The sequence below is a fragment of the Cibotium barometz genome, chromosome 19 (assembly GCF_041138505.1).
Source record: "Cibotium barometz isolate CiBa-2024 chromosome 19, ASM4113850v1, whole genome shotgun sequence".
Lineage (NCBI taxonomy): Eukaryota > Viridiplantae > Streptophyta > Polypodiopsida > Cyatheales > Cibotiaceae > Cibotium > Cibotium barometz.
Genome location: NC_141064.1, coordinates 12,237,986 through 12,382,164, shown reverse-complemented (window position 1 = coordinate 12,382,164; position 144,179 = coordinate 12,237,986). Strand labels below are relative to the sequence as shown.

General features: G+C 40.6%; 3 protein-coding genes across 3 annotated transcripts; 2 read left to right on the top strand and 1 right to left on the bottom strand.

Annotated features, from left to right (window-relative positions):
• Positions 1 to 14,601: 14,601 nt before the first annotated feature.
• Positions 14,602 to 46,241, top strand: LOC147628236 (DnaJ/Hsp40 cysteine-rich domain superfamily protein). Its single transcript, XM_086813297.1, has 3 exons — positions 14,602 to 14,911; positions 45,514 to 45,778; positions 45,893 to 46,241. The coding sequence occupies exons 1-3, from the start codon at positions 14,768 to 14,770 to the stop codon at positions 45,949 to 45,951; spliced, it is 468 nt and encodes a 155-aa protein (XP_086669423.1). The 5' UTR covers positions 14,602 to 14,767; the 3' UTR covers positions 45,952 to 46,241.
• Positions 46,242 to 58,148: 11,907 nt separating this feature from the next.
• LOC147628235 (uncharacterized) lies at positions 58,149 to 133,549 on the bottom strand. Its single transcript, XM_086814086.1, has 4 exons — positions 133,364 to 133,549; positions 132,912 to 133,270; positions 132,674 to 132,827; positions 58,149 to 58,547 (listed from the first exon to the last, which is right to left on the bottom strand). The coding sequence occupies exons 1-4, from the start codon at positions 133,547 to 133,549 to the stop codon at positions 58,149 to 58,151; spliced, it is 1,098 nt and encodes a 365-aa protein (XP_086670212.1).
• A 1,717-nt stretch (positions 133,550 to 135,266) lies between these two features.
• LOC147628234 (uncharacterized) lies at positions 135,267 to 135,846 on the top strand. The gene is made up of 3 exons (XM_086814085.1): positions 135,267 to 135,393; positions 135,486 to 135,632; positions 135,715 to 135,846. Exons 1-3 carry the CDS (start codon positions 135,331 to 135,333, stop codon positions 135,844 to 135,846), a joined length of 342 nt encoding a protein of 113 aa, XP_086670211.1. The 5' UTR covers positions 135,267 to 135,330.
• The last annotated feature ends 8,333 nt before the right edge of the window (positions 135,847 to 144,179 follow it).

The window sequence follows — 144,179 nt, the reverse complement described above, 5'->3', positions numbered from 1 at the left end:
GCCCCTGCCCTCTGCTTTTTCTTTGCAAGGTTGTAAAGAATTTACGTGGCTGCATTGCAAAGGTTGCAAAGAATTTACGTGGCTGCATTGCAAAGGCTATAAAGAAATTACACCGTGTAGAGGTTGCAGAGGTTGGCGGGTTTCTCAAATTTCACGTACTTGCAAGGTGAGCAAGCTGGTGGTGGTGAAATATATATTTGTGTTATATATAAATATATATAATTTAACGTTTTATATTTTCTGATCAATCTTAATCATCTTCCTGGTCAAGCTTTCTTGTTCACGATTTTTTGCGCAGAATAGTTAGAAATAGCGACCTATTCTCCATCGCCATAGCCGTAATCCAGAGCTATTCTCCACCCCAGTGAGCACAATTATAGAGCTTCCCTCCATAGCCATGGTCCTGCGTTTCCCCTATTTCGACGCCTGGCTGTGGCGAGCAAACCCTACTTCGCCGAAAGCTCAGAATTCTTCGTTGGTAGGTGGCAAAAGGAAAAAAACTCTCTCTAGCCTGTCTCTCTCTCTCTCTCTCTCTCCCCAACTATAGGCTGCGAAGAACTTCCTTCTTACAGTTGAGCTCCTCTCTTACCCCATCATCCTCATCAACTCGGAAACATTTAGCTTCAGCCGCCTCTCAATTACACCACCACATACTACGACCTGCCTCCAGTGGCCTCCCCTCCCGCCCCTCCGTCCACGTTGCCGTGCAACAGCACGTGGGCGTGCACGTGTTCTGGGCTTTCAACAGCCACTCTTTCATCTTCGCCATCTAATAAATGTAAAAGTGACACTTCAAAAATGTAATCTAGAATATTAAAAATATTTAATAGACTATTCACTTATAAAAGAAAAATTATGCTTAAGAAAATATATAATTTTAATATTTAAATATCCATTTTTAAGTTTTACATTCTTACTCTACAAAGAGGAAAAAGTTCAATAAAGTTCCACAACAACAAAAATGACAAATCTGGCTGGCTTATATATTAGTAACATTCTATCATATAATAAATTTCTTCAAATTGATGACATATCTCCAAATTATTCGATTAAATTTTGATTGAAAACATACGATTCTCCTTAATAAAACGTATAATTCAAATTTTGAATTGGAATAATGCAACCTAGCGTATGATACATTCGCACGTGTTTTCAAGAAATAATGCAACATTCACACATCTATTTATATATTTATCTATTTATAGTATAATAGGGAATCCTCTCCTCTTCCATGTGGCAAAATGTTTCCATGTACTCTCTCCATGCATCGCCTCTCCACGCAGTCATGTCAATCTGGCATGCTGTCTATATGCCACCGCCGTATTCGCAGATGGTGGTGGAGGAGATGAAGATTTTGTCCACGGTCTTCTTGCGAGTTGATAATGAGAAGGTGTTCTATCCAAATTCAGTGCTGGCCGTAAAGCCCAGCAGCAATCTGTATCGCAGTCTTCTTGGAGTTCGTCGTCCACATCTCCTTCGCAGTTTGAAATCTAGCTCTCCTTCACGCTCCACATACCTGGTGACCAAGCAGCTCCTGAGATCTCTCTCTATGTTGCATGCTCTCTTTCCTCTCTCTCTGTGTTGCATGCTCTCTCGTTGCTCTATGTGTGTGTGTGTGTGTGTGTGTGTGTGTGTGTGTGTGTGTGTGTTGCATGCTATGTTGCATGCTACTTCTGGTGCGCTTCATGTTTGGCAACACGGTGAAGCAGGTGTTTGAGGCTATCGTATTCTTGTTTGTGATGCACCCTTACGACGTGGGCGATAGGCGTATCATCGACGGGTCCAGGTAGAGCAAACACGGTGCCAATATGCTAGTGTTTGCTCTCTTTCCTCTCTCTCTATGTTGCATGCTCTCTCGTTGCTCTGTGTGTGTGTGTGTGTGTGTGTGTGTGTGTGTGCTGCATGCTGCTGGTGGGCTTCATGTTTGGCAGCACGGTGAAGCAGGTGTTTGAGGCTATCATATTCTTGTTTGTGATGCACCCTTACGACATGGGCGACAGGCGCATCATCGACGGGTCCAGGTAGAGCAAACACGGTGCCAATATGCCAATGTTTGCTCTCTTTCCTCTCTCTCTCTGTGTTGCATGCTCTCTCGTTGCTCTATGTGTGTGTGTGTGTGTGTGTGTGTGTGTGTGTGTGTGTGTTGCATGCTGTGTTGCATGCTGGTGGGCTTCATGTTTGGCAACACGGTGAAGCAGGTGTTTGAGGCTATCATATTCTTGTTTGTGATGCACCCTTACGACGTGGGCGACAGGTGTATCATCGACGGGTCCAGGTAGAGCAAACACGGCGCCAATATGCCAGTGAGCTTTTCGGATTTGGCAACCGCGTTGCCATGGTAACGATTTGTGGCCATGATTTGCAGATGGTGGTGGAGGAGATGAAGATTCTGTCCACGGTCTTCTTGCGAGCTAAATTCAGTGCTGGCCCGTAAAGCCCATCAGCAATCTGTATCGCAGTCCCGACATGAAAGACATCTTGGAGTTCGCCATCCACATCTCCACGCCCACCGAAAAAATCACAGCCCTCAAGGAGAAGATCGCAGCGTATGTGGAACTACTGTACTCTCCATCCTCACTAACACCACCTATGTTTCTCTGTATCGCAGTCCCGACATGAAAGACGTCGTGGAGTAAAAGCAGACAATGGACACGAAGTAAAAGCAGCAGGCGACTGGAACTGATTGAACCCGGATGCGCTGGAGGAGTGGGTATCAAATGCAAGCGTGAACGTCACGCTTGCACAGGAGGACGGGGTATTTTGAAATAGCCCCACCTCTTTTGCCCACATGGAGGGAGGTGGGGTTCTCCTTAATCTTGTATAGATAGATTAAAGCTTAAAGCTAATTTCATGGATTATATATATATATATATATATATATATATATATATATCTCCAGCTCTTCTATTTATACCTCTGTTCTCCAACCGACCGCAACAAGCGAAAATTATTTAAAAAAATTTATATGTATTCCTCCTTGCACGCTGCGCGTTTTTCTTTTTTCAGATTGGAGGGTAAACATATTAATTAAAGCTTATTATAATATAATATTATATATATATATATATATAGTTTCTCTTTCCTATAGGCAGCAGCGAACGCAGAATTTAGGGGGGGAGATTATTTATTTTTAATTTAGTTTTCCCTTTTATCTCGGTGGCGTTTGGGCGTCTTCTTTTGCGCCTTCAAGCTGGCCATGACTTTTTTTTTCCAGCCCGTTGAGGTATTACTAGTTATTAAAGAATTTTAAAATGAAAGCTTATATATATATATATATATATATATATATAGGAGAGCATTGTAAGCTTTTATTATTAAGCTTAATTAAAAGCTTTATACATTTTTAATAATAAAGCTTAATTTGATTATACCTGCGCTGGAATTAATACCCATTTAAAAAAAACTTGTAATACTTTTACTACCAAGTTTAATAAGCTTTTAAATAATAAAGCTTATGATTCAAATAAATAAAAAACTAGCTGATTAGTTAACAAAGGCTTTGTAAACTTTACTTTTTCAACATTTATTTTCTAGTTTTAATTAAAATTGTCTAAAAAATATAGTTTGCATGCTAGAAAAACCCATAAAAAGAAAAAGAAAGCTTTGTTGAAAACTTCAAAAATCTTTAGCTTTTGGGAGTAAAACCTTATCTCAAGGCTTGGAAGAGATCCTAAATCCTTTGTTCTAGTCTAATTATTTTTGGGATGCAGAGATTACAATATTCTTAGGATAGCCACAACAATGTGTGAAAGTTCAAGGGTTTTCATATTTTTGTGATATTTGAACACCACTTTTATTGTTTATTCTCAACTCATCACACCTTGAGGTAATTTTTCTTATCTGTAATTATTAATTGCATCAGATATATCTATATTTATTTATCTAACATTTTACCATGTAGATGTGTTTCCCCAATATCATGTGAGTACATATTCAACCCATTCATTAATTGCTATGTGTGTTCAAAATTGACACTAATTAATTCGAGAAGTATGAATCCTTGAACTACATTTAAATTGTTTGGTACCACATAACATTTCTTTTTCAGAATGACTCCATCACTCCTAAGTAAGTTCCTCTATTTTCCGAGATTGAAACATCACATATACTTGCAATATTTGTGACCTTTTAATGATGTATTTTGTAGCAAGGTTGTTCGACATTTGCAAGTAAGTTCCTATCCTTTATAGCTTAGTAAATAATTCTTCAAATAATCCTAAATAACTTTTATCTTTCAGATAATGACTCAAACACCTTCCAAAGTTTCTTACACCTATAATCATGGTTAAGGATTTTTTTTTCTTATAATCATAATCGAAAGTTAAATATAAATTATATTTCGCTCACATTTTTTCTCATTTTTATGAACTATATATATATATATATATATATATATATAGGTACAATTCTCTACTCTTGAATTTCATGTCTATTTAATTTATGTCAACTTTAAAAAGTAAATTAACCTTACATCATTCAGACTCATTGCATCTACTTTGAGTTTATAACCTCATGTATCCTTCAGCGTCAATTCTTTTGACAGATAATTTCAATCACACGAGCAATGGAGTGGGCTTTCATGATAGCATCTTCAAGACCGAACAGGAAACTGAGATTCCTACCTTAAACACATGCTTACTGAAATCATCATTGGAATAAGATAGCAGGTGTGAGGGTACCGAATGAGGTGTTGCACCAGTGAAAGATTGTGTGAGGGTACCGAACGAGATGTCACACGAGAGAGATGCATGCGAGGGTATCGAATGAGGTGTCGCACCAGTGAAAGATTGTGTGAGGGTACCGAACGAGAGAGAGATATGTTCGAGGATACCGAATGAGGTGTCACACAGGTGAATATTAGTGTGAAGGTCATTGAACGAGGTATCACACTATACGAGGGTCACCGACGGAGGTGTTGCACCATACAAGGGTACTCAATGAGGTGTCGTATGGGTCCTCACGAGTCATACCATACTAGTGATTGTGTATCGTGGGGTGACTCCACAATAAATACTAATCATCTAGTGTTATGGATGTATGTAGTATTGCCAGGGAATGGTGATTGAACTATGTTTAATTATTTGAGTTAACCTTGTTAGGTTGTTGATCATTTGACGCAATTGAGGACAATTGCTTCCCCAGACGAGAGGACTATTACAGGTATATATTTATTCATATTTTTTATCAATTAATAATCTTACAAAATTATGTTTAATTTAATTTGTGCAAAATTATAATTTAATTTGTGCAAGATTCAATTTAATGGAATATGATAAATGGGCACAAGATTGATGTATAGATGTAATTGTGCACATAATCATTTTATGTAAAAAGGCCCACTATCAGTTTTAATTGGGCAAGGTTTATTTATTTTTGATGAAATGCTTTAAAAGCATTAGACAAAGGTCCAAATTTGTAAATAGCCCTATTTTGGAAAAGCTATGCAATTAATGGCTCCAAGGGCTAAATTTATGAATATGATTAAAATACCATGTGTGGGAGTGGAGCCACACACGTCGCCGGGGGGGGGGGGGGGGGGGGGGGGGCGGGGAAAGGATCTCCGTATAACACGTAGTGCAACGTGGTGGGAGGCACGGTGGAATTGCTTCTAAAGGAGTTGTAGAGCTTGGAGACCTCAAGGGTTATGAGCTCAACCATAGGAAAGATCCTCATGACAGTTGCGGTTCACCAGGAATCTCTGTTTGAATGTGTTTCACAAGCAGGGTTAGGGTGAGCCATAATAGTATTCTAAAAGGATTTTTGAAAAACTATGTATAAGAGAGTTGTAGTATTTTCGGAGTACTGCAACTTTGTCTCCCTGAGTCGTTTACGATTTTGTTGTTTAGACCCTTAAAAAGTATCTCGAATATAGTTCGACGTTAATTTTCGGGTCGAATAATGAGGCTACTGGTCGGAGGCCAAAACGGTTGATTTTGACTCCGGACGGCCAAAACGGTTGATTTTGACTCCGGACGGCTAAGACCAAAGTTAAAGAGATGATGTAGCTTTCCTATGAGCCCTAGAGCGCCTTCATCGAATTCACGGTTTAGGAGATATGAGCCTCCAAATAGGGGTGTTTTCCAAAGTCTTTTATTTATTTTTGGTCGACGGACCCCCTTTCACGTCGTGAACTAGAAAGGTGCAGCTCATGGCTTAAAGCGGACTTCACAAATTTTATCAATTTTGATTTTTTTTCTCACGTCGTGAAATGCTAATGTTTCGCGCCGTGAAACACTTAGTGTTTTACGCTGTGAACCGAACTTCATGGAAAATTAAATTCGATTTTTTTGGGGCGTGAACCTTGTTTCACACCGTGAAAACTTAGGGCGTGAAAAGTGCAGAAATGGTTCATGACGTGAACCATTTTTTCGAGTTTTTTATTTTTTTGGGCATGAACCTTGTTTCACGCTGTGAAAGTGTAGAAATGGTTCACAACGTGAACCATTTTTTTCGAGTTTTGATTTTATTTTATTTTTAGTCTAGTGGGAAATACGAATTTCTTTATTTGGGGGGGATTTTTTTTAATTTAAAATTAAGGAGATATGTCATTTTTCCAAAAAGGTAAGTGGGAATAAAAAAAGTCAACCTTTTTATAACCTCTTACACCCTTATAAATAACCCCCAAAATGGACAATTTGACAACTCGTGAGCATCTACTCATTGAATGCTCATTTAGACTTAATGAGTTATGTAAAAAAAGTGATTAAAAATTAATAAAAGATTAAACCTTTCATTAATCTTTTCCTCTTTTATACTAATCAAAGACTCTAATTAACCACTAATCCCTTATTAATTCACACAGTTGAGCATATCATTGGATAGAGAAAGAGAATGCTAATAATCTATGTGCATCAACAAATGTGTAAATTAATCTAAAATAGAAGATTAATTAGACTCTTAATTTTGGTCTCCTCTTTTAAGGCAAAATTAAGTAAAAAGAGCCAAATTCCTCCAATTTGATGAAGAAATTGATATAATTAGGTATTTTGATGCATCTAGATGCTCCCAAAATATTTAAAAGCACTAATTTCGACTACTCACATGATCAATTTAGACCCCAATTAACACATTTTCTAAATTTTTTGCCTCTTGAACAAGATTAATCACCCTTAATGACCAAAAACTAGTCCATTAAGAGAAATTAGTCAAATTCAAATATTTTTTGATGGTTTTTGAAGGATTAAGCTACTCCTAATGCTTGCTAACACTCTAATGCAAACAATTTCAACAAAAAACACACAATTAAGCCAAAATTAATGATTTTAGTTCTATGTTTAACACTAAAGAGAGCTAACATTCACTAAAAATTGCATTGTTTGGTGCAATGGATGTAAACTAAGCCTAATACAACCTATGTGCAAGCCCTAAGAACATGAAAAACCACAATAACATTAACAAAAACAATAAATTAAGCTAAAAAGTAAGTAAAAAATATTTTTTACAAAAACAAAAAAGAGAGATATCAAATCACATACAAATCACCATCAAATCCACATCTTTTTCATGGAAAACCATTAATCAAGACAATGGGCAATGGGTAATGCATAGATTAGAGGAAAAACGATGGAAAAAGCCAAGGGATGGCTCCCTGTCCAATGGCACCAAAAATGTTATGGCTCACCCTAACTCTCCTTAAAACACATCCAGCAGCAAGAGATTACCTGGTGAACCAACTGTTGTGAGGATCTCCCCAATGGTCGAGCTTGTAACCCTTGAGATCTCCAAGCTTTACAACTCCTTGGAGAAGCAATTCCACCGCACCTCCCGCGAATGTTGTCACACCGCCGCGTTGCACTATGGGTACTCGTCTCTCCTCTCACCTTACTTCACTCACACACACTCATGCATTAGGGAGAGAGATTAGCAAGAGCAAGACTCAATTGCACAATGGGAGAGTATATTGTATTATGAGAGATATTCACTTATATATATGGCCATAAGTGTTCACACTCACTTAAACTGTGGTCGACCGGGCACTTTAGGCTCATAAGAGGCCTAATGCTATTACAATGACTACTCTCATAATATATCCATGAAGTACATCACTTAGGACTTCATCCTAACTTGCTACCACATGCTCTTGAAGCGGGAACTGCCATAAATACTCCGTTACACCATTACGAGCGCTCGTTCAAGTTTTAGATTTGGACACCATTGCTTCATATCTTGAATGTATGACCCTTCGGTGTATCTACCTTGACTCCTTGATATAAGATAATGGTGGTAGCTCTTGTTAACCCTAGGAGTGGGTTAACAGATGTACGTGAAAAAAACTTGGTTTTATTCTCAGTTTAAACCAATAACCTCAATTGTAGGATGTGTCAAATAATTATATCATCTTGCTTTCTCCAACTTACTTCGGCCCTCTTTGTCTTGGGGGAAGGGAGCATCTTTTTGGAATTCGCTTGCCTGATTCCCAAAAATGCTTGCCAAACATCCCCCCCTCCCTTTAATATGAGAATAGTTTCACTATTGTATTCTTTGAGACTATTTTCATCATCGATGTGACCAAACCTTTTAATTTTGTAAAGCGATGGTCATGAGCCTTGTGATAGTCCAATAAGATAGATTGATATACTTTATTTATCTATTTTGGTGATCAACAACATATATGATTCATTAAAATTAAAATCAAGTTCAATGGCAGTGTCATGGAATTTCTTAGATTTGGCGCAACCAAAATTTCTTTGTATAATAATAGAAGGCGCATGTAACCCATCATTGTATCCTATATTGTATCCTAATGTTTTACAATCATTATGCTATGAAGGGGTGTTCTAGAACAAGAAAAAATGTGTGTGTGTATGTGAGTGCGTGCGTGCACATTGTTATTTTTATTTGGGGGATGGGTGTTACCATATTATAGTAGTGATGTGTGTGAACACACTTAGGACCGCCGGGGCACTTTTTCCCTCACTAGGAGGTTTTTTCCCCCGTGCATTGTATATACGCCCATTATCTTCTAGGGCTTGTTAATCTTTCATTTTTGGCACTCATAATACACTACTGTGTTGTGCTCAAGCTTCCTCATCTTCTTGAAGTTGTGTGTGCATTCCTGCAACCCTAATTCCAACAATTGGTATCAGAGCAGGCTTCCTCCTCCCGGGCAGCATCACCGGCACCTGCCGCTTCATCTCCTCCGATTGCGAGACGAGGTTTCACGAGCGTCTGCAGGTTAGTATATGCCGTGGGAGAGCCCGTAGGGCATGTTCGTTTCAGAATTTTGATCTGAAGTCATTTCGCCCTCCGTTTTTGCATTCCAAGTACTGCGCAGGCAAAATCGTCCTACTGTGCAGATTTTCTGTCAAGATTAAAATCTGCAGGACAGGTGCCCATTCGTCTGTTTTGGGCTGTGCTACATAGCACAGGTCGATTTTATACAGGTTTACCTCTTACAGACAGCATTTACATCTAGTAGTACAGTCATTGGCCATGGCTGACAACAATGATGTATTCCGCATGTTGGCTGCTGAGGATAAGTTGGATGGCACCAACTATCCATTGTGGGCATATATGATGCGACATGTATTGGTAGCAAAGGGGTTATGGAACATTGTGCAGGGTATTGATGCACGTCCTATTGTGGCTGGGAATGCTGCAAACACATCAGAAACAGGTACTGTTGATGATGGTGCAGGCACAAGTGCTGTAGCAGCTGTTCGAGAACCACCACTTTCAGCAGAGCAGATTCGTTGGGATGGTAGAGATGCGCAGGCTCATGCCTTGATTGCGCTGTCTGTCAAACGTACCATTATCCCACATATTCGCTCCTGCAGGACTTCTAAGGATGCTTGGGATGTACTTGCCACATTGTATCAGGCAAGAAATGAGGCTCGTGTTGCTTACCTCCGAAAACAGTTGGAGAGTGAGCATATGAACGAAGGTGATTCTATGGATAGCTTTTTGACAAAGATCAAGGATTTCAAAGAGCAGCTCATTTCTGCAGATGAAATCCTGTCAGACAGTTCACTTGTGCAGACTGTTTTGAATGGTCTACCAGATTCTTATCAGGGTTTTGCTTCCACTCTTCGCTTGATGATGAAAGGCAATCCCAATGCCTTATCATTTGAGGAGTTAGTTTCTGTTTTGCTGCAAGAAGACCAGTCAAGGCAAAACAGGAATATTATGCGTGTCGCAGATCAAGCTTTCGTTGCTAGTCAGAGAAGCGGGAAAGGTAAAGCTGGCTTTTCTTCTAGTAAGCAGAAATCTGCAAATGCTGCGCAACCAAAGAAGGAAGACAAAGATGAGAAGAAGGGTGACAAACAGAAGACATTTTGCAAGTACTGTAAGGGAAATGATCATGTCATCAAAGCGTGTCCTAAGCTGGCTGCGAAAGAGGCTAAGAAGAAAGAGGCTGGTATGGCTGTTTTGCAGATGCCTCTCCTTCTAACAATGAATCTGCTAATGTTGTTCAAGATACAGAATGGGCATTCAATGCGCAGTGCAGTTATGACCCATCTTTGCATGACACATGTATGTCTGCAGTAGATTCAGATGTATGGTACTTTGACAGTGGTGCCACTAAGCATATTACCTCGCAGCGCAGTTTATTCACTTTCCTTGAGTCTGCTCCCACAGGGAATACTGTCACTTGTGCCAATAACTCCTCTTATCCCGTTAAAGGAGTTGGACAGATTGTGCTGAATGTTGCAAATTGCAACACCTTTACACTTTTTGATGCATTGTATGTGCCAGGGATCAAAAAGAATCTGCTGTCAGTCTCCGCATTTGCCAAAACAGGTTTGGTTGTAAAATTTGTGGATGACAGATGTACTGTTCATGATCTCTCTTTTGGTGACATCATTGTAGCATCTGGTTCACTATGTCGAGGGCTGTATAAGCTCAATATGGATGGCAAATGTGTAGAGGATTCAGCATGTGCTATTATGGATACGCAGGCTATTTCAAATGCAAAACTGTGGCATGCACGTTTTGGTCATCTGAATTTTGCAAGTTTGCTGCGCCTGCAGAAATCTGAAATGGTGTCTTCTTTGCCTAAGCTTGAGGCACCTGTCAAGCATGTTTGTGAGGGCTGCATATTGGGTAAAATGCAGCGTGCTTCCTTTCCCAAAGATGGATCAGTGAGAGCTGAACGCAGATTGCAGCTTGTTCACAGTGATGTTTGTGGTCCCATGCAAACTCCATCATTTGGAAACTACCTTTACTTCGTGACTTTCATTGATGATTTTACCAGGCATGCATGGGTATATCCTTTGAAGGCAAAGTCCGAAGTGTTTTTGTGCTTCAAACAGTTTTTGGTTATGGCTGAAAATGTGTCAGAAAGTAAGATGGGCACCCTCCGTTCAGATCGAGGGGGGGAGTATATGTCTTCAGAATTTAATGCATTTCTGGCTGAGCGTGGGATAAAACACCAATGTACAGTGCCGTATACACCACAGCAAAATGGTGTGGCTGAGAGAAAAAACAGGTTTCTCATGGAAATGGCAAGATGTATGGTTAAGAGTCAAAGTCTACAACATGGTTTTTGGCTTGAGGCTGTCATGTGTGCCACTTATGTACTAAACAGGTGTCCCACCAAAGCATTACAGGTTGTCACTCCATATGAGGCTTGGCATAGCCGCAAGCCATCTGTTGGCCATTTACGTGTTTTTGGTTGCCTGGCATATGCATTAGTGCCTATGCAACATCGCAGAAAATTGGATGACAAAGCTGTCAAATGTATTTTTGTTGGATATAGTGCTGAGAGCAAAGGCTATCGTTTGTATCATCCACAGACAAAGCGCATTTTGGTTAGCCGTGATGTTGTATTTGTGGAAGATGCAGTTCAGCCCTTGGTTTCATGTACTAAGGAGACAGATATCAGCTCACGTGATGTCTATGATACATTGTTGCCTCTTTTCAGTGGTGCACAGTCAAGTGCAATACCTCATGAGGCAGTTTTTCAGCCTATGCAGGTTTTAAATGATGGCACAGATCAGCCTATATCTGATGTAGATGTGCATGATGCACTTGAGGATGAGAGACAAGAGATTGAGGGCTCTAGGAACATGCCTAGATGGCTGGTGCAGACTTTGCGTGACAGCAAGTTGGATGCCCCTTTGTCTAGTCGCACTCGTTCTGGCTCTCATGGTGCCTCTGATGCGTCAGATTGTTATGCATTGGCTGTTTCTAGTATGTGCGATGAAAGTGAGCCTGTTTCATTTGATGAGGCACAAAGTTCAGAAAATTGGATGGCTGCTATGCAAGCAGAATACGATGCTATTATGAAGAATAGTACATGGTCTTTATGTGACTTGCCCCCTGGCAAGAAGGCCATTGGCACTAAGTGGGTATACAAATTGAAGCGTAAGCCTGATGGCACAGTGGATCGCCATAAGGCTAGGCTTGTTGCAAAAGGTTATGCTCAAGAGAAGGGCATTGATTTTGTTGAGACTTTTGCTCCCACATGTCGTATGACCACTGTTCGTAGCATCTGTGCATTAGCAGCTCATAATGGTTGGAATGTACATCAGCTGGACATAAAGACTGCGTTCTTAAATGGAGATTTGCATGAGGAGGTGTATGTATCGCAGCCTCGTGGTTTTGTTCAAAGAGGGCAGGAAAACAAAGTGTGCAGGTTAAAAAAGGCTTTATATGGTTTAAAGCAAGCTCCACGAGCTTGGTATGAAAAAATACATGCATATTTGACTGCACATGGGTTTCAGAATAGTCCAACAGAAAGCACTTTGTATGTTAAACGTGTGGATGGTGTACATCTAATCATTGCTCTCTATGTCGATGACATGCTGCTCACAGGACCAAATGAGAGTCATATTGCTGATTTTAAGGCTGATTTGAATGCCTCTTTTGAGATGTCAGATTTGGGGCATTTGCATCATTATTTGGGGATACAATTTAAGCAGTGTGATGGAGGTATTGCTTTGTGTCAGACAAAGTATATTGAAACATTGTTGCGGAGATTTGGCCTTGAAGACTGCAAGCCTATTGCTACTCCAATGGAGACAGGTTTGAAGTTGAGTCTTCATGATGCTGGAGATCACTTTGATGTCACACTCTATCAGACAGCTGTTGGTTGCCTCATTTATGTATGCATTACGAGGCCAGACATTCAGTTTGCAGTCTCACAGGTGAGCAGATTTATGCATAGCCCAGGCATTAAGCATTGGCAGGCAGTGAAGCGTATCTTTCGCTATTTGAGTGGTACTCGGCATCTTGGGTTGTTTTATCCCAAGGGGGGATCATTGCCGCCAGATTTACATGTTTTTTCAGATTCTGACTGGGCTGGTTGTTATGACACACGCGTGTCCACGAGTGGTTTTTGCTTCATGCTTGGAAGCTCATGCATATCATGGTTGAGCAAGAAGCAGCCTACTGTGGCCACTTCTAGTTGTGAAGCTGAGTACAGGGCAGCTTTCACAGCTACGGTTGAGTGTGTGTGGCTCAGACGCCTTATGGCTGATTTGGGTGTTGGGCAGCCATCTGCCACCACCATCTTCACTGACAGTCAGAGCGCATTGGCAGTTGCGCGGAACCCAGTGTTCCATGCTCGTACGAAGCACATTGAGGTGCACTACCATTATGTCAGGGAGAGACTCTCTGCAGGAGAGATCAGTTTGGCTTATGTGCCAACACAGGATAACCTTGCAGACCTTTTCACAAAGGCTCTGCCTCGTGAGAAGTTCGAAGCTTTTCGCAAAGCTTTGGGCTTACTCCCTTTTGTGGATTCGTCCACATAGCTAGACACTTCCCTATACATGAGTGCTAGCTCTTGTTCACCGCATCACTCCAGGGGGGATTTGTTACCATATTATAGTAGTGATGTGTGTGAACACACTTAGGACCGCCGGGGCACTTTTTCCCTCACTAGGAGGTTTTTTCCCCCGTGCATTGTATATACGCCCATTATCTTCTAGGGCTTGTTAATCTTTCATTTTTGGCACTCATAATACACTACTGTGTTGTGCTCAAGCTTCCTCATCTTCTTGAAGTTGTGTGTGCATTCCTGCAACCCTAATTCCAACAATGGGGTAGTTTGAGAAGGAGAAGTCGGAGCTAAGCAAGAGGAGGAGGGGTTGGGACGAGGAAAGAGTCTCTGCGTAGTCCGATCATAGGCCTCCGATGCTTGAATTTTTTGACTATATGAGTTTTGAAAAATGAAGTCTTCTTTTGAGGGGGTAAAAGTTTTACCACTCTTTAGTTGAGTGGTAAACATCCTATTTTTGAAAGGTATTACAACCTTGAAACTTAATGCTTTCTTCTTGGGCAAGCTAGTGATACCTGGAGGGTCAAATATGTGGATGGATTAGGTATACAAAGTCTCCCCTCCTTTGCTTGTGTAACTACTTTTTTGCAACATGTGTGACGAAAGGACCAATTATATATGCGACCAAACCCAAAAAAAAAATTGTAAGCGTGTTCTCATCCTCATTATAGAATCCCTTGTTTGAGATCACAATGATCAATCAATATTGTCAAAGAGAGGCACGTGAAGAAGGGGCAAGATCTATCTTGCATCCAATTGTGGGCACATATGAGAGGTGCCCACATGTGAAATGGCATTACAAACTTTGTGGGAGGCACCCACGTGTGAAATGGTACCTTTAGGGTCTAGACTTGATGGCGGTCGGAAGCGGGTAAACCGGTGCATTTGTCTGCTAGTGTGGTGGGCGGTGAGCCTTCAGAGAGCAGACATCGATCAATTGGTTAGAGGGGAGCTTCAGATTATTGCGTTGTGAGGGGAAGCTCTTGCATACCTACGCATAGAGCAATACAATCAACGTTTTCCTGTTGCAGCCAAGCTGCAAACATGGCAGTCCTTGGTGGCTGCGTCGCCCCTCCGATCAACGGCTCGGATCTTTTTGTTGGGCGTCGCAAGCTCTCATCGCAACATCGCTCATCAACGTTTTCAGTCATGTGCTGCACCAATGGCGCCTTTCCAAGAAATTCTCTGGTATTTATTCATTTATTTGTTATCTATTTTGTCTTCTGCTGATTGCATCACTTGCATACATGGAAAATCTCATGTGCTCACATACCTTTGATAGTCTCAGAGATGAAGCGATTTTCTATTTTCGCTTGCTGAGTTTTACATGGTTTTGTCTGTACTGCTTAGCACAGAACCTAGCCTTCATCATGGCTGAGTCTGCCATTGTGAAATAATAGAATAGAAATCCAGCACGAAGGTTTCTATGTCAGAATATAAACACCAAAATGATCCTGCACTTGCTTTTGTGCTCTATGCCTTGCCAAATAAAGTTATTGGTCTTGTGAAAAGATGACACGAGTGGGGTTGCCTAAGTCTAAGCCTATGAATGACATGGCATCTCTATGCATGTTGTAGACATAGATGACGGTCTATGCTAGATCGAGTTAATGGCTGAAGCATTTGATCATGCACCCGTCCTACTCACTAATGCCATGATTAGGGACGCCGTAGTTTGATGCTATGCATGATGAAGTTGTTTGGCCTGAAGCGTTATGTTTTGCCACCCGCACTGGGCACTGGTGTTGTGACTAGGATGGAATAAAAAAAAACAATGTCTAAAGTGGTTCTTTTTGTGGTATGATCTTCCTTGTAAGTGAATATCATAATGTATGGCTTGCAACTCCCTATGTGAATTCATAGCCTTGAACTTTTGCATCAAGCAATACATGAGCTCAAGTTCCATTGCAAAGGGTGGAACTTGGAAATCCTGTTATTTACTTTAAATTTAGAGTCTCTCACACTCACATAGGTGTTTGGTGGCTGCATGATTGCTTGTGTGGATGCTTGGGTTTTTATGCATTCAGAATTTTAGCTTCATAATTGCTGACTGCTTATGGGCATGGGTTGTTCGTGAGAGCCAGAACACTCAGGTTACTTCAGTCTCCAGCCGGCAGCCATGCAAGATGAGATTGCTAACCTATATAGCCACATGGAGAGGACAGTCCTGCATGATGCGGGCAGAGAATAATGAGCTGTTGTAGCAATCTCAAAGGAAGGGGAGCACACTATTTACTAGGTCTCATACTAAGCTGCTTTGGAGCTACCTTTGCAGGAGAGCCTACGGAGAAAGCATGACCAGATGCCATGGAGGTGGCTAAAGCTGTATTACTATCTCATGATAGGTGATACAGGGGAAAGACATGTTGATGCATGAACTAGCCCCGAATCAGCCCTCTTTCAGCCCCCAATTCGGATGCAAACCATGCAAAGCCCTTACTTTTCCCCTTTGTCCTTGGAGTTGTCCACAATTGGGACAGGTTTTTCTGCTGACATAGGTAATGAGCAAAGAACAAGAGGATCATGGCTCTTCAACCCATGGTATTCCTCAAAATGTTTCCTCTAGGATTCACACGCATGTGGGACATGAAGATGAAGAAAGACTAAAAAGATCGGAATGTGATTGTAGCATGTGGAGAATTGCCTGTCCTAAGAACTGAACAAAACAAAAAGGTGAATAGAGAGAAGAGCGATAGATGTTGCTGAAACAGTGTTTCCTGTATATATGTATCAAGATGTACATAGATCCTAGCCAACATGGCCTCCAAAAGGAAACCTAAGCCTAAGACCCATCATGGATCAGATGAATACTGACTGAACTGATCCTTGCTATTTATAGGCTCATGAAACTGCCCCTACCTCTACCCGATTGCTGTCGGCCAGGTCCTTGGACAGCAGCATACCAAAAAATCTAGCCAATGCCTAAAAGACTCCTAATCCTAGCTAAAATAGGGGATTTAATCATGTTCACATCTGTGCATGTGACATCCCCTCCTGCGAAGCTTGATGATTGATCTTGGATGATTGGCATCATCCCTTTACTGCCATAGCAGCAAAGAAACGCGTCTCTCTCGAAAAGAAACGCACAAGACGTTTCTTTCAATAAGAAACGTTTCTTACAATAAGAAACGTTTCTTACATAAAAAACGTGAGGTAAGGGTTTTTTTTTTTTTGGGGGACTTTAGCCGTTTTGGGTCTACCGTTTCACTTTCGTCGCATTCGTGAGTCGTCGTGGAGCTTGCATTTGCCGCCATCGTTCTCCTTGCGAAGTGCAATGCTTCTGCCTCCCCCTTTTTCTCTCGCTTCCCTTTTCCTTCCTGCTCTTCGCCTCCCTCCTTTGTCTCAGCCGCCCGTCTCTATCTTGCCCCCTTGCATTGTGTGCCACCCCTGTCCCCTTCTTCTTCCCTCTTCTTCTTTCTTCTTCTTCTTCTCCCTTCTTCTTTCCTCATCTTCTTCTCCTCCTCTTCTATTCTTCCTCTTCATCCCCATATCATTATCAGCTGAATTAATTTCTCCCAATTTGCAAACCCTAATTTTAATTTTTTTTTCCAATTATGGAATTAGTTCCAAATTTTAGTTGGTTCTTGAAATTGCCCCAATTTTGAGCAACTCCATCCTCTAATTGCATAGATTTTTTCCCAATTTTACAAACCCTAATTTTTTTTTCAAATTTTCTAACCCTATTTTTTTTCCAAATTTTAGGGTTTCTCACCATGTGGCCAAAATTTCAGAATTTTGCTCAAAATCCCCAATTTTGAGTTTAATTTCACAAATTTTAGCCATCTTCTTTAATTTTTTCAAATTTCAAACTCCTCTCTTTCTCTTCAATTTCTCAATTTTAGCAGTGGGATGGAAGAAATTTCTTGGATGGGAGCAAGTGGACATCACTGTCGATAATAAGGGGAGATGGGGCGGCTCCAAGAGATGGATATGCAAGCATTGTCACAGTGAATATACCGGAAGTGCTCCGTGTGGTCTAGTGTTGATCATTCCGGATTTGCAAAAGCCTTTTAGTGTGGAATGTGATGCATGTGGAAATTGCATAGGAGTTGTCCTAAATCAAGAGGGACATGCCGTGGCTTATGAGAGCTGTAGATTGCATGATGCAGAGCTATATCTTGGCATTTATGAGAAAGAGCTCTTGGTTGTAATTCATGCACTTACTATATGGAAACATTACTTACCAAACTAAACTGTCAGAGAAGCATATGAGGATGGCCAATTTCCTCTCTATGTTTCATTTTCAGATCTTGCACACCCTAGGAAAGAAGAATGTAGTGGCAGATACATTGTCATGAAAGCCGTATGTAGTAGCTATCTCGGTTGCCTCTCATGGATCCTTGTCTGCCATGCGTGATTTGTATCATACGGATGTTGATTTTGCCACTAGTTGGGCTGATTTGATGGCTGGTTATGCACATGCCTCTTATCTGATCAAAGAGGGTTTTCTCATGAAAGATAATTGCCTATGTGTGGTGTCTGACATGAGGCAAAAGGTTTTGGATGAGTGCCATGCTTCTCCATATGCTGGTCATAGAGGCATAATGCCTACTACGCACATGATTGAGTGGTATTCCTTTTCGCCAGGTATGTGGAAGGACATAGAGGCACATGCACGCGCATGTATCACATGTCAAAAGATGAAATTTGATAGGGAAAAGGCACCAGGTTTGCTTCAGCCATTGCCTATTCCCATGCAGCCATGGAAAAGTATTACAATAGATTTCATTATGGACTTGCCACAGACCCAACAGGGTAATGATGCAATTTGGACAATTGTAGACAAGTTTAGCAAGCAAACTCACTTCTTGCCGGTTAAAAGAACCATCAAATCTGAGCATATGGTTAAAATATATCTTGCATAAGTGTTCAAACATCATGGAATGCCGAAGTCCATTGTGGGAGATAGAGATCCCAGGACTACAAGTCTCTTTTGGCGGGTCTTATTCGATAACATGGGTACCAGATTGGACTTCTCGTTAGCTTATCACCCTCAAACGGATGGGCAAAGTGAGGCTGTAAATTCAGCCGTGTTGGATCTCTTGAAATGTAATGTGGCGGATCAGAAGTCTTCTTGGGAGAAGTACTTACCGCTTGTGGAATTTGCATACAACAACACGGTGCATGTATCTACGGGAAAGGCCCCGTTTGAGATTGTTTATGGTAAGGTGGTTTTGTCATCCATCTTTCGCACAAAGGATGAGATATTTGCAACTGATGAGTATGTAAGAGACTTGGATATTACTTTTTCTCAAGTGCGGACAGCCATTGCAAGGTCACAAGACAAGTATGTAGGGTCGGAGCCCATTGAAATGGTCATTGAGGATCCACCAGAAGTGGATGAGCTTGAGGAGATCTTGCAGTTAGAGAAGATTGTGTATCACAAGGAATGCAAGCTTGTTGCAGGCAAAGTTGTCAGGCATTACCTTGTAAAGTTTAAGAACTATCTTTCCATTGATGCTAAATGGGTAGATGAAGAGTTCTTCCAGTCGTCTAGCCTTCTGTACCTTCACAACTTACAATAAATGCTATGAACTGCTGTTGGCTGCCAATGACTGTTGTTGGCTGCCATAAATGCCCATGACCTGATGCTATTAAATGCCCTAGATGCTATGAATGCCTTATGTGCTGAAGATGGTACTGAAACAGTCCCATACACATGCTTATGCTGATATATGCCTAAATAATATTTGGATTAATGCTTAAATGTCATGCTTAATGTTTACGGATGCTTGATGATGCCATGCCACTTGTACACCTCATGGGTGTGCACGTGACATTCCCCTCTGCTAAACTGTTACTGGGTGGTATACTCCCGGTCCTTCTCCAGTGAAACCACTGCCCTTTTCTGACTTCTTTTGTCGGGACTGAGGTCGACTGTAGGATTTGAATCCTTTGAGCCAAAGACTTGTCTACTGCGGGAACTGAATGGAAAATGCTGCTAAAATTGCTTGAAAATACCTAAGTCACCCTTGACCTGTCTGTAGAATCCTTTCACACACCATCTCCGTCGTTCCTGAACCTTTGAACCTTCTGAGGCGATGTTGGAGCAAACTTCTGTCTTCTTATGTGAAATAGAACTCCCTGCTGTTGCCAGTTGAAGCTCAAAACACCATTTACTCCTTTGATGATGGATGTCATTCTTCCCTAGAGAACTCATGGGCAAAACATATAAGCCTTGCAAATGTAAGATTGATTGCTAGGATGACTGCTATGCAAACCATGTGCAACCATATATGCTGAGCAAGAATGTAGATGGATGGGTTACTAATGCATGCCTAAGGGGAAATCCCTAAGGATGGCTTGCAAGATTTTGAGAACTGGATTTAACCTTGCGGAAGCGATTAACTTGATGATTGACTGAATGAATGATGGAATGAAAATGATCTAAGACTGGTTACCTTGTAACGCTCTGATACCAATGTGACATGTGAGGGATTAACTGTAGTAATCACAACCTTAGGCTAACTAAACTTCACTTAATGATGCTTAAGAGATAGACAATTAGTGTCAATGCAATGCAGCTATATTAGATGAATGGGTTACAATGAGATCTAAATAGATCTATGATGTTGTCCTAGATGAAGATCCTTCTCGGGATGAGAGGGATAGGTTGAATGGTGATGATGAGGACTGTTCCTTGCTCCAATGCTGAGGTCCACCCTTCAATGCCGGCTTCCCTCTATGTAGGAGGTAGGAACGATGAACTGTGTGCTGAATATGTTGGCTACAGAGGAGGTTACAGGAATAATCTTAGGACCCTCTTTTTGGAAAGATGCCAAGATGATTATCAAGATATGTGTACCCATCTTGAAGATTCTTCGATTAGCAGATCGAGGAGGAGCAACCATGGGGCTGATTTATGAGCTAACAGACCGCATGGTGGAGAAGATACAAAACATGCAGGACATTGATAAAACCAAGCTTCCAGATGTTCAAAATCTCTGTGTTCATTGTTGGCATTATCATCTCCAGATTGGGCAGATATGTGCATATTTCATGCTGTATCTGGCCAGATTTATGAGGCCATGCAGGGGAGTCATTTCTTACCTCTCCTTTTGGTTTCCCACCCTCCCATCCCTTCTTCTCCTTCCTTTCTCTTGGCTGCACTCAGCTTTCGAGGAGGAGTTTGTTGATTTTCTGATCAGCTTTGTTGAAGAGGAGGATTTTGCTGTGTTATCGGAGATATTGCTTCTGGTCATAGTCATTCTTCTCACTCGGGGATTCTCTTTTCTTCTCCCCGATCCCAAGCCCCAAATTCACAGGGATCTTCTTTCGAGCTTCCTGTTTCTCTACCTTATTCCCAGATTCTTGCTTCTTTTCCTTCCATATTCCCCACCACCACCACTTCTCTTGTTTCTCCCCTCCAACAAACCCTCATCCCAACCCCTTCCCATGTGCCATCCTATTCACCCCCTCAAGTGAGTAATTCCATGAAGCTGACTGCTACCAACTACCATACTTGGTCGTTTTATACGCAATTGCTTCTTGAAGGAGCAGGTGTGTGGCCCTTTGTCACCATGTCATGTGCGTCATAGATGCCATGGACATTCTCAGGGCTAGATCCAGAAGAAGCAGCCAGATAAAGAGTATGAGCGAGTAATAGAAAGGAAGAACGAGAATTTAGGAACCTCAGGTGTAGCATCTGTGGATGACTTGGAGTAGGACAAACTAGGATCAGGGAGGGGTGATGCAGTCGGTTGGCTGCTAGAAGTGTGTCGGCTGCAGGATAGGTGATGTCGGCTGCCCATAGACGTGGTCGGCTGAACTAGCAAATAAGGGCAGCAGCAGGTGCAAGGAGGAGGACCAATTTAATAAGCATTTAAGGCATTATGACTGGCCGATCAGCAGTCGGCGAGTTCCCCATGTATTCCAAGGGCTATAAATAGGCCCCTTGCTCATTGTTTTATTCATTCGGGCAAAAGCAAGGGTTCTAAGGAATCCAAAGGTTCCAAAGAAGAGGAGTGTGCCTATTGTGGTAGGCGTGGCCATATGGAGGCTCGGTGTTTTGCAAAGCGTAATGATTCCAAAGCCGCCAAAGCCAAGTACAAAGCCAAGGACACCTCCAAAGATGCTGACAAAGACTCCAAGGACAAATGCAAGGATAAGGTTCCAGAGGAGGGCAATGCCAAAGTGGCATACATGGTAGTTATAGATTCTCCCGTTTCTTCACAGGATTCCTTCCTTGTGGTCACAGAGATCACTTCTGATGCAGAGGTGAGTGCCACACATGAAGAAATTGAGTGGATTGGTGATAGTGGCGCTTTGTCACATATGACCAAACATTCTCACATTATGGAGGATTACAAGCCGCTTTCTTCTTCTGTACGCATTGGAGATGACACCTCCTTACTTGTCCATGGAGTTGGTAACATTTCTTTTGGTTCCTCTGCTACTTTACATGATGTTTTACATGTGCCACGTATTTCGAAGAATTTGTTTTCAGTGAACATGGCTGCTCGGAAGGGACTTGGCATTTATTTCGATGATGAGGTGATTGATCGGAGGACTCTTACGGTTGTGGCTAATGGTGTTCATGATGAAGGCCTCTACAAGATCACCAACTTCTCTTCTCAAATTTCTTCCTTGGAATCTCATCTTCATCAGCTTTTCTCTCCCTCCCATGCCTTAGTTTCTATTGTAGATACTTCTTTGTGGCATTCACGTTTTGGTCATGTGCCTATTGCCGCTCTGCAAAAGCTTCATTCCAAGCAACTTGTTAGTGGACTTCCAGAGTTGAGAGCTCTCCCACACATTTGTTCCTCTTGCATGATGGGGAAACATCACAGGGAGTCCTTTCCATAAGAGGCTACACATAGAGCTACTCGGAGACTTGAGTTGATCCATGCAGACTTGGCTGGCCCTATGGAGGTTGAGTCCCTTGGTTGTGAGGATTATGTTGTTAATCCCTCATATTGTTTACTAATTACTACTTAAGTAATTAACTTAGAGAACAAGAACTTTCAGGAGAACACTTGAGAGAAGATTGAATTGATTAAACTGAGTACAATAGGTCTCTTATATAGGAGATGAAGAGACACATTTGAAGAGGCATGTCCTTTGATGAAAGGATACAACTTTAGGCTAAGGGATGTGTCTATTCGATGTAGAGGCACAACCATTCATCAAGGGATACAACCATTCATCGAAGGGATGTGGCTATTCGATGAAGAGGTACATCCTTTGGCGAAGAGTCGCAACCAGTCGAGGGTAGGGGTTCCCTTTGGCTGGTTACTCTTTGCATCTGCAAAACAGGAATCAGCAATGAAGAGAGTATCTGATACATACATACGTCACAATCGTGACATTCCCTCCCATTTAAAATAAAACCCAGGGGTAGTTGTTGAGACTCTGGAAGAAGGGAAATGATTGAATTGCTTCTGCATCCAAAGCTCTAGCTGCTAGATCCCATGTCATGGCATTATTGTTGACCATAACAATCTTGCATATACCAAACTGAATATGAACTACATCTGCAACTTGTCTCATCTTTACCAAAAGCATGAGAATCATATCTGTAACTTGAGTAGAACTTTTGTTAACATCATTGGTAACTTCGAGCTTTGTCCAAGAAAAGACTGAATCTTCATTTGCCTTCAGAGAAACCATAAGCAAATTGTCTTGAATCTCCAATATCAAGGATTGTGTCACTAAACTTTGCATTTGGTTAGTGACCATCATTTGGAAATCTGAAAGGGATTCCATTGGCTTGTCTGGAACACGCATGTCTTCAAGGGTTGTCGTAGATGAAGAAGAGGTATTGTTTAAAGGCTCTTCCATCTGCAAAGATAGTGCATCGAGACTAGGACAAGTATTGTCCAAAGAGTCATGTGCAGTGGCTGAAGTCATACTGCAAGAGTCTATATGAGAATTATTCTTTGTACCATTCAAGGTAGGAAGTGGAGCCTTCAGACTTAAAGAATCTTCATTCACCATTGCAACTGTATCGGTTATTGTGTAAAAGATAGGGACTTCATTCTGCAGGGGCGGTGACAAGGCTTTTGTTTTTGCCTGGACCACAGCCAAAGAAGTTGTGTGCATTTGGGATGCCACACATGAACCAGAACCTCTTGAATCTTCAGCTTTATTAGCGGGTATTAAGGCTTCCAGAGTAGGAGGAGCATGGCATGGCTCGCAAGGGGGGACTTGTCCAGCGTTGCGGCATTCATGACCGAGTACTCGACTAGGGTCGGAAATATGTGCCACTATGTGAGCCCACTTCGAAGAGATTGATGACTCTTCAAGGGGAGATCTTCTGAAAGCTTCATATTGCTGCTTTGGCTTCTGCTGATAGTGATTCAAAGATGGATCTTTCTTATAACTGTTGTAATGCTGAGAATGTTTGTGACGAGCATGCAGAGGCTCAAACGAAGGTATTTCATGTCTGGTGGTCTCTACAGAACTGTGCTGAGGACAAGAAACCTGCTGTGGGTGTTGTACGCCGAGAAGTTGCTTGCCGGGAGCTTGAGGAGGCTTTGGCTCACCATGGATCAAGTGTGACGAAAAGGTAGCCAGAGAAGGCTTCAAGAGTAGTTGAAATGCCTTCATTTTGATTGCGCTAGTAAGAACCATTCAATGGAACATGTGCTACCACGAGCATACGCGCCAAAGAAACCTTGGAAATAGACAAGGTAGCCGGAGAAGTGTGAAAGGTAGTCAACATACATGCCAAGAAAGCAATTGCCGGAGACAAGAGGGGCGTAGTAGAGGCCTTTCCGATGCTGAAAATTGATTTCTTTTTTTTTTTTTTCCTTCACCGCTGAATTTTCTGGACAGCAATGGAGTATTCTGATTTTTAGGGTTTTTGGATGCCAACGAGCACGAAGAGAAGGCCCAAGAAGGCATACAAAAGGAGCGCCATCACCATGGAGGACGGGGCTGAATTTCGCTCGAGGAGAAGAGGGAGGCTGATATGCTCGTGCGTCAAAGAGGGGGGCTGAAAAAAAATTATATATATATATATATATATATATATATATATATTTGTTGAGATTGATGAAGGAGAGGGTGCCCAATGGTTAGGTTTTTTTTAAAAAAAAAGTCTAGGATCACTTTTTTAAAAAAAAAGAAAAAGGTCATTTCAATGTGAAAGGGCATGTTTTAAAAGATGTGTCCTTTCGAAGAGGTGCATCACTTGGAGAGGCTCTGGGAGGGTAAAAGGGACATGGGGGGGCTGATTTGAGAACTTCCACGCGCCACGCAAGATAGGGCTCTGCCAACACTGCCACGCTTTCAATGTGAAAGGGCATGTTTTAAAAGATGTGTCCTTTCGAAGAGGTGCATCACTTGGAGAGGCTCTGGGAGAGTAAAAGGGACATGGGGGGGCTGATTTGAGAACTTCCATACGCCATGTAGGACAGGGCTCTGCCAACACTGCCACGCCAAACCTCCAAGACATTAAGTGAGTGCTCGTAGGTGTACCGCCACGGGTGGAACTCGCCTGTAGGGTGGCCAGGCACGAAGGCCGAAGGGCAACAAGGACCCGTCTAGGCACAAGGCGCGAGGGCAGTGACTCCAGGTGCGCGAGGGCAGTGACTCCAGGTGCGCGAGGCGCATTCACGGGACCACTGAGGGCGTGGGCAGAGGGGGACGGTTGCAGGAACTCCATCGGGTTGGGACGGGGGAAAAAAATTTCAGCGAGGCTTAATCTTTAGGCATCTGCTGCGGGTGAGAAGATCTTTCCTCCGCCTCCATACAACACCGGGGTGAGGGTGCGTAGAGTTGACGCCGGTAGCGTAGCACGCACTACATAACAGGCTGGTCCGGGAACAAAATTTGCTATGATACCACTGGGAGGATTATGTTGTTAATCCCTCATATTGTGTACTAAGTAAGTAATTAACTTAGAGAACAAGAACCTTCAGGAGAACACTTGAGAGAAGATTGAATTGATTAAACTGAGTACAATAGGTCTCTTATATAGGAGATGAAGAGACACATTTGAAGAGGCATGTCCTTTGACGAAAGGATACAACTTTAGGCTAAGGGATGTGTCTATTCGATGTAGAGGCACAACCATTCATCAAGGGATACAACCATTCGTCGAAGGGATGTGGCTATTCGATGAAGGGGTACATCCTCTGGCGAAGAGTCGCAACCAGTCGAGGGTAGGGGTTCCCTTTGGCTGGTTACTCTTTGCATCTGCAAAATAGGAATCAGCAATGAAGAGCGTATCTGATACATACATACGTCACAATCGTGACATTGGTGGGGCCCGTTATTATATGCTTTTGGTGGATGTCATGTGCACAGTGTGTATCTACCGTGTGCGCGCAAGACTAGCTTCGAGGTTTGGGGAAGCTTGGAGCTAGGCAGGCTGATTCGCGAGCCGAGTTAGGGATAGACTAACGGGCGGGCGCCCAAGTGTGGATGCCCGATGACCGGCCAAGAGCCTATAAAAGGGTGGCCAAGGTTAGTCATTAGTCATATAGAGTCTCGCGTGATTTGTGAGAGCTCTATGGTCTGGAGCTTGGATCTAGTGCAGACATGCACCTGCTTTATGCAGCCGAGGCCGGCAGCAATCTTGAGGCCCGTGAGGGTAGCTTCGTGGCGGTATGGGATGTCGCGAGGTGGAGATTGGTCGGTACGTCAATCTAGTTAGCTCAGCTCGTGGCTCGGTGGGGACAGCCAAGACTGTGGGCTTGCCCATGACTGTCATGGTTGGGAGGTGAGTTAGGCCTGCACCCCCTTGTTGTTTGTTTGTTTGCAGGTTTCGAGTCTCGTACCAGGAGCGTTCCACGAGGAGATCCGGTGGGGATTTGACAGTGGTCTCAGAGCATGCCTCGTGAACGAGCAAGTCGGTAGGTAGAGAAGATGAGGTCGAAGAAAGGTATGTGTTCAAGAAGCTTGTTGTTTTGTTTATGCATGCTGTTGTTTTTTTCATCAAAGAAACCCGTGTTGAGGGTGTAGGTAGATGGTAGGGTTGTTTTGCTTTGCAAGAAGAAGGCTGAAGATTCGTGTTTGTGTAGTCGCATGAACTGTTGAGAGAAAATAGAAAAAAGCACGTTTGCTTTTGGTTGCACACAAGAGGGAGAGCGAGTGAGAGATGCGCAGATGGGATCGTTGGCAGTTGCGTAAGGTTGTGGGCTACCGGCTGTTGAAGTCGGCCAGGCCTATGCATGAAGTCGGCTAGGCCTATGTAGGCAGGCGCCCAAGCCTACGCAGGCAGGCGCTCATGCCATGCTGGCTAGCGCCCAGGCCTACGCAAACTGGCGCCCAGGCCATGTAGGCAAGCGCCCAGGCCTACGAAGGCAAGTGCCCAGGCCACGCCTACACAGGCAGGCTGGCACAGGCGCAGGCAGACATGACAGCGCCGGCAGCCACCACAATCAACTGACACCAGGCGGCGCCGCTGGCAGCACTGTCGGCAACGGCAGCAGCGGGGGTGACGCCAGCAGCAGACAGGCCGACAGCGCTAAATCCAGGAGGGAAGAGAAAAAAAAATAATCCAAGAAAGCCTTCGTGGATTTGATGCGTTTTTGATTTTTTTAGATTAAACTTTTTTTTTAAAAAAGTTTAAAGGTCCCCTCTAAGGTTTAAAGGTGTTTTTTTTAAAGAAAGCAGAATACATATATATATATATATATATATATATATATATATATATATATATATATGTATGTATGTATGTATGTATGTATGTATGTATGTATGTATATGTATATACATATGTATGTATATGTATATACATATGTATGTATATGTATATATATATGTATGTATATACGTATGTATATATATATATACATATGTATACATATGTGCATATGTATATATACATATGTACATATGTATATATACACATATGTACATATGTATATACACATATGTACATATGTATTAAAAAAAAAAACACAAAAGCAAAAGCTCAAGTAGCTTTTGGGGAAAGTTATATAAACCCCTTAAGTGGGCTTCTTGCCACACATCTCTCAAGTTCTCAAGCTCTCAAGCTTTCAAGTTTCCTCGCACTTTTATTGTGCAAAGATCGAATTTTCTCTCCACTTGCCCTCTTCACGATGTCGATCCAAGAATCGGAGTTGGAGCCTCTTCTCGAACGGGAAGGCTTGCGGGCTATGGAAGATACCGATGCCGATCTTTTTAACGATTATGTGTCAAAATCAGATTTCCAAGAGTTCAAAGTTGCTCTCGAAGCTTCTTCTTTGGAACGTCAGGCACAAATTGCCGCCCAGATGCAAGCCTTGCAAAACTCCATCTCTCTCTTGACCACTACTCTCTCTACTCTTTCGGGTATGGATACCTTGGCCTCTGCTTTAGGTCCCAACATTACTCCGGAACCGTTCGGGGGCGAGCAAAAGCAGCGTACCAAGGAGATCCTGGACACTTGGCTACATAAGTGGCAGGTCCATTTTCAGTTTCATTCATATGATGATGGAAAAAAGATCCAGTTAGTAGCAGGTTTCCTCGCAGGCAAAGCTTTGCTTTGGTGGAAGGAACTCAATCCTAAGCCAACAGCTTGGGCACAATTCGAAGACGTCTTCAAGAAGGAATTCCTCAAGAAAGAGGATGATTATGATGTTGTTGCCCGGTTTACAGCTTTGACCATGACCTTGCAGCATCTCACTTATGAGGTCTACCTCGAAGTTTAGGGACTTGCAAATGAAAGCTACAAAGATGGATCCCACTACTCTTTTGGGGTTGTTCGTAGCTGGTTTACCAGACTCATACCGTTTACAAGTTAAAAATAACAAATGCAAAACTTTGGACAAAGCCATTCATTCAGCTCGTATCTATGATGATACAATGGTCTCTTCCAAGTCTAAACCCATTACCGAGCAGGGGAACAAGCATAAAAGAAAGTTCTCCGCATCTATGGCTAACACGACTGAAGGAAAGTCTTTGGACCAACCTTCGAAGAATTCAAGTTCGACACCAGCGAAGAAGAAACGACTCCTTAAGGCTTGAAAGCTCAAGAAGGAGGGACACTGTTTTATCTGCGAAGAAAAAAGGCACATGCGTAACGAGTGCCCGAAGCAAAAGGGTGCAAAGACCAACGCAGGACCCAAGCCAAAGGCAGCTAATCAGTTGTCTTTGACAGGTACGTCAATTAGTGTACTTTCTCGCCCTAGTACATGTTCTGATTGTTTGTTCAACACTAAAGTTTTTGGCTTGCATGATCTTCTCCGAGTTTATGGAGAAGTGAATGGCCATAGAATTCACATTCTTCTAGACCTTGGCAGCTCACACAACTTTGTTAACTACAAACTTGCAGAAATTGAGTCTTGATACGACACCCAGCGATCATACCTATGAGGTACGCCTAACTGCGGGAAGGCAAGTATGGGATCGAAAGGTTGGGATGCTCTATGTTATGCAAGTAGAAAATGTAGACTTGTTATTAGGGATTGCGTGGTTTAAGACTCTTCAAGTCTAGATAGATTCGTCTAGTCATATTTTTTCTTTTCAGCACAGGAACACCTAGTATAGTATTTTAGGTGATTGTATACATCTCTCTCAGGGACCTCTTGTAGTGGGAGACGAAAAGGAGGTTTGACCTCTCTGATCAACATAGCAGCCCAACTCCTCTAGAAAGGCATTGTGCTCATCAACTGGCACAGCTCGAAGCATATATGCATCCCGATCTTGTCGAAGCTCCCTATCGGTGCAAACTATTGGAGACTTGTAGGCTGGATGTACCAATGCTGCAAACCCGTGGATTGGTTTGTGCATCCACCTCCATCTCTTCTGTGCAATCTCCATGATTTGTGCTCGCTCCTCAGATGTAATGTCTGTGCAAGCCTCCAACTCCACAAGGGCAGCTCTAAAGAAGTGGACAAGAAGGCCCATGGTGGACCCCTCGCAATCTGTCATCCGCAAGAGCCTATAGAATGGAGTCATAGCAATGACAATTGCTCGGACTCTAGTCCAAAATCTCTCCTCTAGGCAAAAGCGTTACATGGCTTTGGCCTCTTCAGTGACGTGCTCATCCCAATCGTTCCACATGGTGGAAACAACTGTCTGGCGAAGGGCGGGCCTCACATCGTATAGACGCTCCAAAACCAGCCACATGTAGGCAAAGCGGGTGGCCGATGGCTTCTTCAAGTCAAGCTTGCTATGCTCACGAAACATAGCAAGCACCTTCACCTTTAGCATGAAGAAGTTGACAATAGATGTAGCTTGTTGCACAATCCTCTTCACCCAGTCGAGCTTCGCCACATCCTCCATGAGTAAGTCAATGCAATGACTCGCACATGGAGTCCACACAATGGTGGGGAATTCCTCCTCAAGCAAGCGGCCCATGCGTCGACAATTTGATGCATTGTCGGTGATGACTTGCACCACGTTTTGAGCCCCAACCTACATGGTAGATAAATCATATGAGTTGAGGGCTTTGCACAAATGACAAAATCAGCCACACTTAAGTAAAATAATGCCTACCTCTATGATCGCTTGCCTAATATGGTGGTAGATGAAACTCCCGGTAGTCTTTCTCCCCCTTCTCCCGGTGTCAACCGCACGCAAGAAGTATGTGCCAAGCGGGCAAGACACAAGGATGTTGATAATGCCACGCTTCCTTTGATCACTCCATCCATCTGTGAGAATAGAACATCCATACTTCGTCCATGCGGCTCGAATCGGGTCAAGGGCTCGATCAATTCTCTCCTTCTCTTCATCAATCTTCCTCGTGCGCATAGCCGTGTAAGAGACCCCCGTTCACCCCTCACATGGGCCCACATTTGCAATCGCTGTCACCATCTTCTTCCATTGCTCCTTTTGGAGTACATTGAAGGCAAGATTGCATTCAATAATGGTGCGAGCAATCTCTATCTCCGCAAGGCGTTGCCGCTTCTTAAGGAATGCAACCGAACCTCTCACACTACCCGTGACTCGGTGGAGAGAGGGTTGCACCCCTTCACGCTCCACCACCCTTTGCCTTTTGCCCGGTGCGGAGGCGGACCGTGCATCCGTGGAAGTGGCAGTGGAGGATACACTAATGAAAGAGCTGGTGGCCGCTTCATCATGTGCCGATGGTGGTGCCGGTGGTGGTGCCGGTGCGCGTGTTGATGATGCTCCTCTACTTGAATTTGAGCCGCCGCTCATCTTCCACGCAATGTCATCGGCAATGCTTTGTGGAATCTCCTTGCATGGGGCAACTTGTCCCCCAATCTTCGAAAGGTGTTGGAGAAGCCTTGTTGTTCCACTAGTGTATGACTTGCCGCAATATCGGCATGTCCAATGATGGGAGTTGGACTTCTTAGTGTCCTTCTCCACATTGAGGCAATGCAAATCAAAAGCCTCATGCTTCTCCCGAGGCATGATGGATAAGAGAAGGGCTGAAGCGTGGAGTAGAGGAGAGAGCGTAGAGAAGATGAAGTATGGGAAGAGCTTGGAGGAAGAGAACTTGGAGTAGAGGCTCAAGTGGGATGGAAGGAGCTTGGAGGAGGGTGGAGGAGGGTGGAGGAGAGGCTTGGAGTAGGGCTTGGTGCTTGAGGCTTGCTTGGAGTAGATGGAGGAGAGGCTTGGTCCTTGAGGCTTTTATAGAAGGACTCAAGAGAGATGAAGGCAAACAACCAAAAAAACGAGCAGAAAACGGCTAGAAAACGGGCAGAAAACGGCTACTTCCAACGGGCAGAAACAGGCGAAATTCGTACCTGATCGTACGGATCCGCACGGTACCGTACGGTACGATTCGTACGTACGGACAGATCCGTACGACATACGGAACTAAGCCTGGTCCTACGTGCTCTCTTGAAGATTTCTTCTACCATGTGAGGGTGGAACAATAGAGAGCAGATGGAAGGGAACATGGGCACTTCAAAGGGTAGTGACAAGCACAACATACCCTGTGTAGTGTTCTCTTGTCCTACGTGCTCTCTTGAAGATTGTTTCTACCATGTGTGGGTGGAATAATAGAGAGTAGATGGAAGGGAACATGGGCACTTGAGAGGGTAGTGTGAGTTGGTGGCCGAAATGCCTACAAACTATTGGTGGCCGAAATGCCTATAAACTATGTGTAGCAGAAATGCTTATGGAACACCAGGTTTGATGGGGAGAATTCCAGAATTAGGGTTAGAGTTCATTCATGGGAGACATACACAGAGAAGCAAGGGAGAGAGAGAGAGAGTTGTGGGGATAAGTCAACTCATGAGGCATGAGTGTGTGACTCCCCTATCACACATGTATATTGCACTAGTACACATAGTGCACTTAGTACATTAAAAGTACTAAGTGTACTATGTACTATAACTTATGGGCTTGTACACACTATAAGGGTGGGCATAACGCCTTTACCCCAACAACCTCCCACTTAAAGGCAAAGTGCCCTTAAGTAAAGGAAAAGAAAAAATCAGCATGTACATGATAATATACAAGGCCATATCAAGGCTGAAACTGGCCTCATCCAATGCCCATCAAGTGTCTGCAATGAGCAAACCGCTCCGGAGGCAAACTCTTCGTCAGCAGATCAGCCGGGTTGTCATCCGTATGAATCTTAACAAGCTGAATTTGCTTGTTCTCTATCACCTCTCTGATGAAGTGATACTTCACATCCACATGCTTCGTCTTTGCATGAAAGACAGGGTTCTTTGCCAACTGGATGGCACTCTGACTGTCACAATGCAACAATGGAATATCCCCTGTATAGCCCAAATCAACCACTAACCGAGATAGCCATAATGCCTCCTTGCAAGCCTCTGTGGCTGCAATATACTCGGCCTCTGTAGTAGATAAGGCAGTGCACTTCTGCATCCTGGATATCCATGACACAGCACCTCCTGTGAATGTAAATACATAACCGGTAGTAGACTTCCGGTTATCTGGATGACCGGCATAATCCGTGAATGTATCAAATTTATGATACCATTCTCGTGGTGCCTGTTTGAGCCCATAAAGACTCTTTTTCAGCTTGCATACAAGCTTCTCCTTTCCACTCACTGCATAACCCTCTGGCTGCTGCATATATATCTCCTCATGGAGATCACCGTGAAGAAAAGCAGTCTTCACATCCATCTGAATCAAGTCCAGATCATCATGCGCAACCAAAGCCAACACAGCTCTAAGTGTGGTCATTTTGACCACTGGAGAGAAGATCTCCTCAAAGTCCACACCATATTCCTGCTTGAAGCCCTTAGCCACTAACCTGGCTTTGTATCTTGGCTTTGCATCTGGTGCAACTTTGAGCCTGTATACCCACTTGCATGGCAAAACTTTCTTGCCTGCAGGCAAATGCACCAACTCCCAAGTTCCATTTTTATGCAGAGAATCCATCTCTGACTTCATGGCACGCTCCCAAAGAGCTCTGTCTGCCCTCTGTAAAGCCTCCTTATAACATGAGGGCTCCCCACAGTCAGTGAGCATCAAGTAGTCAACCCCTGGAACAAACCTGTATTTATCTCTCAATTACTCTCTCCCTAACACTCTTTGTAACTCTTTCTCTCTCTATTTCTCTCTCTAACCACTAACTCTCCTTCTCTCTATCTTACTCTCTCTGTCTCTCTGTGTCTCTCTCTCTAACTCAGTCTCTCTCTCTATCTAACTCAATCTATCTATCTATCTCTCTTTCTCTCTCTCTCGCTCTCTAACCTTTTGACTCGTAACCCTCTAACTCCTAAATAAGACACACACACACACACACACACACACACACACATAAATATAGTAGTATATATAAGAGAAGAGAAGAAAGGGAGAACTTACATGCAGAGTAACTAAGAGTTGCCACATGGTAGCTCCCGCATAAGATATTTAAGAAGAGTGAAAACTTTTATTTTCTAAAGCCTTTGTGGTAAGCCCTCACTTTTGGGTAGCGTTTGTGCTTTGAACAAGCCAAACAATAGAAATGCTCTGGAGGGTCTTGTGGACCTCCGTACCCAATGACCATCATTTGCAGGTTGCTGTCCAACCTGCATATCACCCATTGGTGGCTCCTGTTCCATGCCATAAGGCTGAAATATCATGCCCGGTATCTCCTCCAACTGTGGTATATCCATAGGGATATCTTCTGCCATCTCTGGCTGTCCATTTGGACCATTTTCAGCACCATTTAAGGGCTGGTTTTCCTGCTGTAATGGCTGATTTACAGCCCTTTGTTGTTGTCCATGATGTCCATCATCATCAAAGATGACTCTGCCAGGCTCCTGTTGCCTTGCAGGCTCCTTATACATGCATGTTTCATCAAAAATGACATCATTGCTGCGTATGATCTTTCTATTCATGGGATCCCAAAGTCTATACCCCATTTCACCTCTGTCACCATATCCTAGGAATATGCATTTATGAGACTTAGGATCAAGTTTGGTGCGCATTTCCCTGCGTATGTGCACGTACGCAACGCAACCAAACACTCTCAAGTGCTTGTATGACGGAGGCTTCCCTGTCCATACTTCCTCTGGCACTTTCCCACCAAGCCTCGTGTTAGGTGACCTATTTATAAGGTGAACGGCTGTCATAACAGCTTCAGCCCAAAAACCATGAGGTAATGCAGCATGTGACAACATAGAACGGACCTTCTCCTGAATGGTCCTGTTCATCCTCTCTGCTGTCCCGTTTTGTGGAGGATCATAAGGAGTAGAGAGCTCCCTCTTGATGCCTTTAGCATCACAAAAGTCCTGAAACTGTTTGGACATATACTCTCCACCATTGTCGGAACGCAAAGCCTTCAGTGTTTTGCCAGTTTGATTCTCAACAAGAGCAACAAACTTCTCAAACACTGAGAATGTATCACTCTTCAAACGAAGAGGATAAACCCACACCTTGCGTGTGGCATCATCTATAAAAGACACAAAATATTTTGCCCCTCCCAAGGAAAGCTGAGGCATCTCACATACATCTGTATGCACAAGCTCTAACTGAGCATCTTTCTGTCCAAGAGCTTTCTTGTGGGGGCACTGTAGTTGCCTACCATATATACAATGCTCACAAAATTGAAAACTTGAAAACTTGAGAGAAGGCAAGTAACCCAAACGAGACAATTGCTCCATTCCTTTGACACTCGTGTCCCAACCGGCTATGCCACATAGAAATTTCCGGCAGCTCGGTTGCATTTACATTAGCATGGTGACAAACACCTGCATGCATAAAGTAAAGAGTGTCCACCTTAGAGCCTCTGGCAACAACCAGTGAGCCCTTACTAATTTTCCACTTTCCACTACCAAATGTGGTAACATAATCAGCATCATCAAGCTGTCCAGTAGAAAGCAGATTCTTCTTGATCTCAGGCACATGCCTGACATCATGGAGCATAAGCTGTGAGCCATCTGAAAATACAAGCCTCACATCACCTCTGCCAAGAATTTTGCATGCATGGTTATCACCCAAATAAACCACTCCTTCATTGCCAGCAGTGTACCTGACAAACAAGTCTCTGCAACCTGTGACATGAAAGGAGGCACCTGAATCAATGATCCATGAGTGCATACCATGACCACCTGTAAGAAGTGAATGGGCATCAAGTGAAGACGTAAAGAGGACCTCATCCTCACTGCCACCTGCATGTGACACATTGATTTGTTCAATCTTGACTCCACTTTTGCCCTTTGGCTTTACATCTTTGGCTTCGTTTTTCTCTTTGTCTTTGCCTTTTCCCTTTTCTTTTTGATCATTTTTCCATTTGTAGCATTGCTTTTTAATGTGTCCCTTTTTGCCACAATAATGGCATTCCAAATCCTTTTTGGAGCGAGACTTGCTCCTTCCCCTTTCTTGGCTTTTTCCCCTTTGCTGGGATCTCCCACGTGCATTCATTGCATTGGACTTTCCAACAGAGTTGTTTTTCCTGTTCATCTCTTCTTGAAGAAGAGCACCCTCAACATCTGCATATGACAGCATAGCATGCGAATTGCTAGTGGCTGTCCTGAATGTGTCCCAACTTTCTGGCAAAGTGCATAACAAAAAAGTGGCTTTGAACTCATCGTCCATTGCCAACTTTTGATTGATGACCTGGCTGACAATACCATTAAACTCATTTAGATGGGCTGTCATAGATGCCCCTTCCTTCATCTGAAGACCTATGAGTTTCTTCAACCAATACACTTTGCTTGAGGCACTTTGTTGGGCATACAAGTCCTGCAATCTCTGCCACATTCCCCAAGCTGTCTTCTCTTCACGAATGCTGAAAAGTAATGAGTCTGACACAGACAACATGATAGTAGATCTTGCCAGCTCATCCATATCTTCCCACTCTTCAGCAGTAAGAGAAGCGGGCATCACACCCCTTTCTTTGATAGGCTTGTGCTGCTTTTTCTGAAGCAACACATTGTAGCACTGGGTTTGCCAAATATCATAATTATGAGAGCCTTCAAGCTTCTTGATGTGAAGCAATGAAGAGCTCTCACCTGTGGTTGCCATAGCAAAATGCAACCTGTAAATGCCTGACTCCCTGCAAATGTGCAAACACTGCACCCAAGATGTGCAAACACTGCACCCAAAGCACACAAAGTGCTCACAAATGTTCTCCCAAGCTTTATCTCCCACTGCGGAAGCAAGAATGCAACTTTTCTCCCACTTTTTGTGATGAAAACACCAAAATCTGGTTGCTGCAGATTTTGGACAGCACCTTAAATGTGCTCTTTTGCCCTTCCAAAGTACTGTACAGCAGTACCGAGTGCTCACCAATGATGTACCAAACCTGTATCGGCAATTTCAGCAGCTGAATTTGAACCTTTTGATCACTCAAAACAGTGTACAGCCATGCCAAAACATGCACAAAGCTGTGCCAAATCTGTACCAGCAGGTACAATAGCAATAAATGCTCTCCTGGCTGTCCAAATGAGTGAAAATCAGACTTTTACAGTCCCGAACACTGCATACAACAGTCCCGAACAGAAATTGGGCAAAAGCCCCTTGACTGCAAGCTGATTTTTGAGGATTCAAGGCATAAATGTCTTGCCTGCTGCTTTGCCAAGCTCAACAAGCATACAAACTTGAAAAGCCCCTTGATTTGAGATCAATTTCTGATCATGCATGGTACATTGGCGCACATGAAGGCATCCAAAGTGTTCACGATGCTTCCCCCTGGCCACATATACATCAAATACATGAAAGCCCCTTGATTTACAGGCACATTGAGTGCTTGTAAGGCATCAGCACATTATCCACAGCATCAAATGCGATCGCCTGCATGCAAATCAACCAAATCGGCACAAAAGCCCCTTGATTTGCACTGCAATTTGCTGCAACTTTGCCCAAATGTGCGATTTTTCACATCATACAGCATGTATGAGTGCTTAATTGCACAATTACATCAAAAGCCCCAAATTTCGACATCCAATTTCCTGCAAATTGATCCTGATTTGACCAATTTCCTGCAAATTTAGCCTAATTGTGACCAATGTCACCCAATTTTGCCAATTTTGCTCAAAAATTGAGCAATTGGGCACTTGTACCTGCTCAATTGCTTGAGTTGATAAGAAATTCGCAAAATTGAAGCAAAAATACCTCTGAAATTTCTGATTTTTCTGAGTTTCTTGACTTGCAGGCTGAGATGGAGGCGGTGGTGGCGGCGACTTCGGTGCTGGGCAGCTTCTGGAGTAGCTGGGCAGCCACACCTGGCTGGCTATGGAATGGGGAAGAGGAGGCCTCTCCGCTGGGAAGGCACGGGTGGATGTAGCACAACCTTTTCCTTCGATTGGTGGCTTCTTGCTGCCGCCCGCTACCACGTGGTATGTTGCCTGACGTGGAGCTGACTGATGCTTGTGCGCCTCCCGACGTTGCAGCCTTCGCCTGTTGCTTTCGCCTAGCACATCTACGCTCGCTTCAGTGGTTCATTCCACGCTCGACTGCCTTCGCCCGCTTTGTGGACCAGCCGATCAAATGCGCTTGTCGCCTGCGTTGTGATGCAACGCCCGCCTGGTAGCGCTTCGCTCGCCTAGCGCACTTACGCGCTACGAGTTTAATTGGCTGCGCCAGCTAGGCGACTTGCTGCAAGCGATGACGCGTGGCTATGGTTCTGGTCCTCAGCCAGTTGCTGTGCGCCTGAGTATGGACGTGTGCTGCCTCAGCCACGCTACAGGTCGCCTAGGGCTGCTGCCTTCGCCAATGGCTCAACGCCCGCCTGGCTACTGTGACCTTGATACAAGCTGCTCACACTAAAGGGCTTTTCTGCGAGTGTTGATGCCCTGCAGGCCTTGCTGCGAGTGTTGAACCAGTTGATGCCACAGAGTATGACAGCAGCAAAGCAAGCAGCTCGTTCAGCTATCAAGGAGAAGAGATGAATAGCACCGCCTTCTAGGCTCTGATACCAGTTGATGGGGAGAATTCCAGAATTAGGGTTAGAGTTCATTCATGGGAGACATACACAGAGAAGCAAGGGAGAGAGAGAGAGAGTTGTGGGGATAAGTCAACTCATGAGGCATGAGTGTGTGACTCCCCTATCACACATGTATATTGCACTAGTACACATAGTGCACTTAGTACATTAAAAGTACTAAGTGTACTATGTACTATAACTTATGGGCTTGTACACACTATAAGGGTGGGCATAACGCCTTTACCCCAACAAGGTTATCTATGCCTGCGAGTGATTGTTTTATCTTACTTGAGCCCACCTCTCACCCAAGGTGTGTGGTCAGAGTACCAACACGGAGTGCAAGTGGTAAAGTGGACATGACGGGACTTATGTCTATGCCAAGGGTCATGTGGACCGATGTCTTATTGGCAGGAGACTTATTTTGTCTCGCCCATTTACTTGGGACATGGATTATGATATCTGGACTTATGGGACTGTTTTGTCTCGCCCATTTATCTTGGGAAATGGATTATGATATCTGGAATTATGGGATTGATTTGTCTCGCCCATTTACTTGGGACATGATTATGATATCTGGACTTCTGGGACTGTTTTTTGTCTCGCCCATTTATCTTGGGACATGATTTTGATATTGGTATTATGGAGACTTATTTAGTCTCGCCCATTTCTTTGGGACATGGATTCTTCAGTTATATTGGATTTTTGAGACTGTCTCGTCTCGCCCAATCGATGGGACATGATTATATCTTGAATATATGGCTTGAAGCTTAAAGTTGCGGACAACTTTTAAGAAGTTGGGGAGGATGTCACCAGCCTGGACATTTCTCAGTCTGAAAGGGGTCTAGTGGACTCCAGGATGTTTAAATATTTGGAAAGTACAAGCTTTGGGAATGGGGGATTATCCTAGAATACAAAGGACCACACTCCTAAAATTTAGGAGAGTTGCTATTTTTGGCCCGACTCCGATGGAAATTCTGTTTGCGTCATTACATCTGGAATTGAGCAGATACCAAGAGTTGGCAAAGTGCCTTTGACAGAATGTCTACCAGTTGGGATATTTTTAGAGATAAAGTTTATGGAAGGACCCATCTCTTAGATTGGGACATGTGGCAAGGAGGTGGACCAAAGTGAGACAAGTGGCCTGACACTTGTTAGAAAGTGGATCAAAGTGAGACAAGTGGCCTCAGACTTGTCACTTCAACTATTGTGTGGCTCTCCACTTGTCATCGTAACCTTCTTTTGCCATTTTAGCTCATGGGAGGCCCAAATCTATAAATTGGAGCCCTCTCTCTTCATTAATAGAGGCTCTCTTGCTCCACACTAGCCTCTACCACCGTTGAAGGCTGCCCTAATGATGGCTCCTCTCTTTCTCTCTCTCTTGAAGGCTGCCCATGAAGAATACCGGCTGTTGGGGACTGTTTTGGAGGCTTCCATCGCGAAGAAATACTGAAGGCAAGGGTATTTAATCATTTATTATGATTTCTAGTCATTGTACTTGTTTGTACCAGCATTTGTACTTGCTGTACCAGCCCTTGTACTAGCTGTACCAGCTTCTTTACTTGCTATACCACCCATTGTACCGGCCGTACCTTCTTTTGTACTTGTTGTACCTGCTGTACTTGCCACCATACCGACTGTACCAGCCATTGTACTTGCTGTACCAGCCCTTGTACTGGTTGTACCAGCTTCTGTACTTGCTGTACCATCCATTGTATTGGTTGTACCAGCTTTTGTACTTGTTGTACTTGCTGTACCAACCATCGTACCGGCTGTACCAGCCACTGTACCTACTGTACCAACCATTGTACCTGTTGTATCGGCTGAATGGAGAGTTGTACTTGCTGTACCCCCTCTATTGCATGAAGACCCGTGGTTTTTGGGGAAGAATCAGTACCCACACGGAGGTATATGGATTATATTGTTGGCTCGGCATTTCTACAGCCTATGTTCTGGCTTGGTTGCCTCGTGTTGGGCTGTGTTATGGCATTTGTATATGGATAATCCGGCATCTCCCGTGGGGAGAGTAAGGCCCTCAAAGCTTGTACATGATATTATTCTCCTTGGGTAATAAAATACTCCAAGGGGGGGGTCGGCCCATCCGGCCTCTATGCGGTGTCACGTGTGCAAGCTCCATTTTCAGCATTTGTGGATGTTTTGTCCAGCTTTTATGTTTTGTGCAAAGTGATGATGGATATGTGTTAAGGCTGTGGCCACGTTTAAAATGTTTTAATATGCATTGATGGTATCAACAAGTGTGTCAAAGGTCCTAGTCCCCCGGGCACCCGCTGCGAGTTTCAGGTTTCATTTTCAACTCCAAATTGACGCCATTCACACTGTCCACCATGTCCCCGTGCACACCTGCATCCTGTCCAGAGAAAAACACAGGGTCGTGACATACCCCCCTCTTGAAAAATAGCAAGCGTCCTCGATTGCACTCAATGGCACAGTAAGGCATCTTATGAGCAAAGACTCCCCATATGACAAAAGCAATGGTCCTAAAATGCATCTGGGTGATAAAACAATCATCCTGCACAATATGGCCACACTGTCATGTCAAAGTGACAAACAACTCTTGCTTGTTCCTTCAGAACCTACAGCAAAAGTCTAAAACCAAGTGGAAACACGTTAACTGTGTTAGCCAAAAACAAAACCATGCATCATTCTACATACGACACACATATGCATGACACATATATGCATTCGCAAACAATATGCTCCTCAAGATGCTCTACCTACTCTAAAGTAACATGTCTAAGGGCTGCTCGCAAGCCTTACGCCCATGGACATCCCATAGGACCCACGACTCATGGTACAACTTGAGCATATGAAAGCACTCAATGCATCCAAACAATACATCCACTAAGTACTTCCCACATATGTCTCATGGCCATCCCGCAGGAGTCACACCCAGTGGTGCATCCATGAACATAATAAAGCACTTGATGTATCATACCAATATACATGCAGTACACGACACAATCCAGAGTATTACCCAATGTATTCTCAATGGTACCAGGATCCAATGGCACCAGAATACAATAATACCACAAAAAGTGTATGCATACATGCACAAATAGAGTTCAATCCATATATGAACCAAACCAACTCTAGGACTGCTCGCAAGACTTATGCCCTCCATAGAGTTATCCATAGTTGCAGTTATAGTTCAAGGGGCGGCCGACTGTGAACCATACCTAACTGTACCATCTCATGTGACTAGTACACAATATCATAGAAGTCCCATAAGCAGATGTACTGCCAGCCTCAGTACCTTCGGGTGAATACAAAGATGTCACCAAGCAACTCCTAGATGACAACTGAGCCTGTCTGTAACAAGGGAGCGGAGGTGCTACTCCCCTCTTGAGCATCAAGCAATGCTCCAGACCTATGCTTTGCTGAACCTGAATGAGCCGTAACAAGAGTCGACTCCAACTCAAAGGCATCAAGATAAAGCTACAAATCCTGAGGTGAATCTTCTAAGTCACTCTCCTCCATCCACTTCGCATCCATCAGTGATCAGCTCTTGAACTTCACAGGATAGCGATTGGAAACTTTACCCTGCACCTTTCTTTCCTTATGTGCCAGTATCTGCTCGGGAATAAGAACCTCGTCAAGTTCCTCCGCTTCCGTTTGAGCCTCATCTGATACATCCTCAGGCACCGAAAACCTGCTTGCACTCCACCCAAGTGGTAAGCACAAGTCCTCGATGAAGCATAGTAGATCACCACTGCTAAACATAGAAAGAAACTGCAATGGGAAGATAGTTCTTAAACTTATCAAGGTAACCCCTGACAACTTAAGCTTGTGCACCTGTTGCAAAATCTCCTTAAGGTCATCCACTTTCGGTGGATCCTCAATGACCGGTTCATTGGGCTCCAGTCTTATATACTTGCGAAGGAGACTCACATGAAAAGCATTGTGTATGTGCCAATGACTAGGCAATGCCAACCAGAAAGCCACTTCATTGATCTTTTCGATCACTCGAAAATGCCCATAATACTTGAAAAGGCCCGTAGTACTTGGTTGCAAGCTTAGGGTATCCACCCTCTTTACCAAGCCTCCTTGCAAGTCTTGCTTTCTCAAATTTCAGTAATACCCGATCATTCTTTTGACATAAAATTGCCTTCTATGCTTGTCGGCAGCCTTTTTATGCTTGTCTTGTGACCTTGAAATGGCTGTCCGCACTTGAGCAAAAGCAATATCCAAGTCTCTTACATAATCATCAGCTGCAAATATCTCGTTCTTTGTGCAAAGGATGATATACTAAGCTTTGATGGTCTTCCTGACCATCAAGAAGTAAGCTTGCTTGCTAAACTTGTCCACAATTATCCAAATAGCATCATTACCTTGTTGGGTCCGTGGCAAGTCCATAATGAAATCCCTTGTAATACTTTCTTATGGCTGCGTGGGAATAGGCAATGGCTGAAGCAAACCTGGTGCCTTTTGCCTTTCAAATTTTACCTTTTGACAGGTGATACATGCATGTACATGTGCCTCTATGTCCTTCCTTCCGCATACTTGGCCAAAAGGAATACCGCTCAATCATGTGCGTAGTAGGCATTATGTCTCTATGACTAGCATATGGAGGATCATTGCACTCATCCAAATTCTTTTGCCTCATTCTAGACACCACACACAGGCAGTTATCTTTCATGAGAAACCCTCTTTGATCACATAAGAGGCATGTGTATGACTAGCCATCAAATCAGCCCAAATAGTGGCAAAATCAGCATCCGTATGATACAAATTACGCATGGTAGACAAGTCCCCATGAGAGGCAACTGAGATAGCTGCTACATACGGCTTTCGTGACAATGCATCTGCCACTACATTCTTCTTTCTTGGGGTGTGCAAGATCTAAAAATGAAACATAGAGAGAAAATTGGCCATCCACACATGTTTTTTTGACAATTTAGTTTGGGTAAGAAAATATCTCAAACTCCGGTGATCTGTTTTTATAGTAAAATCAACCCCAAGAACGTAATGTTTCCATATGGTAAGTGCATGAATTACATGGCCAAGAGCTTTTTCTCATAAATGCCAAGAGAGATCTCTGCATCATGCAATCTATGGCTCTCATAAGCCACGGCATGTCCCTCTTGATTTAGGACAGCTCCTATGCAATTCTCAGATGCATCACATTCCACACTGAGTGCAACACTGGACCATGAGTAGTTATATCTTTCAATTTGAGGAATGCATCCCTCTACTTCAGCCCATTTGTATGTAGCTTTCTTCTTTGTCAAGTCATGCAAAGGAGAAGAAATCCATGCAAAGTGTGGAATGAACTTGTGGTAGTAAGAGCATAATCCAAGAAAACTATAGATCTCATGCACTGATCTCAATTTGGGCCATTTCTGAATGACACCAATCTTTGCAGGCTCTTTCCCGCACTCCATCTTTTGACACAATATGTCCAAGATAATGTATCTCTGATAAGAAGAACTCGCTCTTCTTTGCATTTATGAAGAGTTTATGCTTACAAAGTTTTTCAAAAACAATAGCCAGATGAGCTCTATGCTCTTCTTCAGTCTTCGAGAAGACTAGGATGTCATCAAAGAAGACACTTGTAAATTTCGTGTAATGGTGGAATATACGATCCATCATTATATTGAATGTAGCCGAGTATTCGTAAGACCAAAAGGTATAACAAGATACTCATAAAGCCCAAATACTATCTTGAAAGTAGTTTTATGCACATCCTCAGGCACTACACGCACTTGATGATAGCCACTTTTGAGATCAATTCGGTTAAAGCATGCCGATCCATTCAACTTGTCAAGGATGTCGTCTATGCGTGGAATGGGAAACCGATTCTTGATGGTGAGCTTATTCAAAGCTCTATAATCCACACACATACGAAAAGATCCATCCTTCTTTTGAACTAAGAGGACGGGTGAACAATAGGTTGAACCAAACTCTTGTCAAGAAGCTCATTTATCTGCTTCATGATCTCCTCTTTTTGGGATGCACTTACATGATAGGCTGGTCTATTAGGTGGTGAGCTACCCTGCACAAGATCAATATGATGATCTTCCAGTCGTACGGGTGGCAACTCATTTTGTAACTCATCAGCAAAACAATCATTGTACTCTTGCAAGAATTTCAGTCTATCATTACTAAGAGTGTTTACATGCACGTTATTTTCTTTAACATCATCCCGTACAAAAATCAAGTACTCAAAAACACTTTTTACGTGCGCGGCAGCCCCCCCACAGTCTCTGCCACCAAGCCCCCCTGCCACCTCTCCTTGTGCCGTATTCGGGTGTGCACGGTAGCCTCTTTCTCTACAGCAGCGGGCTGAAGGCGAAGTTGCAGGAGCAGGTAGGGTTAGGCGGCAACAACGGCGGGAGCAGGGCCAGCGTGGTTGCAATGGCGAAGTTGGCGGCGTCAGGGTATGCAGCGGCGCTGGCGGAGGTGGACCAAGCACAGACGCTGTTTGCGGATGTGGAGAAGCTGGGGTGGTACCTGGAGGACAGAGTTCTGGGGGTTTTGTGACCAGCCCTGTTTTGAAGGAGGAGGATAAGGTGGTGGCGAAGGAGGTGAGCAAGGAGGCTAACTTCCAGGCCATCACGCTCAACCTAGCTCTGATACCAATCAAAGGTTTCAGAGCTGCAGTCCACAGGAGATGTAGAAGCTACGGGGGCTTCTACGGGGGGTGGGAGATGTCCATGTTGGTGAATGGACAAGGGAGAGAGAGAGAGAGAGAGAGAGAGAGAGATCTGACAAAGCTCAAGAGAGAGCAAGATAATGCAGGAGTTAATGATTGATTTGATTGTTCTGAAGCTTTTACACCAAATACCTGCTTTTGTAGGCTGTAAGCCTTATCTTTTAACTCAAGGGAATCACACACATACTAGACAAGTGACACATGCCACACTTATCTTATCCACAACTAAGGGTGGGTTCACACACTAACACACTTGGTCCTTTTAGGGTCTGTTTACACAGACAAGTGGGTACACAAACAGGCATGATGGGTACACACACACACACACACTCCGAAATACCCAACAGGTAGGCTGGGCTGGGCTGTCATATGAGAGAGAGAGAGAGAGAGAGAGAGAGAGAGAGCCCTAACTCTAACCTGCCCTTCCTGCACCCTAACCAGCTCAGATCAAGTTTTGTATTAACATTTGCAAGGGGTCAAATTGGCCCATTAGAGCAAAGGTAATTCACAATAACTACATCGATATGAGATGCGTAGTGCATCTTCAAAATCATATACAAAAAAATTCAAGAAAGAAGAGGAAACCCTAGAATAACAAGTCTTGTGTGAGATGGAGGAATCAATCATCCGTCAGATACTGATGGGGTTACATAGTCTAAGTGAAAATGTCCTTTGGAAACCCAATCAGATTAAAAGTGTCTGTGATAATGGGTGTGTCTGACTCTGATCGGCATGTCTAACAGTGTGTCTATAACTTATATGACTGCAGTGTGTCAACTGTGGCCATGCATGCGTGTGCGGTCGTGTGCTCTTGCACACATGCACGTGCACAGAGAGAGAGAGAGAGAGAGAGAGAGAGAGAGAGAGAGAGAGAGAGAGGACTCTAAATGCATAACAAGACTTGGTTTGCTGTGAAACCAGGTTTATGATAACTGTCCCAGTAAGAATCCAAAGAGCACTATTGACAAACTAGAATCACTGCTCTATCCTGACAATGCTGTAGCGGTAGAGAAGATTGAGACACGTGTAGGTTTACCAATGATGGGGCGTACAATTCTGAACAAACCCAGGTGTATTGAGTGTGAAACCAAAGGACTCGTGGTGTGTGCAACGTGCACCGGTTCAGGGTTGTACATTGACTCGATCCTGGAAAGCCAAGGCATTATTGTGAAAGTGAGATGTCTAGGTAAGTGCTATAAGACCTGTGGAAAGCTGAGATGAGAGCAGATCTTGCTAATTATTTAAATTAAAATGTCTTATCCCCTTGTGCCTCTTCTTTGCTTTGGTGGTTATATTGCAGGATGTGGTGGTTCCGGAAATATTTTATGCTCTACTTGTGGAGGTAGGGGTCATCTCTGAGTTTTGGCTGCTGCTAATAAAGTAGCAAGCAGGAGCTTTGTATCCTGGTTAGATGTGAAGGAGGTATGGGGTAAAACTAGTGAACTCTTGTGATTTATCTGGAGGTTAGAGGGAGCCTCCATTTCATGGTTGGAAAGCTTGATCCTGGTGGTACTGGAGGGGGAAGGTTGCATTTGACCATAAAATGTTATAGTTATGGAGCTTTCTGCAATTATGATATGCTTTGTAAGAGGATTCATGTATGTACAAGTTTATTGTTCAATACTAAAACGCATGCACATTCATTCTGATATCTGCTCTTGTATGGAATGGGTTGGTAATTACTGAAATTCCAGGCTGCAGTAATGTATACTTCTGGCAAGTGCTACAAACTTTTTAATTTTCTTGGGGATGGAAAATGGAAAGCATTATCTACTTTAGGGGGGCTTCAGACGGTGGGCTGTGGGGTCAAAATAGCAATGTGTGGCCATATGGCCCTTTTGTGAGGGCCTTTTCAAAAGGTTTGAACACTTTTACTTACATATCACGGGTTTAAAACTGTGCACATTGAAGGAGGTGCTGGGTTCAAGTCTCTCTGCTCTACTCCATTTGATTTATAATGCGGTGTCAGTGAGCTATTTGGCTTGGACAAGCTGGAGGAGATTGTGGGTAGACAGCTGTCTTGTGGTGGGCCTTGGTGCAGTTGTCAGTGGACTATGTGGAAGTGCTCAGGGGTGGACATTTGAAGCCACCCTTATTAATCCGCTCTATCCCTTCACATTTTGTAGAAGCCAGGTTAATCAGCTGTTAAATATGTAGTAGCTTGATGTCTGCAAGTGGTTTGTAAGGTTAAGAATGTGTATGGTATGGAAATCCCTGAAGAGAATTGTGTGTGTGGTATGCTTCTCGGTGTGTGTGTGTGTGAGAGAGAGAGAGAGAGTGTAAATGAGAGAGAGAGAGAGAGTGTAAATCTGAGGGAAATTAAAGCAACACATAAAATTGGACTGCACATAGTGCCAACTGCAGTTTGCTTCCAGAAGACTGTAAAGCTTTAGCTTGCGTAATTGCCGAACGCGGACTTTTATGGGGTTGTTTCTCATTGGACAAATCCGGACCTGGCTGCCAAGCATGATGAATCTTCTTTTCGTTCAAAATAACAGTAGCAACAACATGGGACACCACCACCACCACCACCACCACCACCTCCACCTTTCTTTGAGAATGCCCTTGAGTTTCTCTTGAATTAGGTGTCTGGCAGTAGCAGCAACAAGGAGCAATAGCACCAGTCCCACCACCACCACCAAAGGAATCGAAATGTTTTCTACTGAACACCAATTGATTCCAAATGCTGTCAACACTAATAAGTAAAATTTATCATTGTACAAAATTTTGAATTCAAATCTAACAATTGTATTGTTGCGATTTTCAGTTAATATTTGTGGATTAACAAGTAAATTTTGAGAGGGAGGGAGAGAGCGAGCGCTGAACTTCAGAGTGATTTATATTGGTGAAGCAAAAAACACACCACTGTCTTGCCTGCATGTGGAATTGCTAGCTTGTGCTTGCTCATCCACATTTAAAACCATCATTGCCTTGGATTGTTTCCCTGCTTTCTCTCAAAAAAGTAAGCCACATACCATAGATTAGCTGGTAGGGCTCATGCTTCCCAACAAGAAGGTTTTGGGTTTGCATCTATCAAACTTACAAAGGAGGAGGTATTTGCATGTACTTTTGGTACCCACTCTCACATTAAAAAGTAAATTGTTCAAGTCCTTGGTATCACATTAAAAAATATATTGTTCAAGTCCTTAGTTATTTGGGACAATGATTAAGATAATTTTTTCCCTTGGATCAAGGACACCTCTTGAATCTTGTCACATTCAAGTCTTAGAAGCTAACAACATCACAACTACACCTATCAATGCGCCTACGCTAAATATTTTGAAGTTGGTAGTAGCCACTTTGGTCAAGATTTATTTGAAGAAAAAGATGTTATTGTCATGAAACTTGTAAGGTTTCCAAACCAAAAAGAGTTTTTTAAACCAAAAAAGGTGATCCAAAAGAAATAAAAATCATACCCATCCTTTTCAACAAATCACTTGAAGCAGAAGATAACCTCAAAAGAATAAAATTCAAAAGTTTAGTTGACATGGAAAACCAGCCAAGTTCATGGTTGTGAGTATATGGAGTTTTTCACGTCCAAAAAAGGTGGTTCAAAGGCACTGTGAATCACATAAAGGTCTTCACAATGATCAAATACTTCAAAAATTCAACTCAAAGATGTGAAATTCAAATATTTTTTAAACGTGAAAACCATTAGATTTTCACGATTAAATCCTCACCCTGCTTAGTAATTTCATCATTTACTAACCAGCCTTCCCCATTCTTTCTGGGAAGCATCAACACTGGATGAAGAAAAGATTCCTATTCATGCTTCATTGAGAATTCAAGGAAAAATAAAAGGAAAACAATCTAGATACCTTTCAACTACTACCTTGAGTACTAGTAATGCAACCTCAAGACTATCTGAGTATTTATAATGAAAAATGTGGCAAGAAGTGCTTTGTTCATTTTACCAATATAATGACCAAACACAGTCTTGCCAATTCTTCCTCTTCGGTTTGCACTAGCTTGATCATAACATCTTCAATCTCAAGCTGATAAAAATAAAAAAAATCATTAGATTAGATTTAATTACCAATTTATGAAATAAAATAAAAAACTAAAGTCAATGTATGGTGTAACAGGAAGGCATCCACAAGAGGCCCCATGCTTTCTCTTCACATGCTAAAGCACCTTCCTTCTCGAGGTTGAGGAGCACCTTCTTCGCTAGGCAGGTATCCAAGGGGCCCAACACTTCCTCTTCGTATAGTAGAGCAACTTCTATGCAAGAGACGTAGTGTCACTCCATGTGAAACAAAGGTGTCCACAAGCCCCTCCAGGCTATCGCTTCGCTTGGTAGAATGAGGTTGCCCAACCATGCAAATTGATAGCAAGGATAAGAATGGAAGATACTTGCTAGTTTTTATCATTTACTAGGGATGAGTCATCCCATAAGTCAATCATATGTTTGCATACACATCTCATCTTCTTTTGCTTTATGTAACTATAGGCTAATTCTTACGTTGGAAAATTACTAATCACTAAAAGATCACTACAATTACAAAAAGACAAACTAATCTCCATGTACTACACCCAACACTTCCATGCAAAAATTAACTCCATGTTTTTTTTGAACTAGAATATATCAATGTTTTCTACAATTACAATATCAAAATCAAAACCTAAGCCCTTACTATAATGTCAACATTTAGAGAATTATAACAATCACAAGATATAATAGATAGCTAATTAAAAGTCTTCAAACTAGGCAATAATTGCCTGAATATTAAATGTGGCTTTGATTTGGATATCTATAACATAAGTGATGATGTGTTAAGGATATAATTTCTAATTGTAGGGCCACTTCACTGAATACTAAGTCATTAGGGAAAATTTAGACTCAAATTGGGCACTTTAAAGATTCCTACACATTCTCTCTCTGTGCACAAATGGGCTCATGGTGAAATTTTTGCAAATCAGCTCAGAAGTGAGTGGAGTTTGGACGTTTGGAATCTACTCTTCGAGACCTTTCCAATGATATATAGCATGATGGGCAATTTTGCAAAATTTGTAAAAATGGTTTTGACCTTGGAACAATTTTGTGTCGATCTGGAGAATTTGCAAAATTGCCCATCATGCTATATATCATTGGAAAGGTCTCAAAGAGTAGATTCCAAACGTCCAAACTCCACTCACTTTTGAGTTGATTTGCAAAAATTTCACCATGAGCCCATTTTTACAAAGAGAGAATGTGTAGGGATCCTTAAAGAGCCCAATTTGAATGTGTTGACCCAATTTTCCTCATTGACCACGTTTTGAATAATAAATGTAGCATTTCAAAAAAAAAACGACACTGGCTCTATGCATGCTAAACTCAGCCTCCAATGCTTTCAACCACATCCTCGTCATCTTCTTTGGTCGTCAAAACTTGATTGTACATATGTTCGTAAGGAAGAGGGTAGAGATCAACTCCAAATCTTTGTGCTTATTTTAGGCTTCATGTGAATCTTTGTGCTTATTTTAGGCTTCATGTGAAGCTTATATGCTTCTTTGCAAACAAGATCCACTTCATTGCTCCAATTTCTTCTCTATAAAAAAAACTCCCAAATTTTCACTTTTTCTTTACTTAAAAGCGCGTCACCCCCCATGTTCTGTAACTACTAGGGTCAGGGGCATTTGATCCTTCTCATGGACTATGGAGAACCTTTGGCATATATCGCAACACTTGATCTTTACAAAGATTCTCGACTTCTCTATGTAGAACACTAATTTCTTTGCATAGAAGGCCAACTTCTTTCGCATCGAATTTGGGTTGAACCTGTAAATAAGTTATCTACTTCATTTAGCAAGGTATTTGGAAATTGGGAGAGATTCTATCAAATTATTATAAAAACCTATAAACTTGCACATTTTCCAAGGGAAGGCCACTATATGCTATGAGAATCTTCTCCAAAACCTAGTGACGTAATTAGCAAATTGCTAGGTGACTCCAAGTTGGGGTTCTTTCTCTTTTCTTTCTTTTACTTCCTTTTCTTCTTTGTTCTTATGAAAATATTTATATCTCTCATCTATAATGCACATGTCCACTCTACCATATCATCATCACCAACATTATCATTGTTTTAATGCACACATAAACGAAACATCAAAAGTTTGTCATTGATCATGCTAATTACTTTGCCTGAAAACAACACACCAAACTCTTACCTACCACCATTTTCATTTTGCACTCTCTTTCAAAATCACTCCCCCTAAATCCCTACACCCATATATGCTATATATCTTGCTCGCAATTTCCCTTTCATCACTTTACACACTTCAGCAACACACACCTTATATGCAATGGCATCCATTGCAAGCCATACACCAATAACATTGGAGGATGAGTTAAACTCTCTGACCAAGAAGAGATGGGTAAATATATACCATCTTTAATACTATGAAGAATTTCCAAAGAGCTATCAACACGACCCCCGTCTTGGGACAACATAGATGATGAACCTTTTGGGAGCCTACCATGTTCACTCACAAATGAGGAATGGGTATGCCATGGAGTTTTGACTTGCATACCATCCCACTACATATTCAATGCTAAAAATTCATGAAGTACTTCCTTGCATGCAACGCATCAAACCTTGGAGACCTAGTAGAGCTAAAACAATGTGATGTAACTTCCCTGACATTTCTACGCTCTTAGATTTAATCCTTTAGCAAACTAGGCATTGGTGAACATGTTCATGCTCATGTTGCTTAATATTATTATGGATTTGTATTCCATCCACTCCTCCTGTATAAAACTAGGTTCGAATACATTTTTAAGCCTCATGAAATTGAGCTTGTCTTCAGGGTTTAGAGTTAAGCACCATTGATCAGATTTTTCATCTAGTGTTAGGAAAAATGAATGAATTTTTGATAGGTCAGTCATCGGCCCATAAGTCCCACAAGTCTCACAAAGACAAATTCAAAGAAATCTAGATGTTGGATTGGATCTCCATCACATAAACTTTCAAAGAAAACTTTTACATCACCATGGACACATATGAGGAATGTTGTTGACTAGTTGGAAGGGGTCATGAAAAAGCTAAATGTAAACAAAGAAGGGATATTGTGGGAGAAGATCATCACCCAAGATTATCACCCATGAAGCAAACCCTTGCACACTCTACCTACTCACACCACTAAAGTGAATAATTAAACTTAAAAAACTGATCAAATACTAATGACTTGAGAAAATAATTTTAGTATAGAAGACGTGTTCTTTTGGATGCCAAATATAGGATTTTTAGAGCAAACACAAGTGGCACAATACCCTTTGAATTAGTAAGAGAAATTAGGATGCCTCATTGAGCCTTTTCTTTTATGCATATATTTATTGTTCTTTTAGATATGGATATTACACACCTTGAATTAGATTTTCATTAGAGCAAGGTTCAAACTACAAAATGTTTTCTTAACCCTTAAAAACAACATTTTAATGTCATGTTACGTACAACATTTTAATGTCATGTTACGTACCACACTAGTATTAACATCTGTGCAAGAAAAGAATGGCCTCATTTTGTGTAAATATTAGTCCTCCCTGATGTTATTTGACATAATCTTGTGGGCTTTAAAAACTGCACATAAGTTAGTGGTGAGGCTGTTCTTTTATTGATGGATTTGGGTACCTAGATGGTGTAATTATCATCACAATACCCTTGAACAAGGAGTAGGCTTGTAAGCACATTTTAGATGAATCTTATGATGAGGGAGTTGGTGTTGTCATTGATGAGGTTTCTTTCTTTGTGCAAGTTGAGGGGGTCTTTGGATCTCTTTGGGATCATCACATCTTCATTACCTTCATAGAATCCCTTTGAGGGGGTCTCTTTGGGATCATCACATCTTCATTACCTTCACAGAATACTTGTACTTGTAATAATTTCTTGCAAACCCATAATTGATGAGTTAAAAGAAGATTTTATTAGACTCTTTTGGATTTTTTTTGGGCCAAAAAGTTTGATAAATACTTTGCTTTCTAGGCTTTTGCATTTTGTGTTATTGTAGTTTGGTGAGGTAACTAAATTGGATTGCCACCCTCATAATATCCTTGAGCCACTAGAACTGCTTTTCCACCCACCTTTTGATACCTTCTTGAAGATATCTTGACATCGAATTATTTGGTGGATATACCTTCTTTTGTGAAATTGAAGGTTTGGTACCCTTCTTAACATTAGCTTGCTAATTTATATTGTTTTGGGCAGCATCCATGATGAGGCTTGGGTTTTTATGAGAGGGGCTACTGATGGCAAGGTCACTTGGATGGATTTACCTTTGTCAACTACATTGTTGAAATTTGGTGTCATCATCAATGAATAAGAATTGTTTTCAAGAGAGGTTGTTGATGACGAGGTTCTTATGATGAAAATAGTTGACTCCTTCGGCAAGGTTGAGGGGCTCTTGGAGTAGAAGCTTCATTATAGTATTTATTATCTGTGGTAGTGTGACACAAAGTTTGGGGTTTAACTTTGGTCACGTCTCAAACCCAAAAGTTGAAGAAGGGGAGACGGTCTCGGTGTCAAAGAAAGCAATAGGAAAAAAATTCTCACTCTCTATCTCCCTAGATCAAAACAAATACGTAGACATCAAAGGTGAGATTGTAGTCCATAAAAGGAAATAGAAAAGGCTCTAGGAAAGCATCAATTTGAGCCAAGCGATGAGCTCGAAAAGTGAGGGCAAGTCTTTGTTGGAAGAAAATCTTTCGGCTCAATACGATGTGAATTGAAGTGAAAGGGGTATATTGATACGGCTCATTTGGATGGATCGGATGGTTGGGCCGCATCATTTTCAAGAAAAGAAAGAAACCAATAAAACTTCCCAAAGTGAATAATCTGTTCTGATTAGACAGCTATAACTTTTTTTTGTGCTACTCAAAATAGAGTCTCAAAAACATCAATAAATAGATCTTAAAAAAAATATATTTTGATATAAGTTTCATAGAAATCGGAGAAGTGAGCACAAAGTTATGACTGTTTTAGTAAGAAGTGTCAAAATTGTCCCAAATACACAATCTGCTCTAATTAGACAGCCATAACGTTTTCCATGCTACTCAAAATAGAGCCTCAAAAACATGACTGGATAGAGCTTGAAAAAATGAATATTTTGATATAAGTTTCATAAAAATTGGAGAAGCGAGCACAAAGTTATGACTATCTTAGTGAGTGATAAGCATCAAAAACTGTTCTAAATACACAGTCTGCTCTGATCAAACCACCATAACTTTTTCTATGCTCCTTAGAATAGAATATTAAAAACATCCATTGATAGAGCTTGAAAATCCAAAGATTTTGATATAAGTTTCATAAAAAACAGAGAAGCGAGCACAAAGTTATGACTGTTTTAGTGAATAGTACCAAAACTGTCTATACCGCACCTACAGCTCTGGGGAAAGGCAATGATTTCCATCACTAGAGAAGTAACTTCCAAGATGCATGGTGGGTTGAAGTCGCCCAAGGGAGTAGAGGATCCTCTTATAATAACAGATCTGGAAGCAAGCTACTCATGTGGACACACTAAGTTGTGAAGTGAAGAGGGAAAAGATAGAGAAAGGAAGCAAAAGCTTGATTCATGAAGCAAAAGAGAATTCCAATTGGAGAGGACTACAAGAGTAGGAGAGCCTAATGCTTAAGGGAGATGAAAAATCATAGGAGGAGATGGATACAAGGCTATGGCATAGCTACAAGGGGAAAAAAATGAGGTGCTTGAGAGGGAGGAGAGAGGCCTCTTCACTTAGGATTTCTAGAAGGATTCCTCTTGATCCCACACTTCTCCACTCTCCTCCACATGCGCTTCATGTGCTTGGCATGTGGTATCCATATTATTTTTAGTATATTATTGAGTCCATTTAGACATTTGGCCCACCCTAAATACGTAACTCATTTTTATGTTCCCAATACAATCCAATAATATTTCACTTCAAACCACTCTATTCCCATACACCAAGGTATTTATAATTCATACACATGGTATTTACAATGATACACTCCACTCATACTCACATCCACAATCATTCTACTAATTATTCTAATTAGTATCAAGCCCATATTTGTTATTACATGAGATAAAGTAGTGGTCATTAAATGATTGACAAGCTGCCAAAAGCCATTTCCATCGCCGCGCCGGCTTCTCCATCACATTGTGGGCCCTCCAAGATTCTCCAATAAGTTTTCACCGTATTATTATTCTGGAAAAAAATATATCAATTTTTGTTCTCACATCTTTCCCCTCCAACAGATCCCCAAGCAGGGGTTTGCTGGCCATGGTATCCAAGGGGTAAAACATCTTTAGCCGGTATTCATTGGCACCTTCAGGAACCTCTTGACCATTTGAATCTTCCAAAAGATAGGTGTTGTTTTTGATTTTTTTCTTTATCCTAAAGGGGCCCTCCTAGCGTCGAAGAAGCTTCTTATCTAGCCGCGATTCGTCTTCTTCTTTGTAAGAGCGTCATGCCTTGCCTTGCGCCATTGTTGTGCTGCCTCCAAATGTTGAAGTGCTTGAAGCCGCTTCTCATCCAAGGTCTCTAGTTGCACTAGGCGTTGGGCATGCGTTTCTTCTTCATTACTTGATCGTGCAAAACATGTGTGAAGGCTTGTGATTTCCAATTCTATTTACAAAATGGCCTCCACTCCATACACTAGCTGAAAAGGTGTGAAACCAAGAGAGAGCTTATGAGTGGTTCTATAAGTCCATAGGACCTCTGTTACATGCACATCCTACTTTCTTTTCATGGCAACCACTAGCTTACACAAGGATCCACAAAGCAAACCATTAGTTTTTTCAACTAAACCATTGCACTGAGGATAATAGGGGGTTGACATGACATGATTTATTTTTAATTTGTGCACCAAAGATTCAATCAAGCCATTCCTAAAAGATATCCCTCTATCTGTGTAAGGATTTCCAATGGGCACCCAAATCGGGGAGATATGTACTCCTTGAGAAATGATGCCAAAGTTATTGCGCCTTATTGTTGATAGTGGCCTTTGATTTTGCCCATCTAGTTGCATAGTAACCAATATATAATACTTCCCATGTGAGGAGCGAGGAAGTGGGGCTACAAAATCCAATCCCCATCTTTTAAATGGACCATATGCTGGAACATATGCTGGAATGGGATTTTAAGGTCCAGGAACCAATTGCTTGCACCCATGTGCCTGATACACCTCACAACTTCGACACCATTCATGGACATCTTTGTTGAGTTAAGGCCAATAATAACCTGTGTTGTGAAGGATCTTTTGAGTAGTGCTAGCTAAAGCAAAGTGACCTGAACATTCATGACATAATTCCATAATCCTTTTAGATTCTTCCAAGCTCTCACCACCCTCCTAAGGACCTTATCCTTACCTTGCTTGTATAGAACGTCACCAAGGATTGTATAAGGACAAGCTTTCCTTGTAAGTCTTTGCTTATGTTGAGGGGTCAATCCATGAGGGAAGTATCCTTTATCCAAGTATTGTTGAACATCTTGGAGCTTTGGCCAACTTGTATTCATCAATGCAAGAGTAGCTTCTTTGAAAGAAGCTAAAGCTTTAGTAGCCAATTCATTTGTCTTTTAATTATCCTTCCTTTGAATATGCACAAATTTGCAAAATTGAAAAACATCTTTTAACTCCATTGCTCTTTTATATAAATCTTACAGATTTAGACTCCTTGCTTTGTATTTTCCTTTCATTTGCCTAATGACTAGTTGATAATCCCCTTTAACCTCTACCTCTTTCACCCCCTCATATATAGGCAATCTTCTAATCTAAAAATCAAGGCATTGTACTCAGCCACATTATTTGATATAGCTTTTGGAAATTCCCTACCCTTGGCCCATACCTCTTTTCCTTCTGGATCAAATAAGACTATCCCCCCTCCCCCCCCCAAGCCCCACATTGCTTTTGGAAGGGCTAAAGGGTCCATCAAAATGCAAAGTGAAAGCAGTTGGTGGAGTCTCCAAATCATCAAATACTTCTTCCTTTATCCTAGTTCCTTCTTCTTCTTCTTCCCTACCTGTAAGCAAATCTGCAAGAGAGGCTCTACTAGTGGTACTTTCTGTAATAAAAGTGAAAGAGAATTCTTGAAGCTCACAAAGCCCCACATTGCTTTTGGAAGGGCTAAAGGGTCCATCAAAATGCAAAGTGAAAGTAGTTGGTGGAGTCTCCAAATCATCAAATACTTCTTCCTTTATCCTAGTTCCTTCTTCTTCTTCTTCCCTACCTGTAAGCAAATCTGCAAGAGAGGCTCTACTAGTGGTACTTTCTGTAATAAAAGTGAAAGAGAATTCTTGAAGCTCACAAAGCCACTTTGCAATCTTTCCTATAGGATTGGGTTTACGAACGAGGAATTGTAAAGAAGGCTGAGATGTAAGGAAGAAAAAAGGGCAAGGTAGCAAGTATGACCTGAACTTCTTCACTGCAAAGACCAAAGACAAACCTCCTTCTTCACTGCAAAGACCAAAGACAAACCTCCTTTCTCTATTTCACCATATCTCTCCTCGGAATCAGTGAGTTGTCGACTTGCATAATATACTAGTTTCATGCATCCTTGATCACCCTTTTGCAAGAGTATAGCACCCACTGAGTGCGATAACACACTTGGATTCACATAAAAGTCATCCCCCCACACCTAGGAGGCTGCATAATCGGACCTTGCCTCATGCATTTCTTAAGAAAACAAAAGGTTTGATTTTGCTCTAGTCCCCATTGGAAGGAAACATTTTTCTTTGTTAGGATACATCTTCTCACAAAACATGTCAACAAAGCGTTGATAATACTTTGTTTTACCCAATCCTCCTTACCTCCCTTACATTGAAAGGTGGTGGAAAGGTCCATAATTGCTTGTACCTTCTCAGGGTCCATCTCTATGCCTTCCTCTGAGATAACATGTCCCAAAAGAACCACCTTCTTTTGTGCTAAGCGGCATTTTCCAGGATTGAGACAACCCTTTTTGCAAGGCCATCCTCAACTTTTCCAAGCGATCCACACAGCTTGAATAAATGCAAAAATCATCCAAAAAGAATCTTTATAAGCTTTCCCAAGTAAGGTGCAAATACCTAACTCATGAACCGTTGAAAAGTTGCTGGTGCATTGGTTATGCCAAATGGCATCACCCTTTAGGCATACACTCCCTAAGGGGTAACAAATGAGGTCTTCCTTTGATCTTCCTCATAAATTTAAATTTTAAAGTATCCAAAGTATCCATCACACACTGAATACAATTCATGGCCTGCAACTTGGTCCAAGATCTTATCTTGAAAGGGTAGAGGAAAATAATCCCTCTTTGTACATGCATTTAAAGGGCAAAAATCCACACAAACACGCAATTTTCCACCCTTCTTGGGAGTGACCACCACTGGAGAAATCCACTCTAGGTTTTCTACTAGAAAAATAAAACCAGCTTGAAGTAAGCTAGTTACCTCCTTCTTGAGCATCTCTTCTTGCACCACTCCCAATCGCCTCAGGCGTTGCACCATTGGCTTGCTTTGGGGTTTGAGATCAATTTTGTGCTCTACTAAGCTAACCTGGCATACCTGTGACTAGCTGTTTGTAAAAAGGTTAGGAAAACCATCCAACATTTTCAAGTAATTCTCCCTCTCAATACCTATTTACGGACTCATCAAGAAGAAGCTCATTTTGTTGGCAAAGATTGGCGAGTTCCTCTTTCTTAGGCATGATTGAAGAAGCTTCTTCCACCAAGGTTCCCTCTCCTTCAGTGTTGATGCCTAGGCAAAGGCCAACCACAACTCCTTCCACCCCTCCTTCTGAGATGGATGCCTCAGAGCTGCCAACCACAACTCCTTCCACCTCTCCTTCTGAGATGGATGCCTCAAAGCTGCCACTTGTCTTCTCATCATTGGATGACTCTGACTCTGAACTCTCGGAAGTTGAAGATTCATCTCTTACCACTTTCTTGTGGTGACCCTTGATGTTGTAGCAGACCTTCTTATTCTCTCCTTGAAGAATGAGATCACCTGTCTCCCACTTCTGAACTGCCTTCACATGGCAAAGCCATGGCCTTCCCAAGATCAATGGTTGGGTAAGCCCTAGCATTTGGCTTTGTAGGAATAACTTGAAAAGTTATAGGCACAAAGATACCACATACATCCACTACCAGATTCTTTACCACTCTTAGCATTTTTACCCTAGTATTATCAACAAGTTTGATGCGATAGGGAGAGTTAACAGAAGACAACTTCAAATTAGTATCTTTCATTGTTTTTTCGCTCATGACATTTATTGATGCACCTCCATCAATGTATGCATTAGAAATTGTTTACCCAGCAATGATGACATCAATCATCATAGGAACATCATCCCCCATATCTATGTCTACCTTTTGAGCCATCGGGATCCCGTTATCCTTTTTCTTCTTTTTCTTGGACTCTCTTATGCTGGCTAACTTACCCCATTCCTTCTTGAGTTTTGGAGAGAGTGCCAAAAGTTTCCCAAATGTGGTTTGTGTAATTTTCTCCCTAAGGTTTGTTAAAAGTCCATAACTAAGAGATCCTTGACCAAGAGGAAAATCCGATTGTCCAATTGTCCTCCTAGACGACTTTTTCTTCTTCTTTTGTTTCTCCTCTTTCTCTTCTTCTTCAACACTCTTAGTTCTACGATTCCTTCTTGCTATCAATGGCATCAAGGTTTCTTCTTCTTTTGAACATATTTCTTCCAGAAGTGCTACACTTTTATCCTCTCTTTTCCTCAATTTTGGACATTCAGGATGATAGTGTCCCTTTTCTTGACATTCATAGCACATAACATTGATTTTATCCCTAGGCTTATCCTCAATACGTGGAGCCTTAGGCGGCCTTGCATTGACTAAGTGCAACTTCAAATCAACAAATTTTGCCATAAGTTGTGCAATATTGTGATCTAGTGAAGGCGCTGGTACCTGAGATGTTGAGGCTACCTCTACCCGCCGAGAGGTGGTGGAGTTGGCACACTTGTAGAAGGTTGGAACAAAACCTTAATTTGAAGGGCAGCCTCCTTTTTGAAAGCAATACAAAGCGCCTCTTTCAAACTACTAGGATTCCTGCTAAGAATTTTTCCACGCAAGCCAAGATCCAAAGCCATGACAAACTTGCTTATCTTAAGGTGCTCCATTACCAAAGATTTTTTAGAGTCCCCTATAGAAGATGATGATGAAGAAGTAATAACATGTAAAGTAGCTTGTTGATACCAAATGAACAAGGCCTCATACCTCACTGAATGAGAAGGTAGAAACTAACTCTCCTTCCTTTTGGTGAAAAATTTGATCCAACTATAATAGTAAAGCATTTGGCGACTCCACTGTCCCAAATCACTCCTTCATTGCCCCAATCAAGTTGACCCAATCACTCTTGGTGTCTTCTGGCAAAGCCTCATGCCAAGTTAAGGGCATGCTCTCCAAGAAGTCTGGAAGAATTTCAGCCTGCTCCTTTATAGACTGACCCGTTAAGCGGCATGATTGGTTGAACTCTTGGAGATAACTCCCCGGGTCTTCTCCTTCCGATCCATGGAACACTGGAATGTTGAATATCTTGCACCAAAAGATGAGTAGAAGCCATAAAATTTTTATTTCAAAGATAATCTTCCCTTCTTCCAATCAAGTGGGATCGTGAGGTTATGATAGAAGGTTTCTAAGCAAAACTGCTCCGCTGTCTCCACCAAAAGATGTGACACAAATTTGGGGGTTTAACTTTGGTCACATCTCAAACCCAAAAGTTGAAGAAAGGGAGGCGGTCTCGGTGTCAAAGAAAGCAACATTAAAAAAACTCTCACCCTCTATCTCCCTGGATCAAAACAAATACGTAGACATCAACAAAGGTGAGACTGCAGTCCAGAAGAGGAAATAGGAAAGGCTCTGGGGAAGCATTAATTTAAGCCAAGCGATCAGCTCCAAAAAAGAGGGTAAGTCTTTGCTGGAAGAAAATATTTCAACTCAATATGATGTGAATTGAAGTGAAAGGGGTATATTGGTATGGCTCATTTGGACCGATTGGATGGTTGGACCACATCATTTTCAAGAAAGGAAAAAACCAATAAGACTTCCCAAAGTGGATAATCTACTCTGATTAGATAGCTATAACTTTTTATGTACTACTCAAAACAGAGTCTCAAAAACATCAATGGATAGAGCTTGGAAAAATAAAGATTTTGATATAAGTTTCATAGAAATCGAAGAAGTGAGCACAAAGTTATGACTGTTTTAGTAAGAAGTGTCAAAACTGTCCCAATACACAGTTTGCTCTGATCAGATAGCCATAACTTTTCCTATGCTGCTCAAAATAGAGTATTTAAAACATCAATGGATAGAGCTTGAAAAAAAAAGATTTCAATATAAATTTCATAAAAAACAGAGAAGCAAGTACAAAGTTATGACTGTTTTAGTGAACAGTACCAAAACTGTCTATAAGAGCCTGCAGCAACTGTGGGGAGAGGCAACGATTTCCCTCATTAGAGAAGTAACTTCCAAGATGCATGGTGGGTTGATGTCTCCCTCTTATAATAGATCTGGAAGTAAGCTACTCATGTGGACACACTAAGCTCTGAAGTGAAGAGAGAAAAGATAAAGAAGGAAGCAAAAGCTTGATTCATGAAGCAAAAGAGTCTTCCAATTGGAGAGGACTACAAGAGTAGGAGAGTCTAACGCTTAAGGGAGATGAAAAAGCATAGGAGGAGCTGGTGGATACAAGGCTATGGCATATCTACAAGGAGAAAAAAAATGAGGTGCTTGAGAGGGAGGAGAGAGGGCTCTTTTATAGAGAAACTCTCACCTTATTACATTTCCAGCCCCCAGTAGATTCCTTCACTCTTGGTGACATAAGGACATGGGCCACCCCCATCAATTTTCCTTTTGGGCATATTTTGACAAGTGTCCCATCTAAAGATGCTCATGAATCTTTTAAAATTGAAAAAGTCAAGAGTCATCTCACATGGAGCCCATAGGGACCCTCTCTTTTCCACTAGTCAACATTATTTCACATGCTTGAATGAGTTTTAAACTCATAAAAATTGAGATATTTCATCTCTCCTCTCTCCTCATTCAAGTCTAGTTCCAAAAAGTCAGCTTAACTGACCTAAAAATGGTCAAAAATTGACCAAACTGATTTGGAAAATTCTAGAATCAGTTTGTTTGGTTAGGAGCTCAATTTTTCCTATAAATAGAAGCCTACCCCTTGTTGAAAAATATATAGTGTTTATGCATCGTTACTCTACTCCACCTAAGCCAAGAACTGTGAATTCATTAATAATTCACTAGTTTTTGGAGCTTCCCTCTTTCTTCAATCCCCATTGGTGGCTCCATCAACATACTTAACCAATTGATTGGTTGGGGGCCTCTACCGTGAACAAAGAATCAAGCAATTTGTAAGGTAATTAGTGAATTTTGATCATTTTCTATAATTTCTCAATGTTTCTCTCTTCTCAACCCCTCTCAAGCTTGAGAAGCTTAATTAGAATGGTTTTTGAATGTTATTGAAGTTAATTGATGAATGGTAGTGAAGAGTTACATAATTTGATGAATGCTATTGAAGTTAATTGATTAATGATAGTTAAGAATTACATAAATTTCTATTTATGCTTAATTCAAATGGTTTTTATGAAATTTCTCTCTCTCACTCAAGAAATGGTCATACTCATGACCCATTCTCAATCCAAATGAAGCTTTTCATAAAGCTTTTCCTTAATCCAAGATTAATCTATACTTGAGGTCAAATTAATGGCTTTTTTCTATGCTTTTAGTTTATGTATTTCATGAATATTGATGATTCAATCCATTATGGATTATTGATCCAATTAGGGATCATTCTAATTAATTCTTAATGATAAGCTTTATCCCTTAGAAAAAATTGAGATTTATTAGTCATAGCAGCGGAGCTATGGTAAATTTTTTATAAAAATTACACATAAAATAATCTCATTCAAAGCATGAAAAGAGGACTTCCTACCATATTCTAGGAATTATCATCCTAGAATAATTGAAGATATTCATAGAGAAATTGATTTTTATATTATGCATAATTGATTTTCATGCATAGAGGTATGCATAATAGATTATTATTTTAACATAAAAGTGTTACTTTTATCATAATTAGATTTCATGCATAGAGGTATGCATAAAAGATTATTATTTTAATGTAAAAGTGTTACTTTTAGCACAATTGAATTTCATGCATAGAAGTATGCATAAGAGTTGATTATTTTATTATAAAAGTGTTACTTTTATCATAATTGGATTTCATGCATAGAGGTATGCATAAAAGTTGATTATTTTATTATAAAAGTGTTACTTTTATCACAATTGAATTTCATGCATAGAAGTGTGCATAAGAGTTGATTATTTTATTATAAAAGTGTTACTTTTATCATATTTGGATTTCATGCATAGATGTATGCATAAAAGATGATTATTTTATTGTAAAAGTGTTACTTTTATCATAATTAGATTTCATGCATAGAGGTATGCATAAAAGTTGATTATTTTATTATAAAAGTGTGACTTTTAACATATTTGGATTTCGTGCATAAAGGTATGCATAAAAGTTGATTATTTTATTATAAAAGTGTGACTTTTATTATATTTGAATTTCATGCATAAAGGTATGCATAAAAGTTGATTATTTTATTTTAAAAGTGTGACTTTTATTATATTTGGATTTCATGCATAAAGGTATGCATAAAAGATATTCTTTTATACTAAAAGTGTGATTTTCATCATAAATGGATTTTATGCATAACTTAGATGCATAAGAGAATTTCTTTTATTCTAAAAGTGTAATTCCTACCAAATTGAATTTATGCATAAGAAGATGCATAAAAGATTGATTTTTACTTCGAAAGTATTAATCTCCTTAAATAGAATTTATGCATAAATAAATGTGTAAAGAAATCTTATATCAAATATAAGAATTCTCTTGTATTCTATAAATAGATATGAGATGTGATAGGATGTGATAAGAGGTGTATAAGATGTGATAAGAGGTGATAAGATGCTTATGAAATAATAGTATGAGGTGATAAGATGAATTAAGATTTGATAAGATGTGTATGCGATGAGGTAAAAAGTGTATGTGATAGGATGTGATAAGAGGTGTATAAGATGTGATAAGAGGTGATAAGATGCTTATGAAATAAGTTATGAGGTGATAAGATGAATTAAGATTTGATAAGATGTGTATGGGATGAGGTAAGAAGTGTATGTGATAGGATAAGATGTATATGGGTTGTGATAGGGCGAGAATGGATGTGATGTAAAAGATTAGATGTGAAGGCATATGGGGTTATATGAATGGGAATGTGGAAATGGATGTATGTATGTGGATGTGTGGATGTGGAGATGGGAGTGTGGATGTGTGGATGTGGAGATGGGAGTGTGGATGTATGAATGTGGAAAGGGATGTATGCATGAAGATGTATATGCATAGATGTGAATGTGGATGTAGATGTGGCTGTATAGATGTGAATGTGGAATGTGGATGTGGATGTATGTATGTATGTGGATGTATAGATGTGAATGGGAAGGTGGATGTGGATGTATGTGAATGTGGATGTAGATGTGGATGTATAGATGTGAATGTGGATGTAGATGTGGCTGTATAGATGTGAATGTGGATGTATGTATGTATGTGGATGTAGATGTGGATGTATAGATGTGAATGGGAATGTGGATGTGGATGTATGTATGTATGTGGATGTGGATGTATGAATGAGGACGTGATAGTGGATATATGCATGTGGATGTGGGTGTATGGATGTGTATATGGGATGTATGAATGAGGACGTGATAGTGGATGTATGCATGTGGATGTGGATGTATGGATGTGGATATGGATGTGTGTATGAATGTGGATATGGGATGTGGATGTATAAATGAGAATGTGAAAATGGAGGTAAGCATGTAGATGTGGATGTGAATGTGGATGTGGATGTGTATGTATGAATGTGGATATGGGATGTGGATGTATAAATGAGGATGTGAAAATGGAGGTAAGCATGTAGATGTGGATGTATGGATGTGACTGTGGATGTGGATGTGGATGTATGGATGTGAATGTGGACGTGGATGTGGATGTATGGATGTGGATATGGATGTATGGATGTGAATGTGGATGTGGATGTGGATGTATGGATGTGAATGTGGATGTGGATGTGGATGTATGGATGTGGATATGGATATGAATATATGATATGTGATGTGGATATGGATGTGGATGTGGATGTGGATATGAATATATGATATGTGATGTGAAGGAATCTGAAGTGAAGAGATGGAAAATGATGTGATTGGATGAGTACACATATAAGTAATGTGGATTAATGAGGGATAATGGAATGTGGAATAAGTAATGTGGATTAATGAGGGATAATGTGGAAAAATGAGAGTTAATATAGAAATTGTATTTGTAAACTGTTTGTAAATGGCTGTTTTATGTCAAGAATGCTGGGGAAGCATTTTGACCGTCTTGTGATTAAGGTCGTGGAGACCTAACTGATAAAGTTGCAACTACTGACGGAGAGTCAATGGAGGACGTCTCGCGTAGCAAGGTCGACCGAGGTCTTGACCAGCCTCGGTTTGATTAAAATGGTGAGCTTCCGGTACGGTGGATGAGGGACCAAGGAAGCGGCCTATGAGTGAAGCGCTAGGTCACCTGCGAAGGATCCTAGAGGGTGCTGACCATACGGTGCTCGCCTAGGATACCCACGCGTGCGTCGAGGAAGATATTGGAACAAGAGTAGGAGTTGTTTTCTGAAATCGGGCATGGATCTGGTTGATTGACCTTGCTGGTCTTCAATGGATGAGTCCATGGCTCCTTATATGGATCTGTTGGTTGATCTTGCTGATCTTCAACGAGAGTCCATCTTGATAAGTGATTATATTGCCGAGTATTATGGGCTAGGAACTAGGAAACGGCCCCTGAGTGGACAGGTGGTGAGCGTCCTAGTTGCCAATGATGCCATAGATACTCTGATGAAGGAATGATGGGAAAATTAAGAATCAACTGGATAAATTAGAAGATGGTGATCAGTGATACTATGGTTTTATTAAAGGATTGTTTTAAACTGGTTGAATCTGTGAAAAGGCAATTTCATATTGGGTGTGTGAGTGGTGTGACTAGTTTTATTTTTGCATGAACATCCGGCTAGGGGGCCTTGGAACTCTTTTCCTTGGTACCCGGGACAAAACCTAACCAAATTCTTAATTGGATCCCATCACTACAGTGGTTGGGCGGTTGGCTAACCCATGGGATCGGATGGGGTTAGGCTGGACTGATGGATCCATAAATCGAGACTCAACTTTTGTTATTACGATAGATAAAGTAAATCCCAGACAGTAATTGTTCTATGGATAGGAATCAACGGCTGTGCCTCTTGAATGGGGAAAAAAGCGTTGATCCCAATGATCCAAGTGCAAGTTTCTTCCTTGATCCGACCAAATATCTTATAGATGCAATTGGATCAATTTGATCAGAAATGATCTTGACTACGTTAGAGTAAAAAGTTATCCTGGTGGAATCGCCCGTGCTTCCGGTAAAGGAAGTTTTTCCGGGTTCGATTTTGGAACAACCGACGGATTAGTCTCTTATCTGAATATCCGTGGTGGGTGAGGCCCCAACGAGTGTGGGACGACCCCTGTCCCGTGCGAGAAGTGCTACTTCCGCTGCTAGTACCCCGAATCCATTGCTCGGTGGGAACAGGGATCTCACACACACCCACATACACACACACACACACACACACAAGTTTCATTACCTGTGTATGCTGTCAGCCAACGAACTCCCAAAGGGCCCCCCGGGCCCATATATATAGGAAATTGTACCCCGCCGGGCTGGATGATGACCTCGCCGGGGTTTCCTTTTTTTTGGCGAGACCGCCGGGTATAGCAAAAGCCCGGCAGGATTTTATCCGGTTACTAGGTTGCTTCCCACCGGCTTTTTTGGGAACATGTTAACATGTTAACATGTTAATAACATGTAAACATGTTAATAACATGTTAATAACATGCTAACACATGTTATTAACAAAAAAAAATTTTATGATCACGTGAATATAAAATCATTGCTTGCTAGGGTTTGAAGCTCTCCCTCTCCCCCACATTCTCTTTATGCAAGAGGACAAGTATTGGGGAGGAGGGAACCTTTGGCAAGAAGGTGCGTGGGCATAAACATGCATGTAGGTAGGAGGGCAAACACCAAGAGGGCAGGCGAGCATGAACCAGCAAGTAGTCCTCACCATGCACAACACGGTGGTCGTGGCATGGCTAAGGGGCAAGGGGAGTGGAGTGCAGGTATACTAAGTGCAGACCAAGGGGGTGGCCCTGGTGAGGGAAGTGCGTGAGTGGACCCGCGAATAGGTGAGAGGCACACACGGGTGTGTGAGTGGATAGGCCTGTCCATGATGACCACATGTGTGCAAGGGGGTGGTGGCCCTAGTGAGGGGGGTGCTTAAGTGGATGGGCATGGAAGTGAGCTAGCAGAGGCATACAAGTGGACATGCACTGACACACACTAACGGCCGGGTAGGCAAGGTGTATAAATGCACCAAAACAAACAAAGATGTCAGATAACTACCAATTGGTATTCTAAAATACAAAAGGAGAAAGAATGTGAATCATGAGTGTATTCCAGAATACAAAGGAACCATAAGGTAACATAGCATAAAGTGAAGAATGTGAATCATGAGTGTATTCCAAAATACAAAGGAACCATAAGGTAACATAGCATAAAGTGAAGAAACGTGACTAAATGGTATGCTATTCAATATGCTAACAAGTCTCTTTATTATAATTTACAATACCAATAAATTTTCTAACCGGACTCTAAAATACCTAGTCTAAAAACCTTTCTTATTTTTTAAGGAATAAGAGTAAAAAGGATAAAACCTTACTAAAAAAAAATCAAATTTTATGCATTGTTTGTGTTGTATGGAGTGCTCATAAGAAAAACAAAATATGTGTGTGTCTTAGACATCAAACAACAAATTTGTCCTAATCTACATAAACATTTTTGTGTAACTCAAAGCCTAAACTTTAATTTTGTAAAGGAACCATGTTCACTCTAAGACTAGATTCTAGACCACCTTAACATCTTACATTTGTGTGTGTGAGTAGCACATGCTTCTACCCAAAAATAATTTGGCATAGACTTCTCATTAAGCATAGCTCTTGCAATCTCACCAATGATCCTATTTTTCCTCTTAGCAACACCATTCTGCTGAGGTGTGTACCTGCATGTAATTTGTCTTCTTATCCCATGCTCTCTCAAGAAGGCATCAAATGCATTTGATGTGTACTCACCACACCACCATCTGTCCTCAAACACTTGATCCATTGACCATAATGTTTTTCCATCAATGCTTTGAAGTCAATGAACTTCCCAATTGCTTCACTCTTCTCTTTCAAGAAGTAAATCCAAGTCATCTTGTTGTAATCATCAATAAATGTGACATAATACCTACAGCCATTGATAGTTGGAGTCTGTGTGCTAGACCCCATATGTCACTGTGAATGATTTCCAATGGTCTTCCTTATTTGACCATCTTTTGGAAATGGCAACCTTGCCTGCTTCCCAAATCTACATGCTTCACATATATGATTACTACCATCATATTTGAACTTGGGCAAACCACCAACTATACCTTTTGCTTGCATAGATTTCAGCTTTTGAATATTCACATGCCCAACTCTCTTATTCCAAATATCAATGTCTAGCACAACCCCTTGACTTTTTGAAAACATGGCAGACTTCAACTCTGGAATACGTGCACTCAATTTGAACAATCTACCTTCTTTCTCCTCCTTTGCAATTAACTTGCAACCATTTTTAAAGTCCTCAACAAAAGAGCCATGTTGATTGAACCTGACTTGCATTCCTTGATTCACCATTTGACCAACCGACCGAGCGATGCAAGACTCTTTGTAATTGTTGGCACATACAACACATCTGACATGGTTTTTACTCTGCCATCATGGATACACAATGGCACACTACCAACATGTGTAATAGGATGTTGAGTATCATCCCCAGTAGTAGCAACATGTGTAATAGGATGTTGAGTATCATCCCCAGTAGTAGCAACATAGCCCTGATGTGTAATAGGATGTTGAGTATCATCCCCAGTAGTAGCAACATAGCCCTGATGTGTAGGCGTCATCCTGTCAAACCACTCACCATTACATGTCATGTGGCTTGATGCTCCAGAATCCATATACCAAATATCATCACTCTTCCTTTGTGATGTCATAGTACCTATTACATGTTTCATGACAAACAAGTGCTTCTCATGTTCTGCATTACCAGATGATGCATAATTTCCCTGCTGCACTCTTCCACCCACGAAAGCCATTCTGCTTTTTATAGTAGACTCTAGCCATATGTCCCATTTTACCACAATAGTGACACTCAGTGCTACTAGCATTGTGTTGCGGTGTTTGCCATCTCTCACTGCCTCTAGATATAGATCTTCCTCTAGCATGAGGGTGAAAATCACGACCACCTCTAGCACTAAATGATGGCTGAAAACTCTATTGAGACTATGGTGATCGATCTTGCTAGCCACGATCACTTGCACGTCCTCTTGGGCTGAATCTCCCCCTGCCTCTAGCACCACGATGAGTGAAAAATGCTTGATCCCTTGAATTTTCATTTGTGCTAGATGAGGCACATATTCCAATTTTCATCCCTTCCACGATAAGCAATGAAATCATCTCAATGATAGAGGTTTCAAATGCCTTGTACTCTTTACCCAAGCCATTCAATGTAATGGCTACCAAGTCATCATCATCCATAGAAGCACCAATAGATGCTAGTGCATCAGCACATTCTTTGATCTCTTGCACATATCATTTACACTGCTATTGCTTCGAGGAGACACACCATGAATCTTCTGCTTCAATTGCACCTTCTTTGGTGCTGTAGTCGTATCATACAACTTTACCAAAGTATCCCATGCATCCTTGGGATTTTGTGTGTCCTGTATCTGCATAACATGGTGTTTGTAACACGTATCGAGAAGTAATGCAACACTTTGAAGGCTCTCTCTGTCCAATTTCGATATGTTGTAAGCTAGGCAAGTGTTGCATTCATTTGGGGAACCCTTGGCTCCACCTCATTGCCTGTCACCAAGTTCCATAGACCTTTGCCTTTGAGAAAATTTGTCATACAATACTTCCAAATGCATAAGTTGAGCCTGTCAAGCTTCTTACCAATAATTTTATCAAGATTGTCACTCATTTTTTTAACCATGATGTTCACTAAGGATTTCTAATAATCAACTCAGACATGCACATACACACATAAACTCCGGCACCAATGCTGTCCAACATAGCCCAAAATTTTTATGGGTGATAACTTCTTGGACTCAAAAACACTGTTTGCAAATGCTGAAAACAAACTGGCACCACTCACAAATTCTAAGAAATGCGTCCAAAGCAATCCTCCACTTTTCAGAAACCTTTAATTTGCTCGTATTAAGCATACAAGATCATCCACATAGCATTTGAGCTCAACTATGTACAAATAGTCCACTTTGCCTCGTTGTATGATGGGTTTTCGAGCCTTCCAATCTTCCAAAACACTGGGAAATGATAAAATCAAGTGTGGACGATATGCATTAACATCCACACATCCTCCATGTAGCATATAAACATCATCCAAGCTCACAAAGTGCCAACAAGTACATGCCAAAAATAGCTCTCTATTTTGGTCGAGAACCTGTAAAAACTGATAATTACCAACACTAATCCACTTCCAATTCACTCAATATACATCCAAATCTTAAACCCAGGCATTCATTGGCTTTGTATCAATGTGCTCTAACTCCGCATGCAAGGAATTAGTCCACATTTGAAAGAGGAGAGAGTAATTGCTAATTTAGTGAAGTTCTATTCACTAATCTCAATTAACAGCTATGCCAATCTATTTAATCTAGCTTGTTTTGCATCATTGCACCCAAATTAGTGCTTGTGGGTTCTATCAAAAGATACATACATATGTAGGGTCCAATTCCTAAGCTCATTATGCATGATGTGCATCCATTTGGGCTTGCTTCAAATTTTCTCCTCCACAGTGGATTTGTGCGCTGATTTCTAGCCCCTTTGTTGATGGTTTAATTACTCCACAATGGCATGGTTGAGTGTAGCAAGCATGTGGGATGATATATGGGACCTTGCACTATACCCTAATCACACCAATGTGCATAGGTTGACCCTCCAATGGCTCCAATTTCTTGCATACATCCTCTGTTCTTGTGTAGCTCAAAAACCAAAATTTGACCTCTTTAATATCACATAGATTTGCTCCAAATCAAGCAAGGGATTGCATATGCATTGCTATTCCATTCATCAATGCTAGATACATGTGCCCTTCAACTAATACATGCATTTGACTCTTCCAATCAAGCTCTCAAGCTTTCCATTAAAGCTTGCAAAAAACCAAAATTTTCACTTGCTTTTTGGGCAACTCAAATCCTGCTTTACTTGTGTCAAATCACCTGCAATCCGCTCAAGGGTGTTTAGCTTTACTTACCCATGGTCCTTAGCTTTCAGATCTATTGAGAGTAGGGGTGTTCTCCCAGCTTCTCTTTGCTCCAAGCTCCAAGCTCAATGGATAGCTCCAAAACAGAATTTTTCCCTTTTCTTTACTCACTCACAAAACTCTAATAGAGAGCACCATGCTCTGATACCATGATAACAGATTGATAAAGAGAGAGAACACACACAAGAGAGCAAACCCTAATCCTAGTGTAACCCTAACCAAAGAGGGAAGCAATATCCACTCACACATAATGCATAAATAGAAGAGAACTACACACCACACACTAAATGTGATGTGTTCACACACCAAATAACCCTATCTAATGTCCACACACTGTGGCCAGCTAGACGCGGCCATTTATTGTCACACACCATGCCAGCACATATCGTGCGGCCTAGCTCTAGATGTCCTCAAGCTTGTAATCTCAACAAGTATGGGAATAGAGTGGTTTGAGAGTGAAATATTATTGGATTGTAATGGGAAGATAGAAATGAGTCGTGTATTTAGGGTGGACCAAATGTCTACATAGACTCAATAAGATACTTAAATAATATGGAGACCATAGACTCAATAAGATACTTAAATAATATGGAGACCATATGCCAATCACATGAAGGGCATGTGGAGGAGTGTGGAGAAGTGTGGGATCAAGAGGAATCCTTCTAGAAATCCTAAGTGGAATATGGAGCTCCCCTTCCTTACATATGTGTCAAAATGGAATCATTATACCCAAATATCTCATATTTTTAATATTGCTCATAGTTTTTTACTAATAAACCTTGTACATTTTCAACTCTTCATCTTATGTTGTGAAATATGCACCTCCTTTAAAGAACTCCTCTTCCTTACATATGTGTCATAGTTTTTTTACTAATAAACCTTGTACATTTTCAACTCTTTATCTTATGTGAAATATGCACCTCCTTTAAAGAACTCCCCTTCCTTACATATGTGTTAAAATGGAATCATTATACCCAAAATATCTCATATTTTTAATATTGCTCATAGTTTTTTACTAATAAACCTTGTACATTTTCAACTCTTCATCTTATGTAAGCATTTACTCATTTTTGGATACCCAAAATATCTCATATTTTTAATATTGCTCATATTTTTTTACTAATAAACCTTGTATATTTTCAACTCTTCATCTTATGTGAGCATTTACTCATTTTTGGGTATCTTCTTTTTTACTAATAAACCTTGTACATTTTCAACTCTTCATCTTATGTGAGCATTTACTCATTTTTGGGTATCTTCTTTTACAAATTGGATTTATCTCCTCTCTACACATGGATTGATGCTATTGGCCCATAGGAACCTTAATTGGACCATAATCCAAAAATTTTTGAAAATCTAGACCCTTAGGCTAAGGTCCTTTATACACATTTCCAATTAATTCCAATTGCACATTGGAAAATTCTTTTTGAATTTCTGTTTCAGGGGAATTCATCTTAATTATAAGAGATATTTTTCTATCCAAAAATATTCAAAATCTAAATATTCTCTCTCTAGAATATTTTCTCTCTCTAGGTTAAAATAGTTAGAAACAAGGTCTTTATATTTCTGAAGAGGGATTGATTACAGGGAAAGATACTCGACATCAAAAAGGGGGTGGGGGAGGAATCTTACATTCTACCCCACTTAAAAAACGCGAGATGTCCTCATCTCGCAAACTAGGGTAATTTCGCAAGATGCACGAATATGAGACTTAGAGAAAAATTTTAATCAAGATTAACCACCAAGAAAAGTCTCAAAGAGAGCAAGATAAGAACAAGATTTAAACTTTATTCATTCTCGGAACTTATACAGTAAAGATAGAAGAACTCTTTACACTTCCATAAGCCCGTCCATCATATGGTCACAAAAGCAGCACTCACAAGCTGCACAAGTATAAGGTAACTCATCTATGGGAATAATTCTGTTGGTTATTTCCGCACCTATCTCAGTGGTAAGAGGTGATCTAACAAAAGGACCTCTGAGAGGCAAGCCAAAAACTGGGTAAAGGCATATCTTCTCATGAGGAAGAAAACACGCCAGTAGGAAGACCTGCTCAGAAAACCCAAGATGCCTTGATCTCATGACGCAGTAGTATCGGGGACCCAAACCCAAAGCTTCAATAACCATGGCTAAGCGGACATTGTTACGAAAGTGCTGCTGACCCGAGGGTGTTACCCTAGTTATGTCTTGATAGGTCCGCCATTTGGTCTGAGCTACAGAAGTTCCCAAGTGAGGGAAAAGTGAGCGCTCATACTGTTCTATAAAATCCTTCTTCACAGACTCACTTGCGTCTTGAAGGTGAGGAATCATTATGGATAAAACTAATTCTTGTTGCCAAGCCATGAAAGAGATTAAGAAAGAAAGGAGATCGATGGGAGTAAGATTACGATGAACGACAAGTAAAAGTTACGACTTATATAAAGGAAGGAGCTAGCGTTGTCGTGCCATGGCACGTCTATGATGTGAAACCGTGCATGTGAGGCTGTCAAATACACATCCAGATGCATGAGGTTATGTGCCATGACGAATCATTATATGATGCCTGAGTATATATGTTCATATTGTAGATAAGGTTCAATAAGATGAGCTGAGGCTGAGCCAGGTTTTGAAGCCTTTGACAGTGTGGTGTGAATTGTGGAGGATTTTTTTTTATGCTTATGGAGAATTTTGGAGCCAGCAGATATCTTGTGCCTTGATAGGACTGGATTTTGCCTGTGACATTAGCACTGAGACAGAGAACTTAATGGTGCATTGGTCGGGATCTTGATCGTATGCTTTAAATGGCAAAATCATATGCACAATAAGGATGCTAAATGGTACTAAGGCATGAGAAAAACCTTTAGAAAGGTTATGGTGTAAAGGTGAAAAGGAGTTTGATTATATATATATATATATATATGGTCAATACTCCATAACAATGGGAAAAAGGGAAAATAATAGGTGCATTGAAGGCTTTAACCTTAATGCTAAGGTTATGCTTTGTAACCTTAGTGCTAAGGTTAACAAAGCTTTTGGTGAATTTTCTAGAAAGCGTGGAAACAAAAATGCGCAGCTTTTTTTAATGGTATGTACAGCTGGCGGAAGGTGGCGGGTAGGAGCGCCGAGATCTCGGCGGGAAAAAGCTGAGAGCACCGGAGGCAAACGGTCGATTGCAGAGGGAGAGAAAAAATTATGCAGCGTTGAAGTTCAGCGTCGAATCAACCAGAGAATTTAACTCTTTGAATATATTATCTGCTTATGCTTTGTAGGTGCTAGAATTAGAGAGTAATTCTAGAGCTACTTAATGATGTAATTATTGGGAAAATCATTTTCAAACCCGTCTGCAGCGATGCTTCTCCACTTGATTTTCCCTCGCATAATCGGCGAGTTGTATATGTTTGGAAAAACAAATTAGAAGATCCACGTGTGCAAATCGTAAGTGGAGTTTTCTTTTTGTTATTTATTCTCTTAAACTTGCTCTATGTGAATGGAGAAAATCGAATGTTTGATAAATCAAAAAGAAAATGGAAATGAATAGTGAGACCATGGGGAAAAGGCTAAAGAATTTGGAGCTCGGTGATTGGTGAAAAATGCATTGAAGCTGAGGGAAATTTGCCTTACTTTCTTCTCATATGGATTTGAAAATTATGAGTATGTCAAAGCTATGCCAAATGCAAAATTTTGCTTGTGAGATGTTAGGATATTAAGGCAGGTTTTCAGGTGATAAAGGATATCTCGAAATAATGGTTTTGAGGGCACTGGATGTAACACATGCATACTGGAAAAATTAGAAAGCTTTATTATGCCCACATGAAAATGATTCAAAGGATTTCATGCAATTCTGTGCAATTATCTGGATGAATTCAAGGACACATGTATTTATCAATGGAAATAATGATGTTCAATACTCCTTGGGAAATCTTGTACGTGAAATACCTTGTTGGATTTGACATTCACTCTCACAGCTAGAAGTTTCGTACTTTCCTGGCTGTACCGCACACTTCACGACAGTTTTTGGTGAACCCGACGTGAAGCTGCTGGGGTGAGAGTGTAGTGAAACATACAGGGAAGCTATGGCTGAGAATTCTGAGGGCCAGGGGGTTCATTTTGACCCCGGAGTTATGCAGATGTTCCAAATGTTTTCCATGTACATGCAACAGCAACAAGCTGCTGAGAGGGGACAGATTTCCATGACCAAAGCCTTACAATCAATTGTGAAAAAGGTAGATCAATTTGATGGGAAGGACATTACAAAGTATCTGCGCAATTATATAAAGGAGATGGAGCTAAATAGGGTGACCGAGGAGGATATGGTTCGAAGTTTCGAGTTGGTATGCGTTCCGGAAATAAGAGAGCGCATAAAAGGATTGCAGACAGCACAGGGTGGCAGAAATTGGGAAGAATTCAAGCTTGCCTTAAAAGATGAATACTTCATGGAGGATTCTGAGCGAGTGACTAAACGAACTTTTTTGGAATGGGTCACAAAACCTAAAATGGGAATTTCTGCCACAGAATTGCTAAGGGAGTTTGAGAAGCGTTATGCCCAGTTGTCAAGAATAGAGCGTGCAACTTTGGACAGAGAAAAGACAGAGCTCTTCTTGCAGGCAGCTGGGAAAGATCTCCAGGAGACATTGGAAATCCTCCTTGAGGATAAAAATACAGAGCAAGGATTAAAGAGTGATTGGAATGATGTTGAGGATGCAGTCACTATGTTAGCAAAGCGGCAGCGGAGGAGGGATAAAATGGTGATGGGCTCTGCAACCCCCATAGCTGCTGTTACCCCTGAGAGTTTATCCAAGCCAGCTGCCACAATTCCTAAGATAGATGGGCCGATGGATGAGCTTATCAAGGGTATGCGTGATTTAAAATTGAAGATGTCCAGGATCGAAGAAAAAGGTCTACCATTGGGGCAGGCTTCTATGCAAAGGCCTCAAACCAAAGAAGGGTTTACATATAGATGCATATGGTGTGACGACCCAGAGCATGCAAAGAAGGATTGTACCAGTTATAAAGAAGCTCTTAAAAATCAACTTGTGTTCTTCAAAGATGGGAAAATCCATCTTACAGAGACTGGACTTCCATTGAGTACAAACTTTGGGAAAGGAGGGATGAAAAAGCTGGTAGAAGATATGGCTGCTAGTCATGCCATTTCTATGGTTGAGGCAGCAACCTATGGACTAAAGGTTGGTCAACAAAAGCAGGGATTTGAGAATGATGAGGATTATGAGAATGAAAATTTTTGGCCGTCAACAATGGAATTAATTGCATCAAAGAAAGTGTCAAAGCAAGCTTTGCATGAGGCAGGTGATTGTATACGCCTTGAGACTGGCTGGGAGGAGCCTGTGGATTCTTTATCCATTCATGCCTATATCGCCAAATGCCAAAATAATGAGGCACAGGTAGAGGAGAAACGTAAAAGGGAAAATGAGGAAGGAGGGCCATCAAAAAGAGTTACACGTGGAAGTGAAAAGAAGGATCCTGGGCCATCACATATGCCTCCACAACAAGGCAGACCTCCACATGATGTTTCAATGGAAGAAGTGCCAGCAAAAATGAAGGAGAAGAGTAAAGGGAAAAGTCCACTCTACAAGCTTCAATCTGATATTGAAGTTGCAACAGATCTCAAAAAGGTGCTTGAAGAGAGAATTCTAAACAGCAGGGTGGAATTCACACTAGGGGAAGTCTTGGGGATTGCAAAGAAAGAATTTCATGATGAGATAATTGATATTATACGAAGAAAAAGGCAGTCCATAATTGAATCTATTCCATCACAAGGGGAAGCAAGCACTTCCAAGACTCATGGTGTACAGGTACAGAAAAAGGAAGAGAGAGAAAATGTGGTGGAATGTAATCACTCTGCTGATGGGGCACGACAAGTGCGTTTTGTGGAAGAGGATGACGAAAAAGAAGTTCTTACAAAAAGTCATTACTCCAGGAGCCATTGGGCAAGAGCCACCACTGAAACCCTTGTCAAGATAGGTGATTTGGAAGAGCCATATGTCGCTCTAATTGATCATGGGTCTGAAATAAATCTTATGGCTAAAAATCTCTACAACAAATGTAAGTGGCCAATGGATGTGGATCATGGGTGGATGATTAAAGCAGCTAATAATTCATCTGGAGAGCTTTATGCAGCATGCCCAAATGTAAGGGTAACTATAGGGGATGTGAAGGATGATCAGAATTTCTTTGTTCAGGAGATGTCATCGTATCCCCTCATTCTTGGGCAACCCTACATTACAGCTGTAAGGATGGAAACAAAGGTTTTGGATGATGGTTCAGCTTATGCAAGAATAAGGAGTAAAGATGGCAAAAAAGCTGTTCAGTTTTTGACAGTCTGCATTAATCATGAAAGGAATCGTGAATCTCTTCGGGCACAGTCACTCCCAAAGATAAATAGAGAGTTTATGAATTATAGGGAGATGAGGGATTTTGGCCAGGTGCCATTGTAAAGCGGGATTCCAATGGTACAAGGGGAAATGAGTTCTCGCAGGACTCAATCAATGTAAATAGTTTTTCAGCAAATTTTCAGGGATTCTCCAGCTATGGGTTACTGGTTTTTGTAAAAAGCAAGGATTTAAAGCGTGGCATGCAAAAACATATACAAAATGAACAAAAAAGTTTTGAGCAGTGTGGTCTTTTGGAGAAGAATGAGTTTATTTCAGGGATGCTTGATGAGGTGTCATTTATAGATACTATGGATGTACTTTTTGATATGAGAAGAGCATGCTTACAGGGTGGAAATGTAAAGATAAGGGTGTCATCTGTGGAGATGTATGATATAATCCAGGAATTTGAGGGGATGGAATGTAAAAACATGAATTGTGAGATGGATGCTCATGTTGATACAAAGTACAAAACGGTTGCAAAAAAGGTGAAGCCAGTTGCCTTGCCCTTGCCACCAGGAAGCAAGGAGAAGATAGATGAAGCTTCTATGCAGCCAAATCTTAGAGATCCGAAGAAAATTGGGCATAAATTTACTCAAGAAACTCTGAAAGAGCTGAAGATTGGTGAGAGGGATTTTCTGTTGCCAGTTGAAAGGGAATGCTTTGAGGAGATGCTTGTAAAACATGGGAAAGCTTTTGCCTTTCAGCCGCATGAGATTGGTTGTGTTGATCCAAGTGTAACAGCACCAATGGTGATCTTTACTGTTCCACATGTGCCCTGGAACCTGCGGCCAATTCCAGTACCAAAGGCTCTCTTGCCAAAGTTGATGGAATTACTAAAGGAAAAGATCAAGATGGGAATTTTGGAGCCTTCATGTGCCCCATATTCCAACAGATGGTTTACTGTACCAAAGAAAAATGGGACATTGCGCTTTATTCAAGACATGCAACCTGTAAACAAAGTCACAATCAGGAATGTGGGAGCAGGTCCAATTGTGGATGAGTTTGCAGAAGCATTTGCAGGGAAAGCTATATACTCTATGGGTGATCTGTATTCGGGATATGATCAGTTCCAGCTGGATATGCAAAGCAGGGACTTGACCACAATGAGAACTCCTTTGGGATTAGTAAGGATGTGTACCTTACCACAGGGAGCCACTAACTCAGTGGCACATATGATGAATGGAATGAATAAAGTCTTACGAGACTTCATACCACAAAAAACTATGCCATTTTTGGACGATGTGCCAATAAAGGGCTGTGAGGAGAAAGACAAAGATGGGAATTTGGATTCAAAAGGGTGCCGCAAGTTTGTGGCAGATCATATAAAGGATTGTGACATGATTCTATCCAGGCTTGAAGAAGTGAATCTTACTTTATCTGGGCAGAAATCAGTGTTTGGGGTTGGTGAAGTGCTAATAGTGGGACATCTTTGTAGTACTAGTGGACGCCGTCCTTGTCCAGCCAAGATAGATGCAATACAAAGAATGAAGGAAATATGCATTAATGTTACAGAGCTGAGGAGATTTCTTGGAGCATGCGTCTTTTATGTTATTTGGATCCCACATTATGCACATGTAGCAGATCCTCTTGATCAGCTTTTGAGGAAAAATCAAAAATTTTTGTGGAGTGCAGTACATATTAAAGCTATGCGGAAGCTGAAATATTTGCTCCAATCATCACCCATTTTGAGAAAGGCAGATTATGAGTGTGGCAGGCCTGTGATTGTTACAGTTGATACTAGTCCTACTGGGATTGGATGGGCAGTAGGGCAAGATGATGAGGATGATCATAGGTATGTAATTAGATTTGGAGCAAAGGTATTAAGCTTTCGACAGCGAAAGTATCCACAGATCAAGAGAGAATTATGGGGGATAGTCACTGCTCTAAAATGTGAAAAAGAATATCTTATTGGGGCATCTGTACTTGTGGAGACTGATTGCTTGCCACTTCTTGGGATGATAGCAAGTTGTACCACTCCAGATATTGCTATGCTTAGGTGGATTGCTTATATCAAGTCACTAAATCCTGAGTTTGAGCATATTGCGGGAAAAGATAATCCAGTTGCAGATATGCTATCAAGAGCCAGGTATGAAGATGAGGAAGAGATGGTTAGTGACATTGATGATGTGGGTACAAAGTTTTATACTACAGCATATGCAAAGGGGGATCATACTTGCTTATCAAATGCACTTGAGTCTTTTATTGAGGAAATATATGAAGGAGATTGGTTGCTCATTGGTCAATATTTGAGCACTCTAACAAGGCAAGGAAATTGGTCTGACTCAGAATTTAAGAGGATCCGCAGAAAAGCATATGGTTACTTTCTAAAGGATGGGTATCTCTGGAAACATCCTAAACAGAGGAATGCTATGCCACAGAGAGTCATATGTGATAAAGAGACTCAAGGGAAGCTTGTGAAAGAATTCCATGAGAGTCTCTGGGCTGGGCATAGAAGTGTGTGGGCCACTTATACCAAAATAAAGGAAAAATATTGGTGGAGAGGAATGTACAAGGATATTTCCCAATATGTGGAAACATGCATGGTATGCCAAATGTACTCAAATGTGAGGCATCGTGATGGCTTACAACCAACTTACCCACCTGCCATGCACTACAAATGGGTAGTGGATTTAGTTACAATGCCTTTGGGAATTTGGCAGATGCGGTATATAGCACTTGCAAGAGAAGATTTGACAAATCAGGTAGAAGGGCGTGCCCTTAGAACAAAGAGTACAGAAACAGTATGCAAATTTCTCTTGGAAGATGTGATCTGCCGATATGGTTGTGTTGGGAAAATAACAGCTGATAGGGGAGAGCTAGATGTTGAAGAAGCAAGGGAATTCTTCTCTAGAATTGGTATCAAACTGTCTCTAACATGTGCTTACAATCCTGAGGGCAATGGGAAAAGTGAGCGAGGACATCCTCCAATCATTAAAGCTTTGGCTAAGGCATGCAGAGAAAGGATGAGAGTGTGGCCAAAGCTGCTACCATATGCCTTGTGGGCTGACCGTACAACTCATAGCTCAGTGACAGGATACATGCCTGCTGAATTAATGTATGGTCAGAAGCCAGTGATGCCAGTTGAAGAAGTAATTCTAACTTGGAATGTATTGCCCTGGGTGGAAGGATTGAGCAGAGATGACCTCCTTGCATTGAGAATAAGACAGTTGGAGAGGAGGCCTGAAGATGTAGAGCTTGCTAAAGCTCGCCTGAAAGATGCAAGGTTGAAAAATAAAGAAAGATTTGATAGTAGACACAGACTCCGGCCAAAACCTATTGAAGAAGGTGATTGGGTTCTAATGTATGATAGTAGCCTTGACAACCAATTCACTGTTCAAAGAAAATTTGCAAAAAGATGGTTTGGCCCTTACATTGTCAGGCATGTGCATGGAAATGCCACATATACTCTGTGTGAGCTTGATGGAACAGAAGTAAAGAATCTTGTGGCTGGCAAAAGAATCAAGATATTTAAAAGAAGGCATGATGGTGATCCTTTTGATTCACAAGAGATTCAGGATGAGAAGCTTGACAGTGGAAGTATGGATATGGTTGAAGAGGAAGAGGATGATCTTCCTGGAACTGCAGAAGATGAAGACGACATCCAGCTATATGTAGATCTTGATAATGATTTGGCACATACCAGAGGATGTGCAGGTTTAGAGGGGGTGGATGTCGTGCCATGGCACGTCTATGATGTGAAACCGTGCATGTGAGGCTGTCAAATACACATCCAGATGCATGAGGTTATGTGCCATGACGAATCATTATATGATGCCTGAGTATATATGTTCATATTGTAGATAAGGTTCAATAAGATGAGCTGAGGCTGAGCCAGGTTTTGAAGCCTTTGACAGTGTGGTGTGAATTGTGGAGGATTTTTTTTTATGCTTATGGAGAATTTTGGAGCCAGCAGATATCTTGTGCCTTGATAGGACTGGATTTTGCCTGTGACATTAGCACTGAGACAGAGAACTTAATGGTGCATTGGTCGGGATCTTGATCGTATGCTTTAAATGGCAAAATCATATGCACAATAAGGATGCTAAATGGTACTAAGGCATGAGAAAAACCTTTAGAAAGGTTATGGTGTAAAGGTGAAAAGGAGTTTGATTATATATATATATATATATATGGTCAATACTCCATAACAATGGGAAAAAGGGAAAATAATAGGTGCATTGAAGGCTTTAACCTTAATGCTAAGGTTATGCTTTGTAACCTTAGTGCTAAGGTTAACAAAGCTTTTGGTGAATTTTCTAGAAAGCGTGGAAACAAAAATGCGCAGCTTTTTTTAATGGTATGTACAGCTGGCGGAAGGTGGCGGGTAGGAGCGCCGAGATCTCGGCGGGAAAAAGCTGAGAGCACCGGAGGCAAACGGTCGATTGCAGAGGGAGAGAAAAAATTATGCAGCGTTGAAGTTCAGCGTCGAATCAACCAGAGAATTTAACTCTTTGAATATATTATCTGCTTATGCTTTGTAGGTGCTAGAATTAGAGAGTAATTCTAGAGCTACTTAATGATGTAATTATTGGGAAAATCATTTTCAAACCCGTCTGCAGCGATGCTTCTCCACTTGATTTTCCCTCGCATAATCGGCGAGCTGTATATGTTTGGAAAAACAAATTAGAAGATCCACGTGTGCAAATCGTAAGTGGAGTTTTCTTTTTGTTATTTATTCTCTTAAACTTGCTCTATGTGAATGGAGAAAATCGAATGTTTGATAAATCAAAAAGAAAATGGAAATGAATAGTGAGACCATGGGGAAAAGGCTAAAGAATTTGGAGCTCGGTGATTGGTGAAAAATGCATTGAAGCTGAGGGAAATTTGCCTTACTTTCTTCTCATATGGATTTGAAAATTATGAGTATGTCAAAGCTATGCCAAATGCAAAATTTTGCTTGTGAGATGTTAGGATATTAAGGCAGGTTTTCAGGTGATAAAGGATATCTCGAAATAATGGTTTTGAGGGCACTGGATGTAACACATGCATACTGGAAAAATTAGAAAGCTTTATTATGCCCACATGAAAATGATTCAAAGGATTTCATGCAATTCTGTGCAATTATCTGGATGAATTCAAGGACACATGTATTTATCAATGGAAATAATGATGTTCAATACTCCTTGGGAAATCTTGTACGTGAAATACCTTGTTGGATTTGACATTCACTCTCACAGCTAGAAGTTTCGTACTTTCCTGGCTGTACCGCACACTTCACGACAGCGTAACTTAGAAGCCAACGGTAACTTGCCACTGAAGTTTTACCGTCTTTCCATGATTTGGGTTTGGCACATTTTTCTATAGAAGGTATTCAGAACTTTGAGATGAGGAGATAAAAGAAGTTCGTAAGCTAAATCACCTACTTTCTTTGGTCCACAATATCTGGGAGATAACTTCTTATACTTCCCAAGAGATAAAGAACTTCTTTTGGGCCGTACTCGAATGAAGACCAAAACCTTGATATCCAAAACATCGATTCTCACTTCTGAACTCATTGTTCTGAATCCTTAAAACAGGTGGGACTCTTGAGAAGTATTCAGGGAAAAGGTTCTTCCTTTTTTAAACAGAATCTTTCTTTTATTTTAGAGAGAGAATAATTATAAGATCAGAAAGGGAGATTCTTACTCCTGTATACCTCGAAGGCTGGGGGAGAATCTTACATTCTACCCCACTTGAAAAGTGCGAGATGTCCTCATCTCGCAAGGTAGAGGACAACTCTTTTTCTTAAGATCCAATTTTTTCTTGGGTTCCTTATATTCTGGTCAACCCAACAGAATACTGGGATAATTATCCCTTAAATGGAACTCATCATTAAATGACAATTCATTCAAATCATATCATTCATATTTTTAACATGATAATGGTCCATTAGACCGAAAAATTTCCTTCTGAAGATTCCTCCACCGAAATTTCAGTTAAGCAAGTTCTCAATTTGTCATCCCTTAACTTGATCTACGGGTCAAGTGTTAACAATAGCAATCTGACAGCACAATCCACTAATCTCATAGTGATTTTCTGAAATCATTATTATCATTCCAGTTATGAATATTATCACTGGGACTCGTCCCATTCATCCTCATTGTGGTTTCGCTCAGCTTATTACATTTTAACTAAATTTCAAAAATCATCATTTTTCAATCAGAATCCAAATCAATTTCATCAGTTCCCAAACAGAATTAAAAATCATATCAACCACATTCGAATTCATCATCTGGATAGCATTAACACTTATAATTTCAAGTCTTAGATTTACTCGTATATACTGTCAGTAAAGAGCTGCAGTATACTCTCGGTATATACGGGTAGTCACGGCCCTTGGAATTATAAGGTAAATAACATCATATCTAGGCCTCAAGCAAGTCAGGGATTCTATATAATTACGGTATTTCCATCTGAAGACCCAATTACGAAATTACGAATTGCAGTTTGAATATCAAATTGTATAAATTATATCAAATTGTATAAATTATATAATTACGGTATTTCCATCTGAAGACCCAATTACGAAATTACGAATTGCAGTTTGAATATCAAATTGTATAAATTATATCAAACAATTATAACCTTTTTGTGCTTCTTGATAAATTTTTGACATATTTGGTTTCTTAGTTGATCTTTATTAGCCAAAGGCTCTGATACCAACTGTGAGATCCCTGTTCCCACCGAGCAACGGATTCAGGGTACTAGCAGCGGAAGTAGCACTTCTCGCACGGGACAGGGGTCCCACACTCGGGGCCTCACCCACGGATATCCGGATAAGAGACTAATCCGTCGGTTGTTCCAAAACCGAACCCGGAAAAACTTCCTTTACCGGAAGCACGGGCGATTCCACCAGGATAACTTTTTACTCTAACGTAGTCAAGATCATTTCTGATCAAATTGATCCAATTGCATCTATAAGATATTTGGTCGGATCAAGGAAGAAACTTGCACTTGGATCATTGGGATCAACGCTTTTTTCCCCATTCAAGAGGCACAGCCGTTGATTCCTATCCATAGAACAATTACTGTCCGGGATTTACTTTATCTATCGTAATAACAAAAGTTGAGTCTCGATTTATGGATCCATCAGTCCAGCCTAACCCCATCCGATCCCATGGGTTAGCCAACCGCCCAACCACTGTAGTGATGGGATCCAATTAAGAATTTGGTTAGGTTTTGTCCCGGGTACCAAGGAAAAGAGTTCCAAGGCCCCCTAGCCGGATGTTCATGCAAAAATAAAACTAGTCACACCACTCACACACCCAATATGAAATTGCCTTTTCACAGATTCAACCAGTTTAAAACAATCCTTTAATAAAATCATAGTATCACTGATCACCATCTTCTAATTTATCCAGTTGATTCTTAATTTTCCCATCATTCCTTTATTAGAGTATCTATGGCATCATTGGCAACTAGGACGCTCACCACCTGTCGTTGAAGATCAGCAAGATCAACCAACAGATCCATATAAGGAGCCATGGACTCATCCATTGAAGACCAGCAAGGTCAATCAACCAGATCCATGCCCGATTTCAGAAAACAACTCCTACTCTTGTTCCAATATCTTCCTCGACGCATGCGTGGGTATCCTAGGCGACCCAGAGCCCGAGCACTGTATGGTCAGCACCCTCTAGGATCCTTCGCAGGTGACCTAGCGCTTCACTCATAGGCCGCTTCCTTGGTCCCTCATCCACCGTACCGGAAGCTCACCATTTTAATCAAACCGAGGCTGGTCAAGACCTCGGTCGACCTTGCTACGCGAGACGTCCTCCATTGACTCTCCGTCAATAGTTGCAACTTTATCAGTTAGGTCTCCACGACCTTAATCACAAGACGATCAAAATGCTTCCCCAGCATTCTTGACATAAAACAGCCATTTACAAACAGTTTACAAATACAATTTCTATATTAACTCTCATTTTTCCACATTATCCCTCATTAATCCACATTACTTATTCCACATTCCATTTATATGTGTACTCATCCAATCGCATCATTTTCCATCTCTTCACTTCAGATTCCTTCACATCACATATCATATATTCATATCCATATCCACATCCATACATCCACATCCACATCCACATTCACATCCATACATCCACATCCACATCCACATTCACATCCATACATCCATATCCACATCCATACATCCACATCCACATCCACATTCACATCCATACATCCACATCCACATCCACATTCACATCCATACATCCACATCTACATGCTTACCTCCATTTTCACATCCTCATTTATACATCCACATCCCATATCCACATTCATACATACACATCCACATCCACATTCACATCCATACATCCACATCTACATGCTTACCTCCATTTTCACATCCTCATTTATACATCCACATCCCATATCCACATTCATACATACACATCCATATCCACATCCATACATCCACATCCACATGCATACATCCACTATCATGTCCTCATTCATACATCCACATCCACATACATACATACATCCACATCCACATTCCACATTCCCATTCACATCTATACATCCACATCTACATCCACACACATACATACATCCACATCCACATTCCACATTCACATCTATACAGCCACATCTACATCCACATTCACATCTATACATCCACATCTACATCCACATTCACATACATCCACATCCACCTTCCCATTCACATCTATACATCCACATACATACATACATACATCCACATCCACATTCCACATTCACATCTATACAGCCACATCTACACCCACATTCACATCTATGCATATATATCTTCATGCATACATCCCTTTCCACATTCATACATCCACACTCCCATCTCCACATCCACACATCCACACTCCCATACATACATCCATTTCCACACTCCCATCTCCACATCCACACATCCACATACATACATCCATTTTCGCCCTATCACAACCCATATACATCTTATCCTATCACATACACTTCTTACCTCATCCCATACACATCTTATCAAATCTTAATTCATCTTATCACCTCATAACTTATTTCATAAGCATCTTATCACCTCTTATCACATCTTATACACCTCTTATCACATCCTATCACATACACTTCTTACCTCATCCCATACACATCTTATCAAATCTTAATTCATCTTATCACCTCATACTATTATTTCATAAGCATCTTATCACCTCTTATCACATCTTATACACCTCTTATCACATCCTATCACATCTCATATCTATTTATAGAATACAAGAGAATTCTTATATTTGATATAAGATTTCTTTACACATTTATTTATGCATAAATTCTATTGAAGGAGATTAATACTTTCGAAGTAAAAATCAATCTTTTATGCATCTTCTTATGCATAAATTCAATTTGGTAGGAATTACACTTTTAGAATAAAAGAAATTCTCTTATGCATCTAAGTTATGCATAAAATCCATTTATGATGAAAATCACACTTTTAGTATAAAAGAATATCTTTTATGCATACCTTTATGCATGAAATCCAAATATAATAAAAGTCACACTTTTAAAATAAAATAATCAACTTTTATGCATACCTTTATGCATGAAATTCAAATATAATAAAAGTCACACTTTTATAATAAAATAATCAACTTTTATGCATACCTTTATGCACGAAATCCAAATATGTTAAAAGTCACACTTTTATAATAAAATAATCAACTTTTATGCATACCTCTATGCGTGAAATCTAATTATGATAAAAGTAACACTTTTACAATAAAATAATCATCTTTTATGCATACATCTATGCATGAAATCCAAATATGATAAAAGTAACACTTTTATAATAAAATAATCAACTCTTATGCACACTTCTATGCATGAAATTCAATTGTGATAAAAGTAACACTTTTATAATAAAATAATCAACTTTTATGCATACTCTATGCATGAAATCCAATTATGATAAAAGTAACACTTTTATAATAAAATAATCAACTCTTATGCATACTTCTATGCATGAAATTCAATTGTGCTAAAAGTAACACTTTTACATTAAAATAATAATCTTTTATGCATACCTCTATGCATGAAATCTAATTATGATAAAAGTAACACTTTTATGTTAAAATAATAATCTATTATGCATCCTCTATGCATGAAAATCAATTATGCATAATATAAAAATCAATTTCTCTATGAATATCTTCAATTAATCTAGGATGATAATTCCTAGAATATGGTAGGAAGTCCTCTTTTCATGCTTTGAATGAAATTATTTTATGCATAATTTTTATAAAAATTTTGCCATAGCTCCGCTGCTATGACTGATAAATCTCAATTTTTTCTAAGGGATAAAGCTTATCATTAAGAATTAATTAGAATGATCCCTAATTGGATCAATAATCCACAATGGATTGAATCATCAATATTCATGAAATACATAAACTAAAAGCATAGAAAAAAGCCATTAATTTGACCTCAAGTATAGATTAATCTTGGATTAAGGAAAAGCTTTATGAAAAGCTTTATTTGGATTGAGAATGGGTCATGAGTATGACCATTTCTTGAGTGAGAGAGAGAAATTTCATAAAAACCATTTGAATTAAGCATAAATAGAAATTTATGTAATTCTTAACTATCATTAATCAATTAACTTCAACATAGCATTTATCAAATTATGTAACTCTTCACTACCATTCATCAATTAACTTCAATAACATTCAAAAACCATTCTAATTAAGCTTCTCAAGCTTGAGAGGGGTTGAGAAGAGAGAAACATTGAGAAATTATAGAAAATGATCAAAATTCACTAATTACCTTACAAATTGCTTGATTCTTTGTTCACGGTAGAGGCCCCCAACCAATCAATTGGTTAAGTATGTTGATGGAGCCACCAATGGGGATTGAAGAAAGAGGGAAGCTCCAAAAACTAGTGAATTATTAATGAATTCACAGTTCTTGGCTTAGGTGGAGTAGAGTAATGATGCATAAACACTATATATTTTTCAACAAGGGGTAGGCTTCTATTTATAGGAAAAATTGAGCTCCTAACCAAACAAACTGATTCTAGAATTTTCCAAATCAGTTTGGTCAATTTTTTACCATTTTTAGGTCAGTTAAGCTAACTTTTTGGAACTAGACTTGAATGAGGAGAGAGGAGAGATGAAATATCTCAATTTTTATGAGTTTAAAACTCATTCAAGCATGTGAAATATGCACCTCCTTTAAAGAACTCCCCTTCCTTACATATGTGTCAAAATGGAATCATTATACCCAAATATCTCATATTTTTAATATTGCTCATAGTTTTTACTAATAAACCTTGTACATTTTCAACTCTTCATCTTATGTGAAATATGCACCTCCTTTAAAGAACTCCTCTTCCTTACATATGTGTCATAGTTTTTTTACTAATAAACCTTGTACATTTTTAACTCTTCATCTTATGTGAAATATGCACCTCCTTTAAAGAACTCCCCTTCCTTACATATGTGTTAAAATGGAATCATTATACCCAAAATATCTCATATTTTTAATATTGCTCATAGTTTTTTACTAATAAACCTTGTACATTTTCAACTCTTCATCTTATGTGAGCATTTACTCATTTTTGGATACCCAAAATATCTCATATTTTTAATATTGCTCATATTTTTTTACTAATAAACCTTGTACATTTTCAACTCTTCATCTTATGTGAGCATTTACTCATTTTTGGGTATCTTCTTTTACAAATTGGATTTATCTCCTCTCTACACATGGATTGATGCTATTGGCCCATAGGAACCTTAATTGGACCATAATCCAAAAATTTTTGAAAATCTAGACCCTTAGGCTAAGGTCCTTTATACACATTTCCAATTAATTCCAATTGCACATTGGAAAATTCTTTTTGAATTTCTGTTTCAGGGGAATTCATCTTAATTATAAGAGATATTTTTCTATCAAAAAATATTCAAAATCTGAATATTCTCTCTCTAGAATATTTTCTCTCTCTAGGTTAAAATAGTTAGAAACAAGGTCTTTATATTTCTGAAGAGGGATTGATTACAGGGAAAGATACTCGACATCAAAAAGGGGGTGGGGGAGGAATCTTACAGTGTGTCTTCGTGCGGGCAGCCACTCGCTGTCGCAATGCGCGGTAGGATGTGGGTGGTCCGCCACACGAGGGATGTGTGTGTGGGTGTGTGTTCGTGCGGGCAGCCGCCCATTGTCGCAATGCGCGGCAGGATGTGGGTGGTCCGCCAGACGACAGGTGTGTGTGTAAGGCCATTCTTTGGAATGGTGCTTACCCTGGGGCACTTAGTCGGTAACGCGGCTAGTCTATGTCCTATGGTAAGTATGGCACGCCGTAGCGGTACTAGTCGGTAACGCGGCAAGCATAGTATCGTTATGGCGATGTCACCTTCCCTTCCCTTCCCTTTGTCAAATGCGGGCATATGGTCGGTAACGCGGCCAGTGTATGTTCGTATCCCATAGAATCGGGTGGCATTTTGTCGTTAACGCGGTAAGTTGGTGTCATCCGCTAGTGCATAAATTGTTTTTTGCATATTGCGGCATTTGATCGTTAACACGGTCAAAAAAATGTCGTAAATTTGCTTGCATATTATGGCATATGATCGTTTACGCGGTCAAAAAAATGTCGTAAATTTGTTTGATTTGACTTGTATTGTTTTTATTGTGTTTGATCCATGCGATACTTGGTTGCTAATGCGGCATGAGTATTTTATGGATCAAAGTTTACATCATATTGTCTAAATGTTTTATTTTATAATATCATGATTCGTAACTCGAAAAAATGAATATCTCTCTCTCTTCCTACCCCCCTCTCTCTCTCTCTCATGATACACTTCACAACTCTTTCTCTCTCTCTCTCTCTCTCTCTCTCATGATACACTTCACAACACGATAGATGTGTAGATAAGGATTTCTTTTTTTCTCTCTTAAAATATACATAATTCCTAATAATTTCTTTTTTCTCCCTCTATTTACTTAAAAATTAAAACAATACATTATTTTCCTCTTTAGGAACTCACAAAAACATTAAAAATATCATCTAATGTTTCTTCTCTCTATCTGTCACAACTCTCTCTTCCTCTCCTCTCTCTCTCTCTCTCATGATACACTTCACAATTCTCTCTCTCTCTCTCTCATGATACACTTCACAACTCTCTCTCTCTCTCTCTCATGATACACTTCACATCTCTCTCTCTATCACGATAGGTGTGTAGATGAGGAGTGCTTTAGGATTACAAAAGATTATTTTCCTCTCTTTAGGAACTCACAAAACTATTCAAAATGTCATCTAATGTTCCCTCTCTCTCTATCTGTCACACCTCTCTCTCTTCCTCCCCCTCTCTCTCTTCCTCCACCTCTCTCTTTCTCTCTCGCTCTCGTTTGATAATGTATACACTTGATAAGTAATAATGCACTTGTTGCGGTTGTCTCACGTTCGATAATGTATTGCATGATGTTGAGTTCAGTATTATTGTTTGATATTTCCTTTTTGTTTGATCATTGATAAGTAATGATACACTTGTTGCTGTTCTCTCACGTTTGATGATGTATTGGATGATGTTGAGTTTATTAAAATTATTTGATATTCCGTTTTTGTTTGAACATTGATAAGTAATGATACACTTGTTGCTGTTCTCTCATGTTGATTTCAGTAATGTTTGATATTCTGTTTTTTTGTGTTTAGTGATATTTGCTAGATTTACGAAGACGACCAACATGCTTTCCCTGAAGAGCGTAAAATCATTCTACGAGCAATTCGCATTGAAGCAATCATCACAGTGTCATAATGTACTGATGATGTCGTCAAAAAGATCAATGAGTCTGAGATACTCATGCGAGATCTAATAGACCAGATATGGGAAAATGCACAGCGTCGGCGGCTTCAAAGCGGAGGCAACGCTGAGTTGCTTGATAGACAGAAGATAGCAGATTTCAACCATAAACATATAACACGAACCATTTTGGGGAGCATGCATGTAGCATGCAGTGATCTTAGAGATGCTGCCCCGCCTGAAGCTAATATGCAACGTCTACAGTTATGGGACGTTGTATGGAGCGAGCAAAGAGCCAAGAGCAAGTGCATGAAGGCGCTGGATGTAGAGTCCCTCCCCAAAAGAGTGCGCATTGCCCAGGAGGTCGCTGCAACGTCCAGCCAGGCAGATGCAAGTGGTACAGTTGTCATTAATCGTACCATCTACAATTCTATGTGCACACATCTCATTGGCATCCCACACGAGGCTCTGTTCGAAGGGCGAACAATAGGCTCTGGTGTTTTTGGCACAGTAAAAGAGTATACAGTTAAAGGTATATCATTTTTGCCGGAGCACATTACTTTTTGCGGAAAGCACTACAAAGGAGAAGGCAGCGCCAAGTTCGAGAGCTTCCAGGCAGAGTAGGGCATGCAGGTTCTACACCCATCGATTGTCAGGCAGCGCCAAGTTCGAGAGCTTCCAGGCAGAGCAGGGCATGCAGGTTCTACACCCATCGATTGTCAGGTGTATTGCCTTCACAAAAGAATCTCCTTGGATCACTATTTTCCCGTACTATAATGGCAGCTCGCTTGGTGATACTCTTCTGAAGGTTCCCTTCAGATTCAGAGAGTTCACCAGAGCAATTTTTCGTTTGGATCGAGGATGGAGACAACCCCCGCCCGATAATATTCCTTTAAGTCATCTAGAACTTTCTAAAATAAAACAAATAGTAATAACCATGCCACATATTATGCATGCCCTTGGTGGAAGGCCTAGCGGCAGCACATCTGGCAGGAATTGTACATACCGACCTACATCCATTCAATGTAGTGTTGGATTTTACAAAAGAGTTGAAGCCACGCATAGGTATTATCGATTGGGGGTTACTGCTGAGAGCGCCCAAAAAAGGGTGTCTCTAAATTTTGTATTTGAGGCAGACAAGAACCCTGAGAAGTTGGCACAGGCGGTCTCCTACGTAGACAGAGAGCGAAATAAAAGGCCGTGGATAGCCCCGGAGCTTTATGATCCGTTTTTGGCAGATGCATACACTCCTGCATCTGATGTTTTTGCCTTGGGATATTTATTACAAACTTTATATGACTTTTGGCAGAAAGTACAAGAGTTGTGGATGGATAATAGTTCCTATGACAAAGTTACCATGGATACTATTATTTATAGAGTCAAAAATTGGATGTTTCTGCCTAATCGCGATGAGCGAAAATCAATTTTGCAAGTAGTTGAATTTTTTAGATCACTAAATACTGACCCAACGAGGGCACAACGTCCTCTTGTAGAGCTATCGGTGTCATTCACCCCAATTTTGTAATGATACAGTATCAGGAGATTAAGTTTCAGGAATGACACTTTGTTTCTCTCTTCAAAATTTGATGTGTCCATTGTTTGAAATATTATCTCATTGAGTCTTTGCAATATCTCTCTCCTCTTGTGGTGTTTAAGTTTATGTTTTCTCTTCAAAATTTGATATGCGCGCATTGTTTGAAGTATTTTTGGAGTCAAGTGGATATTTCTCATTGAGTCTTTGCAATACATATCTCCTCTCGTGGTGTTAAACTTTAAGTTTTTGAGGGTAATGGCCAATTTATCTTACGTTGATCTTTACAGTTCATTAAAATCCTAGTCATTTATGTTCACGCAGATATGGCAGAGGCGCAAGCAAACGAGCATCAAGAGTTAGCCAAGAAGGCATATGAGCGAATGAAGGCCCTTGCACATGGCCTGACAGCCCGCGAAGCTACAAGAACAGCATGCAGGTTGTCGAAATGGACAAATCCTACTTATGCCCAATGGAAAGACATAAACAAACGCGTAACCACCCACAGAGATGATAAAGGAAACATGGCCATGTCCAGATGGCGAGATTAAGAAGGGAAGATGGAAGATTTCACGTTGCACTCACAATGATATCAAAACTAATGCCGAGCGCATTTTCTTGGAGGTGTACGATCGTCCTCTCCATAACGCCGACGCTCCACTCTATTTTGCTAAGATGCTATATGCACAATTTATCCTAGAAACTCCAGTGGACTTCGCCTCCAGAGAGGCCACTGTCAACACCCACAACATACGTGAAGAGAAAAGTAAATCGCTTCAGCAAGGGCGAGTTGTGCATCATCGAGTCGACCTTGACGTAGGCTTTCTTGCAATGAAGTTTGACGCATGGGTATATTTCCTACGTCAAAGTTTCGCTTGCAGGAAGATGCCCTGGGTAGATTACTTTTTGGTTGCACATTGCCGTTCGGGGTACAAGTAGGCGATGTAGCGGGAGTTTGATGATTAGAACAACAGTGTTCTTGCTGCCTTGATACATTAACGGTAGGAGTGTCATGTTTTCTTGAATCTTTCTTTTGAATTTCTTCTCTTATGTGTTTGGCCACTACAGGTGCAGAGGGGTGGGTACATGACTTTTTCTTCGGTCCGCCTAAAAAGTGTTCTCTTAGTCGAGGCGCCCCACCTGATTTTACTGCATGGCATAGCTTACACTCCCAATCTATGAATCGATCACCAACGTTAATTGCATATTGCCACTCTATCCTAGGTGCCTTTTTTTTCCTGCTATTTGAAATTTGGACTCTATTAGAGGTATCACTGGATCCAACATTGTCCTCCATCTGAACAAATAACCTATTCAACCAAGCATATAACAATGAATACACAAATGAAAAAACAACAAAGTCACTCACGTATTACAAAACATACATTAGCAGACAAAGTACTTCGAAACTATCTTGACAAATACAAAAGATCATCACATAACACAAAACTACTTCAAACTATCTTGCAAGGTCTTACTACAAAACTACTTCGAAACTATCATACACGTTGCACCCCCAATGAAGGATGCCTTTTGTACCCAATTAAGGATACTTTACATAATCAAAGATCTATGCTTGCCCAATACTCTAGTATAGGACAATAGACCTTCTCTAACATTCACAAAGAAAATCAAAGATCTATGCTTGCCCAATACTCTAGTATAGGACAATAGACCCTTGTCTACTCTAAACTATATCAAGTATCAAGAACCAATACAAGCCTCTAAGCAGGACTCTTGGCTCCATCCAACCATTCATAAAGCAGAATGAGGTAGATTACCTACGTAGCTCAAATGCAAAGCTGAATGACTCCAAATTTGTCCCTAAATCTCTGCAAGTATTAGCTACGAACCACACCCTGCCCCCAATTCAAAGAACTAAGGACAAGTGGCTCAATAGCATTAGGAGTGCCTACTAGGAAAGACGACAGCCCCTAAGATAAGGACATTCTTCCCAAGAGGACACTTCTAGCAACTCGAGAGCTCTACAAGTACTTTGAGGAGAAATATCACGCCCCCAAAACAAGGACTATCTCCCCAAAAGTTCCACGATGGGTGTAGGGCAGTGTTTATAAACAGAACAGAACCCCGCCGGGGTTCTTTGGTTTTCCCGGCGGGCCCGCCGGGATATCTGGTATCCTGACAGGCCCGCCGGGAAAGCTAAAAGCCCGGAGGTGTTACGAGACTAGTGGGTTCTGGCAGGTCATTGCTCACGCCATGTGAATATACAATGTGATCACAAGTTTTAATATGTTAACAAAAGGTTTTGTTAACGTGATCACGAAATTGTGAAGACGTTAATGAAATCCCTGCTAGCAAGCTAACACACACACACACACACACACACAAGAGAGGAGAAAGACACAAGAGAGAGATGGATAGCTGAATTTTCTTCTATCTTCTTCTGCTCTACTCAACCAACATAACATAAAGATAAGAGTACACACTATATGGGTTAGTACTTAAGTACTACAACATACAAGGGTCGGTCCATAATGTGAACCTGACTAAATGAGCTGGCCCTATAACTATGCAAGTCTCTAGTAATCCAAAATGGCTGTCACACAGCCTGTCATCCCACTGGCCACATATCACCCATAATCTCACCAACCATGCTAGTGGTGTAGATGTAGAAGCTATCACCCAGGCAGGTCATCAATGTTCTCCGTAGCACTAGTGGAGCTTGATATCTTAACATTGCATACGTGTGTGTGTGTGCCCTCAAACTCGTGCACCAAAATGCAAGCCCACCCCCTCCTATGGCTAGTTGGATTCCAAAATACGAACTTTAAGATTCTTAAATTTTAGTGAAGCATCATGTACACTTCTTCTTACAAATCACCATGCAAGAAAGCATTCTTTACATCCATTGGATGTAAAGACCAACCCTTCACTGTAGCCACAGCAATGACAGCTCTCACGGTTGCCATTCTTGAAACCGGGCTGAATGTCTCCTCATAGTCTATTCCATAAGTCTGCGCCCTTGGCAACCAATCTTACCTTGTACCTTCTCACTAAACCATCAACATTGTGCATGACTTTATACACCCTAGAGCATGGTCAAACAAGATCGTGGAGTATCTTATTACCATTGGATTTCAGATATCCAATGCATATTTTTCACTATATGTGAGAAATAAAGATAGAGGGATCGTGCTATTAGTCATCTATGAGGATGACTTGATTATCACTGGTGATAGTGATGCAGACATACATGATGTCAAGATGATTTGAAGCAAAGTTTGAGATGACGGGTAGGCAATATGGCTTGGAATGTTGTCCAAGTATGGTATGACAGGCTGTAAGCCTATTTCAAACCCATTGGAGTAGAACACAAAGCTTTTCGTAGATACAGGTGACTTTTTGGAAGACCCCACTACATACATGCGCATATTGGGTAGTTTGATCTACATGATCTACATGATCATTATAAGGGCCAGACTTGAGCTATGTTGTTGGACTTGTGAGTAAGTTTATACAGGCCCCTAGGAAGTCACACTTGGATGCGGCTAGATGGATCCTCAGGTACATAAAGTCCACAGTTGATTATGGACTTTTCTACGAGGCTGGTACAGAGATATACTTGTATGGATACACAGATGTTGATTGGGCTAGTGGTATTGCAGATAGGAGATCTACCAGTGGTTTTATGTTCTCATTTGGGAGTGTTGCTATGAGTCGGATTAGTAAGAAGAAGCCAACAGGTTCCTTGTCGAGTACAAAGGCAGAGTATAGGGGCATTGCTATGACAGCTTGTGAGGTAGCTTAGTTTTCAAAAGCTACTTGATGACATGGGAGAGCCCGTGGATAGGGCATATGTCATATATTGTGACAACATGAACAACATACAGTTGGCCAATAACCCAATATATCATGATAGAATGAAGCACATTAAGGTGAATTATCACTTTGTGAGGAAGAAGGTTCTAGTAGGAGATGTAGATTTGGTATATGTCAGCACCACAGAGGATCAGGTAGCTGACATCTTCACAAAGGCATTGGGCGCAAAGAAGCTCCACAGGTTTAAGAGCTTATTTGGAGTGCAATGTGTGGAGTTGAGCTTGAGGGGGAGTGTTGAGATATAAAGTCAAGTAGTGCTACGACGGACATTGATGACCCACCTAGGTGATAGCTTCCGCATCTACACCACTGGCATGGTTGGTGAGATTATGGGTGATATGCGGCGAGTGGGATGACAGGCTATGTGACAGTCATTTTTGATTACTAGAGACTGGCATAGTTATAGCACCATGTCATTTAGTCAGGTACACATTATGGACCTACCCTTGTATGTTGTAGTAGTTGAGTACTAACCTATATAGTGTGTACTCTTACCTTTATGTTATGTTGGTTTAGTAGAGAAGAAGAAAATCCAGCTATCCATCTCTCTCTTGTGTCTTTCTCTCTCTTATGTGTGTGTGTTTGCCTGCTAGGGTTTGAAGGTCTCCCCCTCTCCCCCACATTGTCTTTATACGAGCCCCGTCTACAGGGTATTTTTGATAGTTTTCTTGAAGTTCTAGTAGAGAGCTATTTTTGCTCAAAATCTAGTTATTACAGTGCAGCAATGCATTTTGGAAGTGCAAACACGGTTTACACACATATTTTTGATAGTGGGTGTATGTACATGTACTCTGGTCACATTTGGTGACACACACAGAGGCTGTGCTGAAGTATCGCTTCTGCAGCAGTTACAGGAGATAATCTTGTATTACAAGTTGCATACAGAAGTTATCTGTCTGCAAGTTAGTTGATTGTTGCAAGAAAGCATGTCTGACGGAATTAATCAAATTGTTAGATAGTGAGAAGTTGGATAAGAATAACTTCCATGCTTGGAAGTTTAGAATGACCAATTTCCTAATGGGTAAAGGATTTTGGGATTATGCAGAAGGAGAATGAGAGCCTCCAGAGTTATCTGAGGACACATACAGGATGTAAACACTCCAACAATTGCATGGCAGAATTTGGTTTAGATGTTCCAGACTAACACAAAAGCAAGGAAGTTGCAGTTAAAGCAAGAGTTGCATACTGTGGAAAAGAAAAACATGTCCATCAATGAATATGCCTTAAAGATCAAGGGAATTGTTAAATACCTTGGGTCTATCAATGTTTTAGTTAGAGGATGATGATTTAGTGAGTGTCTGTATGAATGGGCTTGGCAAAGAGTACAAGCCTTTCAAGACCTCCATTGCAGTTAGGGAGAATATTCCCAACTTTCGAGACTTGATATCTATGTTGATCTTAGAAGAAAAGCCAAGGTGGTTAGTAAAGAAATCAAAATGCAAATAGCGCATAGATTACTCTTACTGTGGCAAACCAGGACACATGGCAAAGGACTGCTACAAAAAGCAGAATGACAAGTGGGAAGTTGCAGCAAGGCAATTATGCATCATCTAGCAAACATGGAGGTGATGAGCAGACAGAAGTGAGCAGTTGTTTGTGATGCAGCACATGTAAGATTCCTCCCCAACCTTCGAGGTATACAGGAGTAAGAATCTCCCTTTCTGATCTTATAATTATTCCCTCTCTAAAATAAAAGAAAGTTTCTGTTTAAAAAAGAAATACCCTTTTCCTAGAATACTTCTCAGGAGTCACGCCTATTTTAAGGATTCAGAACAATGAGTTCAGAAGTGAAAATCGGTGTTTTGGATTCCAAGGTTTTGGTTTTCATTCGAGTACGGCCCAAAAGAAGTTCTTTATCTATTGGGGAGTTTAAGAAGTTATCCCCCAGATATTGTGAGCCTTATATCTGAATTCAATGAAAGTAGGTGACCTAGCCTACAAGCTTCTTTTATCTCTTCATCTCAAAATTCTTAATGCCTTCTATAGAAAAATGTGTCAAACCCAAATCATGGAAAGACGGTAAAACTTCAGTGGCAAGTTACCGTTGGCTTCTAAGTTACGCTAGCTCCTTCCTTTATATAAGTCGTAACTTTTACTTGTCGTTCACAGTAATCTTACTCCCATCGATCTCCTTTCTTTCTTAATCTCCTTCATGGCTTGGCAACAAGAACTAGTTTTATCCATAATGATTCCTCACCTTCAAGACGCAAGTGAATCTGTGAAGAAGGATTTTATAGAGCAGTATGAGCGCTCACTTTTCCCTCACTTGGGAACTTCTGTAGCACAAACCAAATGGCGGACCTATCAAAACATAACTAGGGTAACACCCTGGGGTCAGCAGCACTTTCGTAACAATGTCCGCTTGGCCATGGTTATTGAAGCTTTGGGTTTGGGTCCCCGATACTACTGCGTCATGAGATCAAGGCATCCTGGGTTTTCTGAGCGGGTCTTCTTACTGGCGTGTTTTCTTCCTCATGAGAAGATATGCCTTTACCCCGTTTTTGGCTTGCCTCTCAGAGATCCTTTTGTTAGAACACCTCATACCACTGAGATAGGTGCAGCAATAACCCACAAAATCATTCCCATAGATGAGTTACCTTATACTTGTGCAGCTTGTGAGGACTGCTTTTGTGACCATATGATGGACGGGCTTATGGAAGTGTAAAGAGTTCCTCTATCTTTACTGTATAAGTTCCGAGAATGAATAAAGTTTAAATCTTGTTCGTATTTTGAATCTTGCTCTCTTTAAGACTTATCTTGGTGGTTAATCTTGATTAAATTTTTTTTTCTAAGTCTCATATTCGTGAATCTTGCGAAATTATCACAAGTTGCGAGATGAGGACATCTCGCGTTTTTTAAGTGGGGTAGAATGTAAGATTCCTCCCCCAACCCCCTTTTGATGTCTAGTATCTTCCCCTGTAATCAACCCTCTTCAGAAATATAAAGACCCTGTTGCTAACTATTTTAGCCTAGAGAGAGAGAAAAATTATTCTAGAGAGAGAATATTCAGATTTTGAATATTTTTGGATAGAAAAATATCTCTTATAATTCAGATGAGTTCCCCTGAAACAGAAATTCAAAAAAGAATTTTCCAATGTGCAATTGGAATTAATTGAAAATAGCTATAAAGAACCTTAGCCTAAGGGTCTAGATTTTCAGAAATCTTTAGACTATGGTCCAATTAAGGTTCCTATGGACCAATAGCATCAATCCATGTGTAGGGAGGAGATAAATCCAACTTGTAAAAAGAAAATACCCAAAAATGAGTAAATGCTCACATGAGGTGAAGAGTTGAAAATGTACAAGGTTTATTAGTAAAAAAACTATGTGCAATATTAAAAATATGAGATATTTTGGGTATAATGATTTTATTATGACACATATGTAAGGAAGGGGAGTCCCTTAAATGCTCACATAAGATGAAGAGTTGAAAATGTACAAGGTTTATTAGTAAAAAACTATGAGCAATATTAAAAATATGACATATGTAAGGAAGGGGAATTCTTTAAAGGAGGTGCATATTTCACATAAGATGAAGAGTTGAAAATGTACAAGGATTATTAGTAAAAAACTATGAGCAATATTAAAAATATGACATATGTAAGGAAGGGGAATTCTTTAAAGGAGGTGCATATTTCACATAAGATGAAGAGTTTAAAATGTATAAGTTTATTAGTAAAAAAATTATGAGCAATATTAAAATGATTCCATTATGACACATATGTAAGGAAGGGGAGTTCTTTAAAGGAGGTGCATATTTCACATGCTTGAATGAGTTTTAAACTCATAAAAATTGAGATATTTCATCTCTCCTCTCTCCTCATTTAAGTCTAGTTCCAAAAAGTTAGCTTAACTGACCTAAAAATGGTCAAATATTGACCAAACTGATTTAGAAAATTCTAGAATCAGTTTGTTTGGTTAGGAGCTCAATTTTTCCTATAAATAGAAGCCCCCCCCTTGTTGAAAAATATATAGTGTTTATGCATCGTTACTCTACTCCACCTAAGCCAGAAACTGTGAATTCATTTAATAATTCACTAGTTTTTGGAGCTTCCCTCTTTCTTCAATCCCCATTAGTGGCTCCATCAACATACTTAACCAATTGATTGGTTGGGGGCCTCTACCGTGAACAAAGAATCAAGCAAGTTGTAAGGTAATTAGTGAATATTGATCTTTCTATAATTTCTCAATGTTTCTCTCTTCTCAACCCCTCTCAAGCTTGAGAAGTTTAATTGGTATGGTTTTTTTTTAATGCTATTGAAGTTTGAATAGTAGTGAAGAGTTACATAATGCTATTGAAGTTAATTTTCATTTATGTTTAAATTCTAATGATTTTTATGTAAATTCTCTCTCTCACTCAAGAAATGCTCATACTCATGAACCGTTCTCAATCCAAATCAAGCTTTTCATAAAGCTTTTCCTTAACCCAAGATTAATCTATGCTTGAGGCCAAATTAATGGCTTTTTTCTATGCTTTTAGTTTATATATATTAATGATTCAATCCATTATGGATTGATAATCCAATTAGAGATTATTTTAATTATTTTCTTAATGATAAGCATTATCCCTTAGAAAAAATTGAGATTTATCAGTCATAGCAGCGGAGCTATGGCAAAATTTTTATAAAAATTATGCATAAAATAATCTCATTCAAAGCATAAAAAGAGGACTTCCTACCATATTCTAGGAATTATCATCCTAGATTAATTGAAAGAATTTCATTACAATCATGGAGAAATTAAATTTTAATATTATGCATAATGGATAAATTTTTATATCAAAAGTGTTATTTTTACCATTTTTGTTTCATGCATAGAATTATGCATAATGGATAAATTTTTATATCGAAAGTGTTATTTTTATCATTTTTAATTTTCATGCATAGAAGTATGCATAAAGGAAAATTTTTATATCAAAAGTGTTACTTTTATCATTTTTAATTTTCATGCATAGAAGTATGCATAAAGGAAAAATTTTTATATCAAAAGTGTTACTTTTATCATTTTTAATTTTCATGCATAGAAGTATGCATAAAAGAAATTTTTTTTTTATCAAAAGTGTTACTTTTATCATTTTTAATTTTCATGCATAGAAGTATGCATAAAAGAATTTTTTTTATATCAAAAGTGTTACTTTTATCATTTTTAATTTTCATGCATAGAAGTATGCATAAAGGAAAATTTTTATATCAAAAGTGTTACTTTTATCATTTTTAATTTTCATGCATAGAAGTATGCATAAAGGATAATTTTTTTTATATATCAAAAGTGATACTTTTATCATATTGGATTTCATGTATAGAGGTATGGATAAAAGATGATTATTTTAATGTAAAAAGTATTACTTTTGTCACAATTGAATTTCATGCATAGAGGTATGCATAAAAGTTGATTATTTTATTATAAAAGTGTAACTTTTATCATAATTGGAATTCATGCATGGAGGTATGCATAAAAGATATTCTTTTTATACTAAAAGTGTGATTTTCATCATAAATGGATTTTATGCATAACTTAGATGCATAAGAGAAATTCTTTTATTCTAAAAGTGTAATTCCTACCAAATTGACTTTATACATAAGAAGATGCATTTTAAAAAAATGATTTTTAATTCAAAAGTGTCATTCTCATCTAAATTGAATTTATGCATAGGAAGATGCATAAAAGATTGAATTTTAATTCAAAAGTGTCATTTTCATTTAAAATGAATTTATGCATAGGAAGATGCATAAAAGATTGATTTTTCTTCGGAAGTATTAATCTCCTTAAATGGAATTTATGCATAAGTAAATGTGTAAAGAAATCTTATATCAAATATAAGAGTTCTCTTGTATTCTATAAATAGATATGAGATGTGATAGGATGTGATAAGAGGTGTATAAGAGATGATAAGAGGTGATAAAATGAATTAAGATGTGTATAAGAGATGTATAAGAGGTGATAAGAGGTGTATAAGAGATGATAAGAGGTGATAAGATGATAAGATGTGATAAGATGTGTATGGGATGAGGTAAGAAGTGTATGTGATAGGATAAGATGCATATGGGTTGTGATAGGACGAGAATGGATGTGATGTAAAAGATTAGATGTGAAGGCATATAGGGTTACATGAATGGGAATGTGGAAATGGATGTATGTATGTGGATGTGTGGATGTGGAGATGGGAGTATGGATGTATGAATGTGAAAATGGATATATGAACGTGAAAATGGATGTATGCATGAAGATGTATATGCATAGATGTGAATGTGGATATAGATGTAGATGTGGATGTATAGATGTGAATGGGAATGTGGATGTGAATGTGGATGTAGATGTGGATGTAGATGTGGATGTATAGATGTGAATGGGAATGTGGATATGGATGTATGTATGTATGTGGATGTAGATGTGGATGTATAGATGTGAATGGGAATGTGGATGTGGATGTATATGAATGTGGATGTATAGATGTGAATGGAAATGTGGATGTGGATGTATGTGGATGTAGATGTGGATGGAAATGTGGATGTATGTATGTATGTGGATGTAGATGTGGATGTATAGATGTGAATGAGAATGTGGATGTGGATGTATGTATGTATGTGGATGTGGATGTATGTATGTATGTGGATGTGGATGTATGAATGAGGACGTGATAATGGATGTATGCATGTAGATGTGGATATATGGATGTGAATATGAATGTGGATGTGGATGTGGATGTATGGATGTGGATATGGATGTGTATGTATGAATGTAGATAAGGGATGTGGATGTATAAATGAGGATGTGAAAATGGAGGTATGCATGTAGATGTGGATGTATGGATGTGAATGTGGATGTGGATGTGGATGTATAAATGAGGATGTGAATGTGGATGTGAATGTGAATGTGGATGTGGATGTGGATGTTGGATGTGGATATGGATGTGTATGTATGAATGTGGATATGGGATGTGGATGTATAAATGAGGATGTAAAAATGGATGTATACATGTAAATGTGGATGTATGGATGTGAAGGTGAATGTGTATGTGAATTAATGTGTCGTCGATATGAGGAAATGGATGAGAATGAGTACACATTGAATGGAATGTGGAATAAGTAATGTGGACTAAGGAGGGATAATGTGGAAAGACGAGAGTTCGATTTAGAAACTGTATTTTGTGACTGTTTGTAAATGACTGTTTTATGTCAAGAATGCTGGGGAAGCATTTTGACCGTCTTATGGATTAAGGTCATGAAGACCTAACTGTTAAAGTTGCAACTGCTGACGGAGAGTCAATGGAGGACGTCTTGCGTAGCAAGGTCGACCGAGGTCTTGACCAGCCTCGGTTCGATTTAAATGGTGAGCTTCCGGTACGGTGGATGAGGGACCAAGGAAGCGGCCTATGAGTGAAGCGCTAGGTCACCTGCGAAGGATCCTAGAGGGTGCTGACCATACGGTGCTCGGGCTCTGGGTCGCTGAAGATACCCACACGTGCGTCGTGGAAGATATTGGAACAAGGAGTAAGAGTTGTTTTGTGAAACCGAGCATGGATCTGGTTGATGACCTTGCTGGTCTTCAATGGATGAGTCCATGGCTCTTTATATGGATCTGTTGGTTGATCTTGCTGATCTTCAACGAGAGTCCATCTTGATTTTTATAAGTGATTATATTGCCGAGTATTATGGGCTAGGAACTATTGAAAAGGCCCCTGTGTGGACAGGTGGTGAGCGTTCTAGTTGCCAATGATGCCATAGATACTCTGATGAAGGAATGATGGGAAATTATGAATCAACTGGATAAATTGGGAGATTGTGATCAGTGGTACTATGGTTTCATTAAAGGATTGTTTTAAAGTTAGCTGATGCTAAGAAAAAGGCAATTTTCATATTGGGTATGTAAGTGGTGTGGCTAGTTTTATGTTGCATGAAATTCCGGCTAGGGGGCCTTGGAACTCTTTTCCTTGGTACCCGGGACAAAACCTAACCAAATTCCAAATTGGATCCCATCACTACAGTGGTTGGGCGGTTGGCTAACCCATGGGATCAGATGGGGTTAGGCTGGACTGATGGATCCGTAAATCGAGACTCAATTTTTGTTATTACGATAGATAAAGTAAATCCTGGATAGTAATTGTTCTATGGATAGGAATCAACGGCTGTGCCTCCTTGGTGGGGAAAAAAGCGTTGATCCCAATGATCCAAGTGCAAGTTTCTTCCTTGATCTGACCAAGTATCTTTATAGATGCTGTCGGATCTGTTTGATCAGTAAGGGTTTTGACTACGTTAGAGTAAAAATTATCCTGGTGGAATCGCCCGTGCTTTCCGGATAAGGGAAGTTTTTCCGGGTCGGGTTTTGGAAAAACCGACGGATTAGTCTTTTGTCCGGATATCCATGGACGAGGCCCCGAGTGTGGGACCCTGCCTCGCGTAAGAAGTGCTACTTCCGCTGCTAGTACCCGAATCCGTTGCGGGGTGGGAACAGGGATCTCACAGTTGGTATCAGAGCGAATTGGTTAATAAAGATCAACTGAGAAGACAAATATGTCAAAAATTTATGTAGAAACACAAAAAGGTTGTAATTGTGTGATATAATTCATACAATTTGATATTCAAACTAAAATTCGTAATTTGGTAATTGGGTCTTCAGATGGAAGTACCGCAATTATATAGAATCCCTGACTTGCTTGAGGCCTAGACATGATGGTATTTACCTTATAATTCCAAGGGCCGTGACTACCCGTATATACCGAGAGTATACTGCAGCTCTTTACTGACAGTATATACGAGTAAATCTAAGACTTGAAATTATAAGCGTTAATGCTATCTAGATGATGATTTCGAATGTGATTGATATGATTTTTAATTCTGTTTGAGAATGGATGAATTGATTTGGATTCTGATTGAAAATTCTGATTGAAAAATGATGATTTTTAAAAATTAGTTGAAATATAATGAAACCACAATGAGGGGGAATGGGACGAGTCCCTGTGATGATATTCATAACTAGAATGATGATAATGAATTCAGCAAATCACTATGAGATTAGTGGGTTGTGCTGTCAGATTGCTGCTGTTAATACTTGATCAGTAGATCAAGTTAAGGGATGTCAAATTGAGGACTTGCTTGACTGAATTTCCGTGGAGGAATGTTCCGAAGGAAACTTTTCGGTCTAATGGATCATTATCATGTTAAAGATATGAATGATATAATCTGAATGAATTGTTATTTAATGATGAGTTCTATATAAGGGATATTTATCCTAGTGTTCTGTTGGGTTGACCAGAATATAAGGAACCCCAGAATAAAATTAGATCTTAAGAAAAAGAGCTGTCCTCTACCTTGCGAGATGAGGACATCTCGCACTTTTTAAGTGGGGTAGAATGTAAGATTCCTCCCCAACCTTCGAGGTATACAGGAGTAAGAATCTCCCTTTCTGATCTTATAATTATTCCCTCTCTAAAATAAAAGAAAGTTTCTGTTTAAAAAAGAAATACCCTTTTCCTAGAATACTTCTCAGGAGTCACGCCTATTTTAAGGATTCAGAACAATGAGTTCAGAAGTGAAAATCGGTGTTTTGGATTCCAAGGTTTTGGTTTTCATTCGAGTACGGCCCAAAAGAAGTTCTTTATCTATTGGGGAGTTTAAGAAGTTATCCCCCAGATATTATGAGCCTTATATCTGAATTCAATGAAAGTAGGTGACCTAGCCTACAAGCTTCTTTTATCTCTTCATCTCAAAATTCTTAATGCCTTCTATAGAAAAATTTGTCAAACCCAAATCATGGAAAGACGGTAAAACTTCAGTGGCAAGTTACCGTTGGCTTCTAAGTTACGCTAGCTCCTTCCTTTATATAAGTCGTAACTTTTACTTGTCGTTCACAGTAATCTTACTCCCATCGATCTCCTTTCTTTCTTAATCTCCTTCATGGCTTGGCAACAAGAACTAGTTTTATCCATAATGATTCCTCACCTTCAAGACGCAAGTGAATCTGTGAAGAAGGATTTTATAGAGTAGTATGAGCGCTCACTTTTCCCTCACTTGGGAACTTCTGTAGCGCAAACCAAATGGCGGACCTATCAAAACATAACTAGGGTAACACCCTGGGGTCAGCAGCACTTTCGTAACAATGTCCGCTTGGCCATGGTTATTGAAGCTTTGGGTTTGGGTCCCCGATACTACTGCGTCATGAGATCAAGGCATCCTGGGTTTTCTGAGCGGGTCTTCTTACTGGCGTGTTTTCTTCCTCATGAGAAGATATGCCTTTACCCCGTTTTTGGCTTGCCTCTCAGAGGTCCTTTTGTTAGAACACCTCATACCACTGAGATAGGTGCAGCAATAACCCACAAAATCATTCCCATAGATGAGTTACCTTATACTTGTGCAGCTTGTGAGGACTGCTTTTGTGACCATATGATGGACGGGCTTATGGAAGTGTAAAGAGTTCCTCTATCTTTACTGTATAAGTTCCGAGAATGAATAAAGTTTAAATCTTGTTCGTATTTTGAATCTTGCTCTCTTTAAGACTTATCTTGGTGGTTAATCTTGATTAAATTTTTTTTTCTAAGTCTCATATTCGTGAATCTTGCGAAATTATCACAAGTTGCGAGATGAGGACATCTCGCGTTTTTTAAGTGGGGTAGAATGTAAGATTCCTCCCCCAACCCCCTTTTGATGTCTAGTATCTTCCCCTGTAATCAACCCTCTTCAGAAATATAAAGACCCTGTTGCTAACTATTTTAGCCTAGAGAGAGAAAAATTATTCTAGAGAGAGAATATTCAGATTTTGAATATTTTTGGATAGAAAAATATCTCTTATAATTCAGATGAGTTCCCCTGAAACAGAAATTCAAAAAAGAATTTTCCAATGTGCAATTGGAATTAATTGAAAATAGCTATAAAGAACCTTAGCCTAAGGGTCTAGATTTTCAGAAATCTTTAGACTATGGTCCAATTAAGGTTCCTATGGACCAATAGCATCAATCCATGTGTAGGGAGGAGATAAATCCAACTTGTAAAAAGAAAATACCCAAAAATGAGTAAATGCTCACATGAGGTGAAGAGTTGAAAATGTACAAGGTTTATTAGTAAAAAAACTATGTGCAATATTAAAAATATGAGATATTTTGGGTATAATGATTTTATTATGACACATATGTAAGGAAGGGGAGTCCCTTAAATGCTCACATAAGATGAAGAGTTGAAAATGTACAAGGTTTATTAGTAAAAAACTATGAGCAATATTAAAAATATGACATATGTAAGGAAGGGGAATTCTTTAAAGGAGGTGCATATTTCACATAAGATGAAGAGTTGAAAATGTACAAGGATTATTAGTAAAAAACTATGAGCAATATTAAAAATATGACATATGTAAGGAAGGGGAATTCTTTAAAGGAGGTGCATATTTCACATAAGATGAAGAGTTTAAAATGTATAAGTTTATTAGTAAAAAAATTATGAGCAATATTAAAATGATTCCATTATGACACATATGTAAGGAAGGGGAGTTCTTTAAAGGAGGTGCATATTTCACATGCTTGAATGAGTTTTAAACTCATAAAAATTGAGATATTTCATCTCTCCTCTCTCCTCATTTAAGTCTAGTTCCAAAAAGTTAGCTTAACTGACCTAAAAATGGTCAAATATTGACCAAACTGATTTAGAAAATTCTAGAATCAGTTTGTTTGGTTAGGAGCTCAATTTTTCCTATAAATAGAAGCCCCCCCCTTGTTGAAAAATATATAGTGTTTATGCATCGTTACTCTACTCCACCTAAGCCAGAAACTGTGAATTCATTTAATAATTCACTAGTTTTTGGAGCTTCCCTCTTTCTTCAATCCCCATTAGTGGCTCCATCAACATACTTAACCAATTGATTGGTTGGGGGCCTCTACCGTGAACAAAGAATCAAGCAAGTTGTAAGGTAATTAGTGAATATTGATCTTTCTATAATTTCTCAATGTTTCTCTCTTCTCAACCCCTCTCAAGCTTGAGAAGTTTAATTGGTATGGTTTTTTTTTTAATGCTATTGAAGTTTGAATAGTAGTGAAGAGTTACATAATGCTATTGAAGTTAATTTTCATTTATGTTTAAATTCTAATGATTTTTATGTAAATTCTCTCTCTCACTCAAGAAATGCTCATACTCATGAACCGTTCTCAATCCAAATCAAGCTTTTCATAAAGCTTTTCCTTAACCCAAGATTAATCTATGCTTGAGGCCAAATTAATGGCTTTTTTCTATGCTTTTAGTTTATATATATTAATGATTCAATCCATTATGGATTGATAATCCAATTAGAGATTATTTTAATTATTTTCTTAATGATAAGCATTATCCCTTAGAAAAAATTGAGATTTATCAGTCATAGCAGCGGAGCTATGGCAAAATTTTTATAAAAATTATGCATAAAATAATCTCATTCAAAGCATAAAAAGAGGACTTCCTACCATATTCTAGGAATTATCATCCTAGATTAATTGAAAGAATTTCATTACAATCATGGAGAAATTAAATTTTAATATTATGCATAATGGATAAATTTTTATATCAAAAGTGTTATTTTTACCATTTTTGTTTCATGCATAGAAGTATGCATAATGGATAAATTTTTATATCGAAAGTGTTATTTTTATCATTTTTAATTTTCATGCATAGAAGTATGCATAAAGGAAAATTTTTATATCAAAAGTGTTACTTTTATCATTTTTAATTTTCATGCATAGAAGTATGCATAAAGGAAAAATTTTTATATCAAAAGTGTTACTTTTATCATTTTTAATTTTCATGCATAGAAGTATGCATAAAAGAAATTTTTTTTATCAAAAGTGTTACTTTTATCATTTTTAATTTTCATGCATAGAAGTATGCATAAAAGAATTTTTTTTATATCAAAAGTGTTACTTTTATCATTTTTAATTTTCATGCATAGAAGTATGCATAAAGGAAAATTTTTATATCAAAAGTGTTACTTTTATCATTTTTAATTTTCATGCATAGAAGTATGCATAAAGGATAATTTTTTTTATATATCAAAAGTGATACTTTTATCATATTGGATTTCATGTATAGAGGTATGGATAAAAGATGATTATTTTAATGTAAAAAGTATTACTTTTGTCACAATTGAATTTCATGCATAGGGGTATGCATAAAAGTTGATTATTTTATTATAAAAGTGTAACTTTTATCATAATTGGAATTCATGCATGGAGGTATGCATAAAAGATATTCTTTTTATACTAAAAGTGTGATTTTCATCATAAATGGATTTTATGCATAACTTAGATGCATAAGAGAAATTCTTTTATTCTAAAAGTGTAATTCCTACCAAATTGACTTTATACATAAGAAGATGCATTTTAAAAAAATGATTTTTAATTCAAAAGTGTCATTCTCATCTAAATTGAATTTATGCATAGGAAGATGCATAAAAGATTGAATTTTAATTCAAAAGTGTCATTTTCATTTAAAATGAATTTATGCATAGGAAGATGCATAAAAGATTGATTTTTCTTCGGAAGTATTAATCTCCTTAAATGGAATTTATGCATAAGTAAATGTGTAAAGAAATCTTATATCAAATATAAGAGTTCTCTTGTATTCTATAAATAGATATGAAATGTGATAGGATGTGATAAGAGGTGTATAAGAGATGATAAGAGGTGATAAAATGAATTAAGATGTGTATAAGAGATGTATAAGAGGTGATAAGAGGTGTATAAGAGATGATAAGAGGTGATAAGATGATAAGATGTGATAAGATGTGTATGGGATGAGGTAAGAAGTGTATGTGATAGGATAAGATGCATATGGGTTGTGATAGGACGAGAATGGATGTGATGTAAAAGATTAGATGTGAAGGCATATAGGGTTACATGAATGGGAATGTGGAAATGGATGTATGTATGTGGATGTGTGGATGTGGAGATGGGAGTATGGATGTATGAATGTGAAAATGGATATATGAACGTGAAAATGGATGTATGCATGAAGATGTATATGCATAGATGTGAATGTGGATATAGATGTAGATGTGGATGTATAGATGTGAATGGGAATGTGGATGTGAATGTGGATGTAGATGTGGATGTAGATGTGGATGTATAGATGTGAATGGGAATGTGGATATGGATGTATGTATGTATGTGGATGTAGATGTGGATGTATAGATGTGAATGGGAATGTGGATGTGGATGTATATGAATGTGGATGTATAGATGTGAATGGAAATGTGGATGTGGATGTATGTGGATGTAGATGTGGATGGAAATGTGGATGTATGTATGTATGTGGATGTAGATGTGGATGTATAGATGTGAATGAGAATGTGGATGTGGATGTATGTATGTATGTGGATGTGGATGTATGTATGTATGTGGATGTGGATGTATGAATGAGGACGTGATAATGGATGTATGCATGTAGATGTGGATATATGGATGTGAATATGAATGTGGATGTGGATGTGGATGTATGGATGTGGATATGGATGTGTATGTATGAATGTAGATAAGGGATGTGGATGTATAAATGAGGATGTGAAAATGGAGGTATGCATGTAGATGTGGATGTATGGATGTGAATGTGGATGTGGATGTGGATGTATAAATGAGGATGTGAATGTGGATGTGAATGTGAATGTGGATGTGGATGTGGATGTTGGATGTGGATATGGATGTGTATGTATGAATGTGGATATGGGATGTGGATGTATAAATGAGGATGTAAAAATGGATGTATACATGTAAATGTGGATGTATAGATGTGAAGGTGAATGTGTATGTGAATTAATGTGTCGTCGATATGAGGAAATGGATGAGAATGAGTACACATTGAATGGAATGTGGAATAAGTAATGTGGACTAAGGAGGGATAATGTGGAAAGACGAGAGTTCGATTTAGAAACTGTATTTTGTGACTGTTTGTAAATGACTGTTTTATGTCAAGAATGCTGGGGAAGCATTTTGACCGTCTTATGGATTAAGGTCATGAAGACCTAACTGTTAAAGTTGCAACTGCTGACGGAGAGTCAATGGAGGACGTCTTGCGTAGCAAGGTCGACCGAGGTCTTGACCAGCCTCGGTTCGATTTAAATGGTGAGCTTCCGGTACGGTGGATGAGGGACCAAGGAAGCGGCCTATGAGTGAAGCGCTAGGTCACCTGCGAAGGATCCTAGAGGGTGCTGACCATACGGTGCTCGGGCTCTGGGTCGCTGAAGATACCCACACGTGCGTCGTGGAAGATATTGGAACAAGGAGTAAGAGTTGTTTTGTGAAACCGAGCATGGATCTGGTTGATGACCTTGCTGGTCTTCAATGGATGAGTCCATGGCTCTTTATATGGATCTGTTGGTTGATCTTGCTGATCTTCAACGAGAGTCCATCTTGATTTTTATAAGTGATTATATTGCCGAGTATTATGGGCTAGGAACTATTGAAAAGGCCCCTGTGTGGACAGGTGGTGAGCGTTCTAGTTGCCAATGATGCCATAGATACTCTGATGAAGGAATGATGGGAAATTATGAATCAACTGGATAAATTGGGAGATTGTGATCAGTGGTACTATGGTTTCATTAAAGGATTGTTTTAAAGTTAGCTGATGCTAAGAAAAAGGCAATTTTCATATTGGGTATGTAAGTGGTGTGGCTAGTTTTATGTTGCATGAAATTCCGGCTAGGGGGCCTTGGAACTCTTTTCCTTGGTACCCGGGACAAAACCTAACCAAATTCCAAATTGGATCCCATCACTACAGTGGTTGGGCGGTTGGCTAACCCATGGGATCAGATGGGGTTAGGCTGGACTGATGGATCCGTAAATCGAGACTCAATTTTTGTTATTACGATAGATAAAGTAAATCCTGGATAGTAATTGTTCTATGGATAGGAATCAACGGCTGTGCCTCCTTGGTGGGGAAAAAAGCGTTGATCCCAATGATCCAAGTGCAAGTTTCTTCCTTGATCTGACCAAGTATCTTTATAGATGCTGTCGGATCTGTTTGATCAGTAAGGGTTTTGACTACGTTAGAGTAAAAATTATCCTGGTGGAATCGCCCGTGCTTTCCGGATAAGGGAAGTTTTTCCGGGTCGGGTTTTGGAAAAACCGACGGATTAGTCTTTTGTCCGGATATCCATGGACGAGGCCCCGAGTGTGGGACCCTGCCTCGCGTAAGAAGTGCTACTTCCGCTGCTAGTACCCGAATCCGTTGCGCGGTGGGAACAGGGATCTCACAGCACATGCTTAGTTCCATAATAGGGGATGTGTCGAGATCTCAAGATATATGGTATGTGGATTTTGGTGCCTCTAACCACATGACCAGTCATACTGTGAGTGGTTTAGAGATATGTAGAAAATGGAAAAACTAGGTTATGTAGAAATAGGTGATGATACTGCGCATCCCATTGCACATGTTGTAAAGTGTCATTGTCTATGCAGGATGGAAATGGAATATTACAAAGAACCTGGTTTCTGTTGGACAGATGGTTGAGCAAGGTCTGCAAGTGAGGTTTAATCCTCAAGGATGTTTTGTGGAAGACTTAAAAAATAAGTCTCGCTTGGTTGCAAAGGGTAACAGAAATGGAAGTATGTTTACTTTAGATGTGAACATACATGAGATAAAGGCAGCCATGTTTGCGCATGAAATAGGTGTCATTGTAGATAATGACATACAGTACAAGTGCATTGGTCATGTGAATGTATAGAGATTGAAGTCTATGTAGGTCCAAACTATTGTTGCAGGTTTACCAAAGTATAAGGTTGACGGTATGCATAAGGTATGTGAAGCATGCCAACTTGGTAAGCAAGCCAAACATGCTTTCCCACATGAAAAGCATGTCAGTGCAAGGCCATTGGATGTCATACATTCAGATGTATGGGGACTGACCAAGACTGCAACAATTGTAGGTTGCAGGTACTATGTTACATTCTTTGATGGTGACCACACTAGGAAAGTGTGGGTTTATTTCATGAAGGAGAAAAGTGAGGTGTTTGCTCACTTTCAGAGATTTAAAGCCTTGGTCAAGAAGGAAAAAGGCATGCAAACAAAATGACTAAGATCAGATGGTGGGGAAGAATATTTATCCAATGAGTTCTGTGATTTCTTGAGAAAGCAAGGAATTAAGAGGCAGTTTATGTGCAGGTACACTCCACAATAGAATGGTGTTACAGAAAGGAAAAACAAGCACATTGAAGAAGTGGCACGTGCCTTGATTGTGGCTGAAAAGAATATGCCACCTTACCTTTGAGCAGAAGCAGCACCACTGTGTACATTATGAACATGACACTCACTAGAGCTGTTCATGGTATGACTCCTGATCAGAAGTTTACAGGCATAAGACCGGATGTGTCTCACTTAAAAGTGTTTGGGTGTATTGCATATGTACATGTTCCTAAAATGAAGTGAGAATAAAGTTGGATATAAAGTCAGAGAAATGCATATTCATTGGTTATGCTATGGAGAAAAAATCTTATAGATGCTATAATCCTACCACTCGTGAGATGCGAGTAAGCAGAGATGTTGTCCTGGATGAGATGAGTAGTTGGTATGCACCACTAGTGAAGTCAAAAGAGGATGCAAATGTAAGAAGTGCTGATGTTGCACCACATGTAGAGTAGCAATCATCACAGGTGCTGAGTGGACCTGGGGAGTCCTCAAGAAGTGCATCCAATGTTAGCCCATGGTAAGGCACATTGAGGAATGATGCAAGTACACATGCATCATGGAAAGGGAAGGAAAAGGTAGATCAACCTTTTGTGCTCGATTTGTGAGCAAGTCACTCATATGTGGATGGTGACTCTAGTGGCTCTGAGTAGAGCCTTGATGAGAGGAGCTTGGCGTTTCTCCTAGTGTAAGGAGAACCAGGGATATTTTGAGGACACCTAGCAGTGATCCAGGTGTATGCAAGTCTACGAGGGTTAGATACCCTATTGAGAGGTTGAGATATGATGGATAAACAGCCCATCATTATGCTTACATGGTAAAAGCAATACAGGAGGTTGAGCCAACTTGTTTTGAGCAAGCAATTGAAAATTAGAAAAGGGAAGATGTCATGGATGAGGAGATGGCAGCATTGGATGCAAATAGCAACATGGGAGTTAGTGCCTTTGCCTAAGGAAAAGAAGGCGATTGAATGTAAGTGGTGGGTGTATAAATTAAAGCACAATGCTGATGGTTCAATGAGCACCTAGGTACGTAGGTACAGGTGCAAGTGAGGTTTAATCCTCAAGGATGTTTTGTGGAAGACTTAAAAAATAAGTCTCGCTTGGTTGCAAAAGGTAACAGAAATGGAAGTATGTTTACTTTAGATGTGAACATACCTGAGATAAAGGCAGAAATGGAAGTATGTTTACTTTAGATGTTTTGTGGAAGACGTAAAAAATAAGTCTCGCTTGGTTGCAAAAGGTAACAGAAATGGAAGTATGTTTACTTTAGATGTGAACATACCTGAGATAAAGGCAGCCATGTTTGCCCAAGGAATAGGTGTCATTGTAGATATTGACATATGACACAAGTGCATTGGTCATGTCAATGTATAGGGACTGAAGTCTATGCAGGCCCAAACTATTGTTGCAGGTTCACTAAAGTATAAGGTTGACAGTATGCATATTGTATGTGAAGCATGCCAACTTGGTAAGGAAGCCAAACATGCTTTCCCACATGAAAAGCATGTCAGTGCAAGGCCATTTGATGTCATACATTCAGATGTATGGGGACTTACCAAGACTGCAACAATTGTAGGTTGCAGCAGGTACTATGTTACATTCTTTGATGAGCACACTAGGAAAGTGTGAGTTTATTTCATGAAGGAGAAAAGTGAGGTGTTTGCTCACTTTCAGAGATTTAAAGCCTTGGTCGAGAAGGAAAAAGGCATGCAAATAAAATGCCTAAGATTAGATGGTGGGGAAGAATATTTATCCAATAAGTTCTGCAATTTCTTGAGAAAGCAAGGAATTAAGAGACGCAATTTATGTGCAGGTACACTCCACAATAGAATGGTGTTGCAGAAAGGAAAAACAAGCACATTGAAGAAGTGGCAGGTGCCTTGATGGTGGATGAAAAGAATATGCCACCTTACCTTTGAGCAGAAGCAGCAGCACTATGTACATTATGAACATGACACTCACTGGAGCTGTTCATGGTATGACTCCTGAACAGAAGTTTAGAGGCATAAGACCGGATGTGTCTCACTTGAAAGTGCTTGGGTGTATTGAATATTTATCCAATAAGTTCTGTTCACTAAAGTATAAGGTTGACAGTATGCATATTGTATGTAAGGCATGCCAACTTGGTAAGGAAGCCAAACATGCTTTCCCACATGAACAAAGTTGGATCCAAAGGCAAAGAAATGCATCTTCATTGGTTATGCTATGGAAAAAAAATCTTATAGAGGCTATAACCCTACCACTCATGAGATGCGAGTAAGTAGAGATGTTGTCCTAGATGAGATGAGTAGTTGGTATGCACCACTAGTGAAGTCAAAAGAGGATGCAGATGTAAGAAGTGCTGATGTTGCACCACATGTAGAGTAGCAATCATCACAGGTGCTGAGTGGACCTGGGGAGTCCTCAAGAAGTGCATCCAATGTTAGCCCCCCATGGTAAGGCACATTGAGGAATGATGCAAGTACACATGCATCGTGGAAAGGGAAGAAAAAGGTAGATCAACCTTTTGTGCCCGATTTGTCAGTAGGTCACTGATATGTGGATGGTGACTCTAGTGGCTCTGAGTAGAGCCACTAGAGTCTTGATGAGAAGCTTGGCAATCTGTCTGTGGTTTCTCTTGGTGTAAGGAGAACCAAGGCTATTTTGAGGACACCTAGCAGTGATCCAGGTGTACGCAGGTCTACGAGGGTTAGATACCCTATTGAGAGGTTGAGATATGATGGATAAACAGCCCATCATTATGCTTACATGGTAAAAGCAATATAGGAGGTTGAGCCAACTTGTTTTGAGCAAGCAATTGGAAATTAGAAAAGGGAAGATGTCATGGATGAGGAGATGGCAGCATTGGATGCAAATAGCAACATGGGAGTTAGTGCCTTTGCCTAAGGAAAAGAAGGCGATTGAATGTAAGTGGTGGGTGTATAAAGTCAAGCACAATGCTGATGGTTCAATGAGCACCTAGGTACGTAGGTACAGGTGCAAGTGTGGTTTAATCCTCAAGAATGTTTTGTGGAAGACTTAAAAAATAAGTCTCGCTTGGTTGCAAAGGGTAACAGAAATGGAAGTATGTTTACTTTAGATGTGAACATACCTGAGATAAAGGCAACCATGTTTGCCTAAGGAATAGGTGTCATTGTAGATATTGACATATGGCACAAGTGCATTGGTCATGTCAATGTATAGGGACTGAAGTCTATGCAGGCCCAAACTATTGTTGCAGGTTCATTAAAGTATAAGGTTGACGGTATGCATATTGTATGTGAAGCATGCCAACTTGGTAAGGAAGCCAAACATGCTTTCCCACATGAAAAGCATGCAGGTTCACTAAAGTATAAGGTTGACGGTATGCATATTGTATGTGAAGCATGCCAACTTGGTAAGGAAGCCAAACATGCTTTCCCACATGAAAAGCATGTCAGTGCAAGGCCATTGGTGGATGTCATACATTCAGATGTATGGGGACTTACCAAGACTGCAACAATTGTAGGTTGCAGCAGGTACTATGTTACATTCTTTGATGAGCACACTAGGAAAGTGTGAGTTTATTTCATGAAGGAGAAAAGTGAGGTGTTTGCTCACTTTCAGAGATTTAAAGCCTTGGTCGAGAAGGAAAAAGGCATGCAAATAAAATGCCTAAGATCAAATGGTGGGGAAGAATATTTATCCAATAAGTTCTGCAATTTCTTGAGAAAGCAAGGAATTAAGAGACGCAGTTTATGTGCAGGTACACTCCACAATAGAATGGTGTTGTAGAAAGGAAAAACAAGCACATTGAAGAAGTGGCAGGTGCCTTGATGGTGGATGAAAAGAATATGCCACCTTACCTTTGAGCAAAAGCAGCAGCACTGTGTACATTATGAACATGACACTCACTGGAGCTGTTCATGGTATGACTCCTGAACAGAAGTTTAGAGGCATAAGACCGAATGTGTCTCACTTGAAAGTGTTTGGGTGTATTGAATATGTACATGTGTCTCACTTGAAAGTGTTTGGGTGTATTGAATATGTACATGTTCCTAAAATGAAGTGAGAACAAAGTTGGATCCAAAGAAAGAGAAATGCATCTTCATTGGTTATGCTATGGAGAAAAAATCTTATAGATGCTATAACCCTACCACTCATGAGATGCGAGTAAGCAGAGATGTTGTCCTGGATGAGATGAGTAGTTGGTATGCACAACTAGTGAAGTCAAAAGAGGATGCAGATGTAAGAAGTGCTGATGTTGCACCACCTACTGTAAAGTAGCAATCACAGGTGCTAAGTGGACCTGGGGAGTCCTCGAGAAGTGCATCCAATGTTAGCCCATGGTAAGGCACATTGAGGAATGATGCAAGTACACATGCATCGTGGAAAGGGAAGGAAAAGGTAGATCAACCTTTTGTGCCCGATTTGTCAGTAGGTCACTGATATGTGGATGGTGACTCTAGTGGCTCTGAGTAGAGCCTTGATGAGGAGCTTGGCAATCTGTCTGTGGTTTCTCTTGGTGTAAGGAGAACCAAGGCTATTTTGAGGACACCTAGCAGTGATCCAGGTGTACGCAGGTCTACGAGGGTTAGATACCCTATTGAGAGGTTGAGATATGATGGATAAACAGCCCATCATTATGCTTACATGGTAAAAGCAATACAGGAGGTTGAGCCAACTTGTTTTGAGCAAGCAATTGGAAATTAGAAAAGGGAAGATGTCATGGATGAGGAGATGGCAGCATTGGATGCAAATAGCAACATGGGAGTTAGTGCCTTTGCCTAAGGAAAAGAAGGCGATTGAATGTAAGTGGTGGGTGTATAAAGTCAAGCACAATGCTGATGGTTCAATGAGCACCTAGGTACGTAGGTACAACAAGTGCAAGTGAGGTTTAATCCTCAAGGATGTTTTGTGGAAGACTTAAAAAATAAGTCTCGCTTGGTTGCAAAGGGTAACAGAAATGGAAGTATGTTTACTTTAGATGTGAACATACCTGAGATAAAGGCAGCCATGTTTGCCCAAGGAATAGGTGTCATTGTAGATATTGACATATGACACAAGTGCATTGGTCATGTCAATGTATAGGGACTGAAGTCTATGCAGGCCCAAACTATTGTTGCAAGTATAAGGTTGACGGTATGCATATTGTATGTGAAGCACTAAAGTATAAGGTTGACGGTATGCATATTGTATGTGAAGCATGCCAACTTGGTAAGGAAGCCAAACATGCTTTCCCACATGAAAAGCATGTCAGTGCAAGGCCATTGGATGTCATACGTTCAGATGTATGGGGACTTACCAAGACTGCAACAATTGTAGGTTGCAGCAGGTACTATGTTACATTCTTTGATGACCACACTAGGAAAGTGTGAGTTTATTTCATGAAGGAGAAAAGTGAGGTGTTTGCTCACTTTCAGAGATTTAAAGCCTTGGTCGAGAAGGAAAAAGGCATGCAAATAAAATGCCTAAGATCAGATGGTGGGGAAGAATATTTATCCAATAAGTTCTGCAATTTCTTGAGAAAGCAAGGAATTAAGAGACGCAGTTTATGTGCAGGTACACTCCACAATAGAATGGTGTTGCAGAAAGGAAAAACAAGCACATTGAAGAAGTGGCAGGTGCCTTGATGGTGGATGAAAAGAATATGTCACCTTACCTTTGAGCAAAAGCAGCAGCACTGTGTACATTATGAACATGACACTCACTGGAGCTCTTCATGGTATGACTCCTGAACAGAAGTTTAGAGGCATAAGACCGGATGTGTCTCACTTGAAAGTGTTTGGGTGTATTGAATATGTGCATGTGTCTCACTTGAAAGTGTTTGGGTGTATTGAATATGTACATGTTCCTAAAATGAAGTGAGAACAAAGTTGGATCCAAAGGAAGAGAAATGCATCTTCATTGGTTATGCTATGGAGAAAAAATCTTATAGATGCTATAACCCTACCACTCATGAGATGCGAGTAAGCAGAGATGTTGTCCTGGATGAGATGAGTAGTTGGTATGCACAACTAGTGAAGTCAAAAGAGGATGCAGATGTAAGAAGTGCTGATGTTGCACCACATGTAAAGTAGCAATCACAGGTGCTAAGTGGACCTAGGGAGTCCTCGAGAAGTGCATCCAATGTTAGCCCAATGTTAGCCCATGGTAAGGCACATTGAGGAATGATGCAAGTACACATGCATCATGGAAAGGGAAGGAAAAGGTAGATCAAGTGGTGGGTGTATAAAGTCAAGCACAATGCTGATGGTTCAATGAGCACCTAGGTACGTAGGTACAGGTGCAAGTGAGGTTTAATCCTCAAGGATGTTTTGTGGAAGACTTAAAAAATAAGTCTCGCTTGGTTGCAAAGGGTAACAGAAATGGAAGTATGTTTACTTTAGATGTGAACATACCTGAGATAAAGGCAGCCATGTTTGCCCAAGGAATAGGTGTCATTGTAGATATTGACATATGGCACAAGTGCATTGGTCATGTCAATGTATAGGGACTGAAGTCTATGCAGGCCCAAACTATTGTTGCAGGTTCACTAAAGTATAAGGTTGACGGTATGCATATTGTATGTGAAGCATGCCAACTTGGTAAGGAATCCAAACATGCTTTCCCACATGAAAAGCATGTCAGTGCAAGGCCATTTGATGTCATACATTCAGATGTATGGGGACTTACCAAGACTGCAACAATTGTAGGTTGCAGCAGGTACTATGTTACATTCTTTGATGACCACACTAGGAAAGTGTGAGTTTATTTCATGAAGGAGAAAAGTGAGGTGTTTGCTCACTTTCAGAGATTTAAAGCCTTGGTCGAGAAGGAAAAAGGCATGCAAATAAAATGCCTAAGATCAGATGGTGGGGAAGAATATTTATCCAATAAGTTCTGCAATTTCTTGAGAAAGCAAGGAATTAAGAGACGCAATTTAGTACACTCCACAATAGAATGGTGTTGCAGAAAGGAAAAACAAGCACATTGAAGAAGTGGCAGGTGCCTTGATGGTGGATGAAAATGTTGAAAGAACGGTAGAGGAGGAGGAGACACACACACAGGAGCAAACCCTAATGAATATTGCAAACCCTAACCATAGAGGGAAGCCATGTCCTCTCTCACACAAAGCATAATGCACTAATCCATAATCCACACAACAACCAATGAGTTGTGTCCACACTCTACTAACCCTAGCTAATGTCCACACACTATGACCAGCTGGACACGCGGTCATTTATGTCTCACACATGTTCCTACCTAATCTGCCAGCACATAGCATAGCTGGCTCACACTGACATATCAAGCTTGAATCTCAACAGCCCTCTCAAGCTCATGATGTACTGCCGATGAAGATGTAGATGAGCTTGGGATATCAAGACTCTCAACACTCCCCCTCAAGCTCATCCCATGTACTCCCAACATAGTCCGGAAGTACTCAAATTTCTCCCTGCTAAGTGGCTTCGTGAAGATATCAGCCACCTGCTCATCAGTCTTCACATAGTGAAGATAAACTGTACCATCCAGCACCTTTTCTCTGACAAAGTGATAATGGACCTCTATGTGTTTGGTCCTCGCATGAAACACTGGATTCTTTGCCAACTGCATACTGCTCATGTTGTCACAATGTATGACAACTTTCCCATCAAGAGGCTCACATAAATCTGCCAAGAGACTATTTAACCAAACAGCCTCGCAAGTAGCAATGGCTGCACCCCTGTACTCAGCCTCTGTACTGGATAAAGCAACTGTTGGTTGCTTTTTGCTACTCCAACTCACCACAGCACTTCCAAGTGTAAAAGCATATCCACTAGTAGACCTCCTCTCATATGCGCTACCTGCCCAATCAGCATCTGTGTAGCCATGGATGTCCAAGCTTTTACCACTCTCATAAAATAGACCATAATGTGCTGTGGTCTTCACATATCTCATGATGCGTCTCACTGCATCCAAATGTGGTTTCTTGGGGCTCTGCATAAACTGACTGACTAGCCCCACTGCATAACTCAAATCTGGGCGTGTGATAGTCATGTATATGAGACTGCCAACCATCTTCCTGTACATGGAAGGATCATCCAATTCCTCGCCATAATCAACCCTCAACTTTACATTTTGCTCCAATGGTGTACTCATAGGTTTACACCCTGTCATGCCATACTTTACCAACATATCCAAGGCATATTGGCGCTGTACTAACCAAGTACCTGCATGATCTTTCACCACTTCAATGCCAAGGAAGTATCTCAACTCACCAAGATCTTTCATGTCAAATTTTCCACTTAAAGCTTGCTTGACATGCATCACATCTGCACCATGATCACCTGTAATAATCAAGTCATCCACATAGATGACTAGTAAAACAATCCCATGCTGTGTCTTCTTCACATACAGTGAAGAATCTGCTGTAGAAATCTGAAAACCAAGTGAGATAAGATATCTACTCATCTTATCACTCCAGGCACGTGGTGCTTGCTTTAGACCATACAATGCCTTTTTCAACCTGCATACGTGAGTGGGATATCTAGGGTGTACATACCCTTCTGGCTGTGCCATGTATACTTCCTCTTGTAGATCTCCATTCAGAAATGCATTCTTAACATCCATCTGATGCATTTCCCAGCCATTAGCTGCAGCCATAGCAATGACTCCTCTCACTGTGCCCATCTTAGCCACTGGGCTAAACGTCTCATCATAATCCAATCCATGGGTCTGTGCATAACCCTTTGCTACCAATCTTGCCTTATGTCTTTCGATAGAACCATCAGATTTGCACTTCACTTTGTAAACCCATTTACATCCAATAACATTCTTGTCCTTTGGTAGGGCAACCAAATCCCATGTATCATTATGGACCAATGCATCCATCTCTATGTCCATTGCTTTCTCCCATACATGCTCTCCAATAGCCTCTGTGTAGCATGTAGGTTCCACATGCTTTACCATAGATGTCATGTATGCATGGTGCATAGCAAAATCTCTGTATGTCAACCTGCAACAGGATATCTGACCCTCTGGGATCGCCGCAATGCATGCGGGTCACTCTGTACACCTGTGACTCTAGCATGTGGTGGCACATATCTATCTTGTCTAGCACCAGGTGTGCGTAAAATAGGTATGCCAAGCTCCTCATCCAAACTTTCAGAACTGGATGACTCATATCCTATGATTCCAATCCCTTCGACTTTCCTCTTTCCTTTGTCCATAGCACTACTCCCAGTGCTTACACTCTCATGCCTCAAACGTCCTGACCATGGACGTACACTGCTACTCTCAGCTTCTGCTCTGCTGGCCCAGACATAGTAGTAGAACTTGAACTTGCTTGTGGTGGCAAGTTCTCATGTACATCAGCCTCAAGTGACTCAATAACACCCTCATCTTTTGCTTTATACCAACTAGCAAGCTCATCAAACACCACATCACGTGAGATGACTACTTGTCTAGTTTGTGGATTATAACACTTGTAGGCCTTCCGATCCTGTGCATATCCAACAAATATACATTTCTCTGCCTTAGGATCCAACTTCCTTCTCCTTTCATCAGGCACATGAACATAAGCTATACATCCAAAAACTTTAAGATGTCCAATATCTGGCCTGTAACCTGTGAGCCGCATCTCTGGCGTGCTACCATGAATGGCTGCTGTAGGTGTTTTGTTCAATATATACACTGCAGTAGCACATGCTTCTGCCCAATAGTAATCTGGCATGCTCTTTTCATTAAGCATTGCCCTTGCCACTTCACATATAACTCTATTCTTTCTCTCAGCTACACCATTCTGCTGAGGTGTATACCTGCAAGTCAATTGTCTCCTTATTCCATGCTTCCTCAAGAAATGCTCAAAGGCTTTTGAGGTGTATTCACCACCTCCATCTGTCCTCAGACATTTAATCCAACAGCCATACTGCTTTTCTGCAAAAGCTTTGAAATCCATGAATTTTTCCAATACTTCACTCTTCTCCCTGAGAAAGTATATCCATGTCATCCTGCTAAAGTCATCAATGAATGTAACATAGTATAAGCTACCTTTGATAGATGGGTTTTGTGCAGGACCCCATACATCACTGTGCACGATCTCAAGTGGCCTGTTACTCATATTTCCTTCTCTAGGAAATCTCAACCTTGCCTGCTTCCCAAACTGACAGGCTTCACAAACATGCATATGTCCATCATATTTGAACCTAGGCAAACCATTGACAATGCCTCTTGTTTGCATGTTCTTTAATCTCTGTATATTAACATGGCCAATCCTCTTGTGCCACATATCAATATCATGTACCACATTCCTGCTCTTTGAGAACATGGCTGATTTTAGCTCAGGAATTCCAGCATCCAGCTTAAACAGTCTTCCTTCTTTCTTGCCTTTAGCAATCACTCTACATCCATGTTTGAAGTCTTCAACAAAGCATCCATGCTCGTTGAATCTAACCTGTAATCCCTGTTCCACCATTTGACCAACTGAGGCCAAGCTTTTAGTGATTGAAGGCACATACAGCACATCTGACATAGACTTTGTCTGACCATTATGCATGACCAATGGTACACTTCCAACATGTGTAATGACATGCTGGGTATCATCACCTGTTTCCACATAGCCTTTGACATCCATTGGCTTCATGTGCTCAAACCATTCACCATGGCATGTCATATGATTTGATGCTCCTGAGTCCATATACCATGTATCATCATTCTCAGCATTTGTTGTCATAGAACCCACAACATGCTTCATGGCAAACAAATGATTTGCAGCTCCATCATTGCTACTTGATGCATAGTTGCCACCATGTTGTGCATAGTTTCCACCATAATGACCACCACGCTGTGCTCTTCCCCCTCTCAAATCATTCTGTTTGCGAAAGTAATCTCTCGCCATATGACCATATTTGCCACAATAATGGCATTCCACATCTTGCATAGAATTTTGTTGGCCTTGCCAACGTCCTCGACCACGGGGGGTACCTCTACCTCGCTGAGGTGCATAACCACGACCACCTCGAGCACCATAAGAAGGCTGAAAATTCTGTTGTGGAGGTCTATCCTGCCATCCACGACCATTACCACCACATCCTCGTGATGCAAATCTCCCCCTGCCTCTAAAACCTCTCTGCGAGTAAAATGCCTGATTTCTGCCATCATCATGGCTAGTAGATGCATCCAGAAATGAATCACTGAGCTTGATTTCCTCAACCAATAAGAGTGAAACCAACTCATCGAAGTCAGGTAGACCTGTACTCCTCACTGAGATAGATGTATCAAAGGATTTGTATTCCTTGCCAAGACCACGCAAGGTAATATCCACCAAATCATCATCAGGCATGGGGGCATTTATTGTGGCCAATGCATCTGCAAACTTCTTGATTTCTTGCACATAATCATGTATGCTCCTTTTATTCCTTTTCACATTGTGTATCTGCTGTCGCAATTGAGACTTGCGAGCACTCGTATCTGTATCAAACATTTTGACCAAAGTATCCCATGCATCTTTGGGATTCTCAGCATCCTGAATGTGTATGAGCATAGCATCAGATATACATATAGACAAATAATGCAGCACTTTGAATGCTCTCTCTGACCATTGCCTGTGAGCAATAAGCTGCTGCTGTGTAGGTTGCCGAGGTAGCTCAGGCTCTGGCTCAGCACCTGTAATGAGATTCCAGAATCCTTTCCCTTTCAAGAAACTCTTTATCCTGTACTTCCATGCCTGGAAGTTCTTCCTATCCAGCTTTTCACCAACAATCTGAACTGGATTGTCAGACATGTTCGCTCAATGCATACACCTTCCGCACACTTCAAATCTATAAGTGAGCCTTCCTCAGCTCAACCACACTCCAATGAATGTTGGAGATACTCCAATATAGCCAACAAACTCCAAATTTGATGTAGAAAATCAACCTGTAAGATGAACTGACTCACGCAGTGCGGAATACCCTGTATTGACACGCCTTCCAAGGCTCCAAATCGCAATGTAATGGTGCAATCAAGTCGAGGAAACTTTCATTGACACCTAATGAACCTCAATGTTGAGTATCAACTCCATCTGACATGTGTAATCATCAATTTTTGAAAACCCCTTTTTCTGTTTTTGAAAAAACCAGAAAAACCAGTAATGATTTGGCTCTAATTTCTTCAATATTTGACCAAATTGAGCAACCAGGCATTCATTGGCTTAGAAATAGTGTCCATCAACTCCATGTAAGAGGAATTTGTCGAATTGTAAAACACCAAAGATTAATTGCTCGATTAAAATGCTCTGTTTCTCTGCAACCAGTGGACAGCCTGTTTTAATCAGCTCATTCCCAGCTCAATTAAGCATCATTGGTCAAACAAATCACATAGCCCTCTTCTCCAAGATGTAAAGCATCCAATTGCTAAGGAATTTGTGGAATATATCAAGCACCAAGTGAGAATTTGATCTCCTCGTAGTGAAAAAACCAGATTTCTGCTCTGTTTTCCCTGTATGGGCTGCGCCGCCTGCTTTAGAGCTCTTTGGGAGTGATTTTGATGCTAATTTAAGAGTGCTACAAGTGCCCAAGACACCTAAGTATGTGTGAAACCCACCAATGGTTGAATTTTCACCAAAAATAGGCTCCAAATGCATCAATTTTGGGCTTCCTCTTCTCTGTTTTGTGAGAGCTCAAAAAACCAATAATTTCTCTCAATTAAAGGCATGTAAATTGCTCCAAAATCACAGTAGGGCTTGCATAAGAGTTGCCAATACATCTCTCATTGTCAGATACATGTTTGCTTTGCCAGAATCACACATATTTTCACCATACATCAATGTTCCCAAGCTTTAATGGAAAGCTTCAAAAACCAGAATTTTTCTTTGCTTTGAATTGCTCTATTTTGCTTTGAATTTTTCTTTGCTTTGAATTGCTCTATTTTGCTTTGCCTTTGCCTGTTTCACCTGCAATCCGCTCAAGGATGTTTAGAAGACCTTACCCGGTAGGCCAAGCTCTCAGATCTGATAGTATTTGGTGTGCTCCAAGCTTCACAGCTCCAATGGCAACTTCACAGCTTCTTTTCACAGCTTCTTCTTCTCCCTCTTCACTCACTCACTCATAAACCCTAATAAACAGCACAAGGCTCTGATACCATGTTGAAAGAACGGTAGAGGAGGAGGAGACACACACACAGGAGCAAACTCTAATGAATATTGCAAACCCTAACCATAGAGGGAAGCCATGTCCTCTCTCACACAAAGCATAATGCACTAATCCATAATCCACACAACAACCAATGAGTTGTGTCCACACTCTACTAACCCTAGCTAATGTCCACACACTATGACCAGCTGGACACGCGGTCATTTATGTCTCACACATGTTCCTACCTAATCTGCCAGCACATAGCATAGCTGGCTCACACTGACATATCGAGCTTGAATCTCAACAGCCCCTCTCAAGCTCATGATGTACTGCCGATGAAGATGTAGATGAGCTTGGGATATCAAGACTCTTAACAGAAAAGAATATGCCACCTTACCTTAGAGCAGAAGCAGCAGCACTGTGTACATTATGAACATGACACTCACTGGTGGAGCTGTTCATGGTATGACTCCTGAACAGAAGTTTAGAGGCATAAGACCGGATGTGTCTCACTTGAAAGTGTTTGGGTGTATTGAATATGTACATGTTCCTAAAATGAAGTGATAACAAAGTTGGATCCAAAGGAAGAGAAATGCATCTTCATTGGTTATGCTATGGAGAAAAAATCTTATAGATGCTATAACCCTACCACTCGTGAGATGCGAGTAAGCAGAGATGTTGTCCTAGATGAGATGAGTAGTTGGTATGCACAACTAGTGAAGTCAAAAGAGGATGCAGATATAGATGTTGCACCACATGTAAAGTAGCAATCTCACAGGTGCTAAGTGGACCTGGGGAGTCCTCGAGAAGTGCATCCATGGTAAGGCACATTGAGGAATGATGCAAGTACACATGCATCGTGGAAAGGGAAGGAAAAGGTAGATCAACCTTTTGTGCCCGATTTGTCAGTAGGTCACTGATATGTGGATGGTGACTCTAGTGGCTTTGAGTAGAGCCTTGATGAGGAGCTTGGCAATCTGTCTGTGGTTTCTCTTGGTGTAAGGAGAACCAAGGCTATTTTGAGGACACCTAGCAGTGATCCAGGTGTACGCAGGTCTACGAGGGTTAGATACCCTATTGAGAGGTTGAGATGTGATGGATAAACAGCCCATCATTATGCTTACATGGTAAAAGCAATACAGGAGGTTGAGCCAACTTGTTTTGAGCAAGCAATTGGAAATTAGAAAAGGGAAGATGTCATGGATGAGGAGATGGCAGCATTGGATGCAAATAGCAACATGGGAGTTAGTGCCTTTGCCCAAGGAAAAGAAGGCGATTGAATGTAAGTGGTGGGTGTATAAAGTCAAGCACAATGCTGATGGTTCAATGAGCACCTAGGTACGTGGGTACAGGTGCAAGTGAGGTTTAATCCTCAAGGATGTTTTGTGGAAGACTTAAAAAATAAGTCTCACTTGGTTGCAAAGGGTAACAGAAATGGAAGTATGTTTACTTTAGATGTAAACATACCTGAGATAAAGGCAGCCATGTTTGCCCAAGGAATAGGTGTCATTGTAGATATTGACATATGGCACAAGTGCATTGGTCATGTCAATGTATAGGGACTGAAGTCTATGCAGGCCCAAACTATTGTTGCAGGTTCACTAAAGTATAAGGTTGACGGTATGCATATTGTATGTGAAGCATGCCAACTTGGTAAGGAAGCCAAACATGCTTTCCCACATGAAAAGCATGTCAGAGCAAGGCCATTGGATGTCATACATTCAGATGTATGGGGACTTACCAAGACTGCAACAATTGTAGGTTGCAGCAGGTACTATGTTACATTCTTTGATGACCACACTAGGAAAGTGTGAGTTTATTTCATGAAGGAGAAAAGTGAGGTGTTTGCTCACTTTCAGAGATTTAAAGCCTTGGTCGAGAAGGAAAAAGGCATGCAAATAAAATGCCTAAGATCAGATAGTGGGGAAGAATATTTATCCAATAAGTTCTGCAATTTCTTGAGAAAGCAAGGAATTAAGATATGCAGTTTATGTGCAGGTACACTCCACAATAGAATGGTGTTGCAAAAAGGAAAAACAAGCACATTAAAGAAGTGGCAGGTGCCTTGATGGTGGATGAAAAGAATATGCCACCTTACCTTTGAGCAGAAGCAGCAGCACTGTGTACATTATGAACATGACACTCACTGGAGCTGTTCATGGTATGACTCCTGAACAGAAGTTTAGAGGCATAAGACTGGATGTGTCTCACTTGAAAGTGTTTGGGTGTATTGAATATGTACATGTTCCTAAAATGAAGTGAGAACAAAGTTGGATCCAAAGGAAGAGAAATGCATCTTCATTAGTTATGCTATGGAGAAAAAATCTTATAGATGCTATAACCATACCACTCATGAGATGCGAGTAAGCAGAGATGTTGTCATGGATGAGATGAGTAGTTGGTATGCACAACTAGTGAAGTCAAAAGAGGATGCAGATGTAAGAAGTGCTGATGTTGCACCACATGTAAAGTAGCAATGCTAAGTGGACCTGGAGAGTCCTCGAGAAGTGCATCCAATGTTAGCCCATGGTAAGGCACATTGAGGAATGATGCAAGTACACATGCATCATGGAAAGGGAAGGAAAAGGTAGATCAACCTTTTGTGCCCGATTTGTCAGTAGGTCACTGATATGTGGATGGTGACTCTAGTGGCTCTGAGTAGAGCCTTGATGAGGAGCTTGGCAATTTGTCTGTGGTTTCTCTTGGTGTAAGGAGAACCAAGGCTATTTTGAGGACACCTAGCAGTGATCCAGGTGTACGCAGGTCTACGAGGGTTAGATACCCTATTGAGAGGTTGAGATATGATGGATAAACAACCCATCATTATGCTTACATGGTAAAAGCAATACAGGAGGTTGAGCCAACTTGTTTTGAGCAAGCAATTGGAAATTAGAAAAGGGAAGATGTCATGGATGAGGAGATGGCAGCATTGGATGCAAATAGCAACATGGGAGTTAGTGCCTTTGCCTAAGGAAAAGAAGGCGATTGAATGTAAGTGGTGGGTGTATAAAGTCAAGCACAATGCTGATGGTTCAATGAGCACCTAGGTACGTAGGTACAGGTGCAAGTGAGGTTTAATCCTCAAGGATGTTTTGTGGAAGACTTAAAAAATAAGTCTCGCTTGGTTGCAAAGGGTAACAGAAATGGAAGTATGTTTACTTTAGATGTGAACATACCTGAGATAAAGGCAGCCATGTTTGCCCAAGGAATAGGTGTCATTGTAGATATTGACATATGACACAAGTGCATTGGTCATGTCAATGTATAGGGACTGAAGTCTATGCAGGCCCAAACTATTGTTGCAGGTTCACTAAAGTATAAGGTTGACGGTATGCATATTGTATGTGAAGCATGCCAACTTGGTAAGGAAGCCAAACATGCTTTCCCACATGAAAAGCATGTCAGTGCAAGGCCATTGGATGTCATACATTCAGATGTATGGGGACTTACCAAGACTCACTACAAGACAATGCTGCCATACACGCGATAAATTACGAACGCGTGTATGGTCGCGCTTGTATTTGAATAGAATCGGGCGCGTGTATTTTTGCATTTAAGTTCGCATGTATATTTGCATTTATAAACGCGTGTATAAATGCGTTTATATACACGCAGTAATACACGCATAAATACACGGTAATATTTACGGGGTGATACTCGGTATTATACACGGGTAAATACACGCTACTGCACACGGATTAATACACGCATGGCAGAGAAAAACTGAAAAAAAACTGAATTCCTTAACAAAATTAAAAACTATTTTCCTTAAACCATCTCATAGTACATTACAGTATACATCATTACACAATCCCACTACATGCATTTACAACAATGAAATATATTCAAAAATAAATCATGCATATGAGATGATAGAAATGTCATCAATTTAGAACATACAGTGACGGATTGGTTAGGGTTCGATCTCATCTTCAATAAGATCCATCCTTGTCAAACGATCAACATCAATATCCATTTGATCAATTGGTAAGGCTACGATTAAATTTATTCCACTATCGATATTCTGTACTCCATTGATAATGGTATCGATGTCCTAATCATCCTCATCAACATCACCATCATCCTCAATGGTAGGGTCATTCTCATGATCATGAGAAATGGCATGCTCATCCTCATTATCACGATCATCTCTTATTTCTTGATCATCGATCACAACATCTTCAATGGCATGTTCGACGTCATCTTCATTGCGGCTTGTTACATCCTCCATATGCTCCATATCAGTGAATGTATTATACATCACTTTGGAACGTGGTGCAATAGGGATGACGTACCACCATTTGATGTCATGCACCATTGGTAGATAGATAACCTACTCAAATACACACAGTACAGTAATTAATTAGCATATCAAAAGTCAAGGGGTACGCGAGCTTAGATATATATGTACATGAAACACATTAGTAAAAAAAATGCATACCTGCTCACATTGTTGTGGCAATACGAGCCTATCTTTCTTTGTTTGCCAGAACTTTGTAGAGTCAATAGTTACATATCCACTTGCATGGCGTTTTATCGTTGCATCAGGCCCTTTTTCCACCACGTTCATTTGCCATTTGACATCCAAAACATACACAAAGAAGCGACGAAAGTCAAGCCTAAATATGTCTTGGATTATGCCACAATAATCATCCATTTTTCCATTAGCTCCCTCAAAGCTACTAATGACACCGCAATCTTGTGTATTTCTCTTTTCATCAATTCTTTGTGTTCGAAAATGCTTGCCTTCACACCATATAGCATTGAACATAGTGCACTGGACCAAAATAGAAGCAATATTTGTGTAAGCAATGTGAATAAATATTAAAAGCAAATCACTTACAACTAATGCAAAACATTAGTTCTATGTACCTTTGACATGCATCCTCGTGCATACTCCCATTCTTCCGCCGTGATATGCAGCCCCTCGTCGCTCTCTGCTCTCTCCATTTCCTCATGCAACCAATCAACATGGATATCATTCGGAAGTGTTGCTAGATGCTTAGGGTACGCCTTCCGAGAGCCATGTTGCCTCCGAAAGAGAGCTCTTTCTGCTTGCCTTTTTGTCTTTGCATCCTCATATCTTGTAACCCATCTGCTCATCACATCACTATTAAGGATACAAGTGAAATTGAGATCATCAATCAATGTTCAATCAATTACTTTACTCTGTCCTTTTCCTTGAGGCACAATAGAGGTCATCCTCAAGTCCTCTTCATTGCTCCATAGTCGTGGCAAAGAGCTGTCCACCTGACCAAGAAATTCTGAAATATATACAAGAGACTCTTGTATCAACCAACCCTCGGCCATGCTTCCTTCAGGCCTTGCACTTTGCCTCACAAAGTCTTTTAAGGTCTTCATGAAGCGCTCTAGGAAGAACATCCAACGTGCATGCACAGTACCACATAAAGCAATTTCGTCCACTAAATGCACAATGAGATGTAGTTGACTTGTGAGAATGGTTCGCGGAAAAGTCTCCTCTACCAAACAAACCACCTCCACTGCCATAACACGCGCATCATCCAACGTGGCTGGATCAATTGCTTTGGAACTAACATATCTGAAAAATAAATAAATAGTACGTTATACCTCATGCACGTTCATTTTGCAAGGTATAATGAAGGGTGATCTGAGCATGGGTTTTACATACCTCACAAGCTCGCCCATCTTATAAATACATTTTTTCAAACTCTTATTCGCACAATGGTCGATGCTAGTAGGTAGTATGAACTGCGCACATAAGAGCACATTTATGGTTTATGGCATTACAAAATTTAATTTCAACGTACGTACAAGACTTGGAAAACACTTACTTGAAGCATCTGGAATGCCATGACATGAGCTCTGCTATGGATTTGCACTTGAACATGTGTTTGATGCGAGGAATTATAGGAAAGTGTCGCAAGACTTTACGAGGTACATCAAAACTCTTCATATCTGTTCTGTACCTTGCTTCACCACAAGTGGGACATGTCACAGCCTCCTTATGCGTCCCACGAAAGAGAATGCAATCATTGATGCATGCATGTATTTTATCATAATCCAGTCCTCCAAGAGATGTCACATATCGCCTCGCTATGTCTCTTGAGGTGGGTAGTCTATTTTCCTTTGGAAGCATGTTTGACAATAGCCTGCATCCAATATCATCAATTATAATTAGTCTTAAATCCTAAACCTTAAACCACTAATTCAAATTTATAAGTTAGAATGCTTACTTCAACAATGCGTCAAGACTTGCATTGCTCCATCCATAAACTGTTTGTATATTAAGTAGTTCAAGTGAAGCACGTAAAACTGAGAATGTGCACCCTTCAAACACCGGTGTCGATGAAGCTTTATAAAGATGCTCTTGTTCCATATCATCGTCGTCCATACCTTTGGGATCATCCTTAAAAAGATTCCGCACCATATCATCAAGCACCTCCTCTTCCACAACTTCGTGGGGTGCAGGGCTATTGTCGTCCCTTTCCCACTCATCTCTGACAATAGATCCCGAAGCTCCAGCATCATCTCGTCGACGCTTTACGTGCTCTCGTCGCGCGTAGGGTACCATGTTAGGGTGTGGTACTGCATCCTGCTTCAATTTATCAAATTATATGTTACAACTCTATTAATTTAATTTGGATACCATGAGTCATTTGAATACCATCAATTTACATCTACCCACCTCTAAACCTGTTTGATTCCATTCTCCATACATGGAGATGTGATTCAAGGTAATTCGACGTGCTCGTACAATGCATCCTTGACATCGATTACACATACATTTGATCCGTTGTCCCAACCACACATCGCGATTACGATGACGCATTGTCTCATCTTCTCCAGAACTGCTTGAAGAGGTTGATGACATCCTGTGTACAAATCAGAAAACACAAACTCACTATATATTTTTAATGAAAGCATAAAATCGCGTCTATTCACACGGCTATCTCCTAAAACTCGCGTGTATTGACGCGGCTAATTCCTAAAAAACGCGTGTATTCACGCAGTTATTTCCTGCAAAACGCGTGTATCAACGCAGCTAAAAGGATATACACGCGAAAATACCCGCCTTCATAAACGCGAACATAAACGCGGTGGCATATTTAAACTAAAAATAGCCCGCCTTCCCCAAATATAGATTTTGAACTTAGAAATCAACAGTGCATGCGTTTTCGCCTGTTTTCGCCTCTTCCAACAGCAAGGAGGGAGCAGAGAAAGGAGCACACACACGGGAGAAGGAGGGAGCAGAGAAGGAGCAGAGAGGACTCACTTTTCCAGAGGTGAGTCACTTTGTCCTGTGCCTTGTCTCTTTTTGTCAGATTTGTTTACTTTGCTCTTTGCTCTTTGGGTTTGTCTTCTTGCACACGATTGGGTTGCTGCATCCTGACAGGGGCGACAATGGCTGGTCCTTTTTATCAGGACATTCTGTCTTTGTCGGGGGGTCGGGCTTTTCGAGAAAATTTTTTCGCAGTTCGCGTGTACGAACGCGTGTAGAAGCGCGTGTAACCTGTCTGCAGAGTTTTTTCACGCGCATATACACGCGTTTTTTGACGGGTGTATACACGCGTTTCTGCAGACAGAAAACTGCGGCGTTTAGGGTTTAGGGTTTGCAGGCAATTGACTTGTGTAATGACAATGTGTGAGTAAAGAGACAGCCCATGATGTACATGATGATGTTTGTTGCAGGTTCTTTATGGATATTCCAGGTTCTTCATCCGATCCATTTGCGTACAGCAATTGGTTGATGGAGATGATGAATCACTTTGGGCGCCAACCTGGTTCGGTTGAGCTTACAGAGTATATGTATGCCCATCCCCCTCCTTCCCTGCCTGGTGTCTATACCCCTATCGCGAGTATCCAGGGCACTCCAGTGCCGTCTATTCCTCCGAGTCCGACGAGATGGCATGCAGCTTCTCCTCTTCCACGTCCACCGAGGAGACATACCTCGTCCCAGACACACTCACGTACACCCTCACAGCCACCATCACGTGCTCCCTCAGAGCCACCGTCACGTCAGGGCTCATAGCCACCGTCACGTAGACAATCCCCCAGTCGTGACTCCACCCGCAGCAGTAGGAAGAGTGGGAGTGGGGGAGGATGCGGCGGGTGCTTTGGTGGGGGAGGTGGGGGAGGTGGGGGAGGTAGTAGGGCACGGGGTGAGAGAGGAGATAGAGGGAGAAGAGTTAGAGGAGACAGTTCGGAAGAGGAGGAGATGAGAGAGATGGAGAGAGTGGTTTGCTATGATGTGACGGATAGGGGCGGGATAGTGATGGATGCGAGGGGGAGGGAGGTAATGGAATACATGCGTGGGGTAGTATCAAACTCATATAGAAATTGTTTTATTAAATTTAAAGATCAAAATAGCAGATTAGTTGGGGAGGTGATAGAGGCTGTACATAGTCGGTACCCCAATCCCCCACATGCTACATTCTCGGATGTATGGGGAAGGACGCGAATAAGGGAGATCTTAAGTAATAAAAGATCTCACCTTAAAAAACTCGCGTACGATGACCGGCTAAATGTAGCTGCGGGTGGCTATCCTGCCGAGAAACCTGCCACACTGCGCACAAACACGAGTGGAAGGAGGCAAAGAAACGAGCAGAGGGTGGCGTGAAGAGCAGGCAGCATGTGGAGGCACGACGGATCCAGATGGAGACCGTTGGATCTTCGCATTTCGGATCTGGCGGCGTCGAGTCATGGGAGGCAGAGTTCGTAAGTATCCTGCCACTTTATTTGATTGTTTACTTAATTCATTGATTCTATGAATTGTTTTAATCTTACAAATTGTGTTGATTATGATACAGCGACGGGTTACGGGGAGGAAGCCCACAACCCACGATACTGCGTATGCTCGCCGGCATAGCAGACGTGATACGTGGGCCATCTTCAGAGCCGAGGGACGTATTACGGACGCGCAGTTTGAGTTGGCCATGAGACCATACGGTCGACAGGTACTTGAAAATTCGTAACGAATGGTTTTGGTTTATTGAATTGCATATATATATACTTATATACTATATATTACTTGAACAGGCACAAGCTGCTGATGATCCACCGGCCGCCGCTGCAGAGGGTGGACGTGAGCACTACTCCTCGGACATTCCGACCGATGCAAGCTCATCTGAGCATGGGGGGAGCACCGAGTCATCATCTGGGTCTGAGTAGTACTCAGACTTGTAGTATCACATTCCATATTTAGGATGTGATTGTATATATTTTTTTGTAAACTCAAGCCATGGGCTACTTCGAGATATGGACTCCCTTGTATACATGTATGAAATTTTGATAGTAATATTGAATTGATTGATCGATAGTATTACATTCATGGCTGTCTTGAATCGTGTAATGACAATGCAGTATGCATTCATGTCGTTCTTGTCTTAATCTCCCTCGTGCATATGTTCTTCGTGGATGGTCTAATGGGATGGTCTAATGCACCAAAAACCCTAAACCAGAGAGTGCTATTGGGTGCTGGAATGCTGGAACAGTATTCAGGCACCAAATAGCACTCTCTGGATTTTTTTTTTGCTCTCTGTTCGCGTGTATAAGCGCGTCAACACTGCTAAAACTCGCGTGTATCTACGCGGATACCCTCAAAATTACGCGTGTATTAACGCGTATAAACTGGCAGTCACGCGTGTATCAACGCAGCTACATTAAAAAAACGCGTGTATGGACGCAAGTAAAAACGCGTCTGGAACATGAACTGAGCAGAATGCGGTTATACACCCGTGTATAAGCGCGTCTAATGTAATAAGAAGCGTGTATAGGTGCGTGTATTAACGCGTCTGTATATAATAACGCGGGTATATACCCGTGTATACGCGCGTCTGAGAGGTACTGTACACGCGGTTTTACACGCATGTCTCTGGCCGCGATTATACACGCGCTGATACACGGGCCCGCTACTTTTTTTCATAAGTCATTTTTAGCGGCTAAGAGCGTGGGTATGAGCCCAATCCCTTGTAGTGACTGCAACAATTGTAGGTTGCAGCAGGTACTATGTTACATTCTTTGATGACCACACTAGGAAAGTGTGAGTTTATTTCATGAAGGAGAAAAGTGAGGTGTTTGCTCACTTTCAGAGATTTAAAGCCTTGGTCGAGAAGGAAAAAGGCATGCAAATAAAATGCCTAAGATCAGATGGTGGGGAAGAATATTTATCCAATAAGTTCTGCAATTTCTTGAGAAAGCAAGGAATTAAGAGACGCAATTTATGTGCAGGTACACTCCACAATAGAATGGTGTTGCAGAAAGGAAAAACAAGCACATTGAAGAAGTGGCAGGTGCCTTGATGGTGGATGAAAAGAATATGCCACCTTACCTTTGAGCAGAAGCAGTAGCACTGTGTACATTATGAACATGACACTCACTGGAGCTGTTCATGGTATGACTCCTGAACAGAAGTTTAGAGGCATAAGACCGGGATGTGTCTCACTTGAAAGTGTTTGGGTGTATTGAATATGTACATGTTCCTAAAATGAAGTGAGAACAAAGTTGGATCCAAAGGAAGAGAAATGCATCTTCATTGGTTATGCTATGGAGAAAATATCTTATAGATGCTATAACCCTACCACTCGTGAGATGCGAGTAAGCAGAGATGTTGTCCTGGATGAGATGAGTAGTTGGTATGCACCACTAGTGAAGTCAAAAGAGGATGCAGATGTAAGAAGTGCTAATGTTGCACCACATGTAAAGTAGCAATCACAGGTGCTAAGTGGACCTGGGGAGTCCTCGAGAAGTGCATTCAATGTTAGCCCATGGTAAGGCACATTGAGGAATGATGCAAGTACACATGCATCATGGAAAGGGAAGGAAAAGGTAGATCAACCTTTTGTGCCCGATTTGTCAGTAGGTCACTGATATGTGGATGGTGACTCTAGTGGCTCTGAGTAGAGCCTTGATGAGGAGCTTGGCAATCTGTCTGTGGTTTCTCTTGGTGTAAGGAGAACCAAGGCTATTTTGAGGACACCTAGCAGTGATCCAGGTGTACGCAGGTCTACGAGGGTTAGATACCCTATTGAGAGGTTGAGATATGATGGATAAACAGCCCATCATTATGCTTACATGGTAAAAGCAATATAGGAGGTTGAGCCAACTTGTTTTGAGCAAGCAATTGGAAATTAGAAAAGGGAAGATGTCATGGATGAGGAGATGGCAGCATTGGGATGCAAATAGCAACATGGGAGTTAGTGCCTTTGCCTAAGGAAAAGAAGGCGATTGAATGTAAGTGGTGGTGGGTGTATAAAGTCAAGCACAATGCTAATGGTTCAATGAGCACCTAGGTACGTAGGTACAGGTGCAAGTGAGGTTTAATCCTTAAGGATGTTTTGTGGAAGACTTAAAAAATAAGTCTCGCTTGGTTGCAAAGGGTAACAGAAATGGAAGTATGTTTACTTTAGATGTGAACATACCTGAGATAAAGGCAGCCATGTTTGCCCAAGGAATAGGTGTCATTGTAGATATTGACATATGGCACAAGTGCATTGGTCATGTCAATGTATAGGGACTGAAGTCTATGCAGGCCCAAACTATTGTTGCAGGTTCACTAAAGTATAAGGTTGACGGTATGCATATTGTATGTGAAGCATGCCAACTTGGTAAGGAAGCCAAACATGCTTTCCCACATGGAAAGCATGTCAGTGCAAGGCCATTGGATGTCATACATTCAGATGTATGGGGACTTACCAAGACTGCAACAATTGTAGGTTGCAGCAGCAGGTACTATGTTACATTCTTTGATGACCACACTAGGAAAGTGTGAGTTTATTTCATGAAGGAGAAAAGTGAGGTGTTTGCTCACTTTCAGAGATTTAAAGCCTTGGTCGAGAAGGAAAAAGGCATGCAAATAAAATGCCTAAGATCAGATGGTGGGGAAGAATATTTATCCAATAAGTTCTGCAATTTCTTGAGAAAGCAAGGAATTAAGAGACGCAGTTTATGTGCAGGTACACTCCACAATAGAATGGTGTTGCAGAATATTTATCCAATAAGTTCTACAATTTCTTGAGAAAGCAAGGAATTAAGAGACGCAGTTTATGTGTAGGTACACTCCACAATAGAATGGTGTTGCAGAAAGGAAAAACAAGCACATTGAAGAAGTGGCAGGTGCCTTGATGGTGGATGAAAAGAATATGCCACCTTACCTTTGAGCAGAAGCAGCAGCACTGTGTACATTATGAACATGACACTCACTGGAGCTCTTCATGGTATGACTCCTGAACAGAAGTTTCGAGGCATAAGACCGGATGTGTCTCACTTGAAAGTGTTTGGGTGTATTGAATATGTACATGTGTCTCACTTGAAAGTGTTTGGGTGTATTGAATATGTACATGTTCCTAAAATGAAGTGAGAACAAAGTTGGATCCAAAGGAAGAGAAATGCATCTTCATTGGTTATGCTATGGAGAAAAAATCTTATAGATGCTATAACCCTACCACTCATGAGATGCGAGTAAGCAGAGATGTTGTCCTAGATGAGATGAGTAGTTGGTATGCACAACTAGTGAAGTCAAAAGAGGATGCAGATGTAAGAAGTGCTGATGTTGCACCACATGTAAAGTAGCAATCACAGGTGCTAAGTGGACCTGGGGAGTCCTCGAGAAGTGCATCCAATGTTAGCCCATGGTAAGGCACATTGAGGAATGATGCAAGTACACATGCATCATGGAAAGGGAAGGAAAAGGCAGATCAACCTTTTGTGCCCGATTTGTGAGTAGGTCACTGATATGTGGATGGTGACTCTAGTGGCTCTGAGTAGAGCCTTGATGAGGAGCTTGGCAATCTGTCTGTGGTTTCTCTTGGTGTAAGGAGAACCAAGGCTATTTTGAGGACACCTAGCAGTGATCCAGGTGTACGCAGGTCTACGAGGGTTAGATACCCTATTGAGAGGTTGAGATATGATGGATAAACAGCCCATCATTATGCTTACATGGTGAAAGCAATACAGGAGGTTGAGCCAACTTGTTTTGAGCAAGCAATTGGAAATTAGAAAAGGGAAGATGTCATGGATAAGGAGATGGCAGCATTGGATGCAAATAGCAACATGGGAGTTAGTGCCTTTGCCTAAGGAAAAGTATTGAAAGAACGGTAGAGGAGGAGGAGACACACACACATGAGCAAACCCTAATGTATATTGCAAACCCTAACCATAGAGGGAAGCCATGTCCACTCTCACACAAACATAATGCACTAATCCATAATCCACACAACACACAATGAGTTGTGTCCACACTCTACTAACCCTAGCTAATGTCCCCACACTATGACCAGCTAATGTCCACACTCTACTAACCCTAGCTAATGTCCACACACTATGACCAGCTGGACACGCGGTCATTTATGTCTCACACATGTTCCTACCTAATCTGCCAGTACATAACATAGCTGGCTCACACTGACATATCGAGCTTGAATCTCAACAGCCCCTCTCAAGCTCATGATGTACTGCCGATGAAGATGTAGATGAGCTTGGGATATCAAGACTCTCAACACTCCCCCTCAAGCTCATCCTTGAGCGGATTGCAGGTGAAACAAGCAAAGGCAAAGCAAAATAGAGCAAATCAAAGCAAAGAAAAATTCTGGTTTTTGAAGCTTTCCATTAAAGCTTGGGAACATTGATGTATGGTGGAAATATGTGTGATTCTGGCAAAGCAAACATGTATCTGACAATGAGGGATGTATTGGCAACTCTTATGCAAGCCCTACTGTGATTTTGGAGCAATTTACATGCATTTGATTGAGTGAAATTACTGGTTTTTTGAGCTCTCACAAAACAGTGAGAAGAAAGTCAAAAATTGATGCATTTGGAGCCTATTTTTGGTGAAAATCAAAGCATTGGTGGGTTGCACACATACCCAAGTGTGTTGGGCACTCAAATACTTCATCAATTAACACTTAAACAACTCCCAAACACCCTGAATGCAGGCGGCGCAGCCCATACAGAGGAAACAGGGCAGAAATCTGGTTTTTTGACTACGAGGAGATCAAATTTTCATCCGGTACTTGATATCTTCCACAACTTCCTTAGCAATTGGATGCTTTACATCTTGGAGAAGAGGGCTATGTGATTTGTTTGGTCAATGATGCTTAATTGAGCTGGGAATGAGCTGATTAAAACAGGCTATCCACTGGTTGCAGAGAAACAGAGCATTTTAATCGAGCAATTAATCTTTGGTGTTTTACAATTGGAAAAATTCCTCTTACATGGAGTTGATGGACACTATTGCTAAGCCAATGAATGCCTGGTTGCTCAATTTGGTCAAATATTGAAGAAATTAGAGCCAAATCATTACTGGTTTTTCTGATTTTTTTAAAAACAGAAAAAGGGGTTTTCAAAAATTGATGATTACACATGTCAGATGGAGTTGATACTCAACATTGAGGTTCATTAGGTGTCAATGCAAGTTGCCTAGACTTGATTGCACCATTACATTACGATTTGGAGCCTTGGAAGGCGTGTCAATACAGGGTATTCCGCACTGCGTGAGTGAGTTCATCTTGGATGATTACAGGTTGATTTTCTACATCAAATTTGGAGTTTGTTGGCTATCTTGGAGTATCTGCAACATTCATTGGAGTGTGGTTGAGCTGAGGAAGGCTCACTTATAGATTTGAAGTGTGCGGAAGGTGTATGCATTGAGCGAACATGTCTGACAATCCAGTTCAGATTGTTGGTGAAAAGCTGGATAGGAAGAACTTCCAGGCATGGAAGTACAGGATAAAGAGTTTCTTGAAAGGGAAAGGATTCTGGAATCTCATTACAGGTGCTGAGCCAGAGCCTGAGCTACCTCGGCAACCTACACAGCAGCAGCTTATTGCTCATAAGCAATGGTCAGAGAGAGCATTCAAAGTGCTGCATTATTTGTCTATATGTATATCTGATGCTATGCTCATACACATTTAGGATGCTGAGAATCCCAAAGATGCATGGGATACTTTGGTCAAAATGTTTGATACAGATACGAGTGCTCGTCTCGCAAGTCTCAATTGCGACAGCAGATACACAATGTGAAAAGGAATAAAAGGAGCATACATGATTATGTGCAGGAAATCAAGAAGTTTGCAGATGCATTGGCCATAATAAATGCCCCCATGCCTGATGATGATTTGGTGGATATTACCTTGCGTGGTCTTGGCAAGGAATACAAATCCTTTGATACATCTATCTCAGTGAGGAGTACAGGTTTACCCGACTTCGATGAGTTGGTTTCCCTCTTGTTGGTTGAGGAAATCAAGCTCAATGATTCATTTCAGGATGCATCTACTAGCCATGATGATGGCAGAAATTAGGCATTTTACTCGCAGAGAGGTTTTAGAGGCAGGGGGGAGATTTGCATCACGTGGACGTGGTGGTAATGGTCGTGGATGGTAGGATAGACCTCCACAACAGAATTTTCAACGTTCTTATGGTGCTCGAGGTGGTCGTGGTTATGTACCTCAGTGAGGTAGAGGTACCCCCCGTGGTCGAGGACGTTGGCAAGGCCAACAAAATTCTATGCAAGATGTGGAATGCCATTATTGTGGCAAATATGGTCATATGGCGAGAGATTGCTTTCGCAAAGAGAATGATTTGAGAGGGGGAAGAGCACAGCGTGGTGGTCATTACGGTGGAAACTATGCACAACATGGTGGCAACTATGCATCAAGTAGTAATGATGGAGCTGCAAATCATTTGTTTGCCATGAAGCATGTTGTGGGTTCTAAAGAGCACAGCGTGGTGGTCATTATGGTGGAAACTATGCACAACATGGTGGCAACTATGCATCAAGTAGCAATGATGGAGCTGCAAATCATTTGTTTGCCATGAAGCATGTTGTGGGTTCTATGACAACAAATGCTGAGAATGATGATACATGGTATATGGACTCAGGAGCATCAAATCATATGACATGCCATGGTGAATGGTTTGAGCACATGAAGCCAATGGATGTCAAAGGCTATGTGGAGACAGGTGATGATACCCAGCATGTCATTACACATGTTGGAAGTGTACCATTGGTCATGCATAATGGTCAGACAAAGTCTATGTCAGATGTGCTGTATGTGCCTTCAATCACTAAAAGCTTGGCCTCAGTTGGTCAAATGGTGGAACAGGGATTACAGGTTAGATTCAACGAGCATGGATGCTTTGTTGAAGACTTCAAACATGGATGTAGAGTGATTGCTAAAGGCAAGAAAGAAGGAAGACTGTTTAAGCTGGATGCTGGAATTCTTGAGCTAAAATCAGCCATGTTCTCAAAGAGCAGGAATGTGGTACATGATATTGATATGTGGCACAAGAGGATTGGCCATGTCAATATACAGAGATTAAAGAACATGCAAACAAGAGGCATTGTGAATGGATTGCCTAGGTTCAAATATGATGGACATATGCATGTTTGTGAAGCCTGTCAGTTTGGGAAGCAGGCAAGATTGAGATTTCCTAGAGAAGGAAATATGAGTAACAGGCCACTTGAGATCGTGCACAGTGATGTATGGGGTCCTGCACAAAACCCATCTATCAAAGGCAGTTTATACTATGTTACATTCATTGATGACTTTAGCAGGATGACATGGATATACTTTCTCAAAGAGAAGAGTGGTCTCAGCACCCTCTAGGATCCTTCGCAGGTGACCTAGCGCTTCACTCATAGGCTGCTTCCTTGGTCCCTCATCCACCGTACCGAAGTGTTGGAAAAATTCATGGATTTCAAAACTTTTGCAGAAAAGCAGTATGGCTGTTGGATTAAATGTCTGAGGACAGATGGAGGTGGTGAATACACCTCAAAGGCTTTTGAGCATTTCTTGAGGAAGCATGGAATAAGAAGATAGTTGACATGCAGGTATACACCTCAGCAGAATGGTGTGGCTGAGAGAAAGAATAGAGTTATATGTGATGTGGCAAGGGCAATGCTTAATGAAAAGAGCATGCCAGATTACTATTGGGCAGAAGCATGTGCTACTGCAGTATACATATTGAACAAAACACCTACAGCAGCCATTCATGGAAGCACGCCAGAGATGCGGCTCACAGGTTACAGGCCAGACATTGGACATCTTAAAGTTTTTGGATGTATAGCTTATGTTCATGTGCCTGATGAAAGGAGAAGAAAGTTGGATCCTAAGGCAGAGAAATGTATATTTGTTGGATATGCACAGGATCGAAAGGCCTACAAGTGTTATAATCCACAAACTAGACAAGTGGTCATCTCACGTGATGTGGTGTTTGATGAGCTTGCTAGTTGGTATAAAGCAAAAGATGAGGGTGTTATTGAGTCACTTGAGGCTGATGTACATGAGAACTTGCCACCACAAGCAAGTTCTAGTTCTACTACTATGTCTGGGCCAGCAGAAGCTGAGAGTAGCAGTGTACGTCCATGGTCAGGACGTTTGAGGCATGAGAGTGTGAGCACTGGCTATGGACAAAGGAAAGAGGAAAGTCGAAGGAATTGGAATCACAGGATATGAGTCATCCAGTTCTGAAAGTTTGGATGAGGAGCTTGGCATACCTGTTTTACG

Bases quoted from the DNA above. Each gene is read 5' to 3' on its own strand.
- LOC147628235 (XM_086814086.1), bottom strand. From the start codon at position 133,549: ATGTCATCAACCTCTTCAAGCAGTTCTGGAGAAGATGAGACAATGCGT. The intron at 133,271-133,363 runs GTGGGTAGATGT...AAATTGAAGCAG, and splicing joins GGAATCAAACAGGTTTAGAG to GATGCAGTACCACACCCTAA. The intron at 58,548-132,673 runs GTGACATGTCCC...TGCCATGTGAAG, and splicing joins GTGGGACGCATAAGGAGGCT to GCAGTTCAGAAGTGGGAGAC.
- LOC147628236 (XM_086813297.1), top strand. From the start codon at position 14,768: ATGGCAGTCCTTGGTGGCTGCGTCGCCCCTCCGATCAACGGCTCGGAT. The intron at 14,912-45,513 runs GTATTTATTCAT...CTGTGAAACCAG, and splicing joins CCTTTCCAAGAAATTCTCTG to GTTTATGATAACTGTCCCAG. The intron at 45,779-45,892 runs GTAAGTGCTATA...GTTATATTGCAG, and splicing joins TGTGAAAGTGAGATGTCTAG to GATGTGGTGGTTCCGGAAAT.
- LOC147628234 (XM_086814085.1), top strand. From the start codon at position 135,331: ATGGAGACCGTTGGATCTTCGCATTTCGGATCTGGCGGCGTCGAGTCA. The intron at 135,394-135,485 runs GTAAGTATCCTG...ATTATGATACAG, and splicing joins AGTCATGGGAGGCAGAGTTC to CGACGGGTTACGGGGAGGAA. The intron at 135,633-135,714 runs GTACTTGAAAAT...TTACTTGAACAG, and splicing joins TGAGACCATACGGTCGACAG to GCACAAGCTGCTGATGATCC.